General features: G+C 37.4%; 2 protein-coding genes across 2 annotated transcripts; both read right to left on the bottom strand.

The window, feature by feature from the left end:
• Positions 1-23,584: 23,584 nt before the first annotated feature.
• On the bottom strand, positions 23,585-43,850 carry LOC114091404 (phospholipid scramblase 2-like). The gene is made up of 6 exons (XM_071614926.1): positions 43,767-43,850; positions 42,299-42,338; positions 40,939-41,171; positions 30,215-30,376; positions 27,151-27,312; positions 23,585-23,673 (listed from the first exon to the last, which is right to left on the bottom strand). The coding sequence occupies exons 1-6, from the start codon at positions 43,848-43,850 to the stop codon at positions 23,644-23,646; spliced, it is 711 nt and encodes a 236-aa protein (XP_071471027.1). The 3' UTR covers positions 23,585-23,643.
• Positions 43,851-64,920: 21,070 nt separating this feature from the next.
• LOC114091307 (phospholipid scramblase 1-like) lies at positions 64,921-88,813 on the bottom strand. The gene is made up of 8 exons (XM_027933739.2): positions 88,679-88,813; positions 82,957-82,982; positions 80,819-81,012; positions 79,408-79,450; positions 76,656-76,876; positions 75,414-75,575; positions 70,313-70,474; positions 64,921-65,094 (listed from the first exon to the last, which is right to left on the bottom strand). Exons 2-8 carry the CDS (start codon positions 82,967-82,969, stop codon positions 65,038-65,040), a joined length of 852 nt encoding a protein of 283 aa, XP_027789540.2. The 5' UTR covers positions 82,970-82,982; positions 88,679-88,813; the 3' UTR covers positions 64,921-65,037.
• Between the last annotated feature and the right edge of the window lie 25,224 nt (positions 88,814-114,037).

Here is a 114,037-nt window from a genome sequence, read left to right as displayed (position 1 = left end):
TTTCCTACAGTTAACATGGACCCATTCAATTCCAGGAACAGCAGGTTTAATCAGTGAACTTCTTGTGATGAGTGGAAATGACAGCCCAGGCAGCAGTAACTTTCTTATTGATGCCCACGAGGCTCCACACGGTTGATCTTGAGATAATGATCAACCAGTTTTTCCAAGGTTATTTGACTTCATATACTCCTGTTCCTTCCTTATGTCATCTGGGAGCCCACATCAGCATCCTTCAAGACAGGGATGTGGATGCTTGACTCTGCCTTGCCTTCTGCTAGAGTTATAGAATTAATTTCTGCTTTTCACTTTTTCCATTTGGTTTCTGGGGAAAACAGCTACATCTGATTCATTAAGACCCTGTAGAATTAGGCCTCTATCTGAGGACTCTGGTTGCATTGTACGACAGACGATTCTTGGTCTCAAGAATTTTGATTTAAAAAATAATGTATTTTTTATTAGAAATTTCAAAGAATTTTCTCAAATTGATAAATAGGTATTAAAGTATAAAACAATGAAAAAGCTAACAGAGATATAGCAGTTCAAATGTCTTTCTATGAGTCATCTATCAAGATGTCAGGATGTTCCAATCTTGAGTGTTTCAAATCATAACAGCTGTATTCCTTTTTTCTTTTAGTATCTAATTTTATTTGCTTTGGTGCTTTTTAGCTACATCTTTTGTAATTGCTATTACTACTTTTTACTAAAAGAACTCTATATATTGTCCCACAGATTACTGAGGATTTATTTTTTAATGATTTAATACTTTTCTTGATTTTTGGATAGTTTCTAGGAATCTTTTTTTCATTTACTGACCTTTATTTTGATTTGGTGATAAGCCTGTCTGGTAATTTTTCCATTTTGAGTAGTACATTTTTCACTCATAGTATTCCTATTTGGTTCTTTATTGCACTTCTAAGTCTCTGCCAAAATTCCCTATGTGCTTGTTTGTTATAACCACCTTTATCTTCAAGTTCTTAAGCATAATTATGTTAACTTTTAATACAACCCTTAGCTGGTTATTCAACATTGGACTTGTTTTTGTCCTTGAATGCTTTCTGATTACTTTTTATGCCAAATCATAAATGTCCTACTACTTAGAAAGATTGAAACCAATATATAATATAGTGTTTTTCATTAAAGAACATTTGTATGTTTTCTTACAGAATAATTTGAGTCATTTCTCCTGTTATAGTTTGGAAATTAGTTTTCCCCCAAAGCTCTTGTGTTAATTTAGGTATATTTAGAGGAAAATTGAGAGAGAAAGAGAATAGATAAGGTATGATAGATTAATATGTATGGATGATAGATTAATATATACTATTCTAATCTGATAAGTTTATAAGAATATACAATAAAATAAATGATTAACTCTCATATTACTAGGAATGGAGGAATTATTTCTAGTCCTTTTGTATTTTATCAAATTTAGTGAGATATAACTCACCCATTTAAAGAGTACAATGCAATTGGTTTTAGCATATTTTCAGAATATAAAATGTATATTAAATAAAGCATTTTGTTCCAGACATTGTGTGCTGGTTCTTTCATGTTTTGGAAGCTAGAGTGAAGCCAAGTATAGTATCTGCGTTTCTTAAGAATTAAATAAGTTATAGAATGAAGAATCCAAGTGGGGAGAAAAGGATAGCTTGCTTGGGGAAGAGGTTGCTGCAAATAAACAACCAAATTATATTAATTAAAGTGAGTGAATGATCAGTAGAAGGCCTTCATAGAAAACCCACCTCTCTCAAGAGGGAATTCTGCTGACAGACTTTGATTCTCACTGCAGCACCAACTCTCCTCCAGGTTTCCAGCCTGCCCACCTGTCCTGCAGATTTTGGACTTGGCAGACTCCATTATTATGTGAGCTGAGCCAATTCCTTAAATTTATATAGAGATAGATGATTGATAGATAGATAGATAGATAGATAGATAGATAGATAGAAAGATAGATAGATGATGTCAGATTTATTTATGGATTTGGCTCACATGATTGTGGAAGCTGACAAGATAGATGGTCTACCACCTATTGCTCTACCCATGCGTCCATCCACCTTCCTATTGTTTCTGCTTGTTTGGAGAGCCCTAATGTACATTATGAACAGAACTAGAATCAGTGGGCTAGGAAAGCTGAAGGAAATTGTGACTAAGTTAAATGAACAGGATACAGACAGAGTTTCGTTGCAACAGTAGCCCAGAGAAGGCACTGAGCCCACAGTGACATATGCTAAGTCTAAACAAAATGTCTAAAAACTGAAATGAATCATTTTACACTTCACTGGGAATAATCACAGATCTTTAAAAGTATTCAGTTAATTTTTATTCCTTATTTCAAGAGCCTATAAGCAATTTCTAAAATTAAATTTGTATTGTTTCTGAAATTGGAAATATGTCACTGTATAAATATGGTAAAGATAGACACTGCTAAGGTTTAAAAACATATTATTATAAAATAACTTTTTTCAAATGCCATATACTTATAAATATAGAAAATTGGCAAGTTATGCTTTTAATATAATGGAGATGAATTAGAAAAATAATTTCTGGTGCAGTCATTATTGTGAAAAATATTTTTTAACTCAAACTATCATTTCAATTACACTTCTGATATTTTTTTGCCTGCTTTGGGTCATTTTTTCCCTATATTTTTACATAATAGATAATTTTTTGAAATGTTTAGATTTTGAGGTATAATTTAATACACAAAATTCATTCCTTTAGAATGAATTGGCCTTTTTTATCTTTAATCATCTATCCAAAACTATTAGTTAAAATTTCTTATATTCCAACATTCATTAAAATTTTATCATCTTATACATGAGCAATTTCCTTTTTAGATTTGTTCTTAAATCCTCAAACTTTCTCTATTGCTCAAATATTTTTCAAAACATCTACTTTCATAGAATTGTTGAATCTTATACTCCTTGGTAAAGGTAAACATAATTTTAATAAACATTAATTTCAAACAAGAAGTATTTGATACAATAACATGTACATATTTTTTATAAATAAGTATTTTGTAGATAAATCAGGGAACTGGGATAGAAAGTATATAGTGGGACTTAAATTTTAAATATAATTAGGGAAAACTTCACACTTATGGGACGATTTGAAGGGGTCAGAGAACAAACCCTGTGTCTTTCTGGGGCAAGTATTTCAGTCAGAGCACATAGCAGGTGCAAAGATCTCGAGATGTGAGCAGGGCTCAGTTATCAATAAAACAAAACAAAAAAAGATCTCTATGTTTAGAGAAAATACAAGAGAGAGAGAGAAATGGGAGATAAAGTCTGCGTGGAAAAACTGTGCAGGCATTTTGAAGATGTTGATATATATATATATATATATATATATATATATATATATATATATATATATATATATATATATATACTGAATGGACTGGTGGGGTAAAAGCAAGCAACTTGCCTGACTCTTTTGAAGGCAGCTGGAGGAAGACTTTCAAAACTCAAATTTATTAGAGATCTCCCAGATAGAGGAGCATAAAGGTGAGGTTCTTGTCTCTGCACTGAGAGACCTAGACTGCAGGAATCATCAAACCCAAGTGTGCATGGCTCTGCATGAGTGGCAAGACCACAAGAACATATTACCTCACATGCGCACAGATACCTGTGGGTCTCAGCATCTCAGGATGGAGTGCACAGGGACTCAGAAGGAGAGAGAAGGACACACAGGAGTTGGTATGAGGGTTAGGGAGTGGTCCTGCAGTCTTTCACAGCCTTCCGCCCTCTCCGCAATCTCTGTCATTTCCGCAAAATTCTTTTTCATTTCCACCTTTCCATATCTCAGAGAATGTAAAGTAAAAGTCACAAATAAATGTAAACTACTTCTGAACTCCAACACAAAGCATGTATTTCAAATGTTATTGGATTTTAGCATAATGAACTTTGTACAACAAATGATGCTATTTATTTTTTATTGTTTTCTATCTTTATTTATTAGTGAAAATTTATGGTTTTGCATTTTCCAGTATTCATCTCAAAAGATTGTCTTACTTTTTTCTTTTTCTTTCTTTCTTTATTTTTTTTAATTCTTTTTAGATATACATGGTAGTAGAGTATATTTTGACATATATGGACTACAACATTCTAATTGGGATCCTATTCTTGCGATAGTACATGATGTGGAGTTACACTGCTCTTGTATTCATATATGAGCATAGCAAAGTTACATCCAATTCATTCTACTGACTTTCCTATCTGCCCCACCTTTCCTTCATTCCCCTTTGTCTAATCCAGTGGAATTCTCCTCTTCCCCTCCCCACCCTTCCTTGTTGATAGTTAACATCCACATATCAGAGAAAACATTCAGCCTTTGTTTTTTGAGGACTGGCTTATTTCACTTAGCATAATATTCTTCAGTTCTATACATTTACCAGCAAACACCATAATTTCATTCTTCTTTATGGCTAAGTAATATTTCATTGTATGTATATATCACATTTTTTAAAATTAATTCATCTGTTGAAAGGCACCTAAGTTGGTTCCATAGCTTGGCTATTGTGAATTGAGCTGCTATAAACATTGATGTGACTGTGTCACTACAGTGTGCAGATTTTAAGTCGTTTAAATATAAACAGAGGAATGCGATAACTGGGTCAAATAGTGGTTCCATTCCAAGTTTGTAAAGGAATCTCCATACCGCTTTCCAGTTTGCAGTCCTACCAGCAATGTATGAGTGTACCTCTTCCCCCACGTCCTCGCCAACATTTATTGTCATTTGTATTCCTAATAATTGTGATTCTGACTGAAATCTCAGTGCAATTTTGATTTGCATTTCTCTGATTACTAGAGATGATGAACAGTTTTTCATAGATTTTTGGCCATTTGATTTCTTCTTCTGTGAAGTGCCTGTTCAGTTGATTTGCCCATTTATTGATTGGATTGTTGTTGTTGTTGTTATTATTATTTAAGTTTTTTGAGTTCTTTTTATATCCTGGAGATTAATGCTCTATCTGAGGTGCAGGTGATAAATTTTTTTTCTCATTCTGTAGGCTGTTTGTTCACATTCTTGATTTTTTTTTTATTGTGAAGAAGCTTTTGATACAATCTTATTTATTTATTCTTCATTTATTCTTCATATTACTTCACAAGAAGTAAAATATTTTTTGTGCTTTAGAAGTCTTATTGAAGAATTGGGTTCCTAACCAACAGTATGGAGAGTTGGGCCTAATTTTTCTTCTAGTAGGTGCAGGGTTCTTGATCAAATGCCTAGGTCTTCGATCCACTTTGAGTTTTGTGTGGAGTGGGAGATACGGGTTCAATTACATACTACTACATGTGGATTTCCAGTTTTCCCAGCAACATTTGTTGAAGAGACTATTTTTTCTCCAATATATGTTTATGGTGCCGGGTCTAGACTGAGATGACTATATTTATGTGGGTTTGGCTCTGTGTCTTCTATTCCATTGATCTTCATGCTTATTTTATTATTATTATTGTGTGTGTGTGTGTGTGTGTGTGTGTGAATACCATGCCATTTTTTATGCCTTCTGCATCAATTTTCTTGCTACATTTGCTTTGGCTATTCTGAGTCTCTTATGTTTCCAAATGAATTTCATGACTGCATTTCCTATTTTTAGGAAAAACATCATTGGAACTTTAATAGGAATTGCATTAAATTTGTGTAGCTCTTTTGGTAGTATGGCCATTTCAACAGTATTAATTCTGCTTATCCAATAACATGGGAGATCTTTCCATTTTCTGAGGTCTTATTCAATTTCTTTCTTTAGTATTTTATAGTTTTCATCATAAAGGTCTTTCACCTCTTGTTAGATTGATTCCCAAGGTTTTTTTTTTTTTTTTTTAGCTTATTGTGAATGAAATAGTTTTCCCAATTTCTCTTTGAGCTGATTAATGGTGTATAGGAATACAATGGATTTATAGGTATTGATTTTATATCTTGCTACAGATGTCCTCTTCTAAAAATTCTACTTCTTGTTTTTAGCTCAATGCACTCAGATGCAAAGACACTTTTAAGAGGTGGTTCTTCAAATATTCAAGACAATATTGCCATCCATTATCTTTCCTAAATCTTCACTTCTTTGTGTTAAGTATCCCAAACTTTAGCTCTTTTTCAAATGAAGCCCTGCCCATCATGTTGGGTGCAATTTACTGAATTCATTTATGAGTTCTAGAAGCTTTCTGGTGTAGTTTTTTTTTTTTTTTTGGGGGGGGGGAGGGAGGTCTTCTAAGTAAATATAGAAACATGCTATTGGCAAGTAGGGATAGTTTGAGTTCTTATTTTTCTATTTATATCCCTTTAATTTCTTTCTTTTGTCTAATTGCTTTGGCTAGGGTTTTAAGGACTGTGTTCAATAGAAGTAGTGAAAGAGAGCATCCCTGTCTTGTTCCAGTTTTTAGAGGGAATGCTTTCAATTTTTCTCCATTTAAAATGATGTTGGACTTAAGTTTAGTGCATGCAGCTTTTACAATGGTGAGGTAAGGCTGTGCACAGAGACACTCTAGTTTATTTTCAGAGCTGGCATGGGATTTTAAAACTATAACATAAAAATAATAAAAAAATAGCTAATATCTTTTCAGCGTTTTACATTAGCTATATACTTTTGCTGATTTTTAAATATGTATGGTTATCTCAGTCCTCATAACCCCCTACTGTTGTAGGAATTACTGATATTTTATTATTTCAAGGGAGGATATATATAGGGCACACACATTCAGATGGTATTGCTGGTCTTGTCTGACTCCAAATCAAGGGGACCTAACATTTGCTGTTTATAAAGCCACAGAGAAAGTTAGAAATATCCAAACCTAATGGATACGGAGCAGTTTCAAAAACTTATAAAACTATGTTACAAAATTCTCAGCTCCATTTGACCTGTTTAGACAGGTGAGAAGAGCAGCCCACTGAACACCATGCAGCTTTCAACAGAGCAGTGCAGGAACCACTGTCTATTCTATCTTCTGCCAGAAGAATTCTGCAGGCCAAGAGTTACATTTTTAGCTCCAAAGCAGGCTCTCCCTTAAATATACAATTTTTTACAGAAAACACTTTACTCTGCCTATGATTTTCTTTCCATTTCCTGAGTACTTTGAAATGGTGAATTTTATTACATTTATTTGAATTTCTCACAAGATAGAAAGCAACCGAATGAATGTACTGTTTCTATCTCTCACATATGGAAACATCATGTTGGGTGCAATTTACTATTGTCCTTATCGCTATCACCACCAATATTGGTAGACAGCCTCACCCAGTGCTTAAAGTATTATGTGCCATCCCTGTACTAAGAAGGGAACATCTGTGATCTCTTCTCAGGTTAAACTGCTGAGTGCTGGGCAGGGACTTTTCAGTTCTGAAATTATCTGTGTAAGGTACTTGTCCAGTGAACCATGTTTATGTTAGTTCTTAAAAAACCCTGAAGACAAAATGATCAGAAATTGATGTATTAAGTCAAGTGAAAATCAGATGTCCTCTTCTAAAAATTCTACTTCTTGTTTTTAGCTCAATGCACTCAGATGCAAAGACACTTTTAAGAGGTGGTTCTTCAAATATTCAAGACAATATTGCCATCCATTATCTTTCCTAAATCTTCACTTCTCTGTGTTAAGTATCCCAAACTTTAGCTCTTTTTCAAATGAAGCCCTGCCCAGATACTCTCTCATGCTGATGGCTCTTATTTAAGATATTCTCATCATCTACAGCTGAATATGAAATGAGACTCCAAGAACGGAATATGGCCTTCCAACCGTGTTTCCACAGTGCTGTATGATGATCTACTAATATCAATTATGTTGATACAAATTTTCTTGGCATGTGAGATTCCTGGCTCTTACTAATCATGGAGCTAGTTGGTTGTTTATATATATGTCAATTTATTTTGCAAGAAAATTTTCAGTGTGCTATTTAATTTGCTTCTTTTCAATGAAGGTCATAAGATGTAATTTAAAAAGCGTTGGACTTACTTAAAATCAGAAAATCTAGATTGAATCTCTTGCAGCAACATTCATGTATTCATTCAAAAACATTAAAAAAGAATCTCTTACATTTTTTTTTCCTTCTGTAACTTGGTCTTCATAAGAACTAAAGGTGATGTACTTAAAAAGAATTTTAAAAGATTTGTATGATCATTAACTACAACATACCTTAAAGATACTGTGAGTTGGGCTTGAGACACCATGATAAGTAAAATACAGTGAGTTACACAAACTTTTTGGTTTACTGATGTACATAAATAATGTGTTTACACTACACTGTAGTCTGGTAAGTATGCAATAGCATTATGTCTAAAATAAACATACACAGATATACACATACACACACAATGTATATACCTCACCTAAAAATACTGTATGGCTAAAAATATTGATGATCATCAGTCTTCAATGACATACTTTTTTGCTGGTGGAGGATCTTGCATTGATATTGATAGCTGCACACTGATTAGGGTAGTGGTTGTTGAAAGGTAGAGTGGCTGTGGGCAATTTATTAAAATAAGATAATGACGTGTGCTATATTATTTTACTCTCTGTATCGTTTGACTCTTCCATTCACAAAAACTTCCTCTATAGCATGCACTGCTGCTTAATAGCCTTTTTTTTTTTAAATTGTAACATAGTTTATTTTTTTTTTTACAGTCTTTTTCTTTTTTAGTATTGGGGACTGAACTCAGAGGTACTTTACCACTGAGCTACATCCCCAGCTCTTTTTATTTTATTTTTTAAATTTTGAGACAGGGTCTTGCTAAATTGCTGAGACTGGCCTCAAACTTGCAGTCCTCCTACCTCAGCCTCATAAGTCACTGGAATTACAGGCATGAGTCCCTGAGCCCAGTTTATAATACATGTTTTTTGAGAAAACCGTAAAGAAAGGAAAGAAAGCAATTATTATGCAAGTGCTTAATAGCCTTTTATGTAAAGTTTCTTTCAAAATTGGAGTCAGTTCTCTTAACCGCTGCTGTTGCTTTATCAGTTAAATTTATGTAACATCCTAAATTATTTGTTGTCATTCCAATGATGTTCAGAGAATCTTTGCCAGGAGTAGCTTTCATCACAATAAACCAATTTCTTTACTCAATGATAAGAAAAAACTCTTCATCCTTTAAAATGTTATCATGCAATTGCAAGAACACATGCATATTTTCAGGTTCCACTTCTAATTCTAGTTCTCTTGCTATTTCTACAACACCTGCAATTACTTCCTCCACTGAAGTCTTGAACCCCCCCAAAGTTATTCATGAGAGTTGGGATCAGTGTCTTCCAATCCGTTATTAATATTAACATTTGGATGTCCTCCCACAAATCATGGATATTCTTGGTGCTACCCAGAATGGTGAATCCTTTCCAGAAGATTTTCAATTTACTTTGCTCAGATCCAATGGTGAAATCACTGATCTAAGCCAGGCACAACCTTTTAAAACATATTTCTCAAATCATATAGACTTGAAAGCTCAAATTATTCCTTGATCCATGGACTACACAATAGTTGTTGGGCAAGCAGGTATGAAAAAAAAATACTAATCTCATTACAGCTTAATCTTCATTAGAGATCTTGGGTCACCAGTTGCTTTGTTATTGACTGGTAATATTTTGTGTAAAAAAAAATGTGTCCTTTCTTCTTTTATGAGCAGTAGGTTTCAACATTGAACTTAAATATTTGGTCAACCATGTTGCAAACTGATATCCTTTATTGTTCTGTCCATGGAATACAGGCAGAGCAGATTTTGTCTAACTCTGAAGGACCCTAGGACACTCAGAGTTGTAAATGAGCATTGGCTTTAACTTCAAGTCACTGGCTGCACTAGTGCCTTACAACAGAGTTAGCTTATCCTTCAAACTTTTGAAAGTAGTCATGAACTTGTCCTCTCTAGCTATGGTGACATCTTCTTCCAATGAAACTCTTTCCACTACACTGAAAATTTTTGTTTAATGTGTGCACCTCCATAAATTATCTGAGCTATATCTTTTGGGTGATATGCTGCAGCTTCTATGTTAGAACTGATTGCTTCAGTTTGACCTTTTGTGTTATAAAGATGGCTTCTCCCCATAAACCTCATTCACCACACTCTGCGATCTTCAGAATTCCCTCATGCCTTTCTCACCTCTCTCAGCCATCATCAAGCTGAAGAGAGAGTCTTCACTCTTGCTCTGAATTAGGCTTTGGCTTAAGGAAACATTGTGGTTGGTTTGACCTTCTCTCCAGACCACTAAAACTCTCTCCATATCAGCAATAAGGCTGTTTTGATTTCTTTTCGTTCATGGTCTCAGTGAAGCAGCACTTTTTATTTCCTTCAAGAACTTTTGTGTGAAGCCCTGGGTTCGTTCCTCAACACCACATATAAATAAATAAAGATATCGTGTCCAACTACAGCTAAAAAATAAATATTAAAAAAAAAAGAGAAAAGATGGCAGCGAGGGGAGTGCATTGCCCCCGTGTGCTGCGTCACTGTGTGGGAGTATGACAAGTCAGGACAGCTAAAGGCTATCTTGTTAGGAATTTCCAGCAATAGTGGGGTGCTCCAGAACCTGGAGGAAGGATTTCCATCGCACGAGGATCGGCTACGGGGACTCAAACGCGAGAGGTTTGTCACACGGAGGGTAACACTGCTTATTCAGCAAATCGCCCCGCGGCTAGAGTCTGCAGCGCGCGCTGGGAAACGAGGAGATAGCGACGCAGGAATACAGCGCTGCAGTTTCTGCCAGCCGTGCAAGCACCGTACTCAGGGCTGAATTCTGGGTTTGAGACGGGGGAAGGAAGCGGTCCATCTCGGTTCTCCACACCGGTCAGACCACAGAGGAGGCCAGCAGCCACCATGTTGGAAAGCTGACGTCACCATTCCTGTTTTCGACTGACCGCAGCTCATTCAGCCATAGAACAGGTAATTTCAGGCTGCCATTCGCCTGCGGCTTGCAGACAGATTGCTAGGGTTCAGTGCCTGGGGGCTTCTTAGAACCTGATCTTATCGGAGCGAACACCGAGCTCGGGGCGGCCGAGTTCTGGCTCCCGGAACCGCCCTGGCCCAGGGCCGGGGAGCCTGTGGAGGCTGCTTCTTGGACCCTGCTCCTATCAGAGCATACACCAAGCACTAAGCGGCCGAATTCCGGCTCCCGGAACTGAGCCCGCGGGGACTGCTTCTTGGAGCCTACTCTTATCGGAGCTTACACTGAGCACGGAGCGGCCGAGTTCCGGCTCCCGGAACTGCCCTGGCCCAGGGCTAGGAGCCCACAGAAACTGCTTCTCGGTCCGGGTCCTGCTGAGGGCCAGTCAGGACTCACCCGTTGCTTTGGTTGCCCGGCAAGGGGAACGAAATGCTGCCATTCGCATAGGATACCGACATGGAAGAGATCTGATGTCATCAGAAAGCGGCGGAGGAGAGAACTTCATCAATACCAGCGGCGACAGAAACAGTTGGTCTCCTGGTAGGGGGGGTGAGGCACAGACACCCGAGTCTCCTCAATTTGTCGTCGAGCCAGAGGGGAGGAGCCGGGCCTCCGCCAGCACCCGGAGCAGGCCCAGCGGCTCGCCAGCGTGGTGACCGTGTGACCCCAATTGGAGAGGGGGGGCGGAGCGGAGCCGCCACCCGCACCCGCAAGGTGGGCAGACCTGCGACCCAGTGGTACATGGGCGTGGTAGGAGGGGCAGGGCAGAGCCGCCGCCCGCACTTGCAAAGTAAACAGACCTGTCACAGACTGGCGGGTCAGGCCCAGTGGCCTGCCAGTGTGGTACACACATCACCCCAACTGCAGTAGGGGCAGAGCAGATCCTTCTCCCATGCCCGGATCAGGCCCTGCCGGTGTGGTGGCCACGTGACCCCAATTGGAGTGGGGGCGGAGCGGAACCGCCACCCGTGCCCGCAGGGTGAGCAGACCTGTGACCAACCTGCAGATCAGGCCCAGGGGTCCGCAGGCGTGGTAGGAGGGGCAGGGCAGATCCGCCGCCCGCGCCTCCAAGGTAGGCAGACCTGCAACAGACCGGCGGATCAGGCCCAGGACCTGCCGGCGTGGTACACACACCACCCTAATTGGAGTAGGGGCAGAGCAGAGTCACCGCCCGTGCCAGGAACAGGCCCAGCGACCTGCAGGCGGGGTAGTCACAACACCCCAATTGGAGTAGGGGCAGAGCAGAGCCTCCACCCGTGCCCGAAAGGTGGGCAGATCTGCGACCGACCAGCGGGACAGGCCCAGTGGCCTGCCGGTACGACAGACACGTCACCCCATTTGGAGTAGGGGCAGAGTAGAGCCACTGCCCGCGCCTGCAGGGTAGGCAAACCTGCAACCGACCGGCGGATCAGGCCAGGTGGCCTGCCGGCGTGGTACACTTGTCACCCCAATTGGAGTAGGGGCAGAACAGAGCCGCCGCCAGCGCCCAGAACAGGCCCAGTGACCTGCCGGCGTGGTAGCCACGACACCCCAATTGGAATAAGGAGAGAGCAGAGCCGCCGCCCGCGCCTGCAGGAAAGATACGCAAGCAGTATGAAAAGACAAGGAAAGAAAGGACCACAAGCAATGCAGGTCAACGCAACTTTAGAAGAGGTAACAGCTGCAGCAGATGGAATGTCAGATAAAGAATTCAGGATATACATGCTTCAGATGATCTGGAGTATCAAGGAAGACATTAGAGAGCAAAATCAGACAATGAAAGATCACTTCGACAATGAATTACGCAAACAAATCCAGGAAGCAAAGGATCAACTATACAGGGAGATAGAGGTTATAAAAAACAAACAAACAGAAATCCTAGAAATGCAGGAAGCAATAAACCAACTTAAAAACTCAATGGAGAATACTACCAGCAGAGTAGAACACTTAGAAGATAGACATCAGACAATGAAGGCAAAGTATTTCAACTGGAAAAGAACATAGACAGCTCAGCAAGACTGTTAAGAAACCATGAGCAGAACATCCAAGAAATATGGGATAACATAAAGAGACCAAACTTAAGAGTCATTGGGATACAGGAAGGTACAGAGCTCCAAACCAAAGGAATGAGCAGTCTATTCAATGAAATAATATGAGAAAATTTCCCAGACTTGAAGAATGAGACAGAATCCCAAATCCTAGAAGCCTACAGGACGCCGAATGTGCAAAATCATAAGAGATCCACACCTAGACACATTATAATGAAGATGCCCAACATACAGAATAAGGAGAGAATTTTAAAAGCTACAAGAGAAAGGAAGCAGATCACATTTAGGGGTAAGCCAATCAGGATAACAGCTGATCTTTCAACACAGACTCTGAAAGCTAGAAGATCCTGGAATAACATATTTCAAACACTGAAAGAAAATGGGTTCCAACCAAGAATTGTGTATCCAGCGAAATTAAGCTTCAGGATGGAAGATGAAATTAAAACCTTCCACGATAAACAAAAGTTTAAAGAATTTGCAGCTAGAAAACCATCTCTTCAAAACATCCTCGGCAAAACATTACAGGAAGAGGACATGGAAAATAACAATGAAAACCAACAGTGGGAGGTAGGACAGTAAAGGGGGGGGGAAATAATCAAAGAGGAAAACAAACCATGTTTAGTAACATAAATAAACAAATATGGCTGGAAGAACAACCCATATCTCAATAATAACCCTAAATGTTAATGGCTTAAACTCACCAATTAAGAGACACAGGCTAGTAGAATGGAACACAAAACAAGACCCAACAATATGCTGCCTACAGGAGACACATTTGATAGGAAAAGACATACATAGGCTGAAGGTGAAAGGTTGGGAAAAATCATATCACTCATATGGACTTCGGAAACAAGCAGGAGTGTCCATACTCATATCAAATAAAATAGATTTCAAGCCAAAGTTAATCAAAAGAGATAAAGAGGGACACTACATACTGCTTAAGGGAACCATACACCAACAAGACATAACAATCATAAATATTTATGCCCCAAACAATGGTGCAGCTATGTTCGTCAAACAAACTCTTCTCAAGTTCAAGAGTCTAATAGACCACCATACCATAATCATGGGAGACTTCAACAGACCTCTCTCGCCACTGGACAGATCTTCCAAACAAAAGTTGAATAAGGAAACTATAGAACTCAATAACACAATTAATAACCTAGACTTAATTGACATATATAGAGTATACCACCCAACATCAAGCAGTTATACTTTTTTCTCAGCAGCACATGGATCCTTCTCAAAAATAGATCATATATTATGTCACAATGCAACTCTTAGACAATATAAAGGAGTAGAGATAATACCATGCATCTTATCTGATCATAATGGAATGAAACTGAAAATCAATGATAAAAGAAGGAAGGAAAAAGCATACATCACTTGGAGAATGAACAATAGGTTACTGAATGATCAATGGGTTATAGAAGACATCAAGGAGGAAATTAAAAAATTCTTAGAGATAAATGAAAACACAGACACAACATTTCGGAATCTATGGGACACATTGAAAGCAGTTCTAAGAGGAAAATTCATTGCTTGGAGTTCATTCCTTAAAAAAAGAAAAAAACAACAAATAAATGATCTCATACTTCATCTCAAAATCCTTGTAAAAGAAGAGCAAAACAACAGCAAAAGAAGTAGAAGGCAAGAAATAATTAAAATCAGAGCTGAAATTAATGAAATCGAAACAAAAGAAACAATTGAAAAAATTGACAAAACTAAAAGTTGGTTCTTTGAAAAAATAAACAAAATCGACAGACCCTTAGCCATGCTAGCAAAGAGAAGAAGAGAGAGAACTCAAATTACTAGCATACGGGATGAAAAAGGCAATATCACAACAGACACTTCAGAAATACAGAAGATAATCAAAAACTATTTTGAATCCTTATACTCCAATAAATTAGAAGATAGTGAAGGCATAGATAAATTTCTTAAGTCATATGATCTGCCCAGATTGAGTCAGGAGGATATAGACAACCTAAACAGACCAATATCAATTGAGGAAATAGAAGAAACCATCAAAAGACTACCAACTAAGAAAAGCCCAGGACCGGATGGGTATACAGCAGAATTTTACAAAACCTTTAAAGAAGAACTAATACCAATACTTTTCAAGCTACTTCAGGAAATAGAAAAAGAGGGAAAACTTCCAAATTCATTCTATGAGGCCAACATCACCCTGATACCTAAACCAGACAAAGACACTTCAAAGAAAGAAAACTACAGACCAATATCTCTAATGAACCTAGATGCAAAAATCCTCAATAAAATTCTGGCGAATCGGATACAAAAACATATCAAAAAAAATGTGCACCATGATCAATTAGGATTCATCCCTGGGATGCAAGGCTGGTTCAATATATGGAAATCAATAAATGTTATTCACCACATCAATAGACTTAAAAATAAGAACCATATGATCGTCTCGATAGATGCGGAAAAAGCATTCGACAAAGTACAGCATCCCTTTATGTTCAAAACTCTAGAAAAACTAGGGATAACAGGAACATATCTCAATATTGTAAAAGCAATCTATGCTAAGCCTCAGGCTAGCATCATTCTGAATGGAGAAAAACTGAAGGCATTCCCTCTAAAATCTGGAACAAGACAGGGATGCCCTCTCTCTCCACTTCTGTTCAATATAGTTCTCGAAACACTGGCCAGAGCAATTAGACAGACGAAAGAAATTAAAGGCATAAAAATAGGAAAAGAAGAACTTAAATTATCACTATTTGCAGATGATATGATTCTATACCTAGCAGACCCAAAAGGCTCTACAAAGAAACTATTAGAGCTAATAAATGAATTCAGCAAAGTGGCAGGATATAAAATCAACACGCATAAATCAAAGGCATTCCTGTATATCAGCGACAAATCCTCTGAAATGGAAATGAGGACAACCACTCCATTCACAATATCTTCAAAAAAAATAAAATACTTGGGAATCAACCTAACAAAAGAGGTGAAAGACTTATACAATGAAAACTACAGAACCCTAAAGAGAGAAATAGAAGAAGATCTTAGAAGATGGAAAAATATACCCTGTTCATGGATAGGCAGAACTAACATCATCAAAATGGCGATATTACCAAAAGTTCTCTATAGGTTTAATGCAATGCCAATCAAAATCCCAACGGCATTTCTTGTAGAAATAGAGAAAGCAATCATGAAATTCATATGGAAAAATAAAAGACCCAGAATAGCAAAAACAATGCTAAGCAGGAAGTGTGAATCAGGCGGTATAGCGATACCAGACTTCAAACTATACTACAGAGCAATAGTAACAAAAACAGCATGGTACTGGTACCAAAACAGGCGGGTGGACCAATGGTACAGAATAGAGGACACAGAAACCAATCCACAAAACTACAACTACCTTATATTTGATAAAGGGGCTAAAAGCATGCAATGGAGGAAGGATAGCATCTTCAACAAATGGTGCTGGGAAAACTGGAAATCCATATGCAACAAAATGAAACTGAATCCCTTTCTCTCGCCATGCACAAAAGTGAATTCAAAATGGATCAAGGAGCTTGATATCAAATCAGAGACGCGCCGTCTGATAGAAGAAAAAGTTGGCTACGATCTACATACTGTGGGGTCGGGCTTCAAATTCCTCAATAGGACACCCATAGCACAAAAGTTAATAACTAGAATCAACAAATGGGACTTACTCAAACTAAAAAGTTTTTTCTCATCAAAAGAAACAATAAGAGAGGTAAATAGGGAGCCTACACCCTGGGAACAAATCTTTACTCCTCACACTTCAGATAGAGCCCTAATATCCAGAGTATACAAAGAACTCAAAAAATTAGACAATGGGGCTGGGGACGTGGCTCAAGCGGCAGCGCGCTCGCCTGGCGTGCGAGCGGCCCAGGTTCGATCCTCAGCACCACTTATAAACAAAGATGTTGTGTCCGCCGAGAACTAAAAAAATAAATAAATATTAAAAAAAAAAATTAGACAATAAGAGAACAAACAACCCAATCAACAAATGGGCCAAGGACCTGAACAGACACTTCTCAGAGGAGGACATACAGTCAATCAACAAGTACATGAAAAAATGCTCACCATCTCTAGCTGTCAGAGAAATGCAAATCAAAACCACCCTAAGATACCATCTCACTCCAGTAAGATTGGCAGCCATTATGAAGTCAAACAACAACAAGTGCTGGCGAGGATGTGGGGAAAAGGGTACACTTGTACATTGCTGGTGGGACTGCAGATTGGTGCAGCAAATTTGGAAAGCAGTATGGAGATTTCTTGGAAAGCTGGGAATGGAGCCACCATTTGACCCAGCTATTCCCCTTCTTGGTCTATTCCCTAAAGACCTAAAAAGAGCATGCTACAGGGACACTGCTACATCGATGTTCATAGCAGCACAATTCACAATAGCAAGACTGTGGAACCAACCTAGATGCCCTTCAATAGATGAATGGATAAAAAAAAATGTGGCATTTATACACAATGGAGTATTACTCTGCATTAAAAAAATGACAAAATCATAGAATTTGCAGGGAAATGGATGGCATTAGAGCAGATTATGCTAAGTGAAGCTAGCCAATCCCTAAAAAACAAATGCCAAATGTCTTCTTTGATATAAGGAGAGTAACTAAGGTCAGAGTAGGGACGAAGAGCAGGAGAAGAAGATTAACATTTAACAGGGATGAGAGGTGGGAGGGAAAGGGAGAGAGAAGGGAAATTGCATGGTAATGGAAGGAGACCCTCAGGGTTATACAGTGGAGGGGGTAGAGAGAGAGGAGGGGAGGGGAGGGGAGAGGTGGGGAGGGGGGAGGGTGGAGGATGGGAAAGGCAGCAGAGCACAACAGACACTAGTATGGCAATATGTAAATCAATGGATGTGTAACTGATGTGATTCTGCAATCTGTGTATGGGGGGAAGGTGGGAGTTCATAACCCACTTGAATCAAAATGTGGAATATGATATGTCAAGAAATTTGTAATGTTTTGAACAACCAACAATAAAAAATTAAAAAAAAAAAAAAGAACTTTTCCCTTATGTTCATAGTTGGCTAACTGTTTGGCAAAACAGGTCTGAATTTGGGGCTCTCTTCCTGTTAATACTGGCATCTTGGGACTATACCACAACTTGACCACTGATAAGGAGATTCTTCTTGTCCTCTTCATCAAGGCTGATGTGTGTGGCCCAGGGGTCCCTATGGGTGGGCAGCTGGGGGAAAGTGCTCTTGAGCCAGCATGGAAGTTTCAGTAGTAGTGAAAGTAAGAGCATGGACTTAGAACTCAGACCATCTTGGTTTGAACTCCCCATTTCTCCACTCCATAACAGTACTGTGACTTTGGGATATCACCAAATTTCCTTAAGTCAAAACCTGATCCTGCCCTCTGGCCAGGATTGACTTCATGGGCTTGCAAGCTGGTTAGTCATAAGGGCCTGGGGCTTGGATTAGTGTGCTGCTGTTGCCATTCTGAGGTTTTAATAAAATTTGAACAGGAGTACTGCATTTTTAGTTTGCACTGATCCCAGAAAGGTATGCAACCTCTGCTGCTTCTGGAAAGTACTTCAACCCCCCTTTCAACAACCTTTATGTATGTAATGAAGGTGATACAACCTGTCCTCAAGGTTGTTCCCACACAGTCTTGGGACTGATCCATTTATTTTCATTTTTGGTAAAACACCTTCCCCTCTCAGCCTTCAATTTCTCTTTCCTGGGAGGACTGGTACTTCATGTGTTCACTTGGTGCTGAGGTACTTTCCACCCACGAGGCTGCTTTGGGGAGTTCTCTAAAAAGACACCCACTGGGGCCTCTTTAGCTGGCTAGAAATGTCTTCAACAGTCCTTGTCCCTGTGAGAGCTGCTGTTGGTTTAATTGTGTTCCTCCTCCCCAGGAGGCTCCTGAAGTATTCAAATGCAGCCTCCACTGTCTTTTATTTCTTTGACACCTAAAATTTGAATGGAACATTTATTGAAAAGACATGAAGTAAAACGTCGAAGTTTCCCCTTTGTTGAGTGACTTTGGCAACTATAAATTTCAACCACAATTACAAGTTCTTCAGGTAAGTTACATAAAAACCTTCCCAAACTAAAACTTAATGAAGCCCCCAAACAGATACATCAGTGCTTCATTACCGTGAAGCAATGTTTCTCGTTAGTTTCTGCCTCTGAGCTTTATTTTCCCATTGTGATTTAGTTAATGTTTGAGCTAAAGAGGAAGCAGGCCTCTCTTTTTCTCTTTTGTGGTACTGTGGATCAAACCTTAGGTCTTGTGTATGCTAGGCCAGTGAGCTACATTCTAGTCCCCTGACTTATTAAATTAAGATCCTAGCACAAGATAAAGTGAACTACTATCAGCATAAATCTTTCTTTTATAGGCTTTTTAACAGCCTTTGATAATAACCACTGATAATTAGCCAACTCAAATGTGTGAGGCAGTAGGATCCTGGATGGCATTTTCTTTCCCTTTTCTTCATTTAAGTTTATTTTTCCTGGAATATGGCACTTACATATTAAATAATAGTGTCTCTTGAAAGACACTGTGATTGAGGCCATCCTCTCTATAAAAGAGGAATAATTTTCCATATCAAGAAATTATGTATATATAATATGAAAATAATATAATAGATGATACATTTATACAAAAATATATGTGTAATTATTATAGTATATAATTATATAGTATAATTACATAATTATGATATAATTATAAAGATATAGTGTATTTTATTACTCATGTAACCATATATATTTACAATTAACTATATGTAATTTTAAGACTGATCAGACTAAAGTTAAAACTCATTAATTAAACTTCTGTGAATATAACAAATTTAAAGAGTAAGTAATAATACTAATATTACACCTTTTTTTCACAGTAAGAAGCACAAAAGAATAATTCCCTACTTGTTTTTTTAGGTCAGAACAGGGGTGTGCCAGAGCCAGGTTCACAGATTGAGATGGGAACACCTCAATCCACTGGTGGGCTGAACTCAGTCATGGTGATGTGTATATCAAGGTAATTGCCAACCATGTTAGACCAAGGCTTTTTATTACTCTTTTTATTAGTCAGTAATTAAACATATCCCAGTATATATTACCATTGGGTCAGAGTAATCCTGATTCTAGAAGTCAATGAAGAATTAAAATAGAATTATAGAACAAAATGAACATAAATGCTATGTTATGAGTCATTAAAAACAAACAAAATGTTATGAACAAGTGGGATATAGAAATATAAATGATATTTTAAAATTCCACAGTTAAGCAATCCAAAACCAATAAATCTTGTTTACTTGATTATCAGAATAAACAGAGAGAACTTATAGCCTTTCAGTAGATGTATAAAAATCATTTTATACATTTAATTAAATTTAATTTTTATTTAAATTATCATTTAATTAAATTTAATTTGGTAAAAATCTCAGGGATTTTAGAATATAATTAAATTTTCTCAATTTGATTAAGAGTGTCTACCAAAAACCTAGTGGTAACATAATAAATACAGGTGAATTGTCAAAATGTTTCTTAAGTGTGGAGCAAAGCAAAGATACCTATGACAATACTTTCATTCATCATTATACTGGAGGTCCTGCCCAAATATAATTTTTTTTAAAGAAAATCTACAAAGCTTGGAAAGTATATAGAGTGCAATTATTTTGCTTGTAAATGACAATGATATTTAAAAAAATTCCAAAGAACTTGCAAAGAAATTGCAAGTATTAATAAGTGAATTTAGCATTGTCACAATATGCAAACCAATGTGCAAAAATTAATGTAGTGATACATACATTAGAACTCCAAACAGAAATCCCAGCAATGCTTTTGTTTATTTTTGTAGAAAAGAGGTAGAGGGTAGTAGCCAGAGGTTATTGATTTGGTAAGGGTCTTTTAGTAGTGTTTAGCATTATAGAAAATTCACATGCTGTACTTAAATAAATAAAAGTTATTTTTCTAAAAGTTCACGTGACCCCCAATTTTCCTGCTATATAACAAGGTAGATAGTCTAGATGAGAGACTAAAAGGCAAATTTGAGGAATGTCTACATTTAAGTGATGGGCACAAGATGAGCTTTAAATGAGTGACAAAAAAATGGGAAATAAATTCCAGAGAATGGCTTGTATGTAAACATGTTAGTTGATCTTTCCAAGACTGTAATAAATACCTAAGATAAATCAACTTACAAATAAAAAAGGTTTATTTGGCTTCACAGTTTTGGTGGTTTCAGTCCATGACAAATTGACCCCATGGCTTTGGGCCTCTGGAAAGGAAGTACATCATGATGGGAATGTGTAGCAGAGCAAAAAATCCTTCACCTCATGGCCCAGGAGCAAAGGTGAGAAAGGAGGGGGATGGAGTTCTGCTATCTCTTTCAAGGGATGCTCTCCGTGACCTGAAGGCCTCCCACCAGGCTCCGCCTCTTACAGTTCCCACCATTTCCCAATTGCACGACCCTGGAGAACAAGTTACTAACACATAGGCCTTGGGATTTCAGGTCCTGACCACAGCATCAATGACAGAGCTCAGGAAGAAGTTGTCAACAATGCCAAATGCTGTAGGAAAGTCAGGTGAGGTAAACGTTGAAAGGATCTCTTGGTGAAAAGAAGGAAATGGTAAAAATGCAAGAGGACTGGTGGTGAACAGGAGGCGATGAAGAGGAGAAAGTTAAGCAAATTTCAGAAGCTTAGGCATGAAATAGCAACAACCAAAATGATGGCATATAGGAACTGGGGGTAAAGTCCATAGTCAAGAGTCCTATAGTTTTCTGGAAGACAGAAGCTTCCACTTGTTCCTGTCCAAACCAAACACAGGGTTCTGTATGTGGATGTCCCAGGCACAGAAGGCAGCAAACAACATCCTCAGCCATACTTGTGGGCTCATTTACCTCTGGATGTAGGAAGAGGGAGGAAGGAGAGATCTCTGTACCTGGCTACATGTGCCTTGTAGAGCCCCTCTTGCTTTGGGTGGTCTGTACTGATACCTTCAAATCTTTGATTCCATGTATTTCTAGAATGATCTCTAGGCCATTGCCTTTTGAGTTTTTGCAAACAAAAAAATCCATTGTCTTATTCTGCAGACTGAAATTGCTACCACCGGGAGAATTACTCAGGAATGAGATGGTACTTCTTGGATGACAAGCACTGCTATATTCTGACTTTTTTTTTAATAAGAAGCAAGTATTCTCCTTTATCTGGAAATATTCAGGTGTCATGCATTTTATTTCACAAAGTCCTTATCTCTCTTGCTTCCCTTAGGTTGATGTCTGTGTGGTCCTGATGTAGGATTACCAGTTTATTGGATACAATCACATTAAGAGTAACCATATCTAAGAATCATCTTAAATATTTATATTAGTTAAATGATAAGATATAATTGAATAGGATCATATTTTAAATGTTATTTCATAGGTAGTATAAATAATGAAAAATCACCAGTTAAATCCTATGCTGGATTATGAAGAAGTGTCCACAGTATTTGACCGTTCCTTCCATCAAGAAGCAGGGTCTCTTTTAAGTGCTTGTGCGTAAAGGAATATTCTTTTGCTGCTTTTGGCCCACCTGTCATATGAAAAAGCCTGTCCAGAGTAAGTCCAGAGGGAGGCAACTGTCTTGTAAGAAAAAAAAAAAAGATGAATTGGCAGATGTGACTTTTCCATTCATTGGAGTTGACCAAACCTTATATATAAAAACCCCAGACAGTTTTAGTTTTTAAGAGAGTTGTGCAAGCATAGACTAAAAAAGACTTGATACAGTTCAAAATGAAAAGAAACCTAGGTTTCCAATTTTTAATAGACAGACAGAAGGCTGCAAAATCTACCCAAAACATGAGAAAAGAATATCACAAAAGGCACAACCAAAATCACAGAGGGCAAAACAGACAATAGACTAGATGTCCCCTTCCGGGGAGCAGGGTTTCTCTATTCCTAGGGAAAGGAGAACTGGAAGCTTGTACCCATCTTAATTCTAGTGTTCTATGGACCAGTGATTGCTGTATGGATTCCATTTTTTGGTTGTGGTTACTTTGACTTTGGCTCACTATTGAATGTTGAGTGGGTCTCTTAAGTCATGTATGAACCTTATCTTATATCCTCATTGGCATTCACAAAAATGCTGATTACATGATACTGATCCTGTGCTGGATGCTGTAATTGAAATAAACTTTTGGGAATCTCCTAAGAGGACTGAGGCTATTTTGCATATGGGGAGAATTAAGTAATTGTGATCACAGGTAGATGGTGATAGATTGGTGTGAGAAAGGGCACAATATTTTGCAATAACCCCTTTGAGTCCCTTTGTCTACATCTTGACTCTAAGCTAAGCTAAAGGACTTGTTTTGGCTTTACATGAGTTTGCACATTTGAACTTGCTTCCTGGCTTCCTTAGTAACAGTCCTCCTGTGTAAAAGCTTTGGCTGGTCTCCCAGATGATCAAAGATATGTGTCCATTGTCCCTGTTGCTCCAGCTATCATCCAGATAGGCAAATGAAGTCTTCTGGGATGAGTCAGTCCCTGGGCAATCTGTTAATTGACTGTATGCACGTGAGGGAGCAGGTTCTGGCCAGGAGAATTTGTATTTGTCCAGCATCAGAGTCCTGAGCTAAATACAATAATTATTTTAACTTACTAAAGTTTATTATGGTTTAATATAGGTAAAAAAGTATACAAATAGTTTTTGCAGAATAAATTTTATTTAGATATTTTAAGGGCAAGTTGTTTAATTTTGCTGAGGGCTGGCTGGCAAAACTTAATGATAGTAATCTCTGCCATAGTCTTTCAGGATGACGCTTAGGGACAGAGTTCAAAATACATGTAATCCTAGAATAAACATGAAAAATAAATGCAATTAGTTTGGCTTAATAGTAGAAAGAGCTAGAGGTGCTAGATCTGAGAATGTTTTTTAGGTCTTGTGTTATAATACCATGATTATAAAATATATTATGCAACAGAATTTTCAGGATCACACCTTTGAGGTACCACATTCTACAAATGAATATAAGAATTATTGGCTGCCCTTAAAAACACCAAATTAACAAATTTGAGTATAAAGCCCCTTAGAGAACAGTAACTAGTTCTATTTTGTTTTATATGTATATAGACATATATACACATGTACATGAAATATAAAAATTTTATTTCTAGTTACTATAAAGATCATGCACATTTTTCTGCATCCCCAAAATATGAATATACACATATGCATTTTTATTCATGTATATTTGTAGAAAATTAGAAAAGAGAAGGGAAAAAGTTATATATTCTCTTTCTTCTAAGAATCTATCATTAATACTTTTGTTCAAGTTCCTTCTAGACACACATAATAGATATTATAATATGCTGACATTCTACTCAGCTTTTCTGTTTTCTCTTTTTCTGATACTGGGGATTGACCCAGGGGTGGTATATCCCTGAGTTACATCCCAGCCTATTTAATTTTATATACTGAGACAGCATCTTGCCAAGTTATCCAGGCTGGCCTTGAACTTGTGATGCTTCTGCCTCTGCCTCCCAAGTGGCTGGGACTATAGGAGAACCCTGCTGTCCCTACCCATTGTTTCAGTGCATGAAATAACCTAAGGGGATCATGTCATTAAAATTCTTTGAGAATATTTATTTTGTGTCTTCGTTAGTTAGTTTGTTTTAACATCTGCTTAGCATGATAATTTAGAGGTATCTCATGCTTTTAAATTTGGGGGAGGGTTAACTTTTAGCTATTTGAGTGAAGCTTGCTAGATAGATAATATATTGTGACTTAATGTAAAGATTTTGCAAAATTATTTGTCTGCATCTGAGAGAATATGAATACGAAATGTTGATACATTTTTGCAATTTATTCCCTAAAAGTTGTACCTGTAGCTCATGAGCACCTGGTTTCTACAACCTTCATTGACATTGAAAGTTCTTCATTAGAAACAAAAACATTTCCGTGTCATCAATGAAAAAGGGCATTCTGTCATTTGTTTATTTACTTATTTTTGCTTTCTATTTGTGTTTTTGAAAAGTTTTATTCTATTTATTGGTTATTTGTATTCCATCTTTGATGGTTGTGTGGATTTTTTCCATAGCCTGTGTGCGTTACCATTGGGAATCTGATGGGTTTTTTTCTCATTTATATGTACTTTTGTTAAAATGAGAATATTATTTCTTATTCATATTTGTAGTACATACATACCTTTGTTTGTACATACATACCTTTGTTTGCCTTTAAACATTTAACATTATGATTTGTTTTGAGTTATGGAAGTTACAGATAGTGGAATTTAGCAGTGTATAACTTTGTGGTTTCCCTGATTTGAAAAATCTGTTAAATTTTTTAAAGTTTTTAAAATTTGTTCTAATTAGTTACACATGACAGTAGAATGCATTTTGACACATTGTACGCAAATGGAGCACAACTTCTCACTCCTCTGGCTGTGCATGGTGCAGAGTTACACCAGCTGTGCAATCATACATGTATAGAGGGTAATAAGGTCCATCTCATTCCACCGCCCTTCCCATCCCCACAACCCCCTCCCCTTCCCTCATTCCCCTCTGCCCAAACCAAAGTTCCTCCATTCTTCCCTAGCCCCACCCCCTACTATGGATAGGCATCCGCTTCTCAGAGAAAACCTTTGGCCTTTGGTTTTGGGGGATTGGCTTATTTCTCTTAGCATGATATTCTCTAGTTCTGTCCTTTTACCTGCAAATGCCATAATTTCGTTCTTCTTTAAAACTGAGTAATATTCCATTGTGTATATATACCACAGTTTCTACAGCCATTCATTTGTTCAAAGGCATCTGGATTGGTTCCATAGTTTAGCTATTTTGAACTGAGCTGCTATAAATAATGTTGTGGCCGCAACCCTGTAGTATGCTGATTTTAAGTCCTTGGGTATAAACCAAGGAGTGGGATCACTGGGTCAAATGGTGGTTTTGTTCCAAGTTTTGTGAGAAATCTCCATACTGCTTTCCAGAGTGGTTGCACCAATTTGCAGTCCCACCAGCAATGTATGAGTGTGCCTTTTCCCCCACAGCCTCACCAAACACTTATTATTGCTTGTGTTCATGACAATTGCCATTCTGACTGGAGAGTGAAATGAAATTTTAAAGTAGTTTTGATTTGCATTTCTCTAATTGCTAGAGATGATGAACATTTTTTCATATGTTTGTTGACTGATTGTGTTTCTTCTCCTGTTCAGTTCCTTAGCCCATTTATTGATTGGTACCTTTTCAATTTAGAGACTGAAGTATGAGTGTTGTTTGTTCTTTTATCTTTGTTTGCTCCATTATTCAACATCTCCTTCATTAGGCTTCCTTTGGGTTTCATCTGTTCTTTTACTGGTTTGTCAGTTTTAACTAATGGAGATTGGCTCATTAATTTTCCCCCTTTCTTTAATAAGTATTCATAGTCATGCACCTTCTTTAAATGCTGGATGGAACAAAGAATTTTTATATGTACTGATTTATTATATGTTGATGCTCTAATTTTCCATTATATCTTTTTATTCTTTAATTATTTACATTTTTCTTGCATATACATTTAAAAGTATTTAACGTTAGTAAGTTCTAAATTAGTCTCATTTTCTCAGACAACCAAGACCTTGATGATACTGATCCCCTAAGATTTGTTGAGACTTGATTCTGGGATCTCTATAAAATCAATGTTTGTAAACAGTGTTTGTTTGAGAACAATGTGTGCTATGTAATTATTGGATAAAGTGGTCTACATAAGTGCAAAATATCAGTTTTTAAATTTTGTTTATCTTATAGATAACTAAGATTACGTCTCATATCTAGTAACAATTTGGAGGTGTATATAAAGTTCTCATTATGATGATAGCTTTGCCAGTCTCTAACATTTTAGCATTGATCTCTATATCTTGAGATTGATACTGTTACCCAGTCTCAAGTATTTTGTTATAGCATCATGATGGATTAAGACAATATGTATATTTTCCTAATGAACAATACATTTCTTTTTAAATTAAACAAAAACTTTACCAGCAAAATTTCAAATGTCTGAAATACAAGTAAGTATAATAATACATATTGAATGAACCAATTTGTTCCTATTATCAATAACTTAGTGTGAATTTTTATAAATACAAAGGACTTTGATTATTGTGGTTATAGAACACTGGTTTTTGCTTCTTTGCTGTGTGAATACTGAATCTATGGTGTGATTTGGAGACTGATGACTAGACCAAAGAGGCACAATTTGCAATTGATTCAAATGATTTGAGAAGAAATATTAACAAAGGTTACGGTAATATAAGAAAATGTAATTTTCAGCCAATGTAATGAAAATAGACTCACAATGAACAAACTTGCTCCAAGCATCAGTGCTTTGATTTTAACATCAAGATCATATGGAAACTGGATTTTAAATGAATCAGCATCTGATAACAATCCTTTCACAAATCCAGGGCAAAGTTTTGAAATATTTCCAATAACTCTTTCATCACCCACAGACAATATCTAAAAGGACAGATATATCATTAAAATGCAAAAGTATTCTTGCACCTATTTTAATTACTTACTCTGAACCTTATGAGTTATAATAACACTTATTTTGTCCTACCATTAAAAGATTATGCAACATGGGCACAAACTTGCCAGGGGAAAAAAAAGCACCTGTAGATAATTTCTGCATAAGATTAGCTTTACAAATTACATATAACTAATACGCACATGGGCACACACCCCTCCCACCCAAACACATAAGCTTAGTTTTGTTATTTGCTTAAATTTGATACGAAAATCACTTTATTTGCAAAATGAAAAGCACTAGATTTTCAGCTCTTTCATAGTTAGCTCTTCTATAAGTGATCTCAATTGCCTACATCTTTTCCTCAGCCCACCTTTAACCATCGAGATTCCCTGGAACATCACTTCTTACACAAAACAACATTCCTTCCTTCCTCATAAGAGATACTCAGGCAAATATAAAAGAACAAGCCTGGGGAAAATCCTCCTTGTAATAGTGCCATACAGGGAGAGGAGTGGCCATATGATGGAATCCAACGGAGAGACAAGAAGCAAACTAAAATAGACCATGGGGATGACTTTAGAGCAAGGACTTGGGGATAGCATCATTTAAACTGAGGCTTAGAGGACCAGAAAGAATTTTAAAAGAGGAATTAAGAGAAAGAAAGCATCCCAGAGAGAGACAGCAGCATGTTGGGAGTTAAGAGGGAGTGTAGCTGGAGTGAAGTGAGGGGGCTAGTTGCAAGAATGAATTGGCAAGAGAGGCATGCAGGGCTGGTCATGCATACCCCTGTGAGAGGTGTTAAGGAATTTGGAGAAAGAGAAATATGAAAGAGTTTTGATGAACTACGTCCAACCTTCTGCACTCTGTTCAGAAACCTGAGCAAAACATCTCGTCTCCTATGTTATGGAAAAAATAGAAGCTACTAGGCAGGAACTTACTAATTTTCCAGACTCCGGCCTTACAAAGTCTTTGTATTCTCACCAGAATTCCCTGCTTCTTTCCCACTATGACAAATAGGCCATTTCCATGCCTATATAAAGCTAATTCCCTGTATGTGTCTTAAATCTCATTCCCAAAAAGAGACTGAGTATTCATCCTTGAGGCACCTCCAACATTTCCCTTTCCTTTGGTTCCTTTGACTTTAAAATCAGAACTTGCTAAGGACTGACTTCTCAAAGTACCTACGCTTCCTTGAGCTCATCCAGCCAGACACAAGATCAGGGCAAAGCAGGAAGGCAAGTTATGCAGTGCTTAAGTAATGGATATTTGCTAATAATGGAGTTTTCTGAATTAATTTTGATTTCTTAAAAATATCACATTCAACTATCATCTTAATTACTAAGGTTTTTGTTTGTTTGTTTTGGGGTTTTTTTTTAGCGTCCCTTAAGTTCTACATCTGTGCTGTATACCTTACTTGCTTAACCCTAGTCCTGGCTACTGTATTTTCTCTCTCCTCTTCTTCATGGCCAAAAACATTGTCCATAGTCATCCAGGGGAACACTGCCTACAGAACCAGGACCTCCCTTCCTGTCCCTCATTCTGAGAACTTACCAAGAGTGCCTTCTTTAAAATTGTTTTGCTCAAAGTTAGAAGAAATAGGAAATGTCTTACACACCTTAGAGAAAGTTTTGGAGACGTTAGAATAAAGTAGGACTTGTTGTATCCTATTGTGAGAAATAGAAAAATGCACACAAAGCATTTTGTTGTTTGCTGTCAGTAAAAAAAGCCAAAGTGGCTTCAGCTTCCACAGTTATATACATTGATCACTCTGTTACTTTGGTTTCCAACTTAAAACAGAGTTCTGTGTGCTCGTTATACTATTTTCCAAACTAAAAATATTGTAACCATTAATTTGATTAAGCATGTTTTCCTTAATTATTTTGTGCCGGTACTAATCAGAATTCATATTACTAAAGTGAATTTACATGATTCTAGGGAAGGAAAGAGAGTCAGGAAGATTTTCTGATTAGACATTTTTGATATTAAAAAGCAACCAACCAACAATGTCCTTGATGAAATTTTGGAAAACACTGCTTTGCATATGTAATATCTTCTCAAATAATGCATTATTTTTTGTTGTTTAGGAATCTTAAGATTTAAATAAATGTGTTCAGTCATTTAATTTTATTAACTATATTTAGCATAGTTAGTAGTTGGTTTCTAAGATTGTTTCCTGGATATTGGTCATCATCTGTGAAGTAAATTTGCAAGCAGATAAAATTTTTAATAAAATTTTATAAAGCTTTTGCTTTTCATAAAATTCTGAAACTTGTATAATAAAATTTTATTAAAATTTTAAATAATTTAAGTAATAAAATAAAATTTTATTAAAAATTTTATCAGGGCTGGAGTTGTGGCTCAGTGGTAGAGCACTTGCCTGGCATGTGTGAGGCCCTAGGTTCAATCCTCAACACCGCATATAAATAAATAAAGTAAAAGATCCATTTACATCTAAAAAAAAATAAAAATTAAAAAAATTGTATCATACAAGTTTTAGAATTTTATGAAAAGCAAAAGCTATATTACTTAACAGTAATATATAATTTGTAATTATTGTCAGAATATGTCATTGTCCATTGAAATAAAGTATAACTCTTTTCTTATAATATTACTTGAGATATTAAATACAAAACTTGTTGTTTGGTAAGCATAAACAAAAAAGATAGCTTTAAAAATTTTTTTTATAAATTACATGAACTTCTAGGACTTAATTAAACAAGGATATTGTGAATTAGTAGTTCATTTGGGAAAAAACAGTAAGTATAGTAACAATGTAAACAGTATAGGTTTTTATTTTTTTAATCACATTAATTATTTTAAATATTAGAAAATAATCAAATAATTAACTAATTTGACAATGATAATCTTAAAAAAATATGAATTACTCACATTAAAATTTAGATTCCTGAGACATCCAGAAACCAAACATGGTCCTTTGATTTTCAGTACATCCTCCTTTTTCTGATTTTTTATTTTTAAACTTGGCCAAATAGGGTGAAACTTTTGATGAACATACCCAATTGTTTTCCCAGGTGGAGCTTCAACTATTAACTACAAAAGATTGAAAGACATAATATTGATCCAATGAGATGTCAGATTTGCAAGTAACACTATACTTAGTTAATTGCCACCCGCTAACTTCACTATGTTTGCACAGAATTTTCTGTGGTTAAGGAAGCTTATGTTGGGGAATGGACATGGAATTGAAGAGACCCAGGATTTAGATGTTGCCTCTGCTTCTTACTAGCTGTGTGAAATGTGGACAAGTAACTATGTCTCTAAATTCCCTTTGCATTTGGGAAAGAGGCACAATAACACTCTCTTTAGGTACTTACGAGGATTTTTTTAAAAAATGACCACCACTCACATGAGATAAGCCTTAAATTCCAATAACAACAAGAACTGCTTATTTATCTAGTACCTCATGCACTTCTGTATTTTCGACAGTGCAAGTGTGAATTCATTGGAATCCTATGTTCCCATTGCTACATAAAGCCCTGTTCATCAGAATGTATTAGGCATTGTTGAATATATTATGGTGTATCCGTATAACAGATTATTCTGTAGCCATTTAAAGGATTGGAGAAGTTCTATAGATACTGACAGTCTTCAAGTTATATAGTTATGGGGTAGAACACAATTATAAATAATTTGCTACCATATTCCCATAAGAACAGCATCAACATGCATATATTACACAAAAATTTATAGAACAACTGAAAGAATATATAAAGAACTCAAAATGCTAGTTGCTTCTAAAGAGACAGAGAGAGAAAGAAAAAAGACCTAGGAAGAAGCATTTGAGAGACATTGCTTTTTGTAAATATACTTCTATTTTCTTCCTGCCTGCCTTCCCTTTACTGATTGTATTTTATAACATTTGTGAAGTAATGAATGATTTAAGACAGTAAATAGAGACAACAAGTGATCACTTCAATGAAGAGATAAGAGAGCAAATGCAGGAAACAAAATTACTTCAAGAGAGATTCTGAAAAAAAAAATACAAACAGAAACACTTAAAATAAACCAAATTAAAGCTCTAATAGAAAGCATCACCAACAGACTAGATCACTCGGGAGACAGAAGCTTAGTCAATGAAGACAAAATATATAATCCTGAAAATAAAGTTGACCACACAGTGAAGATGGTAAGAAACTGTGAACAGAACCTCCAAGAATTATGGGATAACACATAAAGACCAAATTTGAGACTTATCAGAATAGAGGAAGGCACAGAGATACAAATCAAAGGAATGCACAACTTTTTCAATGAAATAGTATCAGAAAATTTCCCAAACCTGAAGAATGAATTGGAAAATCTAATGCAAGAGGCTTACAGGACACTAAATGTACAAAATTACAACAGATTCACACCAAGGCACATTATAATGAAAATGCCTAACATACAGAATAAGGATAGAATTTTAAAAGCCACAAGAGAAAAAATTTAGATTATACATAGGGGAAAACCAATTTGAATCTCAGCAGATTTCTCATCCTAGACCCTCAAAGCTAGGAGATCCTGGAATCACATATACAAAGCTCTGAAAGAAAATGGATGCCAAACAACATTATATTCAGCAAAATTAAGCTTTAGATTTGATAATGAAATAAAAATCTTCCATGATAAACAAAGGCTAAAAGAATTTACAATGATAAAACCTGTACTACAGAACATTCTCAGCAAAATATCCATGAGGAGGAAATGAAAAACAACAATTAAAATCAGCACAGGAGGAACTACACTAAAGGAAAAGCTAATCAAAGGAGAAACCAAGTCAAGTTACAAACCAAAATTAAACCAAAATGACCAGGCATACAAACCATATTTCAATAATAACCCTGAATATTAACCGCCTAAACTCATCAATTAAAAGACACAGACTGGCAGACTGGACTAAAAAAAAAAAGAAAGAAAGAAAGTCCTAACAATATGCTGTCTTCAAGAGACTCACCTCCTACCAAAAGACATCCACAGACTGAAAGTGAAAGGATAGGACAAAACATACCACTCACATGGAGCACGTAAACAAGTGGGGGTTTAGATCCTCATATCAGATAAAGTGGACTTCAAACCAAAGTTAGTCAGAAGGGATAAAGAAGGACATTTCATACTGCTTCAGGGAATAATACATCAATAAGACATAACAATCGTAAATATTTATGCCTCAAACAATGGAGCATCCACATATATCAAACAAACCCATCTCAATTTCAAGAATTAAATAGACCACAACACAATATACTGGGTGACTTTAACACACCTCTCTATCCCTGGATAAATCTTCCATACAAAAATTAAACAAACAAACAAACAAAAAAAACCTATAGAACTCAATAATACAATCAATAATTTGGACTTAACAGACATATGTAGAATATTTTATCCATCAACAAGCAAATATACTTTTTTCTCAGCCACACATGGATCCTTCTCTAAAATAGACCATATGTTAACTACAAAGCAAGACTTAGAAAATACAAAAAAAAAAAAAAAAAAAAAAAAAAGATAGTACCCTGCAATCTATTAGATCATAATGGAATGAAATTAGAAATCAATGATAAAATAAAAAATAGAAACACTCCAACACCTGGAGACTAAACAATATGCTATTGAATGACAAATGGATACTAGAAGACATCAGGGAGAATATAAAAGAAAATTTGGGAGGTAAATGAGAACACCAATACAATATATCAAAATCTCTGGAACACTAGAAAGGCAGTGCTAAGAGGAAAGTTCATTGCATTGAGATCATTCATTAAAAGAATGAAAATTCAACGAATAAATGATCTGATATTACATCTCAAAGCCCTAGCAAAGGAAGGAAGAATCAACACCAAAAGTAGTAGAAGACAGGAAATAATTAAAATCAGGACTGAAATCAATGAAGCTGAAACAAAGAAACAATTGAAAATGTTGACAAAACAAAAAGCTGGTTATTTGAAAAAAATAAATAAAATTAATAAGCCCTTAACAACCCCAGTGCAAAGATGGGGATAGAAAACTCAAATTACTAGAATTCATGATGAAAAAGGGAATATCACAACAGGCACCATTGAAATACAGAAGATAATTAGAAATTACTTGATAATTTATACTCCAACAAAATAGAAAATCTCAAAGACATCAATGAATTTCAAGGGACATATGATATGCCCAAACTGAATCAGAAGAACATACACAATTTAAAGAGGTCAATTGCAAGCAATGAAATAGAAGACACCATCAAAAGCCTACCAACCAAGAAAAGCCCAGGACCAGATTCTTAGCTGAATTCGACAAGACCCTCAAAAAAGAATTATGATCAAAACTCCTCAAATTATTCCATGAAGTAGAAAAAGAGGGAATCCTTCCAAACTCATTCTATGAGGTTTTTATCACCCTGATATCAAAAGTAGACAAAGACACATCAAGGAAAGAAAACTTCAGACCAATATCCCTGATGAACATAAACCCCAAAATTCTCAATAAAATTCTGGAAAATTGCATACAAAAACTTATTTAAAAAGATTGTGCACTATGATCAAGTGGAATTTATCCCAGGGATGCAAGGTTGGTTCAACATATGGAAATCAATAAACGTAATTCATCACATCAATAGACTTAAAGAGTCATATAATCATATCAATAGATGCAGAAAAAGCATTTGACAAAATACAGCACCCTTTCATGTTCAAAACACTAGAAAAACTAGGGAAAACAGAAACATATCTCAACACTGTAAAAGCTACCTATGCTCAACCCAAAGCCAACATCATTCTAAATGGAAAAAAAACTTGAAAACATTCCTCTAAAAACTGGAACAAGACAGGTATTCCCTCTTTCACCACTTCTATTCAACATAGTCCTTAAAACTTTAGCCAGAGAAATTACACAGACAAAAGAAATTAAAGAGATATGAATAGAGAAGAACTCAAACTATTACTATTTCTGATGACATGATTCTATAGTTAGAGGATCAAAAAAATTTCACCAGAAAACTTCTAGTACTAATAAATGAATTCAGCAAAGTAGCAGGATATAAACTCAACACCCATAAATCAAAGGCATTTCTGTACATCAGTGACAAATCCTCTGAAAGGGAAATGAGGAAAACTACCCCATTTACAATAGCCTCAAAAAAAAAAAATACTTGGGACTTAACGAAAGAGGTGAAAGACTCCTGCAACAAAAATTACATTACACTAAAGAAAGAAATTAAAGAAGACCTTAGAAGATGGAAAGATCTCCCATATTCCTGGATAGAAAGAATTAATATCGTCAAAATGGCCATATTACCAAAAGCATTATATAGATTTAATGTAATTCCAATTAAAATCCCAACAATATTCGTCATAGAAATAGAAAAGGCAATCACGTAATTAATTTGGAAAAAATAAGAGACCCAGAATAGTCAAAGCAATCCTCAAAAAGAAGAGTGAAGCAGGAGGCATCATAATACCAGAAGTATAGTAACAAAAACAACATGATATTGGTACCAAACTATACAACAGAGCTATAGTAACAAAAATGATGTGGTATTGGCACCAAAATAAAGATGTAGACCAATGGTACAGAATAGAAGACAAAGAGACAAACCCATATGAATACAGTTGTATTAGACAAAGGTGTCAAAAACATACATTGGAGAAAAGATAGCCTCTTCAACAAATGGTGCTGGGAAAACTATAAATCCATATGCAGCAAAATGAAATAAAACCCCTATCTCTCACCTTGCACAAAACTCAACTCAGAGTGGATCAAGGACCATATGGTCATTAAACAATAGACCCTGCACCTAATAGAAGAAAAAAGTAGGCCCAAATCTTCATCATGTCAGATTAGAACCTGACTTCCTTAACAAGACTCCTAAAGCACAAAAAATAGAACCAAGAATAAATAAATGAGATAAATTCAAACTAAAAAAAAATAAACAAACAAACAAACAAAAAACTTCTATTCAGCAAAGGAAACAATCAATATGAAGAGAGAACCTACAGAGTGGGAGAAAATCTTTACCACACACACATCTGATAGAGCACTAATCTCCAGTGCTCAAAAAACTTAACACCAAAAAAAATATATGACCCACAATCAATAAATGGGTTAAGAAACTGAACAGACACTTCACAGAAGAAGAAATACAATCAATCAACAAATATATGAAAAAAAAAATGTTGAGCATCTCTAGTAATTAAAGAAAAGCAAATCAAAACTACTGTAAGATTTCATCTCCAGTCAGAATGACAATTATCAGGAATACAAGCAATGATAAGTATTGGCAAGGATGTGGGGGAAAAGATACGCTCATGCATTGCTGGTGGGACTACAAATTGGTGCGGCCAATATGGAAAGCAATATGGAGACTTGGAATGGAACCACCATTTGACCCAGATATCCCACTCCTCGGTCTATACCCTAAAGACTTAAAAACAGCATCTTACAGTAATGCAGCCACTTCAATGTTCATAGCAGCTCAATTCACAATTGCTAAATTGTGTAACCAAAGTAGATGACCTTCAATAGATGGATGGATAAAGAAACTAATATATATATGCGCACACACACACACACAATGGCATATTACTCAGCACTAAAAGAAAATAAAATCATGGCATTTGCAGGTAAATGGATGGAGCTAGAAAATATCATGCTAAGAGAAATAAGCCAATCCCCAAAAACCAAAGGCCAAAGGTTTTCTCTGACATGTGGATACTGATGCATAATGTAGTTGAGTTGGGGGGTGCAGAGCAAGGGAAGAATGGAGGAATTTTGGATTGAGCGTTGGGGAGATTGGAGGGAAAGGGACATGGGTGTGGGAAAGATGGTGGAATGAGACAGACATCATTCCCCTAGGTACATGTATATTTGCATGAAAGGTGTGCCTCTACATCATGAACAACCAGAGAAATGAAAAGTTGTGCTTCATTTGTATACAATGAATTGAAATGCATTTTGCTGCCATGTATAACAAATTAGAACAAATAAAAAATTTTAAAAACCCAAATCTCCCTTTCATAACAAAACTGTACTTAACACTGGCAAGAAATGTCTGGAACAATTTTAACTCAACTGAGCAAGACAGGGAGATCTGGGGTGAAAGAAAGACGTTCAAATAAAGGTGGAGGAGATCAATGGACAAGACAGATTCAGAAAGAACTTAGATGCTATATGTCTAATATCTTGCAGTAAAATAGAATTGCAATCTCTAGACCTGTACTCTTCTATGGGATCACCATAAAAATTCAAAATGTTCTACAAGCAAATAGGAATGCGTGAGAGACGTGATAGGAATTAATGTTGACCCAATATTGCTGTGGACATCCAGTGTCATCATAAAAAGTTCCAAAGTTCCTACAAGAGTGAGCTTCCACTGGAACCTGCCCTCAAGAAATGGAAACTCTGCATGCCTCTCATCCCAGTGACCAGGAGGTAGAGGAAACAGCATGACAAATTTATGGCCAGCCTCAGCAACTTAGTGAGACCCTGTCAGAAAATTAAAAAATAAAGGTGCTGGAGATGTGGCCCGGTGATAGAATGCACCTGGGTTCAATCCCTGGTACTGGAAAGAAAGCTCATGTGTGAGACAATGCAAATAGGTTTGGAGGAGAAATAAATAGGTTGTGAGAGCCTTAACCCAATCAGTGAATCAATCCCCTGATGGGATTAAGGAGGTGGCCTCTCTGCTTCCTGATCATGTGCTGCTTCCCTCTGCCTTGCTCCTCCGTCTTGATCAGCTTCACCTCAAGACCCCAGGAGTGGAGTTAGCCTTCTATGGACTGAGACCTCTGAGACTGTGAGCCCCCAAATAAACTTTTCTTCCTCTAAAATTGATCTCGTAAGGCCTTTTAGTCAGAACACTGAAAAATCTGACCAAAACAGTGTGTGTATAAAACATATATACACATATGTTTCTATCCAATCACAACACAATGATGGTGGAAGGTCAGTAAAGAGATAGGAAATGTGATTGGTCTAATAGCAATTTTGAACGAACGGACACTGTGAAAACTTTCATCCACTAGCACCATACCCAGTTTCTCAGATCCACATGGAACATTCCACAAGGTAGACCTGATGCTGGCCCAGTAAATACTTCATAGTCAATTTTGAAAGATTGAAATAATACACAGCATGTGCCCTAACTACAACAGAATTGAATGAGAAGTAGATAATACGAAGATATAAAAACACCTTAAAAATTTAGAAAATTACAAGTGCACTTTTAAGTAATGGTGTCAGTTATCAACTTGATTACCTCTCAGCTCCAAATTGACCCTTCCTCTACTTGCTCTGGGACTTTAAGCATTTCTCCTTTACAATGAACTTGAGAGTAAGCCTTGTCAGTAGAGGTCACCGGAGGGACACTGCATGAGACAGAGGGATTCTTTTCCTACCTCTGGGTGCAGTGACCTTGCCCTCCACCTGGCCTTCTTGCTCCTTCTTCGTGGTTGCTTAGCTGTGCAAGAGTCTGGGGACATTCACTGGTATTCTGCCCTTGCAGCATATCAAGCTTGTATATTATCTCCATAAACCTGCAGTCCTGGTCTGCAACCTCACCAGACTGGGTATTCCTGATGTGGCGATTACTATACATTCTAGGGCTGCATCCCCAAGACCCCTCCCTCCTATGTTCACTTATTAGCTGCTTCTCAGCTGTGTTCCTGAGATTTATTTTCCATTCATCTCCCCATATGGACAAGCATATCCCAGGATTCAGACCCAGAGTGTCTTTCCAGTGGCCTCTGCCTGCCTGCCTACCAGCTCTGGCATCCACAGAGGAAACCCAGTCACCTGCATGCTCATCTCCCACCACAGCATGCCTGCACCACAGACAGGTTTCCCTCGTGGTGCTGTGGACCAGCTCTGGCTCAGGCAGCTTTTCTGTACCTTCCAGCTGCTGGCTGCTGCATACCTTCTCCACCAAGGCTGAACTGTAGCCCTGCCCTATACTGTGGGTATGGCTCTCTCGGCACAGGTGTGCCCCTTCATGCTTTCTTTATGACATCATGATACTTGCCTATCACAGCTTTGTAATTCTTTATTATCAGCTTCCTTTTTATCAGATTACTGTGAGGTTTCTATGTCCTGACTGTCAGAGTCTGTTGACACAACTCTTAGATGAAGTGAAACAGTGTAGAAAAGTTAGAAAATATTTGAAATGAGTAATAATTAAATAGAGCCTATCCAACTTATATCTAACTAGTGCTTACAGAAGGACATAATTAGTCCTGAACATTTATATATAGTACACATACAGTTCTAAAGACACATAAATAAATACATATAAATAAATATGGTTCTAAATGCGCATGTGAAAAGTGGAAAAAGATTTAGAGCCAGAATTAAAAGTTTTCAATCTAATAAGCCAAGAAAAATTGTAGAAAAAAGGAATCAATAAACATTAGAGGAAACAAATCAATGAGTGATGAACAAAAACAGAGAGAATAAATGAGATGAAAAGATGATTATTTGAAAAGATCAATACAATTCATAAAGTAAGCATACCAAAAATCACAAATTAGGGCCCTGGGGATGTAGCTCAGTGGTAGAGCACTTGCCTAGTATGTGTGAGGCACTGGGTTCGATCCGCAGCACCACGTATAAATAAATAAAGGTATAAAAATACAACATTATAATAAAATCACAAATTACAGATATCAGGAATGCAAGAGCAGTTATTGTTACGAAGCTTGTAAACTTAGAACAATATAGAAATGAATCAAGAACTTTATGCCAATAAATTCAACAACTGAGATCGGCAAAGTATATGAAAAAAAACAAATTATAAAAATGAAGTTAAGAATAGAAAAACAGATATCACTAGAGCTGTTAAGGAAATTTTGAATTTAATATTAAAGTCCTTTACATCTCAAGGATGAAATGGCTTCACTGTGGAATACAGATATTGAAAAAAGATGTAATTCTAATCCTACAAAAGCTCTTTCAGAAAAGAAAAGGAAGAAGGAAAAAATACAGATATGCCTTTTATGAGACCCACATCATCCTAAATTCTAAAATCACATAAAGATTTAAAGGAAAATTAGACTGATATATTATAAATACAGACTCAAAGGCTTAGCAGACTGAACCCAGAAATACATAAATGAAACATGTTCAAAGCAGATTTATTCCAGGAATAGAAGGCTGATTTAATGTTAAAAAAGAATATTTGCTATTTCCACCATACTTATAGAATAAGAGAAAAATCATATACTTAAAATCCATAGGAAAAAAATTGACAAAGTATAAAAGTAAGTACTAATAAAATCAGAAAATTAGAATCAGATGGGATCTTTCTCAACTGAATAACAACTATCTTTCAAAAACTTACATATAGCATCACACCTAAAGACTGAATTCTTTCCTCTGAAACAGGACAAAATTCAAGGCTATTTTCTCTTCTGCTTCTTGTCAACATTATATTACAGTTCCTAACTAGCATGAAAAGGAAGTAAGTAATAAACACATACATTCATATATTTATATATAAAAATACAATCAGTTAAAGAAGTGAAAATTTTGTACTTTTCTATCACAAAATAGAAAACAAACATTTAAAAAGACTACAAAGCAAGCTTCATGAATTTGTAAAAGTCAAAGAGTAAAGGGTAAATTTGTACAGATGGATGCTTTATATAAGCAACATGAAGAGAAAGATTTCAATTAAAATACTGTTATAATATATAACATTATAAATGTATAAATTGATAAATATATAAACATTACAAATATATTATATATTTTTGTAATATATAAAAAACTTAAAATAATTACATTATCCCTAATAGAATATTTTCAAGACCTAAAGACTTTCAATAACTAGTCACTATTGGGAATTATTAAAAAGGAACTTTTAAATAAGGAGAAATACACCCATCAAGTAGAAGTTTCCTTTTCCATTGACATGTCTTGGTAATGTTTCTGAAAATTAATTGCCAAAATAAACTTCCCCTATTGATGCAGAGTCTCTTCTATTCTTCTTCCAATACATATTGTGTAGAAAGACAAACAGATAAACAAATGGATAGACAGATGAAAGAGAGCATCAACAATACTCAAAGACTCATGCCCATGAATCCCAACTCTCTCCTTCCCTGCTTGGTGAAGCCACTCCACAGGTGTTTCCCTAGTGCTTCGAGGTGACTATCTCTAGAACCTGTGAGTATAACTAGATTTGCTCTCCTGTGCTGCTTCTGTGGATTCTCTTGTGGCTGTGCTTGACTATCCATCTCATGAAACAACCCAAAATAATAGTTTGAAGCATGGTAGGAACTATAAAACTGAGAAACTCAAAACTGTCACTTATCTGGATTATAAATGACCAAAGTCAAAAATGAAGCTTTGGATGGATGCTTAGATATTTTAGAATTAAAAACAAACAAACAAACAAAAAACCCTAAAGATCGTGTGACCTTCATTGCCTGAGAAAAAGTTGACCATGTTATCAGTAACTCTCAGCCTGTGGACATGTGGAACAAAAATTTAGTTCTCTTTCTGACACTTCATTCCAGATAATTTTCTGTAACCAAATCCAATGTCTGACTTTTATCATACTGCCTTGCTTTGAGGTCCTTGTGAAGAATGTCAAATACATTGTCAATCTTGTGGTGCAAGAAGCAGTTACTGACCTTCTGTGGGCAGCAGCTGTGGCAGCGAATGCAGCAACAGCAGCTGCCTCCTAGACCTTTATGCACAGTGATCACGACTTGACCTGTGTTATCATAAATCGTCATGGTAAACGGCCTGGCCAATCCACAGAGGTATCGCAGGAACCAATTACTTTGCTCTTCTACAACATAAATTCTATGTCCTTGATTATTCATGACCTCGTATGTTTTATTAGCTTCCAAATAACAGAGGACTGGAGAATGAAACAAGAAGGTGATTTGTTAGTAATACTGATGTGAGACTTGTGTAAATTACATATTAGATCACTTTGGGCCTATGACGGAACCCGGGGACTTGTTTTTCTAACATGCTCCTGGAAGATGTTGATGCTGCTATTCCAGGGACCATACTTTGAGAACCACTGGTTTAGAGAACTAGCTCCTTACACATGGATGCTTAGAGTCTTCCCGCTATTTTTGTGACTTTAAATTATGAGCAACTTTCATTGTTCCTCTCTTTTGTATCCACCAACTAGTTTTTACAAATTCTCTCACGACCTTGGGACTGCAGTACAAATATTTTCTTTAAGCATATTTATTCCTCAGGCTTCAGAGCAAACCCGTCAGGGCAACCCAGGTCTGACTCTTCTCTGATTCTCTCAAGGTGATTAGCACATGCCTTGTTCATGGTAGGTATGCAGTGGTATTTCTGGAGTAAATGACTTTCATGAAAATGAAACATCTTAATGCAATGCAGCATGAAAAAAAAAAAAAACTCAAAGAACTGCTGTTAAATAGCAAACTAGAAAGGTTTTTATGAGTTAGAAAACACAAATGCCTATTTTAGTCAGAAAATGTATACAACAAAGTCATCAGTAATGACTTTACCATGTTTAAAATGAAAAATTTTGTTTACGTGGGTTACAATTTCATCTGCGTGAAGGAAATAAGGTGACATAAAGATAAAAAATTGGATTCTTAGTGGACAATTTAATTTCTCAGACTTGATAAAAACTTAGCTGATTCTGCTTCTACTAGCAGAATTCCTAAATAAACCTGCAATCACTGCTTCAGTGGATATCTGTATTTCAGGAATTCAGGATGAAAAAAAAAAACATTTGAGAAGGCAGACCTGTGTTTAGCAAAGCTGAAAGTGAAGACTAGCCCCTTCAGGCACAATCCTGAGGCAGGTATATTTTTCCATTACCAGAAAACTGCCTTGTACTCACCTCCTCATCTAAGGGCCTTCTGGGAGTCTCTTTGCCCCCAGGGCCTAGTTTTCTCCAAAAGGGCAATTTATATTTTTAGAGGCTGATCTAACTACAGCAAAACACATTACATCTTCAAGAAGGAGCAAATACATCAGTGTTTGAGTACATACCTTCCATATCAAAACGATGACACACTGTCAACTGATTTACCTGTTGGAGCAAAAATAATCAGACTAAATTTAAAGTGTACCAACACAAAAAAATAAATAAATATTTTGATACATTTAAAGAAATTGATCAATTTTCAATATCTCTGATGTTTTTGCCACACATCTTCTATAATACGCTAATATAATACGCTTCTTTAGCTAGCGAGGCTAAAATTAAATTTTGAATTTTATTTTAGTGAAAAAAACAGGCAAATGGAGAAGTCTTAATTTATAAAAAGTTTTACTTTTATCTATTGTTAATGTACCCAATATTTTGGTTAACAAAAATTTATTTACCAATATTTTGGCAATATTATTGATATATTTTTGGAATTCAGAGAGAACTATCTATGCTGTTAATTTATTTTTGTTTTTGTTCTTATAAAATATTTTTCGTTGTAGATGGAAATAATAACTTTATTTTATTTATTTATTTTTATGTAGTGCTGAGGATCGAACCCAGTGCCACATCCATGCTGGGCAAGTGCTCTACCACTGAGTTACAACCCCAACCCTATGCTGTTAATTTGAAATAAAAATTTTCATATAGCTTTTGCCCAAATTTTACTATATTTTGTTTGTTGTATTTTATAATAATGCATGACTATTTCGAATTAAGAATTGAAAAAGTAAGCAATCTTTTCAAAGAAGGAAAATGCATACCATTTTATTTTTAAAGTATTACAAAATAAAATGTGATCAGTTATTACAGACATCTGAATTGCCAAAGTTAATTTTTCAGAGACATTATCACAGGAAATTGAATCTGAATTGACAGGATAAACAAACTAATTCAATCTCAGACAATCTGGTACAAAATGAGAGACAATTTCCTAATTCTTCATATTTCACATTTACATACCAGGCACCTAATACAAAAACATTAGGTGAAATGAGGATTTCAGGAGTTAATTTTAAGTTACAAATTCAAAATCCATTTCCATATTTTAAAAGTAGGCATTTATTCTTCTTCTTCTTCTTTTTTTTTTGGTACCAGGGATTAAACTCAGGGGAACTCAACCACTGAGCGCTATTTTGTATTTTATTTAGAGACAGGGTCTCACTGAATTGCTTGAATACAAGAAGTCTTCGCTTTTGCTGAGGTTGGCTTTGAACTCTTGATCTTCCTGCCTCAGCCTCCTGAGATGGTGACATTATAGGTATTCACCACCACACCCAGAAAAAGTAGGCATTTATTCTTAAGTGGGCTTCCTAGAGAATAAATTTGTAAATAATAATATTATAACATTTAAAATGCAAGTTTAATATCGCAGTGAAAATGGACATTTATATTCAAATAATATGTAAAAATCTTAATATTATAGTAGTTTAACATATAGTCAAAAATTTTATAGCATAATATATAATATGGCAGAATCTATATTCATGGTATTATGGATCAAATAAGTGAAGAAACACATTATTATACCTCAGCCAAATATTCCAATCCAGGTGGACAGTCAGTGGTTGACTCTGATGTGTCTATCCAATGGGCTGTATCTGATGTCTTCATCCAATTTATCATAGATTGTAGATTATGAAAAGCCATAATCTGGATAATATAAATGCTTTGAAATGAGACAAATTGAATTGAATTAGCTCTTTAGCTTTAAAATCTACTACCACCGAAACATGTAAACTTGGTTATAATCATGAATCAACTTCAACTCCAGGTTTGATTTTTTTTTTATCTTTTAATGGCATAAATATCAGGCATACTTTATTTTTAAAACTGTTTTCAATTGAAATGTTCATGATTTTATAAAAGAAAATAAGAACCTTGGGAATACAAGAAGTCTCAGTTTATGCTGTCATGATAATCTAATGTTAATTGCTATCTATATTCCCATATGACCTTAATCTATTTTAATAAAATTAAATCTTTATGTTTCAGAATTATTTGAAAATGACTAGATGAGCTACAGCCTTCAAATCCCCACTCATATTGAGGGATATATCATGGTAGAAATGACAACATTTTGTTTAGGGCAAAAACCAGATAAAATTTTTTAAAATATGATTTGGGAAGGTATCTACTTCCAGTTCCACTGTTCTAACAAAATTAGAACAAAACTCTATGGAAACAGAATGTCTTTACTGACCCTGGCTAGGTCTTACTACTCTCTGTATTTTTCTCAGGTTGAACATAATTAGACTTATGAAACAAATCTACAAATCCTGTTCTCGGTTCCAAGTTGAAGAGGATGATTCTAACAATGCCTATGAAGATTTTGGAGGTGCTGCAGAATTTACTCCCATTATTATTTTTTTAAATTTTTTTCAATATTTTTGTTTTTATTTATTTACTTTTGTATGTGGTGCTGAGGATCGAACCCAGTGCCTCACGCATGTGAGGCGAGCACTCAGCCACTGAGCTACAACCCCAGCCCTACTCCCATTATTTTAAGGCAAATATATGATCTTCTCTCATACAAATCCAAGAATTTAATCAACAAATACCTAAGAGACTACAATATGTACACAAGACATACAGAACGCTCACTACAGAAAATAAGAGTAAAATAGAAATGGCAAGTTTCCATTCCAAAGACAGACCATGGAATAGGAAATGGTGTAAGGAGAAGCAAAGATGGGAACTTAGAAGATCATGTAAGCTTAAAAGTTATTATTTTAGTTTAGATGGGTCAAAAGGTAGCTCTATGTTTAAATTTTTGAGGAATCAAAAAAGTTTTCCAAACACTCTACACTCCCACCAATAATGAATGGGGTACCAGATTCTCCAGTCTTCCCAACATTTGCTACTTTCTATCTTTTTAAACACAAGCAGCCTCCTGGGGTGAAGTCATTTCTCACTGAGGTTTGGATATACATCTCCTAATGACTGGCATCACTGAACTTTTTTTATGTGTTATTGGTCATTAGTACAACTTCTTTAGAGAATCATCTATTCCAGTCCTTTCCAATGTTTTAATGTGTGTTGTCTCTCTACTGTTAAAAATTTCCTTATGGGAAGACTTACAAATACTTTCTGCCCTTGTGTGTGCTGTTGATGATTTTGATCAAAACACAAAAGTTTTGAACTTTGATGCAGTTCAAATCTGCAGGTTTGGAGGACACTGTGTCTGCTGACTATTTCTGTTGGGGGTGGGGTGGGGTGTAGGGTGCAGGGCTCAGGGCTGAGGCTAACCCATTGTGGAATGTTGAGCACTGGCTCTTTCTACAGGGGCTTGTTGATAGTGATCCTGAGGTTTGGTTGTTGTCAGCAACTGTAGGGAGGGCCTGGGAGTTGTGGGTGGTATGTGAGTAACACAGGAGCCTCCATCTTGGCTGCTGCAGATCACCAGATTTCACCTGTCACTGTGACTGAGGTAGGGTGTCTGATGGCTTGCCTTCATTTGTCCTCTTAGGAATGGCACCTATGAATTTCTGAGTACTGTTGCCCTTTGCTGGGTTTCTTTGTAGTTTAAGTGCTTGGTGGCTATCTGCAACTGTGGGGCCTGGGAGCACAGTCTCTCTGGGGGCAGCCTATGACACAAAAACCTTCTGGCTGGCTGATGCAGCTCACTGGAATTTTACCCATCCTTGTAGCGGAGAAGGGTGTTAGTTGGCTGTATTCACCTGAGGTCCTGCTGAGGCTGTTAGGAGTACCAGAGTTGAAGGTAGTACTTCTCAGGAGTGATCAGCTCTTGGGCCAGCTCCACCCCACTCCCCTTTTATAAGATATGGGGGAAGGGACTTCAGTAGCCTGCAGCTACCAGCGGACCCTCCACAAGTTCCTTCTAGATGGATTAGTGAGACAATCTCTTCAGAGATATCCCCCTATGGTTTTATTTGTCACTATCTTTTGGTGGAGAGAAGCTGTATTGATTTTATTTCTTCTAGGAGGCTGACTAACTGTGGGCTCTCTACAATGGCTGTCCTGCCCTTCCAAGCTTTTAGCTGAGTTGTGTGATTTCCTGTACTGTCTTGGCTGCTCCTGTCCTGTTTTATCTTGGTCTCCCTTTCTTTCCATCTACTGCCAAAGAAGTAAGCTTGTGGGCTTCTCCTGCTTGCTATCTTACCCACTGACCCTATCTAACCTGGTCAGGGTTCAAGATCAAGGAATTCTTTCCTTATTTTCTGCTCTGATAACCAAACTCCAAGTCTCTCCAGATCTCAAGCTGTCCAATATCAGGTGTCAGAGTGTTCATTCTGTCACCCACCTCTCAGAACAGCTGTACTTTCACTGCCTTTTTTCTGAGCTGTGGAGGAGTTGAGAATTGCTGACTAGGTCTCCTGCATCATCCCAAGGATGTCCTAAACTTGGTTTTTAATTCTAATCATGTTTTAATGGAGCACTTAGGATTTTCTACATACATGATCGTGTCATCTACACACAGAAAAAGCTTCACTTCTTTATTTCCAAATCTAAATGTTTTTATTTTCTTGCCTAACTGCTCTGGCTATAGCCTCTAGTACAGTGTCAAATAGAAGTTTCAGAAACATGCTTATAACTTACTCCCGATTTTAAAGAAAAAGCATGCCGTTTTTTACCATCAACCATGATGTTATTTGGGATGTTTGTTGTTGTTGTTTTATCATAGATGCCATTCATCAGGTTGAGGAAATTTCTTTTTATTGTTATTTAGTTTTTTTTTAATCACAAAATTGACTTTTATTAAATGCCTTTTCCTCTGATTATTGAGATAATCATGGCACCTTTGTATTTTATTCTATTTTTATGTTGTATTGTGTTAACTGACTTTCAGATTTAAAAAGAAACTTTCAATCATAGAATAAGTTTTCCCTCATCCTGGTGTATAATTCTTTCTTAGTTTCTTGATTTGGTTAGCCAGGATTTTGTTGAGGGTTTTCTTTTTTCTTTTTATTATCATGATTATTATTAATCATTATTATTTTGTTTAAATTCAAAAGAGCTCTTTGTTTGTATACTTTTCTCATTGTATCTTTTTCTGGTTTTGATATTAGGGTAAAACTGGCCTTAAGGAGTTGGAAAGTGCTTTTCTACTTCAATTTTTTTGAATGCCAATTTTTTTTTTGAAATTTTTAAAAAGCAACTTTGGGGTTTATTGATTTTTTTTTTACTTCTGCTTTGACATTTCCTATTGCAGTAATTTCCTCATTCACTTTTATTATTCCTTTCCTTCTGTTTGTTTAAAGGTTTGATTTTTTTTTCTCTTTATCCAGTGTCTGGAAACAAAAGGGCAAGTTATTGATTTGAGACCTTGCTTATTTTAATAGCTACTTAGCATTACACATTTCTGTGTAAGCAGTATTTTAATTCTTTAACTTACATTTTCATGTATCTAAAAGAGTTTTCTAATGTTCTTGTAATTATTTATTTGACTCATTGATTGTATTCTTAATTTGTATTTAAGAATACACTCAATGTGTGTATTTTCCAAAGTTTGTAAATTTCCCTGATTTCCTTTTTTATTGATTTCCATTCCATTGTGGTCAGAAAACCTACTCCGTGACTTTTATTTAACTCCTTTAAATATAATGTGAATTGCTTCATAGCCAAACATGTGGTCTATTCTAGACCCTGATTCATGTCCATGTGAGAAGTCTGTATTCAGCTGTTTTGAATGGAGTGTTCTACAGATGTGTGATAAATCTAGTCGATTTATACTGCTGTCTAACCCTTCTATTTCTGCACTGATTTCCTGCCTTGTTCTATTGAGTATTGAAAGTCAGATATTGAAGCTTCTAATTCTCATTGTCAAATTGACATTTATCTCTTCATTTCTGTCAATGTTGCTTAGTGCCTCACTCTGGCTGAGACTAGCTTTAAACTCCAGATCCTCCTGCCTCAGCCTCCTGAGCTGCAGAGATTACAGGTGTGTGCCACTGCACCCAGCCCACTTTTTTTTCTAAATATTTATTTTTTTTTGTTTTAGGTGGACACAATATCTTTACTTATTTTATATAGTGCTGAGGATCGAACCCAGTGCCCCGCGCATGCCAGGCCAGTGTGTTTCCACTTGAGCCACATCCCCAGCCCCAGCCCATTTTTAATTTTATTATTTTTTATATGTATATAGTATCTGCCTACCTAACTTGCTATTATAAAGCAGACAATACATTGTTATGGTTACAACTAATAATTTTATATTATTTGAATGATATGATTTAGCTTTATATAATTTTATGTCTTTTAGAGAGTCTAAGAGGAGACTGAATGCATATTTTTAGATGTTTTAAATTATTCTCTTCTTCATTTCTGCTTCTCTTCCTTTATTCTTTTTTTTTTTAAGAATTTAACCTTTATTTACTTGTTGTTGTTTATTTTGTTTTTTATTTCTTTATGTGGTGCTGAGGATGGAATCCAGGGTCTCACATGTCCAAGGCAAGCACTCTATCCCTGAGCTACAACCCCAGGCCTCTTCCTTTATTCTTATGGACTTGTTACATCTGGAGTCATTTCCTTAGCCCAAGACAGGTTTGTTAAAACCCACCTCCTTTGGGCTGCTATTGCCAAATATTACTTTCGTATATATTATAAGCACAATAATATATTATAAACATGCAAACATAAAGCTTTATATGAATCCTTTTAAAATTAGTTATTATGCAGTAACTTTGTATATCATGTGACCATCTGCATAGGCTTATTATTGCTTTATGCTGCTGCCTTTTCAATCATGTATAAAATAGAGATGCAAAATGAAATATATGCACAATACAGTTTTATTTATTTATGTACATAGTCTATATTTGGTGACACATCATTCTCACACTTTAGTTTTGAGATAAGTTTTTTATTCTTTAGTTCTTTAAAAATATATCACATTCAAGTTTTTCTCTGGTTTAGTGCCAAGTCTTCATTGTCTAGGGTAGTTTCTGTTGATTTTTATTCCTGGGCATAGGCCATACTTTCCTATTTCTTTATATGTTTCACAATTTTGTTGAAAACTGGGTATTTTTAATATATGCCCAATCTGGTACTTAAGTTTGTCTCCTTCCTGGGGTTCACTGTTGTTTGTTCTTCTTGTTGTTGGTTGAATTTCTTCCATTAATTGCATGAAGTCTATATTCTTTGATGAGTGATCACTGACATGGGCTCACTGTTGGGTTGGTGTTCATTTCATTAGTGGACAGAGCTCTCCTGAAGGACCCTGGTTTCCCAGGTTTTGTGAGGGATGCTGTGTGTGCTCAGGGGCAGCCTTTTTCATAATCCAGCAGGCATTTTACAACTCAGACTGAGCTTCCTCTCCTGCTTGCACAGAACCCTAAGGCCATCAGGAGGAGAAGTTATTTCCTTGTCAAGTATTTTTGGGGTGTATGTGCAGTTCTGCACAGGTACTTTTCCTCTTAGATTTCTAGCATCATATCAAAACTTTAAGCTCCTTCAATAGATACCTTATTCCCCAGCTTTTCATGAGACTTTGGTCAGATTTTTATATTTCCCAACTGTCATCGTTGTCTTATTTGATTGCTACTTTAATAAGTTTCACAGATGGTTTTCAAAAATCGCTCTATGGGAAAACTCTGTTCTTTCCTGTCAACGGAGCTTAGAGCCAGATTCCATATAGACAAGCTTTGGCAGTGGGTTTCAGTGGAACTTCCAGACCAATTAGTGATAGTTCTCTGAGTATGAGACCTGGGAGATTCCAGCACTTTTCTGTTTCATGATGGATGGCTGGGCTGCTGGTTTTCAGCTTTACTAATTTCCTTTGCAATTGGAACAAATTACCACATACAGTTGATTAAAAGAGCCCAGACGCATCATCTCTCATTTCTGGAGGTCAAGAGTCTAAAGTGGGATCTTGGGGCTGCCTTTGCTTTGGAAGCTGTAGGAAGAATCTTTTTACATGCCTTTTCCAGATTTTTGACATCCTGTGAGATTTCATAGGATCATTGTAATTATATTGGGTCCAATAGGATAGCCCAGGATAATGTCTACATCTCAAGATCCTAAATGTAATCATGTTGGAAAAATACCTTTTTCTCACATATGTAATATATTTACCTGCTCCAGGGATTGTGACATGATTCTGTTGGGAGACCACTATTTTGTCTACTAGAGTCCTGCCTCTGTTTTCCAGAGATTTATATCCATCCCCCATGCCAAGTATATTCAATCCACAAAAGTCTCCAAAATCTCATGACATTATATTATTAAGTCATGTCCAAAATGTCATATAAATAGCATCAACTCAAATGTTCAGAATATCTTTAAGCAAACTATATATTGGTTGTGATTCTTGATATGATCCATCCCCCCATCCTGAATCAAAATTTCTCTCCAACTTTGATCATAAAACAGGAGAATATGTTACTATTTCTATAACCCAGTGATAGTAGAGGTACAGGACACCTGTTAAAGACATTTCTGTTCAAAAAGGGAGAAAATAATGAAAAGGAATCGTTAACCCCTGTAATTTTGAAATCCAGCATGTCAGCTCCACTAGATGTCACAGCCTTGGGATAATGCTCATGACTGTCAGTTTCATCATCTGCTCCGGGACTCAGCACTCAGTTCCTGCAGCTCTGCCCTGAAAATCACCAGTTTTTTTAGGGAAGCATAGGAGTTTCCAGCAGAGTAATTTAGACCACTTCCTGCACATAGAAATTTGTTATTCCAGAAAATTTCTCTTATTTATTCCCTTCCTTGTCTTTATCAGCCCCAGCTGGGCACTCTTTCTGTCTTCACAATGTCCTTAAGAACTCTGAGAGTCTCCTGGGCATACCCCTAGATGTAGATGCACTGGGTTAGACAGCAGGCTGCTCCGCCAGAGGCTGCCTTGACAAGGACACCTGCATTCTCGACTTCTGCTGAGATCATAAGTTACTCACATAACCTTTTTAAAGAGCCCTCTGTGTGACTGAATACTCTAAGATGTTAATACTTCCATGCACCAGGAAAAGGTTATCCAGCCACTCCCTTTTTTCCTGCTCTCTGGAACATTCTTTCCTGACACTGAGCTTTCTAATTTTAGTGTTTTCTGAAATTTGGGTAGACTGAGAATGTCAAGTCCAGATTACTTTTTGCTGAGAAGTTCTTCTTTTCCTCTGTCTTATCATATTGCACTGTAAGCAATTAAAAAAAAAAAAAAAAAAAAAAAAAAAAAAACATGGCATGATTTTAGCATTGGATTTAGAAATTGAAACTAAAGGTCCAAGCTCCTTTCTTATAAATTCCTCTTTCCAAATAACCTCAGGGCACAATTAAGCTAAGAATTCTGTGATTACATAACAAGAATCACCTTTCCTCTTGTTTTCAGTAACATTATTTTCTCCAAAGCTCTCACAAGCAGCAGTGTGAGAAATACATTTGGAAATGATGATGTTTCTACTAACAGTTGGTTGAAGTAGACCAGGCACTTTTTATTGTGCTTCTCCAAATTCTTCCAGCCTCCATCCATTCTCAATTCCAAAAACACATACATATTCTTTAAATAGTAAAAAAGTGTCCCACTTGCAGATATCAATGTCTGTATTAATTTTCTCTTGCTTCAGGAACATCACTCCACATTTAGTGGCTGAAGCAACACATGTGTATTATATCACAGTCAGCAGTGCAGAAGTTTAAATTGGACCAACCATACTCTGTTCTTTTTGGAGTTTCTAGGGAAACTCTGCTTGTCTGCCTTCTCCTGCTTCAGAGCTGCCAGGATTCCTTGGCTCAGGGTTCCTTCCCCAGTCTTCAAAGTTGGCAGTGTAGTGTTTCCTTAGATCTCACTCTCTGCCTTGCTCTACTAGGGACACTTGAGACTATAGCAGATTCACAGACACTCAGGAACATCTTCCTGTCTCAAGATCACATCTGCAAAGTTCCTTTTGCTACAAAAGGACACATAATCCTGTCTTTGGGGCTTAGAATATGCACATCTTTGGGGGACATTATTCTGTCAATTACACTATGACCATTGTAGCTACCGGACTATTGATTTTAAGCTTCTGTGAAGCTGGAGCGAGGAGCTGGGAATAAGGTAACTTGAAATGCCACCAAGCATACTTTTTTTAACTGAGATTTTTCTTGTTGTTCTTACATAAATGCCCTTTAGATTTTTGCAAATCTTTGGTTAATTTTCAGAATTCTAAAAAAGTTTATCTGATATTTTGTTTTAACCAGTGTTCTGAAAACTTGGTTGAGAATCAGAATTCCAAAGAACCATACTTTAAATTGTGTGTGTGCTCTTGGGTGTGAAATAATCACTATATAAATGATTATGTGGAATTAAAACCAAATCAAAATATATCATTCATCTGCATTGCTATGTGCACAAATGTTTTATAAATAAACAATAAATATACATTTAAAGAACTCCAACTACTTACATCTTAATTTTATATGCCTCAATAAATATAGTCTTATATAATATTAGTATATATACATATAAACATTCATATGTTTTTCATAGTTTTAATCAGTATAAATATATAAGGAAGACAAAAGACAGAAGAATATAAAGAAATCATGTCGGATAAATTGGTGACCCTTCAAATGTTTACCCAGAATCTTTAAATGTTTGACCTATTAATGTTTATCTCTAGCTTGCTAAATCAATGTATCAATACCAGTACCTAAACCTTATTGTTTTTAAACACTGTCACAATTTAAGTATTTTTTATGTCATAGATCTTCAAAGAACAGTAATAACCACTCATTTACATAAAAATGAATAGTTCATCTGTATCCTCAGAGTGAACATACAGCTTGCATTAATGTTTCATAAAATATACAGTTTTAAAATTATGGAATAAAATTCTGGCTTCTCCATGCGATCACACATATAAAAATAGTTTACCCTTAGAAGGGTAAATTGTGTGTGTTCACTGTGAGAAATTACAGATCTTTTTGAGTTGAACTCTCCTCTCAGTTTTAGGAGACAACAACTACGAACCTCAGGGGATGTTGGGTTGTCACTTTGATTTCTTAAAGGAAGGATGGAAATAGAACCCAGATATGCCGGAGAGAAACGGAGGTCAGATCACTTTATTCAATTGGTTAGTTCTAAGTTAGAAGAAAGACGACATCAGAGCTTCCTATCTAAGGGTCAGAGAAACCAGTACCTCTGTCACCATGACATTTGTTCCCCTGATCCCTAGATGATCACGTAAACTCTTGCTTCCTGCTTTGGATACTGAACACCTGCGTAGGATGCTCAGCTGTTACATTAAACCTATGGGTTTACAGCTATCCTGTAAGAAAAGACAGCAACATTTTCTCTTATAACAGACTGGCAGCAATGAAACGTCAGTAAACTCGGGAACCCCTTTGACTGAAGACTGTTTGGTCCTAGTGTGAGTCATAAAATCTCCATTCGAATGGCCATGAAGAAGGGCCTAGACCAAAGGGAATGGCCAGTTAGAGCGCCAGAGACTGTCTGGAATCTACCTGTGAAATGCCTACCTTAGAGGTCAGTTTGAAGAGGCTTGGTCCTCTGTCTGGCCCACAGTCCACAATATCTCTAAGTTACTATTAAAGAGTGTAAAACCAGCAGATCCAAGCAGCCACACATAAACATTCCATTCAGAACTTGGAAGGCAGGCAGTTCTATGAATGCTCCCCTGAGCACTTGCGTAGAAAACTCATGATCCTGCTGAGCTGCAATGGCAGCAGGAGAAGTGCCAGGGCCTTCATACTTTAAATTCAAACATTTCAGCCGTTGAGGCCGCTTTCTCACTGATATCCTGATCACTAAAGGCCGTACCGCTTTGTTGAACAATGAACAGAGGAACAATTTGTAAAATGGCATTGTGGCCCATAAAACGAAGGGCATCACCTTTTGTCCTCTGTGGTGCTGGCTTCCATTTTCGCTATTTTTTTGAGGTGGTTTTCCTGAGAAGTCCCCCTTTCAGTCAAATATAAAAGAGAATGGCTATGTAGAGTGTGAAGTAGAACAACATATTTGGTAACAGGCTTTGGAGGGGAAAAAAAAAAAAAGGATGAAGACTTGGTATCTAAGCATGGGAGCAAAATATATTCAAGATGGAAGAAAGGAAGAGCCACTTCAATACATGAAAGACCGGGAACGAGGGTGGCAGGGTGAGCTGCTTTCTTCTTCCCCTAGCTGAGGGAAGAAATTTGGACTCCTGCAAAGGGATGTGCCATGGAAGGTATCCTCCATCTTGCCCTGATGGATGTCAATGAGCAATGTGGGTGTTGCCAGTGAACAGGGTCAGAGGTTTCACACCAGTGGTTGTGGAGAGACCAAAGCCCACCAGCAACAGTTAGGGGAAAAGCCTAGGATAAAGCCCCATGGTAAAAGCTGAGCTCTGCCTGTCCAGAAGGAACGATGTCCCTCAGGTAGGCAACTTCGCCCTGGAGAAGAGAAAGGAGGCTAAAAGTTCTCGGCAAGCAGCAGTCCCATAAGCACCTCAACCAGACCAGTGTGCTGGAAATCTCTGCTTGAAGTGGACCGGAAAGGGGCAAATGGCTCTCCAGAACCTCCCCTTGGCCTCCAGGAACCTCTTTGTATACAACTGACAGAAACAGATGGTTAAAAGAAACCTGGAGATGATATCTTGAAGTGGCACCCACTTTCTCCACCGAAAAGCCCTCTTCACCATGGCTGATTTTAGGACTGTCAGCAAAAGAGTCTCTGCAAGAGAGTCCAATGTAGATAAACTTCCTATTATTGCGTCGCCCTGTTTACTTGGCCACTGGCCAAGAAGAACCAGCACTCCAGGTGCTGGACACCCCCTTACTAGTTTTTCACAAACATATCCAGTATAGATAGTACTTTGAAGAAATGTGCAAACAAGGCCTCTGGCCTTGAGCTGGGCTTCACAGAGATGTCTATATTTTTAAGATAAGTTACAAATGGGCTCCATGGTAACAGCTGGCAGGGGGAGGAAAGAAAGGGAAGAAGAAACTCTCCCCTTCTCAGGTGTTGTCCTTGAAGAGTTAACTTGCTCAGAACAGTGAAAGAAAAAGCTGCTTTTATGTGAATTTCTGCAGACTGTGAACTTCTGAGCCCCTCCCCTTACATGCTGGGTATAAAACTCTGAAACTCCCTGAACTCGGGGTTCAGGAGATTAATTGATTACAGCAAAAGCTGTGCCTTCTGAGCCTGGCTGCAGCCAAATAAAACTGTTTCCTGCTATCTTCGGTGCCTTGCCTCATTTGTCCCTACAACAATCTCAACTCTAAAGTCTCACATATCCAGATTTTTGAAAGTGAGACCTATTGCCTCTCACAATCCTTCATCTAAATGTGCCCTTTCAACTTCCTTGTCTGTCACTCACTGGAAAGACTATGCCAGGAATTCCAGCTTGTACCAGAATTATGAGGTTACACAGAAATCCCCAAACCAGAACTGTTAATTAAATTAGTGATATTAAATCCTCAGTTTGTTTTCTTATGCACAAATTATACTTTAAGCTTTCCTGTACTTTCAGAATCCTCTATGGGTGTGCATATTTTCAAATACTCTTTTTTTTTTAACTTTGAAAGAAGTTCCTATGTTCATGGTTTGATATGTTTGATAAGTTTTGAACTTATTATAAGTTCACAATTTACAATAAAATGTCAAGGAAACTAAAATTAGGAAAATTAGAGGATTTGTGAATTAATTAAATAAATAAACCCCCATAAATGTCATTATTACTTTTACTTGAATCACATACCAAAACCTGAAATTAATCACAAATAGATGCTCATAGTACAAGAAAGCACTGAGCTACTTAGTGAGGAATATACTACATTAGAAATGTCAACAGAGAATGAATAAATCATTCCCCACAATACAGTTTCCTGGTTAGCATACTGTCTGCATCATCTTAAATTCATAAAGGTGTTTATAATCAAATGTCATCAATCTATCTAAGTAGAGTGGAAAATCAGTGGTGTATTAGCTATACATCTAACAGTAGTAATGGTATAATATGCTTAATTAATGCTAAAATAAAACCTAAAACAAGGAAAGTAAAACCAAAGCTTAGAGATACTTCATCAAGGATTTTGGCTAAATTTATAGGTACAAAATACAGGAGCCTGACATCAAATCTTGGCTATATTTGAATTTAAACATTAAAATATATATATATATATTTGCCTATTTCTTACAATTGATGATATGAATGAATTTAATTATCCACCTCTTATTCATAGCTCCCTAAGAGTGGATGGAACCAACTCTTTAAAAGGTTCTCTTAGGGGCTGGGATTTAGGCTTAGTGGTACAGTGCTTGCCTGGCATGTGTGAGGCACTGGGTTCAATTCTTAGCACCACATATAAATAAATGAGTAAAATAAAGGTCCGTCAACAACTAAAAACAAAATTTTAAAAGGCCGTCTTAGTAATTGGTCTGATTCTCCAAATTTTAACTTCTGACTCAATCTAGAAGCACAATGTCAAGTCTGTGACCTGTACAATAAAAGAGGAAAAAGCTATGAATGAAGAAAGAAAGAAAGTGGGTGATCCTTTAGATAATCAGGCATTGGGAAACTGCATTTCTTTATGTCTGGGACACTGTGGTCTTGGGAGGCACCTCCCGACTGGGAATACTGTCTCATCACTTGACAGAATTTCAGATCTCCACTGGCAATTTAACCACATGAGATCTACATTTTTTATATCTTCAGATAACATATACATTAACAGGTAGTGATGAGAATCAATTCTTTCCTTTTTTTTTCTTTGAGAGAGAGAGAGAGAGAGAGAGAGAATATTTATTTTTTAGTTTTCGGCAGACACAACATCTTTGTTTGTATGTGGTGCTGAGGACCGAAGGGGACCGGAGCCACACGCAGCCACATCCCCAGCCCCTCAATTCTTTCTTTTGAGAATGTGATTGCTTTAATAATATACTCCTACATCTTCAATGAGATAAGAAAATACAGTAAAATCAGTACATGTTTAAATGTGTTTCTACTTCTTGACACACACAGATTTAATCATCAAATCCTAGCACCCTCCCACATTTATAAGAGCAATGATTAACACAGTACAAAAAAGCCCATGTGTGGTAAAACTAGAGCATCAGTTCCCTAGGTATGAGTCCCCTCCTGTCAGTTTTTCCACCCAGGGAGGGAAAAATGAATCTTTCCCAAGTAACCCTGCATTTTACTTCATAATAAGAAAAACTTAACTTCAAATAAGAAAAATTCAGTTGCAATATATAAGCTTAATGGTGTTTTCATTGCCCTTGCTCTGCCTTAAATACTACTACACAGCAAGTAATGCTTATTAAAAATTCAGCATCACCTAGCTTAACACACATTATAGTCATAGTTTGGTAAAAGGAGCTGGACATACTGGCACATGGCTGTAATCCCAGCAGCTCAGGAGACTGAAGCAAGAGGATCACAAGTTCAAGGCCAGTTTCAGCAACGTAGCAAGGTCCTATAAAACTTGTGAGACCCTGTCTCAAAATAAAAAGTAAAAAGGGCTGGGGATGTAGTTCAGTGCTTAAGTGCCCCTAAATTCAATCCCTCATTTTTTTAAAAAAAGGAATAACATGCTATAAATCTCAGGAAATCTCAACCACATGCACATAAATTGCACGTCTAGAAGCAAGAAGTTGTTTCTGTGCATTGATTAATTAATTTTTACTTTATTGAGCTTTCCCAAGAGGATGGGGCAGAGGATAAACATAAAAGCAGATATCAAGAAAGCCCTCATGCCCCAGATGAGCAGTGATCAAGGAAAGATCTGTCAGACAAGGAGTGAGTGGGTAAGTGGGTTGGTCACACATTTCACAAAATTAAAAATACTGTATTTGTGAAATCAAATATGTTTTAAAACATTTTAATGTGGCAACCTAATAAGACACGTTCCATGAATGTTAGATATCCTAGATATTTATACTACATGATGCTTTATTTAATGTTTTACATTTTAACTATGTATATTGTAAATCATATTAATAATCTTATATATCTGCTAAATTATATATGTAGATGCAGGCTTGCATGTATACACACAGAGAAATAAATTTACTGTTTGCATTTTCAAACTTCTTTCCCCAACACACATTAGATTTCATGTCCTGAGACAAAGGTTCTCAAGCTGGGCCCCAGTTCAGCTGCATCAGTATTGCATTAGAAAGAATCAGAATGCAAATTCTCATTCAGCACCTTAGAGCTACTGAGTCAGAAACTGTGGATGAGCCCAGAAGTCTGTACTTTATCAAGCTCACCAGATAATTCACCTATGTGTTAAAGTTTGACAAGAATCACTGAGCTCAAAGATCCTTAGCCGACAGGTTAGGTGGAGTATTATACCTATTCTAAACGTTGAACTAGAAAGAATATTTTTTAAATATTTTTGAGAAGAAGAGTGATTGAATAATTTCAGGGAAACTCCTCCTTACAAGTATGTCAGTAAATCTTAGATAACAGATAATAATCGATTCTCACTTTAGAGAGAAAAAGTCGGTAACTTAACTTAGGTAACACCGTGTGTTTAAACCTACCAGGCTTTCTCTAAGAGCCTTTTTATAAAATATCTCACTTAATGTTCATGAAAACCACTTGTGAGGTGCATTGAGAATATTTAAATGTATACCCATAACTGCACTAATTGTTTTTCTCAGCCAAAATGCCTATTTTACAGATGGGGAGACCAAGGCAGAAAAGGTAAACTGATTTGCCCCCAAGACAGAATTGGTAGGAAAAAACAAGCACAGAGCTCAAAAGTGGTAGAACTGGAATAACTCTAACTGAAAACTGCCATTGTCCTAACTTTCAATCATAAAGAAATTATGATGCTTATCAGAAAATTTTAGTAGTTAAATTTTGCTCATGAATCATTTGCTTCTGAGAAGTTATTCAGGAATATGGCAACCCTATTGGGAGGTTGGTGTAAACAGGGGCCTTTGGACCTCATCAGACAAGCTTGCAGGCAAGGGTTTGGCTAGCAGAGTTTGCTTGTTTGTTTTTGAGAGACCATGGGTTGTCTTCTAGGCTCCCTACCTCCCCTCAGACCTCCAGGTCTTAATCACCTGCAGAACTGTGCATTTACATCACTTGAGTGGCCCCAGCAGGCATATGTAAAGCCCAGAACAAAACCCTCAAAGCGCAACAAGCTACAGATTTCTCCTTTTCTCTTCTGCTGGCCTTGAGATCCCTGGGCTCTGGCTGCTTCTGCCAGCAGGAGGAGCTTCTCTTTGGAAATGTCATGTCTTTCCTCCAGGAAGGCAGATTGTGATCTGGCATGAGTAGCAGTGAGCCCCAAAACAAACAGGAGTCAGCAGGAGTTGCTTGAAAAGCCAGGTCCCTAGGTACATTCTTTCTACTTGAGTCACAGATTGAAGAATGAGCTGATGAACACAGCTGATACAACTAATGCAAATACCTTGCAAGGTTTTTGTTGTTGTTGTTTGTTTGGTTTTTGTAATGATTCACTTATCTATGTAAACTGAGTCTAATTCCTGGCAAACAGAAAGAACATGGATATAGCAATCTAATTGAAGCTGGCTATGACTTCTCTTATCACAGTCATCACGAGATAAAAGTCTACCTTACCTAGTCCTCAGGTTTCCCATTTGGTGGCTCAGGATAGACAACATGTTCCCACTTAATGGGACAACCTAGCCCAATCATGCATGGTCCGATGCACTAATGACATTGATTCTGACTTGAATCATCAGGGGAAGCAAGAGGTCTGAGAAACTTGGAAACTCCAGAGACCATGCAGGTCAAAGTTCTTCACATATATCAAATTCTTTCTCCGCTCTCACTTTCTTCATTTGTTGAAAATTTTTTCTCAAGACCTTTTCCCAGTGTATAACTTATATGTCTGTCTGTGTCTACTCTTCTAAGTCTCTTTATTTCAGTACATATCATTCCACAAGTATCAATTCCCATAAACCCCAGAAGCATGAAATAAAGAAGGAAACTAAAATGAACACCTATTAGATAAGCTGGGCCTCAGAGACTATATTCCTTACAACATTTATGATATTGCATCTTCTTTATTATAAAGTTGGTCACGTGTGTTGGGTGCCCCGTTTGCAGATATGTGAGCACACAACAGGCCTTGAATAGCTTTAGGTGTAGCAGAGATCTGAACCTGGCATGGCCAGATTCTGCTATTGCTCTGAGGATACAGCCTGAACTTCTGAATGTGGCTAAAAGGGCACTGTATGGTCAAGCCGTCCTTCACTTACACACACCACCACCCCCAATTTCCATAACCTACAACACTCACAGAAACACAAAGCAGGTGGTCCAGCCGCACAGCAGACCCCTTGTGTGGTTTCTGCTGAGGTTCTTACCCCCGGCTTCCTTTTTGCCCAGCAATCTTTCTTATTTTAAAACCCACTTCCTTCAGGAAGTGCTTCCTGACCATTGAACTGGGTCATGTCCATAATGCGCACTTCCTATGAGCCCCACTAGAACATTTTCTACCTGTATGCCTGCACTCAAGCATCTTAAATATAAAAATTCTGTTGTTAATTGAGTCCAACACGCCTAGTAGAACCAACAGACCACAGCAGGAACTTTCTGTGTATTTACTAAATGACCGATGGATAACTTTAGCTTCTTAAAATGAATTTTGTACTTTTAGAATGGTGAGGAAGAGGATGGAGATGAAGATGAGGAAGCTGAGGCATCTGAAGATGATAAGGATAACAATATCGATAGCAAGAAGCAGAAGACTGATAAGGGTTAAACTAAAAAAAAAAAAAAAAAAAAAAAAGCCCTCATGACCTGTGTACGTTCTCATTTCTAAGGAGTTCAATGTCACAATTAGATTTTTATGAACTATATGAGTGAATCTTCACATGCACACAAAAATAGACTTGAAAAAATGAATTTTGTGAGTAAATCCTCTTCTGCTTATGACCAGCAATAATGGGAGAGAATTCTGGCAGTAGAATGAATGGAAATGTGTTCAGTCGTTACATAGTTGATCGTGATTTGATTTAATCCAAAAGGTTTACCCAATGGAGAATTCCTCTAAATCATTTCTAGATGAGTGATGTCTATGGACAATGCTTGACTAAGGTTAAAAATGTTTTCTACCAACTCATTCTCAAAGGAAATTTATCCTGTGGAAAGAATTGCATCATTCACAGACAGACAGGAGAACCTCAATATTAATGACAGGAAACCAGAATTCACAGGCAGAAACCAACTGCCATTAGTAGGCAGGCGGAATTTAAGCATCCATTTTCCAAATCTAGTCAAGTTCCAACTTAGAAAATTATATGAGCCATCATTTGGCATAAATAGGATATTTTCTACCATATAAATATTACAAGTAGATGGAAGGTTAACTTGAATGTGTGGTGTGGGGAGGAAAATTCAGAGCTCTGTGGCTATTGGCTCCGTGGATCACATCCTGTGGCTCTCTGCTTATAAATTGAGTCTCAAGTTCAGACCCTGTATTGTTCACTTACATTATTCTAGTTTCATAATCAAGAATTTAAATCCCTTCAATGGCTTGTCACATTTGGAGTTTATGAGGTGAAGAAAGAAAAGTCAGTTCCTCTCTGTCCAGATGGTATTCCACCCATCTTTGAAGAAGGGAGTCATCATTTCCTGGTTGCCATCTTGTGCGTGGACTTCCTCTCTCTCCAGAGGGAAGAAACAGCACTTGCCTTAGGGTGCAGAGTGAATTTTATGTGTCATGCTAAGCCATAACATATAAGTCCAATTTAGCCCAAACGTTTGCTTTGGCATGAGCCACTTCTCTGTTTTGAAAAGCACTGATCATTATCAACACAAAGCCTTTTTCATTTTATATTTTGGTTCCGTGGGGATGTGCTCACGGCCCTGGACCTGCAGCAGATCCCAGTCCTAACACCAAACTTCCGAGATGGCTACTATTAGCAGACAAATGTATGACTGACAGTGAGGAAATTAAAGCGGAAGGATGGACACGGAGCCCCAGAGAGATAGTGTCTTGTGCAGGAACATTAAAACAAACAAAACAAAAAAAAACAAGAAGCCAGTTTTTGGCTGGGAGGGACAGGGCAGAGGTAGAGCAGGACACAGAAACTTTGTTTACCCTTCTGGCAATTGACAGTCCCGAGAGTCATTGTGCCCAGCAGCATTTCAGATCATAATTTCCTAGGTGATGGTACGATTTCTTAAGTGAGTTTCTTCTAATTAGTTTAAAAATCATACTTGCTTTTGTTGAGCTCCACTCAGTTAAAACCTTAATATCTGGGCTCCAGAAAGCAGCAAACTATTAGGAAGTCAGAAGCCTAGAGCACGATTTGTGGGCAGTTTGCCTGAATCTGATGGTTTTTATTTTTCCCTTTTTTATTTGCCAGCTTTGATTGCACTTCCGTTACCCCCTCACACCTCAGACCTGCTCCCACCAAAAAGTGCAAGCCCAGAAAGGGACACCCTTTACCCTTCCCTTCCCTCCATCTCCATTCTCACCCGATACCCACTGACCTCTTGCACAGAGTCCCCTTCTCAGGACTGAAAACACAGCTCCATCCACAGCTGTCTTAATGGCTCTTCTCCATGTGACCCTTGCTCTGGGTCACTCTCCCTGCACTGCTATGATCCCCATAGTAGAAGTAATAGAGACAAACCTGCGACAGCCCTCAAATACCTTTGAGACCGCAAATGCAGATATTTCTTGCAATTTTTGGTATTTTTTATTAAATTGTTAATACTTCATGTTTGATGATTTTCTCTGTGAATATTGAATAAGATGTATGTCCAGAATATGAACTTAATAGGTCCAGGGGATGGTGTGTGGGTTTCTCCTGAAACCTTCCTTGCTAAGTTGAAGGAAGGAACTGTGTAGATCAGTTGTAGTTTTGCTTTGCTTAACCAGACATCCAGAATCCCATGCGGAGGAGAGAGGAGAAGAAATCAGAGATTCAGTTGTCTTAGAAATGTCAGGTCCTTTATGCTTCCTTTTAGGTTGATTTTGGCACCTGACTGCTGCCTTGGGATGCCTCCCTTCTCCATCTGGCATGACCAATAACCCGGGGACCCCACTCTGCAGGCACCCCACTTCACTTGGCAGGCTGCCTTCCCAGCACAAGCTGGAGTGAGTGTCATGGTGACAGCTCATCCCTGGAGCCTGGCCTCTGATGAGCTGCAGAGGCTTAGGGAGCTCACCTGGACATTGCTTCTTCTGTACTGTCCCTGTCCTGCTGTTGTCCTCCTCATTTCCAGTGGAGCTACTGGGGTTGCTGGAGCACTGCTGGAGCTCACGCTTGGGATGAGGACAGTGGCTGCTGGTGGAGCTCTGCTGAGGACAAAAGGGGATCTCCTGGGGTTCATTTCCTGAGCCCTTTGTCTTGTGCATGAGGAAAATCATGGCTGTTCATCTCTTTCCCAAGGCAAGCTCCCCACAGAGCAGATGGCAGCCCTCCTAGCCTTTCTGCCAGGCAAAAGGCCCAGCTTGTGCCCTGGTACAGGTCCTACCAAAAGGCATCACATGCCCTGGCTCTTGAGAAGAGAGAATTTGAAGAGGAAGTGGAGTGAGGGGAACTCGTCTAACTGGGTTAGATGAGCTCAGAATGCCACCTGAGTCCAGGGACCACATTTTGTTTAAAAAATAAAATCATATATGCAAAAATACAACAGTGAGTTTTCTTTTTAGATATTTGATTATTGTCGTAGATGATTTGACTATTTTTGAAGTTCATAATCTGTGGATGAATCTGTTTGTTCCATTTAATTAATACCTGATTAATCTCATTCTTATGTTCCAGGATTGTTAGAATACAGGAGCTAAACATTTCACATGTAAATAATAACTTCTAACATTATAGCAATAGTAAAATTTTAGAGACAGTGAGGCTTTGTTTTGGAGGATTTTTTTTTTTTTTTTTTTGCAGGGGGAGAGGGGTGATACTGGGGACTAAACCCAGGGGCACTCAATCACTGAGCCACATTCCCCAGCCATTTTTATATTTTTATTTAGAGACAGGTTCTCACTAAGTTGCTGAGTCTGGCTTTGAATTCACCATCCATTTTCTTCAGTCTTTTGAGCCACTGAAATTACAGGTGTGTACCACCATATATGGTCAAAGTGAGGTTTTAAACTGAGTATTTCTTTGACAGAGAATCATGCTTCTTTTAATGAAAACAATTTAACACTTATAATTTAGTGTCTTGTTAGTGTGAAAATTATACTTATAGCAGTACATGGATTAATAGGAGCATTAAAATATAATGTGATTTCATAAAGAGAAAAAATTTACTTTTTCTTAATATCCACACTGAGTAGTATTTATTGGACCATAATGGCAAAGGAAACAGGAAGTGTTTTCTTAAAATTTTTGAATAGATGTTATATTCAACATAGCATTAGGATTTCTTGTATAAATTACAACTGGGTTTAATAGTTATTTTTATTAAAATTGCTTTAGTAAGACTTTATTTTGTTATGAAATATAGATAGGATATTGAAATTTAAAGCAGTTTTTCATATAAACATTCATTCCTAGATGTAAAGTCCCCCTTAAAATCTTTTTTTAAAAAAAAATATTTATATTTTAGTTTTAGGTGGACACAGTATCTTTATTTTTATTTTTATGTGGTGCTGAGGATGGAACCTAGTGCTTTATGCATGCTAGGCGAGCACTCTACCACTGAGCCACAACTCCAAACCCCCCCCAATGTTCTTTTCCCACATTCATAGTGAACCTTCACACAGGTGTGTGCGAACATTCATAAGGCAACAAGAGACAGAAAACAATCTCTAATTAAAGCAAAACCCTACAATGGAAGGTGTGGGCATTGCGGTTCATTTTATTCAGGTGTGAGTGATTTCCACAGAGAAGAAGCAGCCACCGGGTTTCCTATTAGATGATCTCTATCAATACGCAGCCTTCAAATTTTCTGAGGATACTTTCACAAATCCACTACCATATTCCTATTTTTGGTCTCTGTAATCCAGTATTTTCAAAAAACATGAAGTCCTAGAAAAAAAAAAAAGAAAAATTTAGATGTGAATTTTCTTTGGTAAAGCAGGGGATGGATTCTCAGAGGCATAAAACTGAAGGAACTGATCACACACAGTGAAACATTTGTGAGCAAGAAAAATGTAGTGTAGAGTAGATCTAGGAAAGACTGCAGCCAAGCAAGCTCTGCGGTCAGCTCCCCACTTAGTAGCAATTTAATCCTTTCTTTCTATATCCTGATCTCTGGATGAATTTAGTTGATCCTCTGTTAATTTCCATGAATGTCATCTTTTTTCTAATCCCCCTTGAAATCCTCCTATTTAAATCTTTCTTCCTTAATGTTTTTTAGTCCTTCTCTAGTAATATGACTTTTCTCATGACAAGAGTTGTATGTATAACAAATTAAGAACACAATCCCATTTACAATTGTATAAAAATAAACTATTTAGGTGTTACCAAGGATGTAAGAGATCTGTATGGTGAAAACTATGAGGTATTGATGAAAGAAATTGAAGATGACACAAATAAGCAGAAATCTATACTGCAAGCATGGATTAGAGAAATCAATATCACTAAGATTTTATACAACACAGCATAAAATATAGGTTCAGTGTGATACCTATCAAAAACCCAATATAATTTTTCAAAAAAATAGAAAAAACAATTCTAATATTTGTATGAAACCACAAAAGAACCTGAGTAAGTCATGTGATCTTGAGTAAGAAACACAAATCCGAGGACCTTCGCCCTGGTCTCAAAACATGTTACAAAACTACAGCAATCCAAATAGTATGGTCCTCATATACACACAGGCATACTAACTAATGGAACAGGACAGAAAACCCAGAAAGAAAGAAACCCATTTTTTAATGATCAATTGATATTTGACAAAGATATCAAAAATACACAATGGGGAAAGGACAGTGCTGTCAATAAAGGTGTGTTATAGTCAGCTTTTTGTGGCTGTGACTAAAAGACCAGAGAGGAACAATTTTAGAGGAGCAAAATTTCATTTTGGGGCTCACAATTTCAGAGGGCTCACTCCAAAGACAGCAGGTTCCATTCCTTGAGCCTTGAGGTGAGGCTGATCATGATGGAGGACGAGTGTGGCAGAGGAAGCTGCTCACAGGATGATCAGAAAGCAGAGAGAGATTCCACTAGTCAGATACAAAATTTATACCCCAAAGGCAGGCCCCCAGGGACCCAACTCCTCTAGCCACACCCTACCCACCTTCAGTTACCACTCAGTTAATCCTCACCAGGGGATTAATTCACTAATTGGGTTAAGGCTTTCATAATCCAATCATTCATTTCTAAACTTGTCTCACACATGAGCTTAGAGGGAGTCCACATCTAAACCACAACATGGTGCTAGGAAACTGGATAGCCACATGCAAAATAATGAAACCAGGTCATTATCTCACACAGGGTACTAAAAATAGCCAATGAAAAATGGATTAAAGACTTAAATGTAAGACCTGAAACTATAAACTACAAGAAGAAAATGTAAGAGGGGAGGATCCATAACATTGATCTGGAAAATTATTTCCTGGATATGATTCCAAAAGCACAGGCATTGAATGGAAAAGTCAATAAATGTGATTTCATCCATTCATTGAAACTCTGTATCACAAAGGGAACAACCAATGAGGCAAGAGATAACTTATGGGTTGAGAGAAAATGCTTGAAATCATACATCTGAAAAGGGGCTAAGAACCACAATTGTGAGGATGGCCTTAGGCCTGAGCCTAAGGAACTCCACTTTAAAAACTCCAGTTTGAAACCTGGAGTCTCACCAGGCACATCCAACAGATCCCTCCAGTATGGCCTCAAACAAGTTACTTCCCCTCACCCTGATAAACAGAGTGAAGCCCTTGGCAGGCTGTCCTCACCTGATAAGAGGAAAAGGCGAGAAGATCAGTCTGGAGACCACCAGACCAGATGTTTCTGACCCCAAGGTAAATGATGTCATGGAGAAATCCAGTAGTAACTGATATGGATTGAAAAGGGGAGTCAAAAGCCCCCAAATTTAGTATAAATAATAGAGTTGATGAACAGGGATTCAACCAGCCAAAACAAGGATACATTCCAGGTGGAGATCCTGATGAGGACCTGAACTGACATCCCATCATTTGTCATCAGTTTCCTGATCCTCTGCATGATCCTCACAGCTCTCGAACTCTACCGCCTCATCTGGACCTTGATGAGAGCCACAGCTTCTCTATATGACCCTCTCCTCAACTGATCGTCCACTCCACACCAGGAAAAGCCTGCCTTAGTTCTGGACCTGATCACTGCAGTCTGAGTGGGTGTGCATCTGCTGGACTTAAAGCCTAAGGCTTAAGACTTTTGATCTGACATTTGAACTTAGCATACAGAGGGAATGTCTGTCATTAGCCTGTCATGATTAAATGTGTTTGCAGTGCTTAGAATTAATCTAGAATTTTTTTTCAGTAAATTAATCAATCTAGAATTGTTTGCTGTGAGTGGATTATGTCTATTGCAGTGCCTAACATTAAGGATTGTTGTTTTCTTGATTAAGAACCTATAGAATGAAATTGTATTGAGGAATCTGAATGAATAAAGCATGAAAGGGGCAGAAGTGCGTGGACATTCTTTATTTTTCCCCTTGACTGCATATGTAGCAATTTTTCCCCTTCACGACAACAATGCATAAAGAACTCTACTAAATAGCAAGAAAACACATACAATGATTAAAATTGCTGTGGATAAATAAGTTGGTGGTAGAATGCTTACTTATCATGTAGAGGTTTTGGGTTGGATCCCCAGCACCACACACACACCCAAAAAACAGGCAAAGAATCATTTTTCAAAAGAAGGCACAGGAAAGGTCAATGGATATATGCAAAAAAGGCTCAACATCCCTAATGATCAGAGAAATGCAAATTAAAACCACAATGAGATATCACCTCACCCTTGTTAATATGGCTATTATCAAAAAGAAAAAAAATGTGTTCAAAAGGAATATTCATTTTGGTAGGAATATTAATTAGTATAGTTGTTATGGAAAATAGCTCAAAAAAACTCAAAAAGAATTAACATATGACCCATCCTACTTTTAGATGTTTATCCAAAAGAATAGCCAAAGATATCTGCCAAAGAAACATCTAGACTCCCATAGTTATTGCAGCATGATTCACAGTAACAGAGATACAGACCCAACATAACTGTCCATCAAAAAATAGAGTTGGTTGTGGTGGCACACACTCATAATCCTAGCAGCTCAGGAAACTGAGGCTGAAGGATCACAAATTGAAAGCCAGACTCAGTAACTTAGTGAGACCCTGTCTCAAGATTAATAATAATAATAATAATAATAATAATAATAATAATAATAACAATAAAAGGCTGGGGTTGTAGCTTAAGTGTCCCTAGGTAAAAATCGTAGTAGGAAAAAATAATGGATAAATAAAATATGATTCACATTCAAAACGGATATACAGCCTTAACAAGGAAATTCTGTTGTGGGCAATGTTAAACTTTGTGAAGTAAACCAGGGAAAGAAAGAAAATTCTCACAATCTCACTTATGTGTAGTGTCTAAAAAAGCTGAAATTGCAGAAGTAGAGAATGGAATGGTGGTTCTCAGAAGTTGGGGCTAGGAGGTGGACTGTTGGAAATGAAATGGGAGATACATCGAAGTTTCCAAATGTGTTTCACTTAGGAAGAATATATTTTAGTGATCTATTGCACAACACTGAGACCATAGTTAGTAATAACATATTGCAAATTTCAAAATTCCTTAAATAGTGAATTTTATATCTTCATACCCCAAGAGAATGACAGGTACTTGAGGATATATTCATTAGCTTGAGTTAATCATTCCACATTGTATACTATATCAAAACCTCATAGCAAACCCGATAAATATCACAATAATATTATTACTTAAAAATTAAACTAATATTTATTAACAGAAATATTACATATATGCTAAATTAGAGAGAATAGTATAATAAAGTCCCAGTGACTCTTCACCTAGTTCAGTAATTATTAACATAATCATATTTGCTTAATTATTCAACTTCCTAGAACTCTCTGCTTTCACCACCATTATTTAAAAGCAATTCTCCAATACTACTTAAAACACATCCTCTGAAATACTTCAGTATGTGCCTCTAAAAGATATGGATTCAGTTTTGCTTTTACCTAACATAATGTCATTATTACATCTAAAAAATTAATAATTCCACTTTACCATCATATAGCCAGTCAATATTCAAATTTCCCTGAACAACACAAAAATGTTGTTACATTAGTTTGTTCAAATCAGTATTAAAACCTGGTCCACAAACTATAATTAGGTTGATGTTTCTCAAATTTCTGTATATTTATTTTTAAATTTTCTTTGTCATTTATCTGTTGAAGAAATTAGATCCTTTTGTTGTATATCCTTAACAATTAGTTTTTTTTTTTCTGATTGCATCCCCAAATAAAATCAATGTTTAAGGTATTTATCTAGTGGGCCCAAACCTTGGTTGCACACCAGAGTCACCTGGGAGTTCTAAACAGACTGCAGACCCTCCCAGCTGCAGAGATTTATGCTTAATACATTTGGATACAATCTGGACATTGAGAGTTTGAAAACTACCTGTGTTTTCTCCTGTGCATTAAAGTTGAAGATCATTGCTTGGTCCCATTAATCCTCTAATTTGACTACACAGCCAGAAGTTCCTGGGATGCTCTACAAACCTTTTTCTTCTGAACTTCTGACTTAGTTGAATTGGGGTATGGCCTGGTTCTTTGTTTTTGTTTTTGTTTTTTGTTTGTTTGTTTTGTTTTTTCAGTAGTACATGATTTCATTTAATAAGGAATCAAGATAAAATCCCCATGTTTCACAGTTTTATTGCATGTAAATCTTAACTCAAATTCCTCTTCTAAGCATCAATATTATTATTATTATTATTATTATTATTATTATTATTATTGCCCCCAAACCAGGACCTCTGCTGTATAGAAAGTTCTTTTCTTCTCAATGGAAAGTGCCAGGCCCTTTGGACAAAAATTAGGCATTTGTGAATCCAAAGTGTAAGCATTGAATAGAATTTCAGAGGTAGGGTTAAGTGGGAACCCTTGCATAGAACCTGTTCCTTTACGGTCATCTTAAAATGCACACTTCATTGAATCACTTCACAATGATACTGAAGCCAGCATTAGATAGGCAGTCATTATAGATAGTAACTACCTACAACCAGGATCAGAAAGGACAGACTCACAATGAGGAAGCAGGCCCCAAGCATCACAGCCTTCATTTTCACATCGAGGTCTAAAGGAAACTGGATCCCAAAGTTATCACTGTTTGTAAAAAGTTCTTTGATAAAACCAGCCCACTGCTTGGAAATCTTGCCAACCACAGTTCCTTTATCAAGAGATTTAACCTGAATTGCAAAGCAAAACAAACAAAAAGATAAGTCTTAAGTCCAGTAAACTATTAACAAACCTACTTTCAAATCTGGAGTTAAATAAAACAATCTATATAATCCAGATTGTATAGAATATTGTAAATAGTCTATTAAAATTATGCACTACATGTAGCTACAAATATTGTATCCCTCACTACAATACAAATATTGTATCCCGCAATAGGCTCCTGTGCGTATTTATAGATACATGAAAAAATTGTTTCATCATACAGAAAAAGGATAATTATAGTTTTGCTGAAATCTAACATTTTGTCTTACTTAAGAAAATAATAAATCATTTGAATTGATCCACATCAAAGTTGAAGCAGAAATGTATAAAATTTTGAAATGTTTCTTTGATGAACATTCTAGAAGCTGTCAGAAAGGTACTGAGTAAAACATGTCTCTGATTTCTACTTTAGGAAGCACAGATAGTATACATAGTCTGAAAGTTTAAATATTTGGTAGGGATTTCTTCCCATCCACTATTGGGAAACATACATTGCTAATTATCTAGGAAAGAAGATTGGCAGTTTTGAGTGAAGGAAGTTGTCTGGTCGGTGGCGGTGACTTAAAAACAAAGCACCAACCAGCCGGTGAGCAGCAAAGAAACATCAATCAGGCACCAAAGGAACCGCCGGTCAATCAGCGGGATCTCCTAGCCAAACCTGGATCTCAGCCAGTTCCCCTGACCAACTCTAAAAATCCTTTTTCCTGTCCCAAGCCCTTCCCTTCCTGCCGCAAGCCCCATAAAATTCTAGTCCAGTTTCTCATCAGACCCTCCTCCTGTCCACTCTGTGGGTCTGATCGAGTTCCACCTGGTAGTGATAAATAAAGCCTCGTTCATTGGCCATTTTAAACCTGCCTCCTGTTGGTTGCCACCTGTTGCCTGACCTCACAGCAGTGACCTATAAGCACCTTGATGAGCGCAGTCTATCAGGTCAAGGGTGGGACAGACAGTTTAATAGGTGGGGTTGGTGAACAAGAAAAAGGAAAGGAGTATGAATCAAAGACCCCAATGTGAAATTTTTCTATTTTGGTAAAAGGAAGAATTGTAAAAAAATATGACTGAGTAAAGCTGAGGATCTTCATGTAGAGTGGACTTACGTGTGCACAGACACAGGCACTTATCCAGGTGGACAGTGAGGATGCACGTTGCCAGCGTTCACCAAGCTTCCTCCACAGGAAGTTTCACCTACCCCAGGAAAGTGTGTCCTTTTCTAATCTGAACCAAGCACCCCTTATGCTAGAAGCATCCCCTAAAGCCCTTGCCTCGGGCTGGGACCAGCTAAATACCAATGGATAAATTAAAACCACTTGATTTGTTTTATCTGCATCTGTTGGAATGGGTTCTTAACAGCCTGGAATAAACTTTTAATATGAAACTCAGATTACTGTTCACCAAATATCTGTTTAATTTTCCCTCTGCAGCATCTCAGTGATCCTTGACCATGAAGATTTGCCTTCTCATTTGTTTGAATAAGCACTGTTCACAGATGTGACATGAGCCGGGACCTAAAATGTGGCTAAATGATTTCACTCTGGGTATCAGGTAAAGAGCCACGAGCAAAACTGGATCCAGATGACGTCCGCTTTTACAAATCCAGAGTGAACATTCCTGGATCAGACTTGAGGCCACCTGAAACCGGTCCATCTCTCTGAGACCTAGTATATCCTCAGAAACACAGCTGACCTGCAGACCCATAGCATGTGACAATGTATTTTGTAACTACTGAGTTTTAGGGGTTACTTGTTATGCAACACTAGTGAGGCATAATGGACTCAGGAGATCTCATCTTGCATAACTTGGTGTCTTCTCCTTTGGTAGCTGTCATCTGAGTATTTAAAGCAACTCATGAAAAACTTTCCATTTTATTATCTAAATTTAGTTTAATTTTGAAACATTGTTATAAATGAAAACAATCCAGAAGATAGCTTAGTTACCAGGCTCTGTCAACCAACTACTAAATGTAATGATCTATTTCCCCATTTTGATACCTACAGCAAAAAATTGAAAATTTTACTAAAATTTATGCAAGTAGGAAATATCACTTTTAGGGAGGATAAGAACACAAATAACTGAAAAATGATAGATGGTATTTTGCTAAATTCTAGAGAACATTTAAAAACCCTAAATTCTCCTATACATAGTCTCTCGACCTCTGGAAATAAGTTGGTGCTTGTACTGCCAAAGAAAAGGTGTCCAGTTTTTGTCCCTGCTTCCTAACACACAGGGCTACTATAACCCTGTAACTTCCTCAATGATAAGGATGATAGGCAAAATCTTGTTTCATTTAGTGTTGGTCCCAGATACCTGGCACACAGCTTCAAAATCCAGTAGGACTCTACTGAGTAAAGACTTTTGTACATTAATGAGATGGGTGTTGGGGATAGATCCCTGATAGCTTCACTTTAGCATGGAAGTTGGACATCAGAAAGATCTAGTGATGACTGGAGTGTTGGATTTCAGTCCCTCACTGAGTTCCAGTGGTGAGACAGGGGCTGGGGACTGAGTTACCCACCAGTAGAGAATGGATTAGTCCATCATGGATGCTCAGAGTCTCTCCAGGGTGGTGAACACCTCCATGTTCTACCCCTGCTCCAAGGGCTGGGTGCCCTGAACCCTTACTCCACTCACTTCTTCTGGCTATTCATCTCCATTCTTTACAATAGCCTTTGAAATAAACTGTTAGCACAAGTGAAGGGGGCTCCTGGATCTTATGAGCAGTTTTAGCAAATTTTCAAAACTGTAAAGGGAGCTGTGGAAATCCCACGTTAGCTGGTCAGAAGAGCAGGAAAATTTGGATTTGTGATTAGTGTCTGAAATCAGGCTGTCTTTTGAGATTGAGACCTTAGCCTGTAGGGTCTGTGCTAATGTCAGATAGTTAACGTCATTATTAAACTGAGTTGTAGGACACCCAGTTGGTATCTGGAGACTTGGAGAATGTTGTTGTGGGGAGAAAATGCACGTTTGATATCAAAAGTGCAAATAAAAAAGAACAGTGTAGCTGGGTGCATTGGCGCACAACTATAATCCCAGCAGCTCGGGAGACTGAGGCAGGAGGATTGCGAGTTCAGAGCCAGCCTTAGCAAAAGTGAGGCACTAAGCAACTCAGTAAGAACCTGTCTCTAAATAAAATACAAAATAGGGCTGGGTATGTGGCTTAGTGGTCAAGTGCCCCTGAGTTCAATCCCTGGTACCAAAATAAACAAAAACAAAAAGAACAGTGTATTATGTAGTACTAAACTTGTAAATCCATCAACTTAATATCAATAACAGATAAAGATATTTAAAAAAGAATACCAAAGTCATAATGTGAACATCACTATTCGTAAAGAACAGTGGAACAGAGAGCCAAGGTATGTATCAGAAGAATGTTCTACAATATAGCCTAAAATACTAGAATATCTTTGCAATTAAAAACATCTGATCATAGAAATGGTTGCTTAAAAAGCAATTTCTAAGTTACTAATTTGGTATTTGTATATAATGTTTGGTATATGCATAGCATGTAAAGGGTTTTCAATTATGGGGTGATGTAATTCTCTTAAAAACCTTGCAAGACATGTAGTATTATACCCAACTTTTATATTTTAAAAAAATGAGGTGAACAAATGTTAGGTAATTTGTTTTAGGTCACCCAGGCAAGAATTTGTGGACATGTGTTTCAAATTCAGATAGTCTATCACAGAGTCTGAACTCTTGACCATAATATTCTACCTTTTTGAAAATTGAGTGTAAATCCCAATAAGAATCTAGGTCTGGGATCAGTGAGCAATGGTTCATGAGCTAAATCTAGCTGTCACCCTATTTTTGTGAATGAAATTCTGTCAGGAGCCAACTCTCCAATTCTACATTCTCTGTACCTACATTCTTGTTAACAATTATCACCATGTCGTCCATAAACTCCAAGTATTTTCTGTGTGGGTCGTTTTTGAAACACAAAAAAGCTTGCTAATTCGTCTAGGTGAAATAGGAATGAAAAAATACTATGAAACACTACAGCAAAGAGTTAGAATTATAAAACATTTACCAGTATTTCCATTATTACCATTATATTCATCTTTGCTATTGAAAATAGCATGGAAGAAAAGGAGATATTCAGCATGTATACATTAGAAGAGCTCCCAATCCCATTTATATTGCAATTCTATACATAGAAAACGCAAGTAAACAAAAGAGAAACACCTCCTGCACACTAGAATGCAAACATGTGACTGAATGAAAAGTAAAAACACAAAGATTTTTCTCAATGTTAGCAATAAACATCTAAAATATAAATATACCTCTTTAACATCAAAAAATACCGATAAGCTACTTAGGAATAAATTTAACAAAAAAGGCGCACATTTTCTATATATATAAACTTATGTGGTCTTATAAAGAATCCAAAACAAGACATGGATAAATAACAGTCGTAACATTTCTGGCATGTGAAAGCCTTAGCGTCATAAAAATGTCAATTAAAAAATAGCCAATGAATTTAACACACTACCAGTTGGATTCTGACTTTGAAAACTGAATGAAATGACGTAATTGTTCACATGAAACGAGGTATGTGGTAATCCTATGAAACTGTGATATAGATAAAGTACAGATCATGGAGTTGTCAAGGTTGGCATTCCATTTAAAATGAATAATATACAGTGTCACCGCACAGAAAGAATGTTTAAGTGTTAGATACTTGGCTTATTTTTTTTTAACGTGACTTTGCTTCTCTTTTCTTCACTTAGCATAATCAATACCGACCTTTAACTGGATCAATAAATGTCTTTCGAGCCCAGAGTAAATATATGAGCACAGTTTCTTTCTCTTGAAATATCTGTACACAAATACTTATTTAAGATATTTGTTCCATCTTGTGAAAAAATAGATTATTTTTATATTAGGAAAGCAAACCATCGCATCTGTTACCTCAAAATCAATATTGGCGTTGCAGTTACACACCATAATTGGACCAATAACTTTCAGTACTTCCTTTCTGTTCTCATTTTGAACACTGAACTTGGGAAAACATGGGTGCCAGGTCTGAGAAACATAACCTATAGGTACACCAGGAGGAGCTTGAACTTCTATCTACAAAAGCAAAAGGACATTTGTGAATATAATTATCAGTGTCATAATGTCTACTAGTAGCTTTCATTTACTGAGCACTTTTTCAATGTCAGATATTGAAATACCCAACACATCCTCACTAGGTCAGTACTATTCCTTTTCATCCTTTATAGAGGACCTGACTGAAGAAGGTAGGGGTAAATAAACTGGCACCAGATTCTTTGGTTTATGGAAGAGATGAGCAGAAATTCAGGCAGACTGCACACATAGTGTTCTAAAGCATGTTCTAAAACCATTGGCTTATATGTACGGACAGATCTCTGCTCAATGGTGCAATTTTCAAATATGACCACGCATGCTGTTGTAATGAAAAGAATCCAGCCACTGGAATTTTGACTTATTCATTAGCTGGGTGAGCATGATGGTGCCTGACTGTGCTCACCTGGAATGACCTTTTGAAAAGTTCAAGGTAACAGGATACATGTTAATGCACTATTCAACTGCACTATTCAACTGCACAGCATTTCCCATCCAACTCTTTTGAGTCCAAAATTTGTATTAAATTATTCCTATCCCAAATGATGTGGAAAGCAAAGTAATTAATGAATAATGAATGGTAGGAATCACTTGATGGGAATAATTCAGCTATCCTCTCAAAGTAAGTACAGTGTTAAGACCTCGAATAACTGTTTGACTGTGTTATCTCTGTGTCCTGGTTTCTCAGCAATCTGTATAGGATGACTGAGTTGCAGACCCATGGGATCCCACACATTTCTTCTTCTATGTGCTCTTAGAATGGTATTCTATGATATTCTCAAAGGTATAACTCCATCAATTTTGATCATGCCTATCATAGTCATTGGGTATAAGGTATAAAGAATTCTCTCATCTCTGAGCTATTGATCAACCCTATGGGGAAAACTATTTAGGGACAGAGGACTATTGGTTACATGCCTTCCTTCCTATGCAATTGACTAAATACTAACTCTATAGCTCATGGTCACTTTGCCTTTAGATCTCATTTGGTTATGCAAGTTCCATGAAAGGGTGAAAATTCTTACTGAACTACTTCACAGACTTTTCTAATAATTGCTCACAGACCTTTTGCAGGCAGCAGGGGAAGAAACAGCTATTACATCGTAGTGGTCTCTTCAGAATTATAATTTCTTGACCTGAAAGAGTAAGGATCTTTATGGTAAAAGGCCTGTTATACCCACAGAAATTGCGAGTGCAGCAATCGTTATCTTCCACAGCAAAGTAGATTGTCTGTTTCAGTCTGTCCTTTATTTCATATCTGTTATTAGTTTCGAAACCTGTGATGGCTAAAGAGAAAAAAGAAGAAATCACAGTCACCAATATGTTGAAAATGTTGAATATGTCTTAAGACGTTGCAATATCTAGCTGGATCAGTGGTGAATGCTATTCCAAGTAGAAGAGGAAAGATGAAAAAGGGAAATTGTTCAGAGATGATCAGAGTGAGAAAAAAAATGCAAAGGGGAGGGGTGAGAAGAGATATTAATGTACAAAGAATTTGAATCATTATGTGAAATATGGAAAAGAAAACAAGTCACTCTCCTGGTATCGCGCTGCAGGTGGGTACAGTGGTACCGGCTACATAGATAAAATGTTCACGTAGTGGTAGTTTTCACATGTTAGGGAGGGTCTCTAGGATGTTTTCTGTATCCATATTCTATGAAATACTACATCAAAACAATGGGTTGGAGATTTATTTAATAAACCATATTTATATCTTATTTTTTGCCTTCGTGTTTGAGCAACGTGGCAATGGGTGGGGGTTGCTCTCAATGGACCCATGTCAAAAGGGAGAGAGTGAAAGTGAAAGGTGAATTAGACCATCACATCGGACGCACAGCACCCTCGTTCAGCTCAGCAGGATGTGTTGACAAGTGAGAAGTGGGAGATGGGTATTAGGCAGGAGGGAAAGGACAGGACCAGGCTAGGGAACTAGGGCTTCAACTCGAAATATCTAGATGGTGGGCATCCCAAGGTGAACGCAGCACCTCATGTAGCTCATCGTTTCATGAGGGAAAGGGAGGAGTGATGGATGCTGACACTAAAATGTCACCTTACCAAAGAACTTTCCACATAGATCCACTTGGTGGAAACCTTACGTGCAACCAGAGGGACCCTGAACAGTTGAATTTGTCCTTCACAAGTCCTATCACTGTAGCCTCTCTCAAGGAATTTGAGGGGACTCAAACTGGCCTAGTCTTGGCCTTTAAAGGACTATCTTTAGTCACAACATCTGCCACAAGCTAAGGTTTTTGAAAAAGCTTAAAAACTAATTTTAAAAATTAAATTTATTTCTGAGAGGGCATCTATTAACCAACTTGTGGCTTGAATACGTAGTTTAATCTCAAAACTTTTATACTTGTGTCTGAAAAATGAGATCAACAGTCTTTCAAAATCTCAAGTTTCCTTTCAGTTACATGGGAAAAAAAATGAAATCAAAAGCATCTATAGTTATATTGTTAGAATCTATTAAGTTTTCAGTTAGGCAAAGGTTTAAGTGCTTGTCATAATTTCAGATGCCAAAAATAAACTAGTACTTTTCATGTTACTCACAACAGATGAATTTAAAGATATCTCTTTTTAAAATTAAGAATTAAAAACTAGTGAATCTGTCACTATATATTCTACATTAAAGACATATACTGAAATATACATAAAGCTTATATATATCTAAAAAATTGAAATGGAATACTATATAATATATAGTGACTGGCCTTTTGGATTTTATAATCCCAGTAATGTATACCATAGAATAGAATTTTTTTTTAATTCAGAATACAAATTATTTAAAAAGTTGTTCCTTTCTAAAGAAGAAAAGTTATTTTAAAGAATGGAAACCACATCAAAACGTTATAAATATCTAATGGTTAATAAGCAATTTAAACGTGAAAGATGACAATTGTGCATTTTGACAAAATTGATTACTCTGATAATACAGTTCATGTTCTAATGTCTACCAGTGGAATTCAAGTTTCTACCAGTGGAAAAGGTGAATATGGGTCCTAACAAACCACCAGAGTTTCTATTATGCCTTGATATCTGCAAGGAGGATGCCATCGTTCATGCATCTACCTGGGTCTCTTTCCTTGGCAAACATCCTGAGGTATTTTTGGCTTTGCAGGTTTACTCCTGAACCTGGGAGCCCTGGATACATTGGGCCCACACAGGAGCAGCAGCGCTCTTGCAGGAAGAAGCATCCAGACCTGTGGTGAGCATCTGCCAACCCTGTATTGTCCCCATAATCCCCAGGGAACCCAGAGCCCATGGACCACACATTCCACTGGGTTCATCTCATCCCAGGAGAAACTGTGGGCATGAACAACAATTTTTCCCAAACATCCCCATTTGAATTCAGAAGATCACTCACTTTGGAAATGTACTAAAGCAGCTGAACTAACACACGTGATTATGTGCCATTCTCAAAGTGATCTCAAATTGGGAGAACAGAGCTGAGCTTGTAGAAATCAGTAAAATGATAAAAACTTTTAGAATGACTTGGAGAGAGAGAAGGAGAAGAGCAAAATTACATCTTGATAGTTTTCTTCTAGTTTAGTTTCTACGTCATAAGGACAGATGTCAATAAAAATAACATTTACTATAACAACATTTACTATTGTAAATAACACTTATATAAATTTTATTTGATTAGAAATGAATTGCTGATAACATTCCTGGTTTGCTTATTCTGAAGAGACATTTGCACATTAATACGTTTATCATCCTATGTCATCTAGAGTGCTGTATTTGTGGGAGTTCATATGGTTTCATCGGCTTAACCTTCTGTCTTTCTAAAAATGTGAAGAACACAGTGAATACATACCTTCCAGAATTTCAACTTGCTGCTGAACCAGTAACTGATCTATCTATTAGAGTAAAAACAAAATTAAGAATTTCAAATGTTTCAGCCAACCAATCAATATTCATAATTCATTGTTTAGTACTACATGCTAACATTTATTCATATTAAATTTTTAGTATAGTCTATATTACTTTTTAATGTAAAATTATAGTTAACATGTTTTAAATTGAAAATATGTATTTGAAAGTATTCACTATTGATGAAGATAAATTTAAGTGAATTAAAATTGACTTATTCTGGTATTTATAAAAATTAGAGCACAGGGCTCTTTTGAAATGAGGTGTATAAAATATGAAAAATTTTTAATCCACTTAAAGAATTTTTCTGCAAGTTTCAAAAGTATTCTTTTAAGTGTACTTGATATCATCATTTGTGGTAAATAAGATTTCAACATATTTTATGACCTTGATTTTAAAAAATATATACATTTCAGGGTATTTTGTGGAAAGATGTGAGTGGTTAAATACTACTTAAGTGCATTGTGAGAAAGTAAGCTAGTAGGAAAGAGACAATTCATTTACGCAAACATCAGTTTTTATCATGGAAATATCTATTTGTTTATAGATTAGACATATAGAACTTCATAGTGTATTTTACTTACCTTCATAGTGCTATTTTACTTACTCACATTGCTAAGTAAGCTATCATGTAGTACTGCAAAATTCAACATTTCTTTTTCCTTGTTGTTGATATTTATGATAAACATAGTATTGATTTTAAAAAGTAATTTTAATAATTATAAGAATATGTTACACATAAACACTCTTTTTGGTACCACTTACTGAAGCTGAACTCTTAAGACTTATAAAAAGTTTTTTTCACCTGTCAAGGAAATTATTCAATATTAATATTAAAGGGCATGGGATCCAGAATCAAGGTACCAGGATAAAAGAGCCAGCCCTGCTTCCTTAGGTTTTACACACTGAGCAAGCTATATATTGTCTCTGGATCTCAGCTTTATCTTGTGTAAAATGGAATATTATAGCTTCTATACACCACACAGTATAAGGATTCAGTCAATACATGCATTATGCTTAGAACAAAGCCTAGAAAATAGTGCTAAACAAGTGTTTGCTTTTGATTTTAAGCATACACTATATGCAAGATAATAGAAAACTCAATTAGCAAAGACATTCGTATTTTGTTTCAAAGTAAACTGAATCTAAAAGAATTGGAGTGATCTATTAACCAAACATGATGTTACCGTTTCCAAAGATAATTAATAAAAAGAAAATAATTGCTTTATCATTATAACTAATTATTTTATCATTATAACTTTTATCATTAATCATTTTATCATTATAACTAATCTGGTAAGCAAACTGGAAGCACAGTTTTGTTTTTTGTGAGTATTTTATGTATTTGAAATTACCAGAATTAAATGTTCTAATCCAGGTGGGCAGTTCAGAGGTGGTGGCACAGGCATCGATAGTGTCCCTGGAGGTCCACCAAACTGTGAAAAGCTATATGGTGGGAGTGGAATGTCAGCCCAGGGTTCTGGGTAACCACTTGTGGTCCCAGGAGAGGAATCCTCGGGCTCTGGATTACCAGACTGGCCTAAAGTTTCTAAAATATGAAAAAGAGAAATAATTTGTAATTACACAGAAAAAAAATAGAATTACAAAGCCTTTCAGAATTACCTAGCTATCTATAAATCAAACTCTGACTCAGAAATCCTCTGTCTGTGAAATTTAAAGTGTGATTTTATTTTTTCAGAGCTTTTTACATAAAACATGCTTGGTTTCACATCCTCCTCTATTTTGAGGGTGGTGGCTGTGAATAGAATTGGCCACAGCCTTCTTCTTCCACTCTTAGATTTCCCTTTCCATCTTAGATGGAAAAAATGCTTTCATACCTGAGTGTGCGAAAGAACATCAACAATGACCGAGAGTAACCTGCATAAAGATTCTGGTATGTCTTCATGAAAATCAGAGTTGTCATTGGGAAACCCAAAATAAAGGCACGGGTCAGTATTTCTAAGAGCATCTTCACTTCAGTGTGGAAGGAGCCAGGGATGTTGCTATACACTTGAAACTACCAAGAACATTTCCCAGGTAACAAGAATTGTCCAGTCCAAATATTATAGTGCTATCTATCATTGAGAAAGCTCAGTATATAGAGAAAAGGATGGCATTCCTTTTAGTTGATTCCAAACACCTGTCTAGGTTAGTAGTTTGCCTGGGATTTCAGTCTGCCGAGTATTCTTTCTAAGTTATGTTTAATAATTTTTTAAAAAATCAATTATAATATTTTGGTTAGAAATTTAAATTTTGCACTTTCAGTTATCTGAAAAATATACTTTGAAAACAAAGAGGGCAAAAAGCTAGAGCAGCATTTCATGAGTATTTATGAAGCAGAATAGAGGAAGAAATTTGGTAAGTATGTTCTTTATGTTCCATGCAAATGTGTGTTTGCAGTGCTGCTTCATTAGCTTATTTGCATAGTCCACAGACTAGCAACTCCTGAGGAATGGAATATCATTTCAAAAGACTGAGGTCCACAATATTACAGCACTGAGACATGCAAAAATACCTATAACAGAAAATAAATTTGAATGGAAAACTGAAAATGAATTTGCATATCACTAAGAAACAAGACTTCACAAACAAGTTAAACATATTAGCAACTTACAAATATCACTATTGGATTTCATTCCTTTTTTTTTTTTTTTTTGGTAGTGGAGATTGAACTCAGGAGCATTCAACCACTGAGCCACATCCCCAGCCCTTTTTGTATTTTATTTACAGACAGGATCTCACTGAGTTGCTTAGCAAAGCCTCTCCTCCTGAACTGCTGGGATTACAGGTGTGCAGCACCATGCCCAGTTGGATTTTATTTCTTTTAAAATAAAAGAATATTTACAGATGATCAGTAATGTGACAGGATCCATTGAAGAATGAGGAGAAACTGTTATCAAGAAGGCAGCTGCTCTCTGGCTGCTGACAGTTATCTTTGGGTAGTAAGAAAATAAATTTTCAAAAACATTTTCAGATTTACCTGATAGGAAAAAAGAACACATCGGGTCGGCAGCAGGGAATGAGGCTGTTACTTTAGGCAGATAGAATTCCTGTTGTGACCCAAAAGATGACAAGGGAAAAGTTCTAGTGAGAACAGTTCCAAGAGGAAGGAAAAGAAAAATGCAAAAACTCCGACTTTGGGAATGAATGTGTCATGTTAGGAAAACAGAAGCATCATCAAGAGAAGAATAGGGTTGGCTGTCAGTAGAACAGTAGGAAACAGCTCATCTCTGGGCCCTTAGGAAAATCTGGTGTTTTCTTCCAAGTGTGATTGGCAGGCATTGGAGGATTCTGAGCAAAAAAGTGAGATCTGTCATTTATATCTCACAAAGGTTTTAGAAGTGCTGAGCATTAGACACCTAAACAGATACAAATGACAACCTTTCAGAAGTATTAAAAAAAAAAAAAAAAAGAAAGAAAACGACATGAGAAAGACAAGTTAATACAGGAAGGATTTAATACAGGGAGGAAAGAAAACACTTAAATTACTTACTTTTCTTGCCCATGGTTTACATAGTCCTGAAAAAGAAGATTTGATATTAGCACAATATCTACAAGTTCAAATACAACTGTTGAAACAAGGTGCGCTAAACTACACAGTCACATTCATGGAATAGTCCTCTCTATTAACCCTGTCTATCCTCACGTAGTCCTTTAAACCTCTGGGTCGGGCCCTATTTCCCATGCTACTTTGAGTAGGATTTCAGAAGTTGTTGGGTGGCCCATGATGGCAGACACCTTCTAAAAGCCTTTGGGGAGAAGATCCAATGATGTAAAAAGTTATGAAGGAACACTGTAAACCTGTAACCCCCCACTGGCAACCAAGCTAAAAACTGCAGCCTTCACGACCTACACATCCAGAGGAAGCATATGGTCCAGTGTCCTGCCTCTGAGCTGGGATTCAGGAACAGACCAGCAGGGGAGCAAGAAAGGGGAGCTCCCAGTGCACACTGGGAGATTATCTCTAGAAATTCCACACCCCATGGTCTGTACTGCACAACTCGAGCAAAAAATATGAAAAGGCCTGACTCATTTTGTGCATCTGGGTCCTTGTCTAATGAGTACCAGCTGAAACATTCAGCCCTGATGTGTGCTTTGGTCAGAGATCATTCTCATCTTGAACAGAAATTCTAGAAAGAGAAAATAAAACACAGGCTAAAATAGTGTGCATTTGTTCCCTGCTTACTTTCTTTATCCCAGTTTGGTTTTATTACATCTTCAACTATAGTTCAGTATGTGAAACACTATTGATGATAAAGGTTCCGTCCTCATTTTCCTATGGCTTTTAGAATTTTAGTAATCACACAATATCTCAGCCACTAAAAATGGCACATCATAAGCTCTGGTGTAATATGTTAACTGACCTTTGTACCTCTAGAGGTGCTTGCTGGAGGAAAAGGGGATTACAGAGCAGTAGAAGAAAGCTATAGATACCAGTTATGATCATGTGACCAGTTTCAGAAACAAGGACTGTAATGATAAGATTATTTCCTCTACTTTTAGCTATGTCTAATGTGTGTGTGCTTTCCCTACACTCTTGATCTCATATCATGTAACATAAGATGTACAGATGATATATCACAGTGTTCAAGCATTTTTAAAATCTGACATCTTAGCATTTAAGTTAAGGTATAACAAGGAAAAGAGTAAAAGTCACTCAAGGACTTAATGTCCTCTTCTGGGAAGACACCCCAGTGCATGTTCAATTACACTTTAGGAGAGGCATATAAATGACACATTGATAAGGGTAGATGTGTGATGGATAATTTCATGTGTTAACTGGCTAGAGTGTACTCAGATTAAACCTGATTTCCAGAGGTGTTTAAATGTTTCTTGATGAAACAAGCACTTGGATCTGTGGAATGAGTTATTAAACTTTCCTACACAGTGTGGGTGAGCTTCATCTACTCTTTGAGAGTCTGAGTAGAAGAAGAGGTAGAGGAAAGAGGAATCCAACTCCTCCTGCCATTTTGTCTGTGTTCTGGTCTCAGTGTCTCTGGCTCTCTGGCCTTCAGACCCATGTTGGTGTCTGCATCATTGACTCCCCGGGTACTCAGATCTTTGGATTCAGACTGAATTTCATCCCTGGATTTTCTGAGTGTCCCATTTACAGACTGTTGAATATGGGACTTTGCATAAAAAATTGTATGAGCCAATTTCTTATTCAAAAAAAAAAAAACTGTGCACTGTTCTGTTTCTCTACATAACTCTAATACAATGGATCATGGACCTATTCCAAGCACAATATTACTCAATTGGGGAAAATGACTGAGCTATGTTCTAGTGAAATTAGTTAATTAAGTTAACATGATAACTAAATAACTGCTTTCAGTGTTCTTACTAAAAAACAAATGCTAAAAAGACTTCATGGAAAAAGAAAACATATTTATGCATTACCAAAAGAAAGAAAGTCTATAACCAAAATCATATTGTGCCATTGGAATCATAACTACTCCAAGAAAAATACAAAACTTCTTCACAATCTAATTATACATTTCTCCCTAATTCTGTTTAGGAGCAGCTTTGGAGAAAATTGAGTTATTACCTACTATGTACATCTAAGTACATCACTGTTAAATTTATTTTGGGCTATTTTATCATTGTGAACCTCTAACAGAGGGAGAGGGTGAAACAACATACAGGATATCCAATTCCAGCTTCATAGTTCATATCGTCATTGTCAAATAAAACTTACTGCAAGCTCTTGGTTTTGTTTGAACTCCTGCACAAAGCCCTAACAGACCAAAGCAAAATGGAATCACTCATGATAAAATTCCATGTCACCAAACTGAAGCTAAGTTGTTTATCTGAGCTTCTAGAAATCAGGAAAAGATTGTTAACTGCAAAGAGCTGGTTTTAGTTAGCATAGTCAGGTCCCCCACCATTACTATTTTAAGAAGGGCAACCTGAAGTTACCAGTTGTCAACCAACTTGTCTTTTTATTTGTATTGTGTTATATATGACATCAGAATGCATTATAATTCATATTACACATATAGAGCACAGTTTTTTATATCTCTGGTTATACACAAAGTATATTCATACCATTCTTGTCTTCAGACATGTACTTAGGGTAATGATGTCCATCTCATCCTACTGCCAACTTGTCTTTAATGTTATATGGTTTCATAGTTCCCTCTTAAGCTGCTTTATAAAAACCGACTGTTCAGCCATTCCCAGTGTAAGTTTTCTATTTTTAGTCAAAAAACTGCTTTATTCATGGGTTGCTACTAAAAGTTCATTAAGCCTGTCCATTCAATTTGTTGAAATTTTGTGTTTTGATAAAGCTAAACCATTTGATCCATTTCCTGGGATCTTGAAATTTCTGTTTGAATGCTTTCAAAATGTACTAATGTAAAATCTAGAACCCAAAGGGAAGCATTTATAATTTTAGAAGATCCTAAAATTACTATCCTTATAAAATTGGCATAAACTAAATTTGGGCTGTAGTTCTGAATTTACTTCTCAACTGCCTAAGAACAAATCTTTCTAACCCAAACACAAGATAAACCAATTCATGTTCTTCTCAAGCCCTAATATGATGGTGTATGTTTTAAATTATTTTTGCACAACTTTACTCCTCTAAAAACTTTCACCAGAAGTTCAGGTTTCTAGCTCCCTATCAATAAGTGAGAATAAGACTTTGTTTGCGGGGAAGAAGAGTAATGGGGAGTAGGACAATGAGACAAGGCAACATTGGTTGAGGTAAATCAAAAGTCAAATAATTTCCATATTCTTGTAAGTATGTTTGTGGGTAAATTGCATGCATTCAAAGAAGGTTTGATTAACTTCTGAAGAGAAAACCATTTCGTCTGTTGTGGTTTCATTGTGGTCTGGGTAACAGTTAAGCGGAACAATAACTGTTGTCTTTTAAAATATGGACATGATAAGAGATGGTGAGCATTTCAGTACATCGCTGCTCATACCTGTAAAATATGAGACAGAGGCCTTTTACCGAGGCTGATTATAATTGTAATCTTATAACAGGGAGTCTTCCTGTAAAAATCTATTTCTGTATTTCAGGTTCAATAAAACTAGACAAAATAGGCTTAGAACCAATTTGGGATAGTTACTTTGTAGTAAGCCTTGAATTAAAACACAGATCCTATATCAAATAGGATAAAATGAGATTGCAGTGACCAAGTGTTTAAAAAACTAAGCAGTAAACCAAAGAGCCAGAAGACACAAAAAAACTGATCTTCAAAGTCAGTTTTTCTCATTTGATTTGTATATTTATTCTTTTTCCTTTCTTTTTAATTGTAGCTGGACACAATATCTTTATTTTATTTATTTATTTATATTTGGTGCTGAGGATCAAACCCAGTGCCTCACACGCGCTAGGCAAGCGCTCTACCACCGACCTACAACCCCATCTCATTGCATATTTATTCTTGAAAAGCCTTTCTGGACAACCCACTGCTGCCTCATAAATTTGAGGTGTTTACTTTATCACCTTTAAATGAGAAAACTAAGCCTGTAAGTAAATATACGATGGTTACTTAACATCATACAAATAACTAGCTACATAACTTAAATGATTCCTGATTCCAGGGGCAAGTTCTTGGCACTCATGCTCATTGAAAAAATAAAGACATTCTCCCAAATGGCCAACTTTCAGTAAAAAATTTTAAAAGACTGTCATTACATAAGACTGAAAAGGCTTGAATTTCAATTTACTCTTGTGGTCATGTAAATTTTACTTAGATAGGCAAGACTTTTTTCTAAGAACTTTTTTAAAACAAAACTTGGAAAATGGAAATAACAATTGTTAGTGCTTATTAATTTAAGTACTTTTTTAAATCTATCATTCTTCAAATAGTCTTATGTGCGCATATAGATACACAATGTACACATACATATTCATTTACAAATTTATAAATATTCACTTAGTATAAAGCTTGTATCCTATTATTCAAGAAACATTAATTGAAGGCACAGGGCTTGCAAATCACTATATCAGACACTAGGAAAACATGGAACACAGTTACTACAAATATGAGATATTTATTATTTATTATAAACATGTAAAATACATATGTAGAGATATAATTGTATTTAAATATTTACAATACATTAAGTACTCTGAGTAAAAAATAATGATGCTAGAAGAAAGGGCTATGAGGACAAAGATTTAGTTGATAGTGACAGTGACATTGTCAGGCAACTCAGATCTGAGTTGAAAAATGTCTATAACCATCCACTGGGTGGTGTCCTGGGTGTGGGTTGTATCTGGAGTGACTGTGCTCTAGCTATGGGAACCTCCAGAGCACAAGTCCTGAGGCTGGAAGTATTTTGGCTCATTCAGGCAATGAGAGATCTGGGAGCAGAGGAGAGAGAGCTCCTTGGAGGTGAGGATGGTTTTCTACCCAAACATAGAAACCCACTCATTTCATTTTTCATTCCCATGAGTATGTTCATTGTTCAAAGCCATACAATTATTGCAAGTGCCAGGGTGGCATTAAGAGAAAGTTCTGCTGTGAGGCAGGATCAAGAAGGGGAAGGAGCTCTGATCTGCCTAAGACCTCTCACCAAGCTGTGGCTCTCTAACATGTCTCCAGTTGGGAAATGGGAAATGCTGAGTGCCGGTTCCTGGAACTGGGAAGTGGTCCTGCCCAGACTTCCAGGAATGCCAGTGCATCAGTAAAGCCACCTGGGAGTCAGAAGGTCAGCTGGGAGCAGCAGGCACTTTGTCAAATGCTTGTAATAATGGGAGCGAGCTTTCCCTGGGATGTTCTGCAGTGCCAGATGGGGCCCCTGCACCTTATATTGATGCACACAATGCTCTGTCTTAATTTGGTGTTTCTTGTAATAGTTACACAATTTTAGAGATTTCAGAGATAAGGCAACTGAATGAACATGAGTGAAGACACTGGCCCGGAGTCCACAGCTGTGAGACAGTAGAGACAGGATTGAAACTGACATGTGACTCTGAAGCAAAGGGTTCACCCACCTGCCACCTACAGCTCTGTCTTCCCTATTCATCTGGTGTTCTGGATAGCCAAGCAGAGTTTGAGCTGCAGCCATAATTCCAATTATTGTTTGCTGTTCAGTGGCAGCTAGCAGCTTTACTTACTCCCTCCTCCTATTACCCCATGATGCTGGCAGAAGCTCTGAGCTCACCTTCTGGCCTCAATTCAGAGAAGCTCTCTGAGCTATGAAGCCCGGGAAGCTGTGTGCAAGGAGAGCCAGGCCGGGTTTTCTCAGGCAGGACTCACCTTGCCTTTGAACTGCCTCTGGGCTAGGCCAGGGCTACCACCGAAACAGTTAGGACCCCTTGGCCAGGGTCCTCTCTACTTCCCGGGCCCTTCTCCCCCACTCCATCAAAAAGAATGAGGCAGCGCGAGTCTCTTCTACACAATCCAGGCAGACCCGCCCTGGTAGGCGACAGAGAAGGGCGTCCACCATCTGACTGTCGCTGTGAACGCGCAGCCCCGAGGGAGCCCTAGTCCTGGAACCGTGTACCGGGCAGCGACTCTCCTCCTGTCTGCCTCTCGGCTGCCGGGTACAGCCATTGCACAACCTTTCCTGAAGAAAGCTGGAAGGAGGCCTAGAAGTGACCTCACCGTGGCTCCTGGTTTCGTTTCCCGGATCCTCCGTGTGCAACACGACTTCCTTCCCCGTAGTCCCAGTGCCGGTGCCCCAGGTCGCAAGTAGCTAGTAGGACAGCCAAGCTGGAGGCGGGACCGTCGCTGGGCTGCAGTGGGGAGCCACCGGCCCCGCCCATTGTCTTGCTTGGGGAAGGAAAGGAGCAGATGAGGGTAGATGAGACTGTCACAGATCACAGCACTTGTGATGGATGGCATTATTGGTACTTCTCCGTTGCGGTTCTCAAGTTGAAAATTCCTGTGTTGATGACCTCAAACATACATGGGGGCGCGCACGCACACGAATTTTCAAGCACTGTGGCATTTACTAATTGTTCACATAAACCTAAATATGATGCATGAGCATGATTGACTCAATGTTGACTAAATTGTCAACTCTGTAAAAATGATAATGTTTACCAGTGTCACCACAGAGTTACCTCGTCTGTTGTCACATATCTTTAAGTGCAGAGAGCGATATTACAAATATTTTAGAGTTAATATAGAGTGCTAAGTGTATTTCCTCATTGGCAATGAGTGCTCTGAATCTGTTGGCTTTAGCATAGTGGTTATAATCCAACAGTAGGGAACAGTGCTGTGATTTACATTCTCAACTCCTCTCGTTTTTCCTTGAGGTGTGTTTCGAAATAAGGTAGTCCAGATTACATGAGAAGTTTTTTTAATCAGTGGGGAAAATACAGTTATGTAGACATACTAGGAGGTCAATTTGAAATATGAATAGATGCGCTCATAACTAGCAACACTCTTTATCTGTAATTTGAAATACTACCTGCAATCTCTATTGCCAAAATATCAAATTTACAATTGAGGAATGCCTATTTACTTTCACCTGTTAAAAACTGAAAAAAATTTGGGAAATTTATAGGTGGGGTTTGCTTAGTCTTTGATAACAGTCTGTTTCTGTTTAAATACTGACTGTGTCTTCTGGTTTCTCTTCATTAATGAATTTACTAAACCTGTCAATTATAGAGGATAAACATGAACATATTCCTTCTTCTGTCTTTATTTTGTACATTGTTGTTCGTGTGGTTTAGAAATCAGCAGCTAGGAAATGTAATGACTTTAATTGATCCAGGAAAATTTTCAAATTGCCTTTCTTTGTTAAATGAGGTTCTTAAGAATTAACTTGGGTTGTGTACAACCAGAGACATGAAGAATTGTGCTCTATGTGTGGACTGTGAATTAAAATACATTCAAATTTATTTATTCTAACAAATTAGAATAAATAAATGCATTTAAAAAATAGAATACAAGAAAAAGAATTAACCTGGGTCACAATATACATAGTTCTTAATAGGTGCAGCTATGTTGCATCATAATATCACAATTTATTCATTGGTAGTCAGAATACATAAGGGTTACAAAATCTATTATTCAGTGTTCAGTAATTCAGAACATCTCTGTGGGATTTATTTCACTTATTTTCAATGTGATAAATATAAAGAGAAAATTGTTATAAATGTTCTGAGAAGCAGCTTAAGATTGACTTTAATGCAGGAAATATTTCTCTGGCTTCTTGAATAATCAAAAACTGTGCTGTACACTCAGATAACACATCAAAAAAGGCTTTCTTATCCTGAGAAATAAAAATTTGAAAGAGAATTTTGTGTTTGCAAGAAGTAGTGGCATTGAATGTAAAATTTTATTTTACATTGACTCTACATACATTACCATTTTAAAGTTTTAGTTATCTTTAAAAACTATGTGTAAGTTAGACTTTTTGTTTCTTGATATGTTTGGATGTGAGAAATTAATTATCTAAAGTAGCTACTTATTTTTTAATTTCAGGTGGAAACACCATACTGGTTTCCATAATAGTTGTGCTAATTTACATCCCCACCCGCTGTGTGTAAGGGCTCTCTTCACCTCCTCATCAACACTTGCTATCTTTAGATTTGATAATAGCCGTTCTTACAGGGGTGCTGTGATATCTCACTGTTGCTTTGACTTACATTTCTCTGATGATAAGTGATAGTGAGCTTTTTTTTATACCTGTTGGCCATTTGTATGTCTTCTTTCGTGCAATGTCTATTTAAATCTACTGCCCATTTTTAATCAGGTTTCTGATAGTTTTTTGAGCTCCTTATATATTCTGTATATCAACCCCCTGTCATATGTATGGTTTGCTAATATTTTCTCTCATTCTGTAGTGGTCTTTACACCCGGTTCATGATTTCTTTTGCTGTGCAGAAGTTTTTATTTCGAAGGAATCTCGGTTTATCAATGTTTGCTTTTGTTTTCTGTGATTTGGGGTTCCTATTCAGAAAACCATTTTTCTGTACCAAGGTTCTGAAGCCCTTTACCTATATTTTTATCAAGTAGTTTCAGGTCTTATATTAAGGTCTTTGATCCATTCTGAGTTGATTTTGTAAGTGTGTAAGATAGGGGTCAGGGGCTATGTTTCAGTCTTCTGCTTGGGGATATAAACTTTTCTCAGAACTATTTGTTGAAGAGACTGCCTTCTTTCCATAGTATGTTTTTGGTCAAGAAACCAGTTGGCCATAGATCTGTGGGTTCACTTCTAGGATCCTAGCTGTGTTCCATTGGTCTGTATATCTGTTTTAATGCCAATGCCATGCTATTTGGGTTACTGTGGCTTTGTGGTATATCTTGAAATCCAGGATTGTGATGTCTCCAGCTTTGCTCCTTTTACTCAAGATTGCTTTGGTTTTTTTTTTTTTTTTTGGTGTGTTTGTGAGGGCTTTCATATGAATTTTAGGATTGTTTTTACTAATTCTGTGAAGAATCTCATTGGTAATTTGATGGGTATTGCACTGAATCTATATAACATTTGTTATAATATAAATTTATATTAATAATATTAATATTCCAAATTCATGAATATTGGAGGTAGTTCCACCTTCTAGTGTCTTCTTCAATTTCATTCATCAGTATGTTTATCATAAAAGTTTTTCAATTTCTTATTTAAATTAAATTCTAGCTATTTTATTTGTGTAACTATTGCAAATAATATTGTTTTCATGATTTTTTTTCTTAGCAACTTCATTGCTGTCATGTAGAAAAGAGACTGATAATAGCATGTCGATTATGTATCCTGCATATTTACTTAACTTGTTTTTCAGTTCTAATGGTCTTTTGGTCGAGTCTTTAGATTTTCCCTGTATAGAATCACATCATCTGCACACAGGGATAATTTGACTTCCTCCATTCCTATTGTATGCCTTTTATTTATACATCTCTCTCTTGCCTAATTACTCTAAAATTCTAGTACATTATTGAGTAAGAAGAGTGGATACCCTTGTCTTGTTCTTTATCTTAGAGAAAATGCTTTCAGCTTTTCCCCATTTACTAGGTTGCTGGTTGATGAATAACCTTTGCTAGTTGAGGTATGATACTTCCATGCCTAACTGGTTCATGGCTTTATCATGAAGACATACGGAATATTATAAAGTGCTTTTTCTGCATCTATTGACATGATCATATAACATTTATCTGTCATTCTGTTGGTGTGATGTATCACTTTTTTTTACATATCATTCAATCAAGTAATAACAGAAAACTATTGTTTCGGGAAAGATATGGACATCCATGTACAGGAGGCCTACAGACATGAGCAGAAAATATCACCACCACAAATATTATAGTTAAACTGTCAAAAGTTCAAGACAAAGAAAGAATTCTGAAAATCTGCAGGAGAATACCATCAAGTTACATATAAATAAATCTGCCTTATTCTCAACAGAAATCTTAGTTCAGGAGAGAACTTAAAGACGTATTCTGGATCTTGAAATAAAATTCTGCCAACCAAGAATTTTGTACCCAGAAAGGCTCTTTCTCAGAAATTCTTTTCATCAGTGAAGGGAGCATTCTCTAGAATAGATCATATATCAGGTGCATGTATATTTTATCTTTGATTTTAAGGAACATGCATGATTCTATTGTTTTATAAGGGTATATGACATGCTTTCCTACAGTTTTATAATATTCTAAAATTGGCAGAATACTTTCCTTTTAAGTTTTATGAAACAGTTTTAAAAGAATCGCAATTTTTTTCCTCTACAAGTATTTTGTAGAATTCTTCTTTGAAGTATCAGGTCCTCGACATTTTTTGATGAGACACTTTTTCTACTGCTTCTATCACATTGGTTTTGGATCTGTTTAGATTTTCTATTTCTTATTTATTTATTCTAATTAGGTATATATGACAGCAGAATGCATCTTGATTCATTGTACACAAATGGAGCCCAACTTTTCATTTATCTGGTTGTATACTATGTAGGGTCACACTGTAGGTGCAGACATACATATACCTAGGGTAATGATGTCCGTCTCATTCCACCATCTTTCCTGCCCCCATTTTTCCTTACCTCTCCCTCTCCCCTTTCCCCAATCAAAGGTCCTCCATTTTTCCTATACCACCCCCCACATTATGGATCAGCTTCCACTTAACAGAGAGAACATTTGGCCTTTGGTTTTTTGGGGATTGGCTTACTTCACTTAGCATGATATTCTCCATTATTTCTTTTTGATTCAGTCTTGATAGGTTGTCAGTGTTCATTAATTTATTCATTTCTTCTAAGTTCTTCAATTTATTAATATACTTGTTCATCATAATTTCTTAAAATTCTTTGTACTTCTGTTGTATCAGTTGTAATGTCTCCTTGTTCATCTCTGATTTTATTTGGCTCTTCTTTATGTCTTTCTCCCCATCTCTCTTTGTTAATCTAACAAAGTTTTATCAATTTTATGTTCTCAAAATAGCATCTTTCTTTCATTGTGCGTTTCACCTCATTTCAGATCTTCAGAACACATGACAGCATCTACTCAAGTCCAACATTCCATATAAATTTAATCAGCCCAAAGTCCCAAATCTCCTAATCTAAATTATGCATTTGTAAAACCCCTAATGTAGTCCATTCTCAGTCACAGTTTTTCTTATATTGTGGACCTGTGACAGTGGAAAACAAGTGAGTGAACCCAAAACACAGTGAGGAGACAGATCCAGGGAACCTATAGTAGGGCAAATACAAGAGAAAAGGGAGTCGACATTCCAAGGAATTCTGAAATCCAGGAAGGCAAACCACCAGATTTTCAAGGCCTTACAGTAATCCTCCTCCATGCTCTCAGCTCTTCTTTGGGGCTCAGGGCTCTGCTCTCTGGGCTTGTGTCTCAGCCTTCAGAACAAATTTTACATTTTAAAAAAATGAAGAATGCATTTTCAATTTAGCAACTTTGTTATGCAGTTTTCTCCCATAGAAAGTTTTGAGTGGGGTAAGTTTCTTTCATTTTTTTCCTTTGTCTGTTTCAGTTCAAGGTGGCCTTGTTTCAGTTAAAATAATGGCCTTAAGAAGCTTACGGCTCTCTAGCGGGTGTCTCTGAATTCATTTCATATGACATTACACTGTCATATACAGTGACACCCAAGGTACCATATTCACAGTTTGGAAAAATATGATATGCACATCTTTGGTGCAAAGTTATATCTTTGTAACTTTGATGCTGCTGGTTTGAAAAGCATCTCTGGTGCTGGGAACAGTGGGTATGGGTTGTGTCAAGTTGAAATGCAACAGCTTACTCTTAATGTGAAATGTTCCCATTTTTATTAAATAAACTCTTCTTAAGTTGCTGGAAGTCTACAGCGAACTTTTAAGTGTTCTGAAAAGGATGATTTTGATAATTTTTACAAGTGTTCTGACTGATTTTTTTTCAAGGCACAGATTTTTAAGAGTCTATATTCTGAAACTGTGTATAAAGTAACTAATATATATAGAAAGAGTATTACTTGAAATTTAAAAAATCATAATATATCATATCTATGTGCATTGATAAGTACAAAAATATTTCACATGAATGGCAATGTATTGATTTTTAAATTTCAAATGCATATTTATTTTTGTTTTTAAGAAGTATATCATTACTTCACATATTGTAATTATGTGTATTTATAATTGTGTGTATATATATATATGTGTGTGTGTGTGTGTTTAATGTTTGTTAATAGGTAAAACTGTGTTGTTTTTAAATACATGCCACCAAACAAAAAGCTATGAAGTAATTATTCTAGATAAGTTGATGGTCCTCCAATTATTTATTTTTTTCCCAAAAATCTCAATGAGAACTTGTTGTTCTTCCTATTCATAATTATCACCAGTTTGATAAAGCAACATATTTCTGATAGAGGAGCTAAAATACAAATGCTATTTAAACATTGTCCAGACTCAGATGCTTGCATTATCATAGGCCTTCAAAAATAGTAATAATCACACAATTAAATTTCAATGCTCTTCTGAATTCCTAGAAAGAAAATGCATCTTACATTATGCTTCAGCCAAATACATATGCTTCTTAATTCTGGGAAAAAACTCTGACTTTAGCCCTTGAGATTTCATACTTGGGAATTAACTTACCTCTAGAGATGATTCCTAGTTGGTTCTGTGTGTGAACTTATAGCTCATTTCTAGGTTGACCCTCATCACAGTTTCACATATCAGAATATGAGCGTCAGAGACATGTTTTCATTCAGATTTTTGCATGAAATAGCATGATGCCTTATTTAGGTATCTGCAGAAGAGAAATATAAAGAGTGGTTGATATAGATCATGGAAAGAGAGTAAGGAGGCCCATCTGGGGTCAGTTGTATTTCATACATATTAATAAATTAAAAGTAACATGAAGTTGAAGGCTTTGTTACATCCCTACTATGGCATTTGATCCTTTTCTTCTCTAGAGAGAAACATATATGTCTGCTTCCTACTTTGGATATTGAACATCTAAATGAAGCTTAGAGATTTGTCCTAAACTCAGAATTTTATGTAATACCTCAAAAACCATGGCAAGATTTTCTCGTATATTACATCAACAGCAATGAATCATCAGCAAAGCTATGGATCCTTTTGCCTGAAGTCTAGTTTCATTGTGCAATGGTCTTAATATTTATTTCCTACTGCCCCACCAAATTTCACATGTTGAAACTGTATCCTCCAAGGTGATGAGGTAAGGATATGGGGCTTTGGGAAAATAATTAGGTCATGAAGGAAGATCCCTCATGAATCACATTCATGACCCCAGTGAAATCCCTGACCTATTCCTCCATGTGAAGTTACACAGGAGAAGTCAGAGTCTATGAAGAGGTGAATCCTCATCAGACATGGAACATGTCAGCACCTTGGTCTTTACAGACTCTGGACTGGGAGAAGCTGAGTGGATTTTTGTTGCTGTAAGTCACCAAGTCTATAGCATTTGTTATAGCAGCTCAAATCGTCTAATACATCTCACGTGTATTACAGAATCTTGATTAGATAAGCAGTTCCTATGTATGACCAGAGGCAAAAAAATAAGGACATGAGTCATTTACGGACACCAACATTTGGAACACAGTATCTATGAAAACTTCATGTGAAATGTCTACCTTAGAAGATTAAAGAGATTTGATTCTCTGTCTGGTTGACAATCCACAGCCTCTTAGAGTTGATGTTAGGAAGACTCTAAGGTGGGCAGATCCAAGCAACCACAACAATGGACATTCCATTGAGAATTTGGAAGTTAGGTAGTTCTCAATTCCAAGTGTGCAAGGATACACTGCTGATACTTCCTGCACGGTCCTGGAGTAGCAGCAGAGGCATGGAGCTTTGTGCCAAACACTACACAACCTACACAGGTAATCGTCCAAGTGGGGACCACACCTTCCCAGGCCTTCTTATTGCTAATGCTCTTAGAATTTTGTGTTGAACAATGAACATGGAATAATGAAGAAAGAAATAGTTATATTATAGCTCAGAAATGGTTGCAGAATATTGCTATTGTCCTCCAGGGTATCCCTCACTCTGTGGGAAAGGACATTATTGAGAAGTGTCCCTCTCAGTTGTAATGATATAGACAGATGCTAAGTGGAATATGAATTAGACCATTTTATATTGTGGCAGGGTTTGGGAAAGAGGTAGGTTAAAAAATAAACACTTTAATATCTCAATAGGGGTGGAAATATTCAAAATGGAAGGAAAATGGTGTAACCTCAGTACATCTAGATCAGAGTATGTGGAATGTACTTCAGAGACCTACCCTGTTCTGTGAGCCAGTTCACCAACCTTGGCTGTGGTCAATACAATAGTCCTGGACATTTGCAATCCCCTTGAACCAAGGGGAGGAATCAGGACTCCATTAGAGGGATGTGGGCATGGAAGGTAACCTCCATCTTGTTCCCAATACCAACACAACACTCAGGGGAGCATTTCCTGTGAAAAAGGGAAGAAATGAAACACATTCATCCATACAGGGGAGACCAAGCCCACTGGCATTTACAGGGGAAAGAGCATAGGCTGAATTCTGCCACTTAATGAAAGCATAGCTTGGCCCATCCAAACGAAACTGTGTTCCTCAGGTAGCTAACTTTTTGTTTTGTTTTGTTTTTTGGACAAGGGATTAAATCCAGGGTCTCCTTACCATTGCGCTTATTCCCAACCCTATTTTAAAATCAATTTTTTATTCTGAGACAGGGCCTCACTAAATTGCTGAGACTGGTCTCAAACTTGCAATCCTCATGCCTCAGCCTCCTGAGTCACTGGGATTACAGGTGTGCACCACTGAGCTTGTGCAGGTAGCTAACTTTTCCTTGGGGAGAACAAGAGAAGCTAAATAGGTCACAAACGGCAATCTCACAAGCCTGTCAATCAGACTACCATGTTGAATACCTGTCCTTTTTTATGAGCCAGAAGGGAGCAAAGCAGTATCTGAGAGCTGTACCATCTTGGCCCTGAGTCATAACTGGCATAAAACTGACGTCAACGTCATTAAAATAAATGTGGAGACACTAGTTATCACTTCAGAATCTGCTATTTCTAGATTTTTTCCATATTGGCTCACAAGTCCCTTCACCCAGATCTGCCTGTTTAACTTCCTTCTCTTTCAATCACTGAGAAGAATACACCACATTTCCTGCTTTCCCAGAATCATGAAGTTATAATGAAATCTCAAAACCAGAATTGTTAGGAAATTATTGCAATACCATGATGTTTATCATTAATTAACTTAGTAACATTAAAGACTCAGTTTTCCAATCTAGAAATTAAACTTTTATTTCTCTAGCTATAAGATCATGTGGTTGTAGATACACTCTCAAATACTATTTTTGGACACTAAAGGAAATGTCAGTCGTATTTTGATCTATAGACATTAAGCTGAATTCAAACTATGACTTCACAACTCAGGGCAAAGCCTCAAGAAAATGAAAACCTGGCAAGCTAAATTGGAAAATAAAACAGTAATGTGTGCATCATGAAGTCAATAAGTAAATATATACACAAGCATATGATTACTATTATAATGTACATGACATTGTAAAAATCTGAAATTAAATCATTAATATATGCCAATAGTAAAGGATGGCACTAACTTCTCCAGTGGAAAATATGCTAGATTAGATCTAAAACCAAGAATGAATAAACTATTGTTCTTAAAAATAAACAAAACCCTTCAGTTAGCACATTATCTGCATCATCAGAAATTCATAAAAAAATATTTCTAGTGTAATGTCATCTTGGTGGAGTTGAGAATCAGCAGTGCATTAATAATAAGAATAGAAATTGTGCCAGGCTTGGTGACACATGCCTGTAATCCCAGCAGCTAGGGAGACTGAGACAAGAGGATCATGAGTTGAAAGCCAGCCTCAACAATTTAGGGAGGCCCTAAATAACTCAATGAGAATCTGTCTCTAAATAAAATATTTGAAGAAGGGCTGAAGATGTGGCTCTGTGATTAAACACCCTGGGGTTCAAGCTCTAATACCCTCCCCCCCAAAAATCAGAATAGCATAAAGGGATCACTTTATCCTAAAAAATACCCTAGAGAGAGGGAATTGTTATCATAATTTTTTTGTTTGTTTGTTTGGTTTCTGTTTTATTACAGGGGATTGAACCCAGAGACTCTTTCCCACTGAGGTACATCTCCAGTCCTGATTTTTTATTTTAAGACAGGGTCTCACTAAGTTGAAAATTGCTGAGGCTGACCTCAAATTTGCGATCTTCCTGCCTCAGCCTCCTGAGACACTGGAATTACAGGCATGTACCACCATGCCTGACAGTTATCCTAATTTTAAAGGTAAGAAAACCAGAGTTTCAAAAGGCTTCAGTGTGGCTTTTGTTCATATTCACAATGAAGCTACAATGTGCCAGCAATCAAATCCCATCCATATTTAGATTTCAGAAACAAAAATGATGTTTATCTGTTTTATTTGATATGATCGAACTTAACTATTCAAAACCTTTAATTCCCTATGGATGAATGAAACCAAACCATTAATGGAGTTTTTAGGGTAATAATCTGTTTAGAGGCATGAAGTTGCACTTGGTATTTGTTTCTTTAGTCTTCAAAAGGTTGGATCAGTTCCAGACTTCACGTAGGGAAGTATGTACCTAGGCAATGAACTGGGATAGTGCCCTAAATTAAGAAGGAACAAAAAATGGTCACCCTTAAGATAAACAGGGCTTAACAGCTCCATATTCCTTTGAACCTTGGGCCTTGTGGTTGTGAGTAGTGTCACCTGACCTGGGAAAACTGTCTGATCATTTGGGAAAAGTTTGGAAGATTTCTCCTTCAGTTTGGCCACATAATATTTATGTTACTTAATGTTCAGGGATATTATGCACATGAACAAAGAGTGATAAGAGTCAATTTTTAAGGGTATGATTGCTTAAGTAATATACACCTATATCTTCAATAGATAAGAAAATGTAATAAAATCAGTACACATTTAAATGTGATTTCATTTCTTGACACACCCAGATTTCCAAACTTCAGACATTCATAAAAGCAATGACAAAGACTGATCACAAAAAGAACATGTATGGTAAAACCAGAGCATCAGCCCCTAGATAGGAGTACCCACCTGACAGTTTTACAACAGAGACAAGGTCAGATGCATCTCCTAGGATAACCCTGCATTTTACCTTATGTGCAGATTTATATAAGGAAAGCTCCATGACTATGTAGAAATTCAATTGTGTTTTCTTTGCCCTTCATCTGCCTCAAATTGCCTACTGCTACTGTACCAACAAAACTTCTAAAAATGTAATGCCTTTTACAATTATATTTTCCTAAAAGGTATTCCCCTCTTTAAAAGAAATCTCATCTACATGAAAATCATATATCAGGAAAGCTGACGGTATTTACTAACTTGTTGATTATTCATTTTTATTTTACCAGAGCCTTACCAAAGCACTGGGGTGGTAGGTAATGGGCTTAGATATGGATGTTCAGGGAGTATGCCTGCCCTGAATGGCAGCAGTATAGAGCCTTCAGAGAAGGACAAGCCGGTCAGTCAATAGTTTTGAGAAATTAAAAAAACAAAAAATCCCATGTTTATAAGCAAAATATAGCAATTTAGATTGAAATGTGATGTGAACGTTAAGCATCCTAAATAACTGTGTTATAGATTCTTGATTTAATAAGCCTTAACTTCTACTGTATAGTAAATGTTGTTAATTTTTATAATCTGTTTAATTATATGTTTATGTGGATATATGTATGAATATATATGGAAGAAATAAATTTACTGTTTGCATTTTCAATCTATTTTTCCCAATGAACACTGCAGTACATTTTCTAAGACAGTGGTTTTGTAACCAGGTCCCCAGATCGGCAGCAGCGATATTGCATTGGAGAGTGTCAGGATGCATGTTCGGAGGCAGCACCTTGATCTACTGAGTCAGAAACTGTGCTGAGCCCAGCACTCTGTATTCTACCATACTCTCCAGGTAATTCACATATAAGCTCAAGTTTGAGCACGACCACTGAGCTAGAAGATCCTCCACTGAGGGGCTAACCATAGTAGATATATTTCATCTAAAATTATACTAGAAATAAATAAGATTTTAAAAACATTTTTAAAGAGAAAGTACTTAAATAATTTCAGAAAAATGGAACTATGCAAGCATGATCTACTCAGATATTAAGTAAAAAAAAAAACCCTCACTTTTAGCAGGTATTATGCTCGAATTTGGGACCCCCAAAAGACCAACAGAGACCAAGGTCCATGTAAGCAGCAAAGAGGTTTTTATTGCGAGCTAGCTCCGTCCTCCACACGCACACAGCAAATGGTGACGCTGAGAGGCCCCGAGCCCAGGGTTTGTAGCAGTTTTATACACTCTTTGGGGAAGGCAGGGACTTCACAGCATCTCTTAGCAAATCATCACACACCACAGGAAAATCATAAAACATGATTAGCATATACACTGGTGGGAACAAGTTGGGTAAGGGTGATTGGTTAGTACAAGAAGAGGATTCATTTGAACTGATTGGTTTAAGCCACGAGAGGAGTACTTGCTGAACTACATGGTTTCCCAACATGTTATCAACCACCATAAACTACTAGGAGGGTCATCTGGCATCCCAGGTATTTTCCCTGTCTCATGCTGATTGGTGGTTGCTAGGGGGTTGCTATGGGTCCTCACCTAACTTGACTGAGTCAGGGACACCTGGTGCAGCAGATCTCTTCTGTTATTTGTAGATAAACAACTCAGCAGGGTGGGTATGTGCCTAGGAGTGCTCTGTGGGTCTTTCCAAGGACAAGGCTTTGCTCTGAGGTAGAGGCTGGTTTTTCACAGGAAAAGTCCCCAAATCCTAAGTGGGTGCTCATACCATTGTGGTGCTCACTCAGCACACTAGCAACTTTGTCTTATTCGATATATCTCATTTAATTATCCTAATAACCCTCTGAGCTGTACTGAAACTAGAAGTGTGGTCACTGGCAGAATAAGTATCCTCTGTTGTCAAGCGTATTTTCAGCTGGGGACAGTGAATTATAGAAAGGTCATGAGGCCTGCACAAAGCACAAGTTGCTAAGAGGAAACTGAAGCATGCAGTACAATGTGGCATAACTAATTAGATAGTGCCATAGTGTCACCCAGGCGGAGCCAGTACCAGAAGAGGCTGGGCTCCAGTGGTCCCTGCTCAGATACATTCAGAAGCAAGTTGGAAAGAAAACAGATTTTATTAAAAGCCAGCTTTGAAGGAAGGGCGAAGAAACATTGTTTTAAAAGTTGTGTCTTCCAAATCTATAAAGGTGCTGGTTCAATGGTAGAGCGTTTGCCTAGCATGTGTGAAGCACTGGGTTCGGCACCACATATAAATAAATAAATGAATAAAGATCCATCAATAACTAATAAAATTTTTTGAGAAAAAAATATCTGTAAAGGCCAGCAAACTTTGAAAGAAGACTAGATGCCAATTGAGACAGAAAGCAGACAATGTATGTGAGTGGATTCAGATAGCCTGGGGACAGGCTGGGGACAGGCTGGGCTCATCTCCTCAGCTTCCTTGGCACCTGTCAGGCCATGGGGTGGGGACAGCCCTTTAGCTTCCCTTCTTAGCTTGAAGAAGTTGTTCCTAATTTCAGAGGAGGGCCCCACATTCAGTATGCTTCAGTGATCTCCATTTTAGTCAAGAGGAGATGATGAGGCTTCTAAGAAAATATTTTAAGCAAGCACGGTACTGAAGTTGTATTTATGAACCAAAGATAGGCAAGGCCCTTCATTAGTATATAGGTCTGACAACACTTGGGTAGGTAAGTGGAAATGGCAACTTTTGCACCCAATCAGGACAGAGGAGGATTTTGCCAGCCTTGCGATTTGCTTGTTTTAATTTGAGTGAAGTGAGCATGAGCTGCCCTCTGGGCTCCCCACCTCCCCTGATCCCCCAAGTCTTAAATACCCGCAGGACTCTGCTGCATTGACCTCACCTGCATGGCCCCAGCGGGCAGCTGAGCAGGCGCAGAGTTAGCAAATCTAGTTCCCTAGGCAGTGTGAGCCCAGAACAAAACCCTTAAGGCCCAACAAGATGTTACCGAAAAGCTCCGTCTTTGTCCCCAATGCCAATTCATGCCAATTTAATAATGAGGACACAGTTTTAAGAAAATGGAAAAAAAAAAGTTTATTGCTTTGCTAGCAAAGGTGAAACAGAGGGGACTCTAGTCCAGGAGGCTGTGATTCCACCCATCAGGGAAAACAGAGGGCTTTTAAAGTTTTAAAGTTTCAGTCCAGATGTGCTCTGGCAGGTGGTCCCAGGGTGCCCTAATGGTGCGTTAGGATTCACTTGTTAATTTGGTAGAAATTCGATTCTTTGATCCTTCCTGCAGACACCTCCTTTTGGTGGTAGGTGTGTTCAAGGACAATTAAGATAACACTGCCTCCTGGATCTTGTTAAGAAGGGGGAGAGGGGGAAAGAGGGAATAAAACAGTGCTTTTAAAAAATAAGCCTCAGGTTCAAGTGGGTTATGAACTCCCATTTTTACCCCAAATACAGATTGCAGAATCACATCGGTTACACATCCACATTTTTACATAATGCCATATTAGTAACTGTTGTATTCTGCTACCTTTCCTGAATCTAATGTATGAAATATGATATGTCAAGAGCTTTGTAATGTTTTGAACAACCAATAAAAAAAAATAAAAATAAAAAATAAGCCTCAGGGCTGGGGATGTGGCTCAAGCAGTAGTGCGCCAGTCTGGCATGCGCGCAGCCCGGGGATCAATCCTCAGAACCATATACAAACAAAGATGTTGTGTCTGCCGAAAACTAAGAAATAAAATATTAAAATTCTCTCTCTCTCTCCTCACTCTCTCTTTAAAAAAAAAAAAAATAAGCCTCAGAGCAGTGAGTGCTATATTCAAAAGTTGACATGGATCATTGTTACAAAGCCACAGATAAAGTGGCTCCTTCTGCTGGCCTTGGGATCACTCTGCTGGGCTCTGGCTCCTTCTGCCCACATGAGGAGCTTCTCTTTGGAAACTTCATGTCTTTCCTCCAGGTAGGCAGAGTGTGATTTGGCATGAGGCACCCTCAAACAAACAGGAGTCCGCAGGAGTTGTTTGAAAATCCAGGTCCCTAGGGTACATTCTTTCTATTTGAGTCACTTATGGGCTGATGCAAATCTTGTGCAAGGTTTATTTTTATACTGATCTCCTGATTTACATGAACTGAGACTCCCTGTTCTCCACTTACCCAATCCACGGTGACCTCAAGCTTCTAGTAAATAGGAAGGACTTGAGCAGCAATCTAATTAAAGGCTATTATGACTGCTCAATTGAAGGTCAATTTATACATGACATTAGGAAATAAACTTGCACCAGTCCAGCGGAACAGGCAAGACCATGTGACTTATTAGCCACACCGATTCTGGTGGGTCAGTAGGACAAACGAGAGTCCAGAGAGACTTAGAAACTCTTGTGACTGTTACTGTCTAGGTGTGCTGGGTTCATTGTCTCCATTCAGCAAAGAATTGAAGACCAGGACGCAGAGACAGCAAGCAAGAAGTAGGTATATTGCAAAAGAGACAAAGAGAGACTTCTCTAGAGGAGAGAAGGGGTCTCAGAGCTGGGAATCTGACGGGGGAGTTTTGGCCTGTTCTTTTTAAGGTCTCTGGAATTTCCTCCTTTTCTTATCTCCTGCCCTGTCCATGAGCTCCTCACTATTATTGATTGGTGGCCCCTCTGTCCACATGTCTGTTTAGTATTTCTGTTGGATCTCTGGAAATGTCTGTCTGATTGGGTTCCCTGCTCGAATTCAGGAGCACTTTCATCAGGCAGGAAGTTGACCTTATCAGAAGGCTTGCTTCATGTTCCTTTGTTCTGGCCCTGCCCCTGCCCTCCTCCCTGGCCATCTTTCCCTGGCTGCCTATGGCCCTTCCACATCTCCCTCAGTGACCATGCAGGTGCAGTTACTTGGCATAGCTCAGCTTATTTGTTCTCTTTCCTTTCATTTTTGGCACAAATTTCACCTGAAACTTCCCCCAGTGGTAAGCCAAAGCCTCCACATGTGGCCCTACATCTAAATACCCTTGACAGCAGTGCACAAGAAGTCTCCTTATTGTAGTGCCAGCAGTATGTGGGGTTGCTCCCTCAGCAGTGCCCTTAGGAGTATAATGGTAACTACCCCAAGCCTGGATGCAAAGTCAACAGAGAACACCCTCCTGACTCTTAGTGCCTGGGAAAAGGAGAATTCTCCTCCCTTTCTAATCCGCTCATATTCAGGGAACTTGATTAGCTCCGTAAGACTTCTGCCTTTTGGATTGTAAACAAGGTCCCCTAGGATGTAACTACTTTCCTTTGAAGTGTAAATGCTCTGTGCAGGCTCTGGTTTAAGGCTAGAGATTTATGGTAGGCCTAGTTGGAGGAGCCAGTTTTTCCCCTCTGCTTCTGTAAACAAGCTTTCTGCTTTGAAACCCCAAGCACAACAAGACTAGAAAATTTATGACACCAGATAGCCTATAAATGTTGTGAAAAACTAGAAATGGGTGCTCCGAATTTGGAGTCTGTTCTCCTCTGAACCCACCGGCGGAAAACAGTTTTGAGTTCTCTCTAATGGAAGAAATGGAATATAGGCACAGACTCACAAATCCGAAAAGTTGACACCAGGGAAAAATTTCAAACAGCAGCCAAAATGAGCATTCATATTAGTGAAATTAGCTATTATATAAATAAAATTAAACACTTACTTGCATTATATGTAAAGTAAATTCCAATGACCTATCTAGAAAAATAAACCTGCAAAATAAAAGCAGGGAAATAAGGAATACAAACTGTGAAAAAAAGGAATTGGAAAATAATGATCATTTAACGTTTCTTCACAAAAGAACATCACAAATGAAGTAAAATAAAAGCCATATATTAGCAAATTTATATAATTAAGGAAAGTTTTGGTAACCTAAAAAAACAAAATAAAGCAAACAAACAAAAATCCAATAACTTCTGCAAATCAGAAAGAAAATGCAAATCATTAGAAAAATAATTTATATAGAATGGCAATTTTTAATTAAGGACAAATGAACATTCAACTAAGAAATAAAAACATGTTCAACTTTATTAGAAATCTCAAAAAAAAGGAAAGAAAAATAAGAACAAGATTTATTATTAAAATATCTGTTGACAGAAACTGAGACTAGCAAGATTTGAGGGAGAGGGAAAGCAGGAGGGTTGTTGGGGTGGAATGTACATTTAACTTGCAAGAAGGGCTGAGCAGTGGGGAACACTGGGGCTCAGCATTGCTGGAATGTTTATTTCCCCCCACAAGTCTGTAGGCTGAATCCCTGACTTCCAATGTGATGGGCTTTAGGAGCAAATTCTTTGGGGTGAAAGGGGTAGTTAGCTTTATAATGACAGGGTCTTATGATGAAATGAATGCCTTCATAAGAAAAGAGTCCCAAAGTGGGTACAGTGGCTATTTGTAATCCTAGCAGCTCAGGAGGCTGAGGCAGGAGGATCGTGAGATCAGACAGCCTCTGCAAAAAGTGAGGTGTTAAGCAACTCAGTGAGACCCTGTCTCTAAATAAAATACAAAATAGGGCTGGGAATATGGTTCAGTGGTCATGTGCCCCTGGGTTCAATCCCCAGAACAAAAAAAAAAAAAGAAAGGAAGGAAAATAAGAGACCCAAGCTCTTTTTCCCTGCAGTGTGAAGACACAGTGATAACATGGTCCTGTAGGAGACAGGACGAGAGCCCTTACACAGAATCAAATATGCTGTCATAGTTGTCTTGCGCTTCCCAGCCTCCCAAATGTGGAAAAAAGCATGTTGTAGCCAGCCTCCAGTATTCCACTATAGCAGCCCAAGCTGATTCTGAGATGACTATTTGACAAAATAGAATGTCAAGGACTCTGGTGGTTCTTGAAAAAAGTATGGAGCATGGTAAGAAAATAGGTATGATCTGAGAGAACATCTCCATTATTGTGAAGAGATTGACAAGACATTGCAGGTGAGGGCTCAAATGAATGGGAAGGACAGGACACACTATGGAAACTGGAGAGAAAGGGATCTCTGTCATGTAATGGCAGGTAACTCAGCTGAATTTTTTTCCTGCAGTAACTGTAAAGTTACTACTTTACTCTCTCTAAATCAATATCTCATAGGGCAATGTGAACTTATTCTTAGTCTCAAATTTTTAACCATATATTTTTGCAGTTATTAATGTTTCCTTCCTGAAAATCTGTGATGATGATTAACTATGGGTGCTGTTCTAATTCCATCATTTCTTCTCTAACTTTCACTGGGCTTCTTCTGAAAAAAAAAAAAATTCTTCCTTTCTTCTTTTCAAAAAGTGTTTTATAAAAAAGTTGCTCATTATTTCTAGATTATGGATAGATTGTTCTCTTTTTTAGAGAGAATAATCATTCACAGGAAGTCAAGATAGACTCTTACCTGATTTTCAGCTATCTGACTCACCAAGTTCACATTCCCTGTTCTTTCCGTAAAACCTACTCATAGTACCTCCCCAAAGGCTGAATATGTGTGACCACTACATTGAGAGGTTACCTACTGACTCCAGTTTCTAGGGTACATCAGCTCTCACAAGTTCTACATCAGCTAGTGATAAAGTTTATCCTTAATTTATTTAAAAAAAAAAAAAAAAATATATATATATATATATATATATAATTTTGAAAGAAGAGTCAAGGGGTGGGCTGGGGATGTGGCTCAAGCGGTAGCGCATTCGCCTGGCATGCGTGTGGCCAGGGTTCGATCCTCAGCACCACATACAAACAAAGATGTTGTGTCCGCGGAAAACTAAAAAAAAATAAATATTAAAAAATTCTCTCTCTCTAAAAAAAAAAAAAAGAGTCAAGGGGTGAGCTCCCTTACCATCAAATAATGTGCAGAGCCTCCATCCTGATATGGAAAACATCTGGCAGGTCCTATTTTCTTCCCCTTCTAAAACCCTTTCACTGTTGGACTTCTTCATGTGGTCAGCAGGGCCATGTGAACTGACCCTCCTCTAATTGACCCACCATTTTCTGTCCTTCACCACAAATGTGCACAGGAACTCAGCACTGTGGCTCAGCCTGGTTTGTGACATCTGATGTGATTACCTGTGGCCTTTGCTCTGCCTGAAGCAATCTCCCCATATACCTTTTGCACAGCAAACTTCCTTAGTTTATAAGTAACTTCTCTTAAAAAAAGAAAAAACAATCCTGATTCTATAAAACTGTTATTGTTTCAACTACTTACTTCCCATAGTAAATAGTATCTTCAACTATAAAATAAAACATTCTTCTGCATGTATGGTGGCCTTCAGCACTTTGTGGGAAAAAGAATTTTCATTTTTTATTGCAAATGACATACCATATATATATATATATCAGGAACTACACCTGCCAGAACTTTGATCTTCTTCTAATTCCGTAATCATATATATATATAAATAAATCTGTGGCCTGATATAAAAGCTTTGTATATATTTATTAAATGACTAAAGGTGGTTGTGACCCCTTTAAGCAAATTAATTTTATCTTTTAATTTGTCTTCCCTTTGGTTCTAATGAATGGAATACCAGAAATACATTTATCTGAATTATTTGAGTGAATCTATTTTCTTCTTAAATTACAAAACAGGTTTGCAAAATAAAACAATTTTGTAAGTAAGTCCTCTTCTGTTGGTGAATAGCAAAACTGGAAAATTCTAGCTGTTTTATTTAACAGAAATGTGTTTAGTAGATACTATGGTTGGAACATCTGCATTCTACCAGATTTGTATGCTGGAATCTAACACATGATGTGAGATTTTTTAAAGAAGTGGTTCCTATAGGAGGTAATGAAGCCACAAGGGCCTGCCTTTAGGGATGGGACCCCATTGATCCTGCCATGTGAGGCCTGGCGTTTTTTCCTTTTGCCCTTCTACCCTCCACCATGTGAGGGTGTGCTTTGCAGTGCCACCAGGGAAGCAGAAAGCTGTTCCTCTGCACCTGCCAGAATATTGGTCTTCAATCTTCCTCAAATTCCATAATTCTCTGTAACTATGAGCAACAAATGGATGCTTTTTATATAACCACTTGATCTGTTGTATTTGGTTATAACTGCACAAGTCAAACGAAGACAGAGATGGGTATGGAGAACTAGATGCTATGCTACTGTAACAAATATTTTTAAAATATGGAAAGAGCTTTGGTCCTCGGTGATGGGTAGAAGCTGGCCGTCTGCTGAGGATGCAGAGGGAGAGGAGGCTATAGGCAAAGATCAGATCTTCTTAAGAGATTATTTAAGTGGTCGTGGTTACTATTTTGTGGAAAGACAGGTGGCAAACACGTTTCTGATGAGATCTCAGACAAAAATGAGGAATTAGGCAATGAAAATGGTTTCAAAGTGAAAAACAACAACAACAACAAAAGACAAAATTGTCTGGTTACCTTGTTACAAAGTGACAAAGAAATTGGTTGGATTGTGTTTGTGTCCTATTACATTAGGGCAGGCACAATTTAAGATTGAAGAACTAGGATATATAGTAGAAAAAAATACCTCAGCAAGGCACTGGGGATGCAGCATGGCTCCTCTTGACTGCTTATAGTAAAACCGTGTGGAGAAAGAAATAAAGATGGAATTTATCATGAAAAGGGAGGCAGAACTTAAAGGGTTAGGAGGATTCTTAGCTTAAAAGAATGCATGCTGGGAGCCATTAGCCAAGTAAGTAGGTATGACAATTTCCTTGCCAGCGTACCCCATGTTGCAGTGACATTGAATGTAGGTGACCTTGCTCAAGGACCAGGGCGGATTAGGGTGTTCCGGGTTTAAGATAATCGTGTTTAGGGCGTTCCCAGTTTAGGTTCCAGGTTTAAGGTTTAAGATTATTCCTCCTGGGAATAGGGCGTATCCTGCTACCTGAGTTCCCCTTGAGTTCTCACGGGATTCAGACAGTATATTTTGGGAGACAGAAGCCCAGTGGGTGTGGATTTGGGCAGAGAACGTGGATTTCCCCAGAACGTGATTGTAGACGGCTGGTGTGAGTTCGGGAATAAAGAGTTGCTGTTTGAATCTACAAGCTGTGTGGTGGCTCGTGATTGTGTGCCCAGCCAGACTGCGGCATTTGTGCCCAGCCAGACTGTGGCAAATGCAAATGTGTGTAACTGGATAGAACACCAAGGTACAACCTACAGACTGATAAGAACAGTGCTCTGGAAGGAAGCCACAAGGTCCTTCACCAAGATGATGGGAGAGGGACCCTGAAGTCATTTCAGAGGTCTTAGAGGTTGCTGCTTCTATGCAGGCCCAGGGTGCCAGGTCTTTGAGGGCAGAACAATTTCAGGAATGGTGTCCATGGGAATTTGGGACCTGCTGTTACAACCTCAAATCTCTGTTCCTCAATCGTTGTGGTATGCTCCTCTGGCTGTCCCATTGGTGTTCAGATGTGCCCAAGGGTGGCTTGGGCGTCCAAGGCACAGACATAACTGGCTACATTCCTGTGGTGCTGACTCTATGGGGGTGCACACTGCTTAGCTCTCTGCATTTCGATTTCACATGATGCCTTGGAGATCCTCAGGGCCTAGGCAGACAGCAGAAACAGGGCAGGGCCACCAGAGAGAGCCCCCATTAGGCAATTTCTTGTGGAGTCATGGGGACAGGCCGCCCACCCGGGCAATGCCCTGTGGAGCTGTAGGGTTGAGACTACCATGGAGAAGTGGAACCCTGAGAAATAAGCTTCGCCAAAAACCCCAGAATGATGGAACTCCCACTGGTGAGAGCCCTAGGCTCAAAGACTGAAATCTGTGCTGGCTACAGCATGGGATTCTTCCAGCAGATCTGTGAGGACAGTGTGGCCTTGGAGGCCCAGTCCCCTGCCCCAGGGTGTCCAGGGCAGCACATGACGACAAAGAAGTTTATCTCAAGCCTCCATATTGAAAGCTTGCCTTGTTGGGTTTTGGACTTACTGGGGAGCTGTTATTCCTCTATTTTATTTTCTCTCCCTTTTAGAATGGGAATGTCTTCCTATGCTTGCTCCTGGATCATATTTTTGAAGCATGTAACTTATTTCACTTTACAATCTCTCAGCTGGATTTTGTCCCAGGATGAGTCACACCTTCAGGCTTACCCATGTCTGATTCAGATGTAGTTAAAGTTTGCATTTAGATTTTTAAAGTTGATGCTGGAATGACTTAGGACTCTGGGGATAATAGGCATGGAATAAATATATTTTGTATGTGAGAAAGACATGAATTTTGGGAGGCCATGGACTCCTTGCAAATGTTTAAAGGAATATGCACCCCTGCCCAGCAATTCCTGTGTTGAAATCCCAAACCCATCACAATGGATATAGGAGGTAAATTTCAAGGTCTCCACCATCCTTAATGGGATTAGTGCCCTCATACAAGTATTCTAGGGAACTAGTTACGCCCATTTTGCCCTTCCATCCATTCCACCTTTAGAGGACATAGCAACAGGTGCCATCCTGATGGCACTGAGACTGTTAGTGACTTGACCTTGGACTTCAGCTTTCAAAAATTGTAACAAATAAATTTCTGTTTTTACAAATTACCGAGTCAAAGTTATTTTGTTAGAGGAATAGGAACCAAGAAATAAGGTACCTGATTGACTAAGATCCCGCTTAGTCTATAAAGCTTATGTAAGAAGGGGTCTGGATTTCTTCTAGATGATTGCTTTCTATGAACAATGCTTGATTAAGGCTGAAATGTTTCCTAGCAACCTGTTCTCAGAAGAAGCTTCTATCATAGAGAGAAATGGGGCCGTTATTTGTCCTTATCCCTGCCAGACAGAATAACCTCATTATGTTGATGATAAAAAACCAGAACCCACAGGCAAAGACAAACTGCCGTTAGTGGTCAGGCAGACTCTAAGCATGAGTTTTTCAAATCTAATCAGCTTCCATCTTGGATAAACTTTAAACTACCTTTGAGCACGAACAGCACATTTTCAACCATATAACATTAAAAGTAGATTAAAGATTTACATGAATGGGGCACGTGAGGGAGGCAAGTCAGGGCGATCTGACCAGTTACCTCTGGATTACCACCCCGTGGGTCCCTACTTACAGATCCAGAGAATTGAGTTCAAGCTCCGTAGAGTCCATTTTTATTCAGTCTTGTCTCACGATTCAGATTTTTGATCCCCACCTTCCGTGGTTTGTCACGTTTGAGGTTTTGAGGCTGAGAAAGGAAAGTCTATGTCATTCTGTCCAGAAGGCATTCCACCCTTCTGTGAGGTGAGACTCTCCCAGGGTGTCATCTTCAGGGAAGACATCCCCTCTCTGCAGAGCTGAGTACTCATTACTCATCTTTGAATCCACAGTGAATTTTACATGCCATTCAAGCACAATATAGGAATCCAACTTAGCCAAAATTATTATTTGCTTGAAACACTTCCCTGTGTTTTTAAAAAGTATTAAGCATTATCACACACGTTCTTTTAAATTTTCTGTTATAGTTCAGCTGCAGAAAACTGGTCATATTTCTGGGCCTGCAATTAGGTTACTGAATAAACAACCTCTGGATGTTGATGTTAGACTAGTGACAATCAAGGTAATGAAGACACCGGAAGGACACAGAAAGAGGGTCAGGTGCAGAAACATTCTCCTATGAAAGCCAGAAGGCCACATCAGGGTGGGTAGGGACAGGGCAGGAGTTGGATAGGGTATGTAGAGAAGCATAGTTCCATACACTCTGGAACTTTGCAGCACCAGGAGTACTTAAATTTGCCCTGAATTACAATGTTTCATTTATAATTTTTACCCAAACTCAGTTAAATTCTTAATACCTGTGATGCAGAGAATAGTTAACTAATAGAATGCCAGAAACCAGACGATTTTCTGCATGATTTACTTGCCTGTCCCTGGTGTATTTCTCCTTTCCAGCCTTTCCTTTCCTTGCAGAGGTGCTAAACCCAGGCAGGGGCACCCTTTGCCCTTCCCCTCTCCCTCCAGCTCCACTATCGTTCCATAACCACTGACCTCCTGCAGAGTTCCCTTCTCAGGACTGAAAACACAGCTTCCATCCACAGCAGTCATAATTACTCTTCCCTCACTCTGGGCCACCTCGCCTGTACTGCTCCCACCCCTCAGTAGAAACAAACCTGTAACAAGCCTCAAATCTCACTGAGATTATAAACTAAAGTATTTATTTCAATTCTTAGTTTTTCTTTACTGAATTGTTAATATTTCATGTTTGATGATTTTTCTCTGTGAACATTAAATGAGAAGACGTATGCCTAGAACATGAACTTAATGGGGTCTGCTGATGGTGTGTGGGTTTGTGAAATCTTCCTTATACAGATGAAGCAAGGATTAACTGTGTTGTAGACCAGTCGTAGTTTTCCTCTGCTTAATCAGAGATCCAGAATCCCACCCAAGAGAGAGGGGAAGAAATAAGACACCAAAATGTCGGTCCTTTAAGCTTCGTTTTAGGTTGATTTTGGCACCTGACTGCTGCCTTGGGATGCCTCCCTTCTCCAACTGGCATGACCAATAACCCAGGGACCCCACTATGCAGGCACCCCCCTTCACTTGGCAGGCTGCCTTCCCAGCACAAGCTGGAGTGAGTGTCAAGGTTACAGCTCATTCCTGGAGCCTGGCCTCTGGTGAGCTGCAGAGGCTTTGGGAGCTCACCTGGACATTGCTTCTTCTGTACTGTCCCTGTCCTGCTGTCCTCCTCATTTCCAGTGGAGCTACTGGGGTTGCTGGAGCACTGCTGGAGCTCACGCTTGGGATGAGGACAGTGGCTACTGGTGGAGCTCTGCTTAGGACAAAAGGGGATCTCCCAGGGTTCATTTCCTGAGCCCTTTGGCGCGTGCATGAGGCAAATCATGGCTGTTCATCTCCTTCCCAAGGCAAGCTCCCCACCCAGCAGATGGCAGCCCACCTTCCCTTTCTGCCAGGCAGAAGGCCCAGCTTGTGCCCTGGTACAGGTCCTACCAAAAGGCATCACATGCCCTGGCTCTTGAGAAGAGAGAGTTTGAAGAGGAAGTGGAATGAGGGGGACTCGTCTACTGGGTTAGATGAACTCAGAATGCCACCTGAGTCCAGGGACCACATTTTGTTTAAAAAATAAAATCATAACGCAAAAATACAACAATGAGTTTCTATGTCATATGTTTGATTATTTTTAAAGATAATATGATTGACTATTGTTGTAGTCCATTAACCTGTGAACAAGAGTTTTTGTTCTGTTTAATTAACAGCTGATTAATCTCATTCTTACCACGGTTTGGAATTGTTAGAATACAGGGGAGCTAAACATTTCATGTAT

This window comes from Marmota flaviventris, chromosome 8 (assembly GCF_047511675.1).
Source record: "Marmota flaviventris isolate mMarFla1 chromosome 8, mMarFla1.hap1, whole genome shotgun sequence".
Classification (NCBI taxonomy): Eukaryota; Metazoa; Chordata; class Mammalia; order Rodentia; family Sciuridae; genus Marmota; species Marmota flaviventris.
Note: the sequence above shows the minus strand (reverse complement) of the source record. Positions and strands in the feature narration are given on the sequence as shown.

Excerpts from the sequence above, each read along its gene's own strand:
- LOC114091404 (XM_071614926.1), bottom strand. The coding sequence starts at position 43,850 with ATGAAGACATCAGATACAGCCCATTGGATAGACACATCAGAGTCAACC. Across the intron at positions 41,172-42,298 it reads TCATCGTTTTGATATGGAAG|TCCTCTGTTATTTGGAAGCT; the intron begins GTATGTACTCAA and ends TTCATTCTCCAG. Across the intron at positions 27,313-30,214 it reads TCAGGAATCTAAATTTTAAT|ATATTGTCTGTGGGTGATGA; the intron begins GTGAGTAATTCA and ends CTGTCCTTTTAG.
- LOC114091307 (XM_027933739.2), bottom strand. Across the intron at positions 79,451-80,818 it reads GATTAGAACATTTAATTCTG|ATAGATCAGTTACTGGTTCA; the intron begins GTAATTTCAAAT and ends TTACTCTAATAG. Across the intron at positions 76,877-79,407 it reads GCAAGTTGAAATTCTGGAAG|CCATCACAGGTTTCGAAACT; the intron begins GTATGTATTCAC and ends TTTTCTCTTTAG.